Below are 127,323 nucleotides of genomic sequence, written 5' to 3'. Positions count from 1 at the left end.
CATGTGCTACGATGTTAGCATCGAACAGGACGCTTTCCACACCAAGGACTGGTAAAAGCTAACAAACCAACGAAAAGGATGGTCCAACAATATAACTGTACATAGATATTGCAACTGCACAGCAGCCAAAAAGAAAAAAAAAACTTTTTAAAAAATGGATGGATTGTGTCATGTTTATGGGGACAGCCTTCAAAAGGTTGAAATTGGAATTCTTCTGGATGTCAAAGGGATTTTCATGGCGCAATCATATCCTACACAATATGTACTCTTCAACATCTGGGTTACATAGGAAATGCACCCTGAGGTTTTAATAAGAAGAAGCCCCTATGGCTAAAACTTTAAATAAACTAAACCAAAAATGTTATTGATGTTTTATATATAGAGAGTAGTCGCATTAGTTTTTGTTACTGTACTGTTTGAGGTCTCAAATGTACCGTATCACGGTAATAACATGGTTTTGAAACCTTCTTTTTTATTTTGTCACAGACCTGTTGTCATAGTTGAAATGACGTTTATTGTAGATGGTATTTGAACAACTTCTGGAAATAGTTCATCAAGTATGTTTGTTGCTCATTGTTGTGATACATTAAAAACTGTATCTGCAAACCACTCTGGTCTCATCAAATCTTAGTTTCATGTTCACATGTACACAACTATAAGCCAGTTCTTTTATTAAGAATGACATTTTAAACTTTTTGCAAATTACAACTTTATGTTAACAAACATTTTAATGTATGCTTAAAATCTTATATATTACAATTATTTTGTGGTTTGACAGGAATGTAGAGTTTGTGAGTGTTTTAATCACTAAATGGTGAATCATAGTTTAAAGCCATTGAAATTGTCTCAGCAGCTGTAAAGCAGCTTCACTATTTTACATTCAGGAAAATGTTTCCATTAAACATTTTCGATCAAGGCAGTTTTGTCCCAAAGAAATTTAACAATACCACATTGCTGAGAAAATGTGTATTATATGGGCATCCAGCTAATTATTGTCATCAACAGACTCTACTTTTAAATCATGTTATCATTATGCTATGTGTGGTAATCTGAATCCAAGCACAGGCCTCGGATTATGTTTGAAAGAATCTGCTAATCTGATCAGGTGAAGCTATAAGTAGACCCCACCCACCAAAGGCGGACATTTTTGACTCTGATTGTATACTGCTTTTAAAATTCTATTAAGAAGCAAACTGCATGTTAGGATGGGACAGAAGGTTGCATTTTAGATCGGAGGTCAAATAATGCTGTCACATTAAAAATTGAACCTCAGGACCAGCTCAACACAATACATCACACCCTGCCAGCAAGACGTGTCCGCCACCAGTGTCAGGGTCACGGAGGAAGCCGACATTCACAAGTCGTTAAATCCACCTAATGAAATTTCACAAGGGCAGCAAAAATGAATGGAAAGATGAGGATCTTTTCACTCTGGCAGAAATGGTTGTGGCCTTTATTGTTCCGCTTAACACACTCCGGTGTGCATTAGAACAGCTTCTACATTTAAAAGCCTTAGAACCAGCTTTTCCTCCCCCTTCCGACTTCACTCCTTGCCCTTGACGAATGTGTTCAGCTCACAGGGTGCAACTGTTCTCCTGAATGCCCCTTTCCTGTTGCAGGCCCTTAAAGTGCAGGCGGTTGCCGAGGTAGGGCTCACCCCCCACTGCATTACAGGACTGAATTGCATTTGACCTTTGTGGAGAACAATGGCTGTGGGCCTTTAATTTTTCTGGCTTTAGAAGAAAGAGCTCTTAATTCTGTTTTTTCACCGACGTCTGCCAGTAATTCACATACAGGATGACAGGATGATCTATGTTCAGCCACTATGTGTATGTGTGTGTTTATTTACACTGAAAGATACACAAATTATTTGTTTATCATATCATACTGCTATTAGAAATCCTTTAGAAAGAAGCATTTTGATGTGACAATATTTTTGGGGGCCTTCCAATTCTGCTACTTAACTGCACTATCCAGCAATAAAACAACTCTCTGAGGAGAAGAGCAGTTCATAATAGTTCAGACACAGCTTTGAGGCCATAGCAGTGAGCGGTCTTGCCCTGAATACACGATAAAAGGTTTACTGTAAATTCTAAATGGCATTTTCTGCAACCCATACATCACTCATGACCGTTAGGTTCCTCCCTCAGTGCACAGTGCACCCTTCCAGCCACAGCTTTCCAGATGATACAGTATAGAGGCTGCAGTTCAGGCAGATCTGCCTTTGAATAGCCTGCAGCCAATGGATTTTCTCTGGATAATACAATGTTTTGGACAGAGAGGCAGGGATTAGTCCAGACGGATACATCCACCACCCCCCACATGCCCAATCTAATTAGACTGGAATCAGTTTAAGATGAAAGCAAGCCCCAGCATCACCACACTAAATACTGGAATTAGTATTCCCCGCATGGGAATTTAATGACGGAGACTGAAAATCCAATCACATTCACTCCCAGGTTAGCCTCTGATGCATCGAGCCTGGACAATGACGAAACGAAAGAACAACAGTGATTTGTCTGTCAATAGATATTGACCAACATCACATCTGAGGCCACTTGCCTATTGGCATTACTATGCTGTCATCATTTAAAGAGGATAAACAGCTCATAATCAGATATTTAGACAGTCTGTTTCTAATGTAAACCTTTCACATTCTGACTCATTGAAGGGCCATAACATGAACAAATCATGACTAGGAAGGAGAGCAGAGCATGTTTAAGGACAAACCGGTCTTTTATTGATTTGTTCTATTCTAAAAAAATACCTGTATGTTTTAATCAGTAGTGAATGTTGAAATATATGTAACGTCTTTGAGTGGTTTTGTCCCCATAAAATGTTAATATTATTTGTGTTGAAACGGTGACTTTGCTTGTCCTCACTCATTTGCTCTTCTGTTAAAGGCTGCACCCGCACATAAAATCCTTTAATAAGGATTGGCAATGTTGGATATTAATCAGCTCTTTACATCAGAGTCCTGATTGCTGCATAGGAATTGAAAGTGAAATTATTGCTATCAGGCAGACAGCATCAGATCCTTTTTTAGTTTCCATTATCTTACAGACTTTGAGTCTACATTCACTGATAAAACATCACACTTTGCAGCACACATTCATGCAAAACATTTCATTGTCTCTTGACTTTATCCTGCCCTTATTATTTCTCCACCTAAGTACATGCAGTCAAGGGAACTCTATTTTAAAACCATAAAAATGCAAACCATATTTCAGCGTCAGGTTGGTGATTAACGGCAGAGACCGGAAATAACTCCGGCACCTGGATTCTATCCACTAAACAACATCATCTTCACCTGTGATTCATCCACCAAAGTATTACACCTGAGAGATCAGGAAACCATTGTCCCCTGCGCACAAATACTCAACATGAAATCTTATTATTTATTACTTGCTGCATTTGGAGGTTTGCACCAAACCAGAACCTGTTGTTTTCCTGCTAACAGGTGTAATGTAAATGTACATTGCACCAAGTACTGATTCTGCAAAACTTTACTACATTTTACCCCTTGGAGGACATTGTGTGTCCATTCTTAGTAAATAAAAAGATATATATTAATTATTCATTTGACAACATTGCATCTCTGGAGGACAGGCAGACTGGGGGACACAGCAGTAGGTGACAAAATTCTGAGAGCAATGCATCCTTTCAGGTAGGAAGTAAACAATAGTAGAATATCAACAAAGGCCACATACAAACTAACATTTTAAAAGGAAATGCACATTTTCGTCTTTCTTTTAGCCTTCGTGCTTTTAGTGTTTTAGTAGTACTACCTCATTTATGAGAAAATAGAGGGGCAGGAGTACAACTACCTCATAATCACCTTATGGATGAAAGATGCAATCATAGCTGGCACGTCTACAAGATACACAGCCAACTAACACGTATTTTAAAGTGAAAAAGCAGGAGGAGGAGGTGTCTGTGTGTGTTTGGGGGGGGGGTAAGAAAGGCAGACCCTAGAGAGAAAAAAAAAGAAAGACACAGACAGACAGGCCAACAGGCTGACAGAGATTGAGTGTCAGGGACAGAGAGAAAGAGAGAAAGAAAGAAAGTACATGATACAGACAGCAAAATGAGCAAGTGATAGAAGTGAAGTGAGAGTGAGAGCAGGAGGAAAAGAAAAGGCGGGGCAACCTGAGAGAAATCAAACATGGGCTCTGTGCAACAGAGGTACATCGGCAAACGAGCATGTTATGGCAGCCCGCTGGGACTTCCCCAGCAGATCGTTTGTGCTGTTTCCCAATCTGTTCTGAGGAGCAGCACAGCCCCACATGGGGACGTGTGAAGGCGTCAAGATGGGATTGCTTAAGACAGATGAAACAAGGTGTTTTTTGATGCCATCTCGGGCGGACAAAAGCCTGATTTCCTGTTTTGCTTGTGACACAAAGAGCGCTGTGTAGTTTGTTGAACAGTTCAAGGCTTTTGTTGTCAGAGCTGTAAATAACTAAACACATGAGAGGTGCAGTTACAGAGGTTCCGGATCCACATGCCAAAAATGGAAAAAATATGTGGCACATTTTCTCTTTTTTGGCATTAATAATACTTTAACACCTGTAACAAACAAACAATACTGCACTTGTCTCATCGGCTCCTTACATATTTTACTTTCGCTGTGAAAAGTGAATACCTTGGCAAACATGAATTTAATCTGGAAGGCAGCAACTTTTTTTGCATTCACAGAACCCCTAAAAAAAATACAGATTTAACAAGATCAAAGTGTCAGGCTTCGTAATATTGCTTTACATTTTAAAGGGCACTATGAAATCAGGCTAAGCTTTTTTTTTTACAAGGCAAGCTGAGTCGTTGGGGCAATAAGGGAGCAACGGAGAAGGGAATGAAGGAATCTTAGGAGGTGATGGGAAACGTCTCACTCTGTCCGCGCACACATATGTGCAGCTTGGAAACTAAAATCATACCATGCGCAGCGGAAGAGCAGGCAGTGAGGAAATAGAAACTAAATATAAAATGACACACTACATTCCCCAGGTCATTCACAGGCCCCGGACCAAATTGCAATGCCCCAAAGCTCATCGTTTATCACATACGCAAGCTGAAGTGTCACGCTGAAAATTATAAACCAGCTAAATAAGCATGTTGTGTGATTTAAAGAATCACTGATAAAGGGATGAGGAGATGCAGTGACATAAATTGGCTTGGCATTCTTACATTCCTCTTTGAATCAACTCGGCATCCTGGCAGGAACATTAGCAACAAAAAGCTTTTTTAATGTTTAAATGAACATTTTAATGAGGCTCTGTGTTGCTTTTCCTTCTGAGTCTTTAAGAGCCCTCTACATCATTAAAACTTGCTTTCTTTGATTTCAAGGTCATTTGAAGAAATAAGGCAGCCTTAAGTGGCCCTCGGACCAAAAGTGGCCTATATGCCAAAGACCACAAATGAATGTAGCCTAATGCTTTTTAATTTGCATTCATCTTTAAAAACACAGAAGAGCCATCTCTAAGTTATAATAGGCTGAGATGGCAGTTGAAGGCCCCCTAGTCATTAGTAGCAATGCAGCTCCTCTAAAATGAAGGCCTTTCTCATCTTGTTTTAACTCAAGCCCATTACCACGAAGATACATTAGGCTACTGTCCATTGCCTATTTGTCTGCATACAATATTTCTATCTGTCTGACTTCACATATATACACAACTTCACCTCTTTTCCCTTCCTATGAGGATGAACGCATGCAACACGGCTCTTCAGCAAACACACATGGGGTGGAAAACAAAAGATGCCAGAGACAAGCACCTTCGGAGCAGACGACACACATTGTTTGTTTAATCACGTGTTATGAAATGACTCCGTAATTATGTTGTCATCCGCTAGCTTCAATGTGGCAACAACTGGGCCGCAAGAGGATGCCTGACTCCTCGCTTTTAATTCCACTTTTCAAGCTTTAGCGGGCAAAAGCAAGAAAATGTCTCTTTTTTTTTGTCACAGTCTTTCATCTGTATTCCTTCATTTTTAGTACAAACACCAGTACAGAAACTGTCACTTTTTTCTCTTTCTTTTTGGAACAATCACACAAAAGCCTGTTTGGCAGGAACGATGTGTCAACTGCAAGTGCATATGAGTGGTAGCGCAACAGATGATCAGTTTTGCGTACTATATTGCACTGATGAGACAGCAAATAACAGTATGTTCTATTAAACACAGCAGGATGGCTCTTTCTTATTTTCTCTTATTCTTCCCGTTCTTTTCAATTTTGTTCCATGTTTCTCTTTCTTCAGTGTTCCATTTTTCCCACCTTTCTTTATCTTCTTCTAGTTTGTGTATGTGTGCGTGTGTGCATGTGCGTGAGTGTGTGTGCCTCTCGTCTTTTTCTCACTTAGTGTGAGGATAGGTGTTGTGTGTCTGTGAAAAACTAAACATCTCCAGTGAAATTGGTTTTCTGTGGTGAAACTGATGGATCACTCTGTGTTCCTGACAGGAGTAGGGGATTGTTTATGCCATATGAACAAATACATGTATAAAAGCATACACATGCAGAGAGATGAGGGGACGAGGGGATTGTTTATGGTGGAGCGGAATTAATTTTTATGAGCTGCGGATTGCAGTTTATGGGAAAATACACTTTTAAGCTGTAAGAGATGTAATCAAGATTGTAACATTCCCAACAATGAAATAGGGTTTTAGAGGCTCTAGCTGCAGCAGCATTCCTGTCAACTTCCATTTCCTCAGCATGCACACACACACACACACACACACACACACACACACACACACACACACACACACACACACACACACACACACACACACACACACACACACACACACACAAGGAACACAGATTACTTGTAAAAATGTTGCTGCTTTTAAAAACAAATGACTTCATATGTTTGGGTAAATCAGACAAAACCCTATAAGGACACACAGATCTTAACCAGTGAATGAGGGTGATACTAATCTGAAAACACACACACACACAAAATAAAATCACATTAATTAATATTAGTTTAAGCAGTATTATACAGTTGGGATGTTAATAACATGTTATTTTCTCAGTGCTGGTGATTGTGTTCACCTATTGTGATGCAGCGTTTACTGGGCTTCATCCTCTATGGGGTAAAAGTCAGTCTTATACCATCTTTTCTTTGACACTAGTAACCTCTATTACACAAAGTGAGAAATTATTCCATTTGCAGCAATCTCATCCTCCTGCGCCTGTCTCCACAAAACACACACACATACACACACAGGCACCCACTCACAATAGTACACGTACTCTCTGAATGATGATGGATATGCTTGCTTTTGTTATTATTCCAGAATCTCAGGTAGAAATGGCTAATGTGTGACAAAAAAAACACGACAAAATTTTTTTTCCAAAACATCAGATTCTTACTTGTTTGGATCACTCACTCACAAATACAGACAAACACACACACACACACGCACACACACACACTATTAAATATTGTTCTTGTTGTCCCCTTCTACATGATGTCCTTCATTAGAGCTGCACACCAACTGCTCCAAATATTGCACAAAGGTGTTTAATGATAGCATAAATAGATGTACACAATTTATATTATCTGTGCATATAAATTATGTATTTAAAGTTTGATTAAAGAGATTAAAGGAGATTTCAACCATGATTTCACCTGCCACATCATACCTACAATGGTCAAATTAAAAATAATTACGAAAATGTATACATACAATTTCTCAACTACATCAGTCCACTTGTGAATAAAGGTTTTGATGCAGGGGTCAAATTTATTCACTGTTATTTTTGCCCCCCCCCCCTTTTTTTTTTTTTTTTAGCGGCGCTCATGCAATAACCTGAGCAGAAATGGAGCAAATGTATTCCACCCATATGTATGTATGAATGAATGAATGAATATGATTATCAAGTCTTGGGCCTTCTCAAGGACAAAGTACCGTGTTCATTGTGTGTGCTGTTTGGAGTTGTGTGTGTGTGTGTGTGTGTATGTGTGTGTGTGTGTGTGTGTGTGTGTTTATGTGTGTGCGTGTGTTTGTTGTACTGCATTTTAAAAGCAGCATTCACTTTTGTCCATATCTCGGTTTTGCTTGTATATATTTAGCTTTGAAATTCAAATTTTGCAGACACAGTTTTCTTTTCTTTGTCTGTATATGTTTGTGCATGTGTGTGTGTGTGTGTGTGTGTGTGTGTGTGTGTGTGTGTGTGTGTGTGTGTTGAGGGGGTGTCCTCACATGCAATTAAAGGTTCATGTGTGTGCAGAGGCTGTCCTCTATGACTGCCTGCTTCTTGTTGGTGCGTAATGACAATCTACATCTCCCCAGCACACAGGCACACACACAGACGATCCCTCCTGCTCTCCTCCCTCACCTCCTCAGTGACTGTCAAATCCAAATGCAGCCGTTTGCAGGTGACGTACCCAGGAAATGTTGTCCTGTAATTGTGTCGCTCAGTCTTCCTGTGGTGAGGTAGCCGGTGGCTTGTCACCTGCCTGCGACGCACCAGAATTACCAGCTGAGGGGAGTGAGGGGTGAAGGGAAAAGAGGAGGGGTGCCATTAAAATGCAAAATCACCACTGTGGTGTAGTGCAGCGCCTCGCTCCTTCAGTCTTTCTCAGAGGCAGCCATCTTATGATGGAACGAGTATGTGTTTGATGGTGTGTGAATGTGTGTCTGTTTTTTTTCTGCATGTGTGTGTGTGTGTGTGTGTGTGTGTGTGTGTGTGTGTGTGTGTGTGTGTGCGCGTGTGTGTTTGAATGAGCTGGCACTGAATGTCTGCGCGTGTTTGATAGATGTAGAGCCAAGTGGCGGCAATGAATGGTGAGATGGTGTGGGTTTGGCAGATGGGTTTGTGTTCGTGTGTGATTGTGTGTATGTGTACATGTGAGGCAGGGGCGATAAATCAGAGCTAGGTAAAGGCTTTTTAATGCAGCGGACCCCTCTCACAGCCTCCATCTTCTGTCAGGGCTCAGTAAAAGATGAGAGCCCCCTGGGGAACAGCACTAGCCCGCAGCATAGCAGGACTATGCCGCAGGTCAACACACACACACACACACACACAGACACACACACACACACACACAAGGGCCTGACATACAGACTAGGCCTCGTGAATGAGTGAATACATGAATAACTGAATCTATTGAATGCATGAATGTATTAAAAAAATACTTTCCACAGGAGCTACATTTATTGATGAACCCCCCCCCCAAATAAATGTGTTTTTGAAATGATTTCCAAATGAATTCCTAAATGATTTATGGGTGGTGATATTGCATTTATATTGAGGAAAATATTTTCGTTGAAAACAGAATGGATATTTAGTTCATTTCTGCGTGTGCTCCTAAGGTCAAACGGAGTCTCTGTCGATGATGTGCCTTGTGTCTTGAAGCAGCCCCAACTTTCAGGGGGCCGGATATGAAAAATATGTGGAATTTGCCAACATCTGACAATACTTAGTCGGCAATATATCTCCTGTCTGATAGAAAAATGTGTTTTGAATTGCAGATACGCTCTCTTTTCTGGCATACCTTTTTAATTTGACTGTGAGGGGAAAGTCCTATATGGACAAGCAGAGCCATAAATGATGTGAAGGCCTTTTTGGATGGGGCAAAGATGACTCCAGCAGCATGGCCCAGAGGACAAGCATAAACACTTGAGAACATAATACTTGACACAGAGCCCAGAATGTCAGTTAAGGTCCCCACAGAGTCTGGCTAACTTAGCGGAGAGGAAGAAAACAGAGACTGAAAATGGCAAGGAGCTGATTCTAAGTTAAAATTTCAGATGATCTGGAGCCTCCATTTATGTCAATTTTTATAAATCTCTGTAGTTATTAAACAATATTGTGTTACATCCCAGAGCAGGGCATCACACTTCGGGCCAAACCGCTGAGGTCTTAATCTCGCAGAACTGCTGATAATAAGAAGTTGGTTTTATTTCATTTAGTTGAAATAATGTAAAAAAGAAAAAAAAAATTCTGCCATAATTCAAGGCACAGACTAACAGGCACAGGCTTTATTTTGCATATTATACCACACTAACATGACCCTGCTTTATCAGGGTGAGGTGTAGTATGCTTAAATATTAATTTGGTGCATACTACAGCTATTTAAATGAATAACTTATTTGACATGGTCCCAATTGCAGCAATCATCTAACCCTGCCTTAATGCTCTACATATTAAGCTAAAGGAAAGGCTTGAGTCATATCTGAAGCTCAAACAAAAAAAAAAGTTATATTAGACAGACACAGCGGATTATTATTAACGGTGACTAGAGGACAAAATGTCAGTGGGAGGGTTTGTTTCAAACCTAATGTTGTACAACACAACATCAAAATCAAAGTTCTCCTACAGATACAGATTCCTTAAATTGTGCACCAGCACCAAGAGTATTCAGCATTCTGCTCACTAACAGGTTTGCACTGGTTTCTGTGTTCAGACGAGAAGGTTAATGTGTATGTCTTGTGTTTATTGTTCTTTCTTGTACATGTGTGTTTCTGTGCATCCATTGGACCGAGCAGGTTAATGCTGGTTGACACATGCAGTTCACTGATCTCCTGAAGGAGTCGAGACTTGCAGTGAAACCTTCACACACAGGTATCCATAGCAACCACAAAAATTATATTTTTTCTTTCCCCAACAAGACGAGGATTCCAAGATACGGAAATGCACACACACATTGTCATTACCCCACAGTCTTGTACTTAGCAGGTTTAGATTTTTTTCTGTCTGCTGTTCTCAGTGTTCTGCACATTGCTTACACATGTAATTTAGAATTTCCTCCCATCACCTCTCCCAAACAAAAACTCTGTATTATATTCAGATAGAGGGGTAGTGCTTTCTATGCCCGTATGAGACAATTTTTTTGTGTTTTATATTTTCGGTTTTGGTATATTTTTGTTATAATTAGTTCCAACTTCCTGAATAATATTTTGTCAATGAATTAAAGCAATGACAGAGGGACTGGAAGGATATTATCAAATATTCATATCACTTTACCTGTGTTCCCACTTGTATTTGGGTAATTCTGTGGGTTAAGGGCATCGGAGCAGTGTTGATAGGCAGATGATGGGGAGTAGAGCTCTGTTCCATTTTACTGTCTTCCTCCATTGGTGCTGACAAGTTCTGATTCATTGCAAAATGATGACCCCCACCCCACCCCCACCCCCACCCCACACACACATACAAACACACATATATGCACAAATATTTTTGGAAATTAATCCTCATTCTAAACTCTAACAAAACAAAATTGCATATCTGCACATATTGGTTGAACAAGGAGCTAAAACAGTTGTGGCTTTGCATATCATTTGTAAATATTAAATAATTTTAGCAACATTAGGGGAACTAAAATATCATTTTCCAGCTTCTGCAAACATATGAAATATTTTTCTCAAACAATCCTCTAAAAATTGAACATGACCATACTGCAATGCTGGGCGTATTAGTACCAAAGCCACAAACATGCCTCCTTTTTCATCTCTTTGAGGGGAAATAGCAATAAGCACCACATTCCTGAACAAGCAGAGGTTCAATCACATTTGCAGAAGTTATCAAAACTTTCAAAGAGCTGAACTGGCGCCTTAAGCCACAGGAAATTCACTCGGACATCTGGAGGGATGTGTGCAGATTATTGCTCATTTAGTCTGTTCTAAACATCAGTAGGAAGAAGACCAAGATAGCTAAACGCTCACACAGATGGGAGGATGCACACACACAAAAACAGACATGGCTTTGGAAGATCTTACTTCAGGTGCACGACAACACACCTGTGAATAATCCCCCCATGATGCCCTCTGGTCGTTTGTCCAATCCTCTCACTACTCATGTCCCAGCTCGTCCAATCAGAGGACAGGTCAGGTAAAGTTTGCCTCTATCTCTTTAGCCCTTTAGTAAGAGGATGTTAAATAAAGATTGAGATGAAAAAACACCTTGCTGGTGTTTGTTTGGCATTTTTATTTAATGCTTTCATATCCCTTTCTTGGCCAGTCTTTTTTTTTATGTCCAGCGAGTTGGTGTGTAGAAAAACAGGAAGGAAAGTGGCTCAGATCACGCAGATTTTTTATATCTTTGACAAAATATGTATATAGATATTTCAAAAGTCTCGAAAAATATTGAAACCTCTTTAATGTGTTTTATAATTATTAAAATAGGATTATGTTACTCTTCAGGATAACAGCATACATAAAAAATGTTACATTTAAATCACTCAAATTTGTTTTACTATGATTTGATTTTTTCAAAGATAATATGATAAAAAATTCCAGATAACAATATATGTAAATAACAGTGTTTTCTGCCTTTCACATTTGTAACTATATGTGGGAATGCTTCCAGGGAGATCTTTGTTTCAGATGTTGAGTTGGAGAATGCAGCCTATCTTTAAACTTTTTGAAGTTATACAGTGCCATAACCTTTATCGACGTGCATCATAACAGAGAACTTTTTTGGTCTATTTCCCTGATCTTCATATCTTCCCCTTCGAACTACACATATCGTGATGAATATATAGCTCCTTCATAGATCCCAAATTATCCTGGGTGCTGAGAACAAAAAAAGAAAATCCAAATTTCAGATATTCCCAAATCAGCGCAGCTCTGTCTTTGTTACGGTGTGAAATGCAACCAGATGAAACCTCAGCACCACGATAAAAGCTCAGGAAATTACTTCCTTATTTTAGGTGTGATTGATTGTTCCCCTGACCTGTTAGACTGAGGAGGTGGTTAAGAAGAGGAAGCAGACTAAGATAATTGGGCCCGGTGGTATCCAAACCCCGGCAGGTGTTGAGAGAACTCTCATAATGCAGGTACCTGCAGCGGCTGAAGCCCTGAACTCAAGTACACCTAGGATTTCACTACCTTGGAGGAATTTGGGTGTTTCATGTTTGGCATGTCTTTTATTGAATAGATGAAATATGAGAGATACTTGTAACTCCTACTGACATATTGGACATTCCACAAGAAAAGATAGATACAGGTGTCAAAAATCCACTGAGGTGTCAACAAATAAATGGAGCAATTTTTGTTTCATCTTTTCTTGGCATGAAAATAATGTCATCCGCTCTTTGAAAGTGATGTCAGTTTTTGGAAATATCCCCCCGTTATGCGGGGATGCAATTCCCTTACCTGTTGAAAAGTAGGTAAAAGCTTACACCATGAGCAGAAGAAGTAAGAAATGGAATTTCTCCGCAGCAAAAAAGCAAAGGTGTTTTCATTCTTTAATTTCATTAGCGATGCATAGGGCTCTCTCGGTCCTTCTAGCCATTTCAAATGAAGAGGTAAAAGCTGGGCATCAGCTCAAATGATAACATTCTTTCTCAGAGAAACTATGCATGTACAAATCATAGCTATTGTACCATTCTTATTATTATCTGCAAGCCATGGGCTCTGTTCCAATTAAAGAATACCACAGATGGATCATTCAACAAGCATGCAGACAAACGAACCTACAATAGGTACAGTAAAATACCTGGTATTACAAAGCCAAGAAAAGAGCCTTTTACTTTAAAACTATTTAATCAGGAAAATCAACGCCTAACATCAAAGAAATGGAGATGTGGGACAGGAGGATAAAGAGGCTCATCAAAGAAGGAGATGTAGTTAGGGATTCAACGCCCTAATTCCCTTTCTCTTAAAACCTTCGTCAGAGGGGGCACAGGGCCAATTTGCTCCCTAAATGGCTGCGTGTGAATGTGCAGATTGCTTTGCATAGCCGCTGGGAATGTGGGCTTCTTCCTCTTTTTCTTCTCCACACGGAGCTTGCGAATTAGAAAAGATCCAAAGACAGATAGGCTTAACGGAGCCCTCGCTACCTTCCTTAAGTCTAGAGCCCTGTTCCAACTTCCAACTAATTCAACCCATGGCCTAACTCAATTAATAGACTTTAATTCACTGTTTCTTCTTTATCTCTTCTCTCTCTTGAGGATTGGGACTTCTGTTCGAGTTGTCGAGTTAAAAATAAAGGTTCCGATTGTAACTCTGTCTGAATGTTAAGACAATGATCCGCCCCTGCGGCATTACGGCTGATCATGTATGCATCCCTAATCTCAAACATCTACTTAATCTTTCTTTCTAGGACTTGCTGTACATTGCTTTAATGCAGTGCATAAAATATTGACAAAAGCTTTCCTATGTTTTAGTCTTTAAATGCATTGCTATAGGATTCATTACCCAAGATGTCCTTGACGTGACAGACGACCCCCTACGAATGTCAAAACCAATCCTCATCGAGGATTACAACCTCCATCTCAAGGTGTATTTTTCTTTTAATGCACCAAGGAGCTTTTTCAATACTTTTATATGAGCTCTAAACCATATGATACATTAAAATTGACCTCATATTATCACCAAGAACATGCAGTCTTCAGACCTGTGGATGTTCTATGAGGAAAAAAAGATCACATCGGTCAGTTATTTAATAATTTATGACTAACCCAGTACAGTATTCTTCAAGGTATTCACGCTTATCCTCTCCGCTCAGCAGAAACATTAACCTCATCTGAGTGCAAATGTGTGTACTTCTGACACACACAAGTCTGTAGATTTTAGAACAGCTCCCTGCAATTGGCTTTCTATCATGCCTGCAGTTCCGATTGATCGTCTTGGCAATCAGCAATTAAGCCCTAGTGATCAGAGCAAGAGAGGAGACGTGGGAGGAGGGAAGGAGAGGCAGGAGGGAGCACACCTCCCTTACCCACTCCTCTCTTGTCAGCCAAGGAAAGGCTTCAATCAGCTGGGGTGCGTTTGGCCGGGGGCTGGGCTCACTGGTGGAGGTTAACTCCAGCATAAATAAGCATCTTTGGACTCATTACAGGGATTAGAGAGTAATTCGCCTGCGAGGAAGGAGACGACTGCCAGGGTTTTGGTACAGTTTACTACAGTCTTATAGGGGCGAGGGCCCTTGAGATTACAGAGGGAGGGAGATGGAAAGGCAGTGAAAGAGAGAAGGGCCAAGGGAAAAGAGAGGCTGGTTGTCAAGAGTGTGTGTATGTGTGTGTACGCGAGAGTCAATCCAAGCCCCCGGCTGGCCCCTTGATCTTGAGCATGTTGGGGTGCTGTGAAAATGGATAATGGGAGTTAGAACGACCAAGCCGTTCAAGAGAGAAGTGTGCAGATTGTTATAACTTACCCTCATCTCTTTCTCCTCCATTTAACTAAATAAACACCCAAGAGGTAGCACTTTATCAATTTTAATTATGTTGAAATACAATTTACGCACAAAATACACAACAAATGCTAATTTGGTCATGATGAGAGGCATCAGAAATTCCTCCCATTATTTATTCAGCTGAATTTCTGCATTTTTCATCAGAACAAATATTCCCATTCCAGCACACATGTGCATGCGCACGCGCACACATGGCAATTTGGAGAATAAATCAACATGTTTGCTCATCAAATATATGCTTGGTGTGGTTCTCTGTAGTCTGTCCAGTTCACCAAAGACAAATAGTTCTGTCTAAAGTCCAGCAGAGAAATGAAGGGGCAGAGGATTGTCAATATATTCAGACATACATTAAACATGCAGGTCGATGAGTGTTCAGAGAGGACATAGACATCATGAAGACTGTCATAAACTCCTGCATGACTTCCATGTGAGTCTTCCAAAAAAGGAGGCAAGGACTTAAATCCTTTTACTCACAATTTCTTTTAATATTTATTTCAAAAGTCATCTCAACATGGTAATAAAATTAAGCTATATTTGCATTCCTTGTCCCTGTAATTAAAAATAAGGTCAAATCACAACATGTCAATTATCTCCACATCCATCCGAACCGGTTCAGGCGGTCCCGCCTCTGCACCGCAGTTGGGACAGGTGAGGGTAGCATCGGCAATACTGTGGCTTTTGATGCAGTAGTAGCAAAAAACATGTCTGCAGCCAACTGTGTGAGGTAGGGTCGGCCACTCCCCACACAGTCCACATTCTGTGACCAGCCGTCGTTCTTCTGCCGCTGTCTTCTGATCACTATTTTCTCCGCCAAAAATAAGCAAAGACACATTATCCTTCAGTTTCCTCATATTGATCAATGGTAACAGGAAGATGAGGAATTCAGAGAAGCCGTGCCAAAGCAGCTCCCGGTTCATGTACTGGTAGGTTACGTCTCTGACTACGTTTGGCTTACTGAAAACCGCCCGAGCACCCACAATCCTTTCTGCCAGGACAGGATAGCGTCCTTTTCTTAAGAACACAAGGAAGTTGATGAGACTTGCGAGCTGTGCGACACCAGAAACAAGGGTCAAGCATTTGCGGAGACCCTTTTGGAGATCACTGCCATCTCTTTCACACAAGTGTCCTCCTGCGCTCAAACCTAACAGCAGCCGCAGGCTGTACAAACGTTCCTGCAACCAGTGTGCACCTGTGGTGAGCAACGCCAAACCTACTGTCTGCCTGCGGGATAGAGGTGTGTAATGGTGCGATGAAGAATGGATGTTGTGGTAACGCAGGCTCAGTAAAGACTGGCCCACAGTGGTGCTGCTGGAATACAGTGTGAACCGCCACAGGAGCAGCTGGAGTAAAGCCCTCAATTCAGGCTCCACTGGGGTGAGTAGGCCTGGGTGCCAGTTGTGGAAGCACTGGGAGAACTGGGTCCACAGCAGATGCTCGAGGGCTGAGTCTAGCTCAAGGGCATCCAGCTGGTTGATGCGCAACACCGGCGTCTGTGGGTCGACATTGGTTTGTGGGCCAGAAACTCCAGCTGTCTGTTTACTATCCTTTCCTTCTGAACCTGTTGAGAAAACAAAAAACAATATGTTGAGTATATTTTTCAGCATTTCCACATTTTGCACTTCATGAAAAGGCATTAGATGAAGTATGGGTCTCACTGTTATTCAGTTAAAGCTTCATTCCTATATCTAGTTTATGCTTTGTCAAATTAGCTTTCCGCTAAAGTGTACATTTAGTGAAACAGGTGATTAAGTAGCATTTGGCTGAATAAAAAATTGAAAAAGTGAAAAACTTGCAATACACGGGAACTAGGTTGAACAAAAAGACATTTTTCATAAAGTCTGCCATCAAATTGTGTTTGAGACTTAACAATTAAATTTTTTATAAAACATTTTATCAAAGTGTAGGCAACATCTAGTTTGATTTTAAAAGCACAAACACGAAATATATACACAACTGTTAACTTGGTTGTTTGGGGGAATGAGGCCCCAATGTGCGACCCATCCTGTTAGGGGGGTTATTTTTCTCTATACATAGGAACGGAAATCACTTTTCACATGTAAAACCCGTCCTTAATGCAACCTTTGAGCTGCGTGATGCGAAGGAGCAGGGGGTCTTAGACTGCTCTCTCCTGTATATAAGCACACACTCATACACACACACCGGAGATGAAGCCCAGGGGCTCTTGGTGCCTGCTCCCTCTGGAGATAGGGGTGTGTGTACAAATCACATCACTAGGGATTAAGCTGACGGCACAGTCTCTGGTACACCGTAAACATTTGCCAAATGTGGAACAATTTTACTCCCCCTAGAGTCGACTCCATATGGGATCTCACCATTGTGATGTCTGAGCTATTTTGCGCTGCATACGTTTTCAAACTGCTCACAGTTCCCCCGGTTTTATCTGCCCTTTCCTCAAATGAAAGGCTTAAGAAGTGGGAGACTAACTAACACAAGGAGAGACAGAGCAAGAAGCAAGAGGCCCATACTGAGAGAGAGACAGAGAGGCCTTTTCTGACAGTGGCTTTTGTGTCTCACTGAACAGGATTTGTCACGAGGCTTTAAAAGAGATTTCAGCTGGGTAAATATGGCAGTTTTGACAGAAAGAGAGAGAGATGATGGTCATTTTAGACATTACTTGAGGAGGTAAAAAATATATTCTAATATACGGTGGCAATTCTAGGGTTTATTGCGGTGTGCGGGACCATCTGTGTATTCATGACGTTTCAATAGAGCCAGGATACACTGTCCGACTAAGTTAGAATTAGCAAATGAATGAGAAAAGAGTGAATTCACGCTGAAATAAGCAGGTGTGACAAATTTACTGAGCTGCATTTGAAATGCTGGCATGTTTAGTGACTACAGCCTCGCCTGTGATGGAAGTAGCGTTTGGATTAAAAGAAATAGTCTGAGTGTGTATGGTAACCAATAAACAGGCTCCAATTGTTTAGCTTAATCTGAAAGTTTTTCCTTGATGGGAGAAAATGTGCAGATTGTGTTGCTGTGTGTGTGTCAAGTGGGTAGACTTTATCTATACAGAGCTCCATACAAAGTTAAATTAATCTCAGTCCACACACACACACACACACACACACACACAGCCAGGTGGTGGAAATCCCTGTCACAGCAGCAGCTCTCTCGGGAGAGTAAACCCGGCCGGGTCCAATATTCTTTTCAAAGCCTTTTATCGAGCAGTTTACAAGTTATGAATGAATATGTTTTATTTGGGGAAACACGGTATTGACAGCCACCTATCAATAGTAATGTGACTATTGTCAAGGGTCTGTCAATATTAATGTAATTATGATGTAGAGGGATCAGAGGGATGCCGGAGTCGGGGGCCAAGTAACATCTCCTGCCCACTGCCATATCAATAGCTGGGATTGCTATTGACAGCTTCCCTTCAGACTTGCAGCACTTGCCAAATATATAACAAGCAGACACTTCAGTCAATGCTGGGCTGCCTATAAAAATTAAGCATTTGAATTTACAGGGCTTTTACTGAGGACAGCTGGAAATCCATGTTCCTTATGTAATAGTCAAAAGTCACAGTCAATGCCAGCGTTTACAGAACACCAGCATGATATGAGTGTGTGTGAGTGTGTGTGTGTGTGTGTGTGTGTGTGTGTATAGCTACAGCGTTTGCTCAAAGTGTACAGAGATACAAGCAGACAGACGGGTTCTCATTGATGTATTTACTTGTACGTATAAACACCTGATGAGCTATATTGACTTTATGATTCTCTTGTTGGTCAGCCAACCAACTGACCCAGATAGAAGGCATTTATCAGGCCGACAAAATGGGAAGGCGGGTTAGAGAAGTTCCCCAGTCAAGAGAAATGCACCTGAACATTCTGAGTTCTCACTTTTCTTTTGTTTGAACTGTATAAAACACTTAAAAAAAACATCTTGCAAATTTTACAAAGATATTTTGATCTAGGTGAGATAAGATTTTTTTCCCCTTCCTTCCTTTGGCTCGAGCATCTCGTTGAGACAAAGACAGTCCACCAATTCAAGGCTGCCATAGCTTACGAACAACAACAACAACAATATTCAGTCTAACACAGAGCACACCGTGGCACAACTTCAAGGCGAAAGAGGCCAAGACCACTGTGAAGGAGGAGACAAGAGGCAACAAAAGCACACAGCGCATCCGACCGAGACCTTGTTGCCGCACTGCATCCTCTGAAAAACTAGACAACAAGTTTTAATGACAGCTAAGCTTTGGAAAAGATGGACTTGACAAAAATGGATGGATAAAAAAAAAGTCACATATGGAAAAAACAGACAGGTATGTCAGACAAAACGTCATGAAATCCCAAGCTGGGATATGTAAATCACTTTCTGATTCAATGAAGAAAAAAATCTGGGAGAAATGCTATTGAAGGAGGAGAGAAAAAAATGAGGGGAAATAGATAAGCACAAACCTCTGCCTAGGAACTGACCTTGAGACTGGCAACCACAATAAAGGAGGAGGGAACATTGCTAAAGCATACCTGTCTCAGCCATACCGAGGTGTGGGCATCCAGGGAATAGCCAATAGACAGAGCAAGGCTGCACTTTGTTCTTGACCTTGGTTTTGTCGTCTAGGGAAGGGATGAGTCGTGTCTAGGGCTGGGGACTACAGACTGAAGGATGCTGGGGAGGTGCAACATTTTCTGCAACGAACAAGTATTCTGAAGCTGCGCACATGGCTATCTCACCACACCAGTTGGAAACTGCGTGTCCAAAAGTCTTGATTTTAGCTCTTGGCATAGTGCAATGTTCAAATTCCTGAGCACTTAGCTATAGCTGTTAACATAATATATTTCCTGAAATAATGCATAAACCTTCACTTGGCTGCCTATGATGTTTGTAGCGAGAAATAGGCTATGCATTGGCAAAAGCATGCAGGATTACAACTTTACATTTTCTTCTCTCACTCATGTAAATTAATTTGTGTAAAAGCTCTGGTGAATAAAAGCTATTCCTCTAAGCACTCCCCCCTCTCTCCCTCGCTCCCTCACTTTATTGCCCTTCTTTCACCAGGAATGAGTATGGGCTTATTAGCCATGGCCTGCTAATGTCCTCAATATGAAAACGGATGAGAATGTCAGGTTTAGAACTTTTAAGAGAGTGATGTCATACAGCAGACCACAGGCATTACGAGGACCTAAGATTACCCAGGCGGTAACCAGACTAATTGTTATGAGTCTGTTTCATGAAAAATGAATGTGTGCAAATGCACAGAGGAGTCTTCAGGGTGTGTGTGTGTGTGTGTGTGTGTGTGTGTGTGTGTGTGTGTATGTGTGTGTGTGTGTGTGTGTGTGTCACACTAATGTTTTATCAAGGCTCTCCTCTGTGTCTAATCACCCAAGAGTCCTCCAAGCCATGGGGTGAGTACCAAGTTAATGCCTGAACACAAAGAGAAAAAAAATACACATACACAGAACAGCCTATCTGACACATAAAAAATGTGCCCTGCTTAATCTGAATTGCTCAAGAGGTAAATTATTTAAGAGAATTAATTGATTTCATGAGTACGAAGGTAGAGTATGCTAAGGCGGTATGAGTAATAAGTACAAGGGTTTGTAAAAAACAACTTACACAGTAATAAAACATTTAGAGGGTAGAAAAACACAATGGATGTGGAGGAAAATGCAAAGCAGATAATAAAAGGGAAAATTGAGGTTTGCGTCTATCTAAGGAGTCAATGAGAGATCAGTGAGGCCTCACCTCATGCAGAAAGAATGTGTTATGCGGGGGAATATTTTATCAGCACATTCTAGGCTTCTCTTTGCATGACAAACAGGCAAAATGAATGACACAATTTTATGCCTGTTTCACAATGGAAATTCAAAACTAAGGAGAAGCTGCCTTTTGTGTCCAAAATTTTTTTAATGAGAATGTGAAGGTCACTTTTAGATGAGTTTATACGAAAGTCAAACCCACAACACATTTACTACTGATAGGAATTGATCTTTGATTTGTATCAGTGAAAAATTTTAGAAAACTGGACATCTAATGACACACAATCATGTTACGGTTCATCTCAGCTTGTAAATGGATTACAAATACGAGGCAGAAAATATCTAAAAATCTGAAAATGATGTATACATTCAGCGTAACACACCGAGATTTCAGAGAATGTTAAGATTAACTATTATGACAATCTATGCAAAACTAGAATGCATAGCACAAGAGAAGTAAAATCAGAACTGATCGAATGTTGGATCACTTATAGAACCGTGATCTTCAACTGAAGCAATCCTCTCACATTGCTCAAGAAATGCAATGAAATAAATAACCAAACCAAATAACCAAACTATTAACTAATCCATGTAATCCATCTAGGGAGACATTCTTGCCAGCCAAGTGTACAGAAAACCCCTCCACCTTTATCGCTTGCCTAGGAAACTGTGTAAAATGACCTTCTGACTCCAGAGTGAGATCACAGCCCCACTGTATTTCAGTGACTCCCTTAAATATACTCATTACATTAAGTGTTCGCTCATGTGTTCAGCCACTCCAAATTCACCTCGCAATGACATCGCCTCTTTTAATTTTTTATCCCGTGCCCATCAGTCTTAAAAAACAACAAAACCCAAATCTGCTCCATTTTGATAATAAGGCGAGAGTATTATGTGATAATGACAGCAGGGATTAGATTTTGGCCGTATGTGTTAGAGCAGCGCACTCAAAGCCACCTTTAACGAGAGATATCGCCAAGACTGGGAAAGAGAAGAGTAGTTTATGATTTGGATGAGAGAAATGAAGTCAGTAGTTTCTTGAAAATCAATACGATTAACTTTGCCGTGTTTCACAATGTGGAAGCTTTTGATCTCTGGCACTGATTATTAAAGGAATAATGGAAGTATGTGTTGGAGCATAACATAATTTGAAGGGAATAAACTCAAATGGTCTGGGTACAATTCGGGGTTGCTTTTGCTAAATATGTCCGGAGATGACCCAAGCTAATTCATAATAGCTGTTCAACTGAAGCTACATGTATCCATAATACACGCTGATATATTCTGATCACAAACTGTTGATTTGTGAAGCAAACGTGCATAACAAGGTATTAAATACTATTTAAGCGTTAATACTGACTCTTAACAGCAACACGGAGGTGATGAGAAAACAAAGACGTCACATGTTGAATGTCGATAATGGCGCTGGCTTTAAATCGAACGACACAACGGCATATTTACCCATTCCTTTTCAGAGGAAAGGTGAATTCAACACACACCAGTCCTGGCTGTCACGACCATGCAGCGATACAGCGACAAAACAAAATACATTTCCGGGTTGCAAAAAAGAACCCCGCCTCCTTGAGGAAAGAAGCCTATGATTTTCCGGAATGTCACGTTTGTGACGCCGACCGTCAAAATAAGCCAATCAGATTCCACAGCGGCAACACAGCGGCAAGCCATAGGGAGAAACTTCACTGCGACTTGAAATGATTTATATCAAGTCCTCCGTTGTGGTAACGATGCATAGCGACCAAGTCGTTGGCGCCACGGTAATTATCAAAAACAAATAAAGAAACGATCATGTTTAACATGCATTAGAAATACATTACGTTGACTTATATTATGTTACCAAACATCAGCTTTCTTTGGTGTAAACTGTAAGAACATGAAATAATTTGATGTGTGTCGTGATTACCTGTGTTAGTGAATAATGAGTCAAAAGTCAACGACAGAACCAGGAGTGAGGTTGAAGCTGTCTGATCAGGGAAGTGTAACTGTGAACGGATCCACCCGAGGACGTGGGACTGAGACGAACAGCATCAAACTGCTTCTAAGTGAAGTCAAGGAACTTCATGAGCAGAGATTTAGATGTCTGGACCTGGACGCCTCCATGACTCAGGAGGAACTGCTTCAGGTGATTACACTTTTCTCTCCCGGATGTTAGTGCACATAAATATTATTTAATCAGAAATGAAATAGAATTATATTTCTGTTATAATATTAAAAAAAGATTCAACAGTAGTATGCTATATTCCTATTAAAGAAGTGATCTTTCACTTGAGGCGTTTCTTCTCACTCACTATTAGCCTTTTTTTTTTTTTTACTTAATCAGATATGAAATCAAACTGCACCCAATTTCCTGGGGACATTAGGTAACCATCCAGGATTCTGGACCCTTGATTGTATTCATGGGTCTAGACAACATCATAAATTAATAAAAAAGAAAATATTGAGGACCCATTCAGGGCTAAAGTCTGTACATGATTTTGCTACCAACATCTCATTATATCATCCATCTGATACTTATCAAAGAGCATCCTGTCCACTGTGACTGGGGCATCAGAGGATGACCTCCCTCCTGTCAGACAAATGACAGGAGGAAGCACGTGGGGGCTTTCATAAAGCCGCAGCACTTGTAACAGGTGGCAAATTGCATTATGTTTCCATCTGAGCGGCAGAGATCAGGAACACAGATCCACACTCATATTTAAAAAAGAGAGGTTTCTAATCATCGGGATTGTCATGTGACATCATTTAGCTACAGAATGTGGCCTGTGTGAGCTGGGCTGTGCATCAAAGCTAATGTAACAAGGTTTCAGAGATGGGTTTCGGTCAGTCGGGCCCAGTCGCGGGCCTCCTTAACAAGGTTATATGTTTAGAACCCAGGAGCTTCAAGTCCTAAAGGTTAATGTGGACAGTTAATCATAAAGCTTGTCCATCGAAAACACAATGCCCATTCATCCATGAATGCATTGTAGGTTTGTAATGTTTGCTAAAATGCTGAGGTACTTGGACCAACTCACTACTTGAAAAAATTATTAGAATTGAAAAACAGTGAGAACATATTGAACTAGTTGGCACATTGGGATGTCATGTTTTTCTCTGAACTATAAAATGTGAAATCTGAACACAAGGCAGCAACAGGGAATAGCTTATTTCCTGGCCAGGTTTTCTCCCTGACCAACTATTACTTACTCATAAAGTTTTCCTTTTTAATAATACAGTTCAGATGTAGTGGAAATCTTGGGTGTTTTAGGATTAACGTAAAAGTTGAAAGCTTCAAGTTTCTGACGTCCATGACTGCCAAGACTGGTATTACAGTTTTTAATCGAAGTGAATTAGGGTTGAAACTTCAAAAGTAATTCAATTCCCCTCATGACGGTGATGCTTCATAATGAAATTAAGGCAATAATCTTGATGTAAAGTTCAGTTGTTCTATAAAGTTCAAACGAGAACAAGCTAATGGTTAAAGAATGTCATTAAACTAATTCAGTTGAAGGCAATTTTTTCACCTCCTTTTGTATTTAAAATATTCTATTCATTCTTTTTGCAGTACCTAAGTCAAACAACAGTTTAAATATCTCGTTCAAGATTTATTTTGAGTTTTCCTCACAAATAATGCGAAATGTTACTTGATTTTAGCCGCAAGAGGACACAAGCCAGTGTCTTATTGTGCCGGTCCCAAGCATGGATAAATACAGAGGGTTGTGTCAGGAAGGGCATCCGGTGTAAAACTTTTGCCAAATCAAACATGCGAATCAAACATATGACTTCCATGACTACCTTTCCACCTGGTCTCCTGGACACACAGTGTGTCCACCTTCCTCCTCATCATTATGTCAACCAACTCTCTACCTTTTCATGCCTTAGTTCCAACATTCAACGTCCCTACTCTCAGTCCTATACTCTTGGCGTTCCACTTCTTTCTCTTCTTACTAATTACTAATTGATAATATACAATTCATGGATTTACAACTTAGCATTTACACATGAATATTTTTGCTTTTTGTATATTGTCAATTTGTTGATTGATAATATACAAAAAACAAAAATATTCATGTCTAAGTTGTAAATACATAAATTTTAAAATCCATGCTGCTTTATTTAAGAGAAATTGTAGTTTGGCACTAATTTGATGGTATAAAATAAAAAAAAAATTCTACCGTTGGGTCGTTGGGGTCACATTTGCAAGGCCAACTTCCAGTTGGATGGTGAAGCAACATATTTGATCGGGGTTTAGATGTGCGGACTTATAAATGGTTGCTGGGCTTTTTGACTTATGAGAGAATATGTTCCTGATCTTCATACTTTATTTGATATAAATGTGCTCAGAGTGACAAAAAATATTCTCATGCTGTTAATATTAAAAAGTTATTATTAAAAAAATCTTTTTAGAGACTGATGAAGCTTAGGTTTAAAATTCGTATTGCTACATATGGAGCATATTTTAGAGCATATTTTTAAGTTGAAGATCCCATTGTATGCTCACATGTAGAAATGTGGGTACAAATGAAACAACAAATACACTTACTTTTTAGACTTTCCTTTGAACAGGGTGCCTTTCTTAGATATTCTCCAGGACAATAAGAGGAGCTGAAATGACAAGAATGAAATGTCTACTCATGAATACCATCTACACAAATATCAAGCATACTTTTGAAAAGGAGAAAACAGTGAGGGTGGAAGAGAGAGAATAACAGTTCATGACTTTTGTTTCTTTTCTACAGTATCCCACTTCCTTTGTTTGCGTATGCCATGAGGCCATGGGCTCCTCTACTTTATAGAATGCAATCAGTGGGGATCACACTAAACATTGTTTACAGTTGAGCCCATGAAATCTTCATTGTTTAGGAGAAAAACATCAGTATATTGTATAAAGGCAATAGAAAATTGTGCTTGGAGGAGACCTGCTGTTCAACAAGCAGTGAAGTCTTCATGTTAAGCTGCGTGTATACCGTAGGTGGGGAACCGTGTGTAAAATGTTCCAATGGAAATGCTTTTTTGTTTGTTTTTCAACTCTGCATCAACCCAAGACAGGAACATAAAGACATTGTCATCACTTGATGCAGTCACCTTAAGGTAGTGTTTCACTTATGGCCAGGTCTCCATCAGCTTTAACTCCTCTGTGGATTTCACGCACAGAAAAGTAATTATGGCTTATTGTACATCAAAGTACTTATCTGCTATTATGGAGAAGATAGGAAGCATGGAGTTTGTATTCTCACTACAGAGGTCACAAAGGTCAATGCCATACAATCCTTTTCTCAACATTTTCAGCAGTACAGTATATTTTAACTGTTGTCAATTATACCTTCATTTTCTTCAAAGCAAGTTGAAAAAGCAGCATTTTCACAGTTTCTCTTCTCCTGGGCTCAGGTGCCTCTGTTAAATAGGATAAGCAGTACATATTCATACATCAACCATTATGGAACTTTTTTGTCTTTTAGATATTGTTCCTGCATTTCAGGTCCCAACAGTAATTTATAAGATGTGTTCTTCGATTCCTCATTTTGGACACGTGTATCATCCAGGCTGATCTTGTGGTTGAGATAGTTGATTCCCTTGTCAAGGATCGAGACGATTTCATTATTTAATGAACATTTGCTACTGTAAATGTTTAGTTGGAACTTTTTTATGTGTTATTATTACTTATAGGTACTGGAAAATCTTAAGGATCCTCAAGTCAGTTCTTACAGGGAGCAATCTGATGATGTTGACATGTATGTAAATGTTTTTTGCAAACTAGACCACACTCTGTAACGTGGCAGCTGCGTAGTGATAATAGTTGCTAACCTGAAGCAACTGAAAGCTGTTAGGCCACCAGCAATATAAACCTTGACTTTAAATTAGTAATACAGTGACTTTGACTCTTTAAGGAATAAAATATAGCCCACTGCATCTTCCACCAAGGATTACATGTCAGATCAATATCAGTTGGATTACCATAAAAATAGGGAATCTTGGATCAGCTCTGGAATTATCTAAACCTGCGTACATTGTCTTGAACCAAATGTGTAACCTAAGCTCCAACATATTGGGAAAAAACAGGTAAAGAAGTTAAGGTCTGTTCCTGGATGATCACTGCAGGTTATGCTACTTTATGTTCTCCATGATTGAGAATTTCACCCACTCGACTGATCACCTACACAGTGTTATGCAGAAGCTCTCCTCTTCCTCATCAGTTGAATATTAATGTAATTGTTTACTTTGCATGGGATGGACGATTGTGAGATGACAGCAGAGGGTGGGCTCTCCACAAACTATACATGTGTTCCTGATTGAGAAGAGTGGGGCGGTTCAAAAGCAATTGTGTACTTGTTTTTTAAAGGAAAGGGGAAATGTCACACTTATTGTTTATGCACTTACACATTTTGAATATTTAAGGAATTGAATACAGCCCACTGCATCTTCCACCTAGGATTACATTTCAGATTATGTGGAATTCAACAAGCAATATGCCCTAAATGGATTTACGCCAGTCTCTTTAAAACTTCCATTTTACATCATGTCAGATACAGTTAAGATGGCAAATTGGTCTTTTATGAATCAAAATAGCTAAAGCGCAATCAATGAAAAAAGATAATGAACTATAAAACACATCCTCCAAGTTCTTTTTCAAGACTCCTTTATGCGATTACGCAATTTTGTTTTTTTGTGACAAGAAAAGTTCTGTTTGGAAGTGAATGATACCAATTTCACAGTATGAAATAAAACACTTTTTATTGTAGAAAAATACAGTATTACTGCTAATGTTGTTTTGTTAAAACAGCAAATATACCACTTTTTGATCTTGCTGTTTTATTATTGCAGAGGAAAGTGATTTTCCTGCATTGTTATGTGAGTGACCTCACAGACCAGAACCAGTTGCTGCTTCAGACCATTGAGGATCAGCAGAACAAGGCAGACGGTGATGTTTCCAGTTGGGTGGCAAAGCGACACACGTCTGATCGGGGTTTGAAAGTAAGAATTTACAAATGTTTGCAGAGCATTTTTGCTAAACTAAGAAACTGCCACTAATTTTTGTATTAATCGTATCATCAAGATTATCTATTTGCAGAAAGAAATACTGTCACAAATGAACAGAAAGCTTGAAGAAGTTTAGATTTTTACACAGTATGCTCACAGTGACAAAAATATTCTTCATACCAATAATATTAAAAAGTAATCCTTTCAGAGTCTGATGAAGCTTACGTTGAAAATTTGTATTGTTGCATATAGAGTATGTTTTGGAGCATATTTTTAAGTTTAAGATCCCACTGTATCCTCAGGCATGTAGAAATGTGGGTCCAAACCAAACAACAAATACAGTTACATTTTGGTTTCTACTTTTAACACTGTGCCTTTCGTAGATATTTTCTAGCATACTAAGAGGAGCTGAAATGATGAGAATGAAATGACGACTCATGAATACCATCCACACAAACATCAAGCACATTTTTGAAAAGGAGAATACAGTGAGGGTGGAAGAGACAGAATTACAGTATAGTTTTTAATTTCTTTTCTACAGAACCACTCTATCTCAGTTCCTTTGTTTGCGTATGCTATGAGGCCTAGACTACTCTACTTTATAGAATGCAATCAGTGGGGATCACACTAAACATTGCTTACAGTTGAGCCCATGAAATCTTCATTGTTTAGCAGAAAAACATCAGTATGTTGTAGAAAGGCAATAGAAAATTGTGCTTGGAGGAGACCTGTTGTTCAACAAGCAGTGAAATCTTCAGGTCAAGCTGCGTGTATACCGTAGGTGGGGAACCGTGTGTAAAATGTTCCAATGGAAATGCTTTTTTGTTTGTTTTTCAACTCTGCCTTAACCCAAAGCAGGAATGTAAAGACATTGTCATCACTTGATGCAGTCACCTTAAGGTAGTGTTTCACTTACAACCAGGTCTCCATCAGCTTTAACTCCTCTGTGGATTTCACGCACAGAAAAGTAATTATGGCTTATTGTACATCAAAGTACTTATCTGCTATTATGGAGAAGATCAGAGGCATGGAGTTTGTATTCTCACTACAGAGGTCACAAAGGCCAATGCCATACATTCCTTTTGTCAACATTTTCAGCAGTATATTTTAACTGTTGTCAATTATACCTTCATTTTCTTTAACAGTTTTGCTTTAACAAGTTGAAAAAGCAGCATTTTCACAGTTTCTCTTCTCCTGGGCTCAGGGGCCTCTGTTAAATAGGATAAGTAATACATATTCAGACGTTAACCACTATGGTACTTTTATGTATTTAAGATATTCTACCTGCATTTCAAGATCCCAACAGGAATTTATTAGATGTGTTCTTCGATTCCTCATTTTGGACACATGTATCATCCAGGCTGGTCTTGTGGAGTTTGTTGATTCCCCTTGTCAAGGACTTCAGTTTGAATCCTGTAGATGACATCTTTATTTAATGAACATTTGCACCTGTTAATGTTTAGTTGAACCCTTTTTTGGTGCTATTACTTCTTATAGGTATTGGAAAATTCCACATTAAATCTAATGACATATGGATCAACTCTGACATTATCTAGATCTGCATATACATTTTCATTCACCAGTTGTTCTGGTGAGTTACAGAGCTCTTTGTGACAACAGTTATGAAAGACGTCAGCCATTGTTATTTATTGTCAGTCTTATGTGTATCAAAATTACAGCAAAATGGCAATAGATGAAGATAGAAAATGGTAAAACATTTAAAGGAAAATCTCCCATTCCTTCAAGAATCCGTAACTTCATGCAGTGACATCATTTTTTTGTTGTTGTTTTGTTTGAGACAACAAAAGCTCCTCTAGAAGTGGAGTAGATGCATCGTAAAGGAGCATAATAGTTTGTTACTGTGCTATTGACCCATCTTCCCAGCTTTTTGAATCTCCATTTTCACTTGTCTTAAATGATGCTCTCACTGTCTCTTACTTTGTATGTTTTCTGGGTCTAGATTGGTAAACAAATACAAACAAATGGACTGCTTCACTCAACAGTCTATTAGGATAGTCAGGGGACAACAGTGTGTTTCTACTCTGATGTCCATAATGTGAAATCCAATCAAATGAAGAGCATTTAGGGGTACTTATGGACTGTTCCACCATGTAAACGATGCAACGAGCTCTGTAATAGGAGCTCGGCAAACGTCTGATTGAATCGTAGTGTATGGTCTTGTTGATGCACAGTAGGGTTGAACTGTAATGGACACTAAACAGAGTTTGTTTTGTGGTCATAATATTATGAAATACAAGGCTTGTATTCTCTGTGCTAGACTGCTGTGATTAGCCTGTTGTCGATTTATCATCCATAAGCAGACGGATATAGCATCATCTTGTTGCTCTCATACAAATAAAAATTAAATATCATTTTGAGATATGAGTATCTAATTACGCTCTTGGTTCAAGTAATCTGGAGCAACAAGCTGTAAAAGTACAATATTCAATTCCAACCTCTCAAGCAGCGTGGTCTTTATTGAAAAGGATTGTTAGAGATTTACAATGAAGTTGGCCAGATGGTCAACAACCTTGAGATTCAGTGAGTTTGAGTATGAACTAACACTCGGCTTTAATTTCAGCACAGTTAGTAAAATTTTAATGTGTTCCTTTATGCCATCGTATTTTTGCTACAGCAATAGATTGGGTGAAGACTGTACGAAAGTTGTTCTTTTTTTTGTTTTGATTTTTTTTGTCCAAGCATAGGGTTTATCACATGTCTTTCTCGGACTTCCCAAAAACTGCTAGATTAATTTGATACATATAATATATGTTTTATCTTATGATTTTTATATTTGCCATAATGTGAGATTTTGTCAGATCAGAAGAACACAGATCCAAATGTTTTAACCCCATAATTAGATAATTTGTTAATAAGACATTCCCTCCATTCGGCTGTCATCTTTTGTCTCGTAACTAAGGCTGAGGGGAGTGTAAATATACAAAAACATGGATTTTAAAGAGTACCTCATATTTTCTTCATTGTTTAGTCATTTAGCTGGAATAGTTTAATTTTGTTCTATGATTTTAATCAACAGAAGACAGCACTGGGGCAATGTCTTTGTGGTCTGTTCTCTCAGAAGAAGGATTTGAAGTCAGACTTAACATAATTCATCCAGCATACTGGACACATGCACATTGCGTGTGATTGTGAGTCTTAAACTTTATGTGCTCATCTTCTGGTTTCTTTATTCTAGTATAGGGTTGTGTTTGGTCCCTTGATATGTCTGTGTGCACACAAACTGTTTGTCTGCAAGGGTTTTTTTTAATTCCCAGAATTTAGCCTTTTTTTCAGGGTAGTATGGGGCCCTGTGAAGGCCTGACGGAGATCACTGTAGATCAGAACAGATCAGTAGGGATCATGTGGGATCACTGCCCCTCCCTTTGATCCACTCATCCTGTCATCTGACTATTCCCACAATAATTCTCAAATATTACCATGACAGACATAGCTATAACACAGGAGATGTGTTGTATTATCATATGTTGTGTCTTAAATCAGAATTATCTCTCTTATAATGATTGTTAATGATCCTGGATTATAAAAGAGAAGGTTAACAAAGAACCTTAATTTATATTGTCCCATTGCTATCGGAGAAGAAACAAGTAGGTCGTTACACTGTTGACAGTAAATTGTCTGCCTGACGCTGGAATATTTCCAGCTGTGATGAGAATCTCCAATTTGTTTATGTGCATCTCACAAAGTGACTATTTATGACATTCTCTGCAAACAATAGAACAGGAACCATTACAATCTGAAGGAAGCAAATGAGAAAAGTGGTCTTACAACTTAATCCATGATAATGAGACCTTGCTTTTCTTGTCATGTGCAGCACGCTCCAGAGTAGCACTCCCGAAACCCATTGTTCATCTCTGATTGTAGTTAAACACAACACATTAAAGAAGAATGCTGGAAGTTATTGTGTAGCTGTTGCCGTAAAAAGTCTCAATCTCCAAAGGAGGAGCTTTTATTAAATTAAAAAAGCAGGAACCTATGGTCAGCTTAAGTCAATGAGAGATGGTGGAATTCTGTTCAGGTCTGCATTAAAAACAGCTTCTGAACTGTGTGACCTTTATCCCCATCATCTCCCTCACTTTCTCAGACACTCCTGCTTGTGTAGCACCAGCAGCTCGAAGGGAGGAGAGAGTGGGAGAGACAGTCGGGGAGGTCAGGAGGTTGCAGTGGTTGACTATGCTAATGTTGTTGTTAATGACTTTGCTGTGAGTGATAATTGATTGTCTTCATTACCATATTAACTTCCGTGCCCCATTCTTCCAAGATCTCTGCACCATCGCCCCCACCAACCCCCAGTTTTCCCTCCATGTGGTAATGGATGCACCCCTTTGATCTTTCAAATAATTAACTGATTAGCTTAAGTAAAATCAATAGATGTGCCAATACTGGTTTAAACATTTCAGGGATTCCATCTCTACTTGCAGGGAAAGAAATTATCAGAATGAGGGGGTAAAAGAGATTAGCTAGTGGGAGGCAAGAGGAGGGTACACGACTGGAAAGGTGCAAAAAGGAGCAATAAGAAGAAGGAAAGATATACAGATGGAAAAGATGAATGATGAGGAAGCAAGTATGTGAGAAGACAGAAAAAAATGGTGAAATCGAGAAAGTGGAAGCCAAAGGGATGATGGGACTGGAAACTTTAAGATGGCAAAATGAAAGTGAAATGTAAAATGAGCAGACAAGGGTGATGACAAGAAAGCCTGAGAGATAGAGGCAGAAAATATCAGAAGAAAGGAGGAAACCAATGAGAAGGGATACTAAAGCGGAGAGGGTGAGGGCGAAAGAGGTTCCTAATGCAGATTTATGAGTGCTTGACGGTCGTTAGCTGGGATAAATGGCTTGTAGGAGTGGCTGCAGCATTACTCCCTGTACAGGATACTAAGTGCATTGTAAGGTCAGCCATGAGGCCAAACTTACATATGTAGTGCTCTGCCCTTGTAAACCCTTGTTAATATATCAGCCACAGACTGCAACTGTCCATCGGGTACACCATAATGATTGTAGTTCCCCAACCTGTATGATAATTCTTTTATTGCCATTTTATTTATTCATTTATTCAGCGAATAAGTTTGGATGGAGTTTTTATTGAAGGACATAGCATCGCAACATACTCCACATTCTCAAACATTCTCGATTTTATATCACTGGGAAAGTCAAATATGGATAAGGAATTTGGAAATGTCATCTCATGTTTAGTGTCTCCTGATAACCATCTTTAATGCTTCTTAAACATTTAATCAGTGAATGTTGCAAGTAAGAAAAAAAGTTAAGTTGCAGGTTTGCCTCAGTCTATGGTAATGAACCTGCCGTCACCAGCAGCAGAGCAACATAAAACAACTGTAGTGCATCCTTTCCTGGGTGTAAAATTCTTCTTGCTGGTTCATACAGTTTGTTTACGATCATTCTGTGATGAATTGTTGCAGTAGGAAATGATTTTAAATATGCTTCTGCATGATGACTTTGTGACCACCTGAGTCTCTTTACAATACAGGCTTGCACAGACATAACAAAAATATTGTCACGAAACAGACGAAATATGGAATGAAAAGTAGAGGCTTGCATGGTTTTACACCTCATACTTTTATATAGGTTTATTGATTGGATTTTGATGCCATACAGGATCTTTACAGCACAGAAAAAATAACCTTCCTTTAGAAGAAGATGTGTCTGTTCTGTTGGCTGTCATATTTGCCTTGTTTTAAGTTTTCATCAAACTCACTTAGACAAAATGGAATTGAAGCGCACATTTTTCAAGTACATAGATAGATAGATAGATAGATAGATAGATAGATAGATAGATAGATAGATAGATAGATAGATAGATAGATAGATAGATAGATAGATAGATAGATAGATAGATAGATAGATAGATAGATAGATAGATAGATAGATAGATAGATAGATACTTTATTAATCCCGGAGGAAATTGCATATATCCACTGCTCAGGCATTACATAACAAATAATACTGGATAAACACCAGGAGAAAAGGAAACACTGACATCACAGGACATACCACAAGACATACATTACACTAACAGACAGGCACATGCAGCACTAACAGGACTTATATACTAAACTATAACTAAAATATAAACAGTATAAAATTTAAAAATATTACAGTATTAAAATATAAACAGTATAAAATAAAATCTAAACAGTATAAAATTAAATTAAAATATAAAACAGTATAAAAAATAAATAAATAATATATATATATATATATATATATACATACACATACATATATATATATATATATACATATATATATATACACATACATATATATATATATATACAACAGTATAAAATTAAATTTAAATTAAATTAAATTAAATCCATTTTCAACCCCGTGCTGACCTCGCCACCTCCCCCCCGCTCCTCCTGAGAGAGTCATTGTACCCCCTGATGGCACGGGGCACGAAGGAGGACCTCAGCCTCTCTGTGGAGGCGCTGTGTGACAGCAGTCTGCCGCTGAAGGTGCTTCTCTGCTGGGAGAAGGTGGTGTGTAGGGGGTGCCTGGTGTTGTTCATGATGGCCTTAATTTTAGACATGGTCCTGCTCTCCAGAAGCATATCCACAGAGTCCAGGCTCAGCCCGACCACTGAGCCCGCTCTGCGGATGAGTCTGTTCAGACGGTCCATATCTCTTTTCCTGGCCCCCCCACCCCAACACAGAATGGCGTATGACAGCACACTGGAGACTACGGACTGACAGAACATGAAAAGGAGCTTAGGACAGATGTTGAAGGAGGCCAGCCTCCTTAGGAAGTACATCCTGCTCTGCCCCTTCTTGTACACACAGTTGGAGTTGAGTGACCAGTCCAGTCTGCTGTCTAGCTGCAGTCCCAGGTACTTATAGTTTTCTACCACCTCCACCTCACTGCCTTTGATGATCACCGGCTGTGGAGAGGGAGGTGCCCGCCGGAAATCCACAACCATCTCCTTTGTCTTGGAGACGTTGAGCTGGAGCTGGTTCTGTTGGCACCACTCCACGAAGTCAGCCACCAATGCCCTGTACCCCCCCTCATCACCCTCCCGGATACATGCCACTATCGCGGTGTCATCGGAGTACTTCTGTATGTGGCATGTATCCGAGTTGTGCTTGAAGTCTGATGTGTAGAGGGTGAAGAGAATGGGGGACAGAACGGTCCCCTGTGGCGCCCCCGTGCTGCTGGTCACCATAGAAGACAAACAGTCCCCCATACGGACGTACTGGGGTCTGTCCGTTAGGTAGTCCGTAATCCAGCTCACGAGGTAGGGGTCCACAGCCATGGAGGTCAGTTTATCCTGCAGGAGCTGGGGCTGGATGGTGTTGAAGGCACTCGAAAAGTCGAAGAAGAGCACTCTGACGGCACAGCCCCCGGCGTCCAGGTAGGAGAGTATGCGGTGGAGGAGGTACATGACAGCATCGTCAACCCCAACCTTGGCCTGATAGGCAAACTGGAGAGGGTCCATAGCACCCTGCACCTGTGGACGCATGAGCTCCAGGACCAGTCGCTCTAGGGTCTTCAAGTATGCTAACAAAGTAGACATTCCTTCTTTCTGTTACGATCCAGGGACTGAAGCACATGTGTTCCAGCTTTTGTTTTTTCTTGTCTGTTGCTTTCAGTAAACCTAGCTTGGGACAAAAGGAATGGAGAGGAATTGGGGGTGGAAAAATGGAATGATTGCATAAATGGATGGCTATTTTCTGATATAAAAGAAACCAGAAAAGGGAAAGTGACGTAGGGAAGAAAAAAAAAAAGTACAGTAAAGGAGCAGGCGTGGGCAAGGGGCAAACAGATGAGAGAGGAGGAGACGAGAATGTGAGGAGGTTGGAGGCTCGGAACAAAAGAGAAGAAACAGAGGGGAAAGGGAAGACAAAGCACAGTGACAGCGGCAGAGACAGCGGGATGAGAATTTTTACATGATAAAGTTTCTTTGTTTTTTCTTTCTACTGTAAAAGTGCTGTTACCATTTCTATTATCAATTGGCTTGTGACTGCAAATCCAACCAACTAGCATCTGTCATCACTGTTATCCCTCCTTCGATTTCGACCGGGGAACAGACCCATTGTGATGGGTTCTGTTTCATTGTATTCTATGTCCTAAATCCTCTGGTGCAGACAGAGATGTGAGCTTTGTAAATGTATCGGTCTTGCGTGCTTTAGGCAGTACAGAGGCAGTATGCATCGTAAATACTTGTTCTATTTTCCTCAAAAAAAAGAATGTGATGCAATGTCCATGTAAGGTGCTCTGATTCTCTCACTCTTCTGCATTCTCTCTGTCTCTCTCTGTCTGTCTGTCTGTCTGTCTGTCTGTCTGTCTGTCTGTCTGTCTGTCTGTCTGTCTGTCTGTCTGTCTGTCTGTCTGTCTGTCTCTCTCTCTCTCTCTCTCTCTCTCTCTCATCATGCACTCTGCGGATTTTGACCATTACTTTAATAGTATACTTCCTTACAAGTCTTTAAAGGTACAGATGTATCACACGCACGTGTATGCATGCACACGCACACATACACATGAGCCCTTCTCCTAACAAATGAGTTTACTGTGGTCATAACCTTCACAGGCCTCATTATCATAGATTGCAGGCCTTTTCTAAAAGTGGTGGCCACTGGTGACTGATTACTAATGGGATGGACACACACACACACACACACACACACACATACACACACACACACACACACAAAGTGTGATCCGTAATGAGACCTTATTCCGGACACCTAGGCTAGCTGCCTGTAAATTACACCTGTCACTCAGCCATACATACTTAATCAGCTAATGCTGTTTCATTGCTTATTATTAATTTGTGCCCATTTCTGATTTATCTAAAGCAGTTTGCATCACACCAATATTTTGTGTCCTTTACAGTTCAGAAGTAGAGAGAGGGAGCGAGAGAGAGAGAGAGAGAGAGAGAGAGAGAGAGAGAGAGAGAGAGAGAGAGAGAGAGAGAGAGAGAGAGAGAGAGAGAGAGAGAGAGAGAGAGAGAGAGAGAGAGAGAGAGAGAGAGAGAGAGAGAGAGAGAGAGAGAGAGAGAGAGAGGTAGCAGTCAAAGCTTATATGCGTACTTAGCGGATTGCATCTGTAATGAATGGACTGGGTGTTTAGGCATACATAATGCAGCTTACTACTCACCTTAATAATGAAAGCAGGTCGTAACTCCTGCTAACCAAGAGTATGTAAGGCATGCACACACACACACACACACACACACACACACACACACACACACACACACACACACACACACACACACACACACACACACACACACACACACACACACACACACACACACACAGACATCTGCACAAAGCTTACCTGTATTAGCCATTGACCTCTACGTATGCCAGGTCCTCTCATTGACACGTCAAAGCTGCACCAGAATATGAATGTTTTGATATTGGGGTGGAGGACGGTGATTCTTTTTTGTATTTTTCTGCTTGTTTTTTGGATGATACATGATAAAACACATATTCCCAAGCCTACTAAAAAAACCCATAATCTGCCATTAGCATCAGCCTTTATTAGGCACTCAATGAAACACTTCGAACAAACAACATTTTTATAATTATTTTATTTTATTTTTTTTATTATTAAAGGACATTACAAAACTTGACCAATAAAGAGTGAAATAAATTCTAACACACATCAAATCATTTCCTATAGTTATGGCTTGTTTCACAAAGTATTTTGAGAGAAAAAGTAATTTCTTAGAAACGACTGTACAAATGCAAACAAGAATGACTTACTTAACTAATTTAACAGGTCCTTTATTTCTTTTTTCCCTTTATTCTTAAGTCTTTAAAAGCAGCTTGTCCTCTCTGACGTGAAGGAAGCCAGTCTGCCTCCATCAAATATTAACTGTACATATAATGGAAGGATTTTATCTTTTCATCTGGACAGACTCTGCCTGAATGCCCCTCTTTGTATATTTTGGTTATTAATTCAATACCCCATATCCTTTACTAACACTAACACAGAGTTAGACAATAATTAAGGCTAGCCAATGCATATTTGGAAAAAAAAGAAAAACACACACAATCCCATCCTCAAAGTACAGGCATACACTCACATGCACAGCTATGTGTTGACCTGTGAGTCATTGCAGTCAGCATTGATTTCCTTTTCCCAGAGTGACCCCTGTCACCACGGCGATAGAGTGGCCAATATTTCACCAGTACAGCCAGTTCTCTCTTTTCCTCTCATGCCCCCTGTCTTTCACTCCTTTTCTGTAAAGTTGACTCTGCCATTCCCTCCCACCCCCCCACCCTCTCTTTTTCTCACAAGCACATAACACACACACACACACACACACACACACACACACACACACACACACACACACACACACACACACACACACACACACACACACACTCTCTCTCTCTCTCTCTCTCTCTCTCTCTCTCTCTCTCTCTCTCTCTCTCTCTCTCTCCCTCTCTCTGTCAGTTTCTTTGCATTTCCCTTTTTCTTTTTATTGCTTTATTGCAATTTATTCAATTGATTTAATTATCCACAAAGATCAAAACAAAAAAATCCTGCGAAGATCATATATATTTTTCTTTTTGCTTTGTTTTCCTACACAAAAACTATGAATTGATGCAACATGAATATTGCTTTTTTAAGGATTTGCTTATGTCTATTCATACTTGATTACATAACAATACATTTTAGAACATGAGGTTAAGATAATTTACAATGAGTTTGAAGTCATAAGTCATACCTCTCTCTTTTCGTAGACATCATCAGAATTAATGTCTTTCTCAATGTATCAAAATGAAATGCAGTCAGTTGTATCTGTGCGTACACATTTGTGTATATAGGCACAGTTTCCTTTCGAAGATGGTTGACTGGTGCCATCCTTAAATAGTAGCTATCCTTCAGTGCTTAGCAGAAATGAAGGCTGATTAGATCCAGGACCAGGACCATTGGCTGTGCAGGTGTGGTCAGAGGCCGATAGTGATGGCGCGTCAGGAATTTTGAGAATCTAGCACTACAGCTCAGTCTGTTGTCCTATTGACAGTGGAACAGATGGTCCACTTGATGTCAAAACCGTCTCATCTGCAGTCATGTTGTTTCTTAGAGGTGTGATGATCTAATAATAGCTCATGATTGATTTTGATGCATACACAATCTGCCTTTCAAAGAAACTGTAGACACTGCACTATTTAATCTGCTCTTACATTTTCTGTTTCCAAACCTCACATAACCTCACTGATTAGCACCCCTATTATGTCCAGTGTGTTTTTACTTTGTTAAGTGACAGAAATAATTTGTTTTTATGTTTTTTGAAGGGGGGAGTGACCTCCATGCCCCTTTGTCTAATTGAACCTTCCCACCAACATTTTTAGCTTGCATGGTTCTCTCTGTGATGCTTCAACATCAATTGTTAATCCATTAGATTCACCATATTTCAAGCTTCATTTTTTGTTCTTTCTTCCACTTAATTTTTTCATGTCTCTGATTAAAATTTGGTCAACTGTCAATGTTTTGAAAATCAGGAAAGCAGGAAGCAGCCATATTTTCTTTTATCGTTCAGTCATACAATCATAAAACAAATATTTTTAATTTTTGTTCTTCCCACTGTGACATTGTGGTCATCGAAATGCAAATTTCAACCCATCAGGCTCAATTAACATGTCTGCTCATGAGAATCCACTGAGAAAGTCCCTTTTTATTTTTTTTATTTTACTAAGCACTTTCTGACTCTCAGTTTTTCAGGCAATTCAATGAACAAAAACCACAAATCTAACATTTTGAGACTATAGAATCTCTCAATGTGATACTAAATAGAGTGCAATAATTAATTAGAGCTCTGTGATCAATCACAATGTTCAATAAAGTGGGCGTTATTGTCACAGGGGCCTGAGGATGATATGAAGACTTTGCATCTGGATGATCTTGTTGGACCCACGGCTCACCTCATACACAGGTATGTGTAACAATTCAACCCATTATGGGTTACTCAGACTACCACTTCATCAAGAAGGTATTTTTTTCCAAAGAAAAGTTTATTTCCAATAAAATAACTATAAAGAAACAGCTACAAACAATCACACACATCCACAGGTACTGAGATAGGTAACAGGAGTTGGCCTCGGGGATTCGCTCTCTCCGTAGGGAGCTCCAGCTCCTTAGGGAGCGCCAGCAACACCATCGTCCCCATGGCAATATGCAAATCCCTATATAATATTTCCCTCCATGCAGTGCTCCAAGGCCCCTAAAGAGTTTTTTTCTGTTTCCACTTTAGACATTGCTGGAAAGACATATCTTTATTTTAAGTTTCACACTTTTTCGACACATATCTAATCAAAGCAGCATTTTCTGAATCAGAATCTTCATGCTCATACATATGTACCTATTCCAGACTTTGGCATGACTAACTAGATCCCAGTAATACTAGTAACACCAGTAATAATGTTTGACTCCCAGAAATTTTCATTTTTTGCCAGAGTTAAAATTTCACCATGGCAATTTTCAGTGTGGCTGCATAATTGAGGGGGGGCTGGGGCTTCGGTGGTTGATTGGTTCTTCACTGATCAGAAAGTTGGTGGTACAATCCCCAGTTTCCCCATGCCAAAATAGAAAGAAAGCTCACCCTCAACAGGGAAACGTTAAAAGCAGAGAGCAGACTTTCTTGTGGGATTAATAATGAATTACGATAAATAGTTCTGGCTCTACAGGAATGACAAGTGTGATATGATATGGAAGGATCAGGCTCATTTTGTTTTTATTGGTGAAAAGTATAGAAAACACTGAAATGAAATTGACTAAATAACAACACAAGTTAACACTGTGATTTGACAAACACCTTCCAGTGATATCTTAGACTTAAAACATATGACATAAAATGATAGAATGTTACCAGATGCCACATCCTAGAGGTTGACGTAATGTTTGGTGGAATTACTTTGACTTCAAAATGTATGGATAACATTACAGTCAATATTTGTTCTGTCAGAAGCTGTCAGTGAGCATACACCCAAATATGGGCTCAAGTAACCAGTCAGTAGTTTGACAGCCTGCAGTGCAGCCAATTAAAGCACCGAGCCATGCAGGAATCAGCGGTCTAGCACAATGTGGCACAATTTAGTGAGTGGCTGCACAGGGTTCCTTTGCCTTTTCAGTGTAAGGTACTGATGGGCGTGATGGATCCTCAGTCAGAGCACCCGCTGTCAGAGACGTGGGGATTTGCATCACACCTTGAGCGTTTTAAATGGCTGCTCATATAATATTTTTTTAAAAAAATGAAATAAATGAAATGAGTAAATCAGGTCTCATGAAATGAAATGACAGGCAGGTTGAAACAGCGGGTGAGTGTGTGTGTTTCTTGCCACCAGCATCAACATTAAACACATCAGATTGAAGCCACCCTCCAGGGTAGCATCACTCAGCCAGGTGTGCGTGTGAGTCTGTGTATGTCTGTGTGTGTATATTTATGTGTGTGTGTAAATGTGTACGTGTTCATGGTGAAACCTGAGTCTTTTATCTACTTTCCATTTCCTCTGGTTTTTTTGTTTATCTACAGATTTATTTATATATTTCTGCTGAAATGGTGTACACAGCACACTCTCACATTGATCCATCGATGTATTGATGTGTGAGTGGGTGTCAGTTTTTTTTTATTTTCCATCTCCCTCGTTTTTTTTAATTATTTTCCCTTAGTATAATCTCCTGCAGAGCTTTTTTTTTTTTTCTTTTACACTTGTTAACTTGAGTGCTGTTTTCCTTTGCCAAAAGCAGTCAAATGCTGAAAGTTAGTTAGGGAAAAAGAAGCTTTGACAGAATCTCCTGATTCTCATTTGGGAAAGGTAGGAACTTAACTTTCATACCCCGGCAGTATCTCTCTGTGAAACTGTTCTAATTCAAGAATCCAAACTTTTCTTTGTGAACAAAAGTAATAAGGTATTTAGACGTAGGAGACTGGAGGTTCATGATTCTTTTCGTCACGACTTTGGTAGCTTTCCTGTTGTCCAGTGAGTCTTTTTTCTTTGCAAGAATAGCAACAGACACATAGTACTTTCCATCTCTGTCTTTTACTTCTATCCCTCCCTTCTCTCTTTGTGCCCCCCCCCCCCCCCTTCCTCTCACTACCAATTGTCTCTCAGGACAGGGGAGGATATGTCTCTTTTTCTCCATATTGACTTTCCCAGGTTGGGATCCTCTTCTCCTATTAGGGCTAGCTAAATGATCAATACGCTGGCCTGGTGGGCTGCTCTGTGGACAAGCAGACAAACGTACACAACGGTCGCACCGTGGACAAGGGCCACGCTCATTAACACAAACACACACACACACACACACACACACACACACACACACACACACACACACACACACACACACACACACACACACACACACACACACACACACACACACACACACACACACAGACATGCTGGGAGGGACACTGAGAGGTGGACATATACATTCCATTCATAAATATGCATTCATAGAATTTATGCACAACTAACCCTAATAAAAAAATCAGTCAATCAGTCATTTACAAATCAATCAATCAGTCCCCAACCAGATGGTTGATTCTCTCTCAAACAAACTTCTCCTCCCCTCTTAAATCTCCTCTCTTCTCCTCCCCTGCGGTTTTCCCAGCTGGTGAGTTGTGACATCTGCAGTGCTGCGACGTGGATAAGCAGCTGCCAGAGACCACGGGAGGGAGGAAGGGAGGGGAGAGATGGATGGAAGGATGGAGAGCCATGGAGTGACAGCGCAGGGAGAAAGTGAAGAGAAAAGGGATGCTTAAGGGAGGGATGAGCAGCCCTGAACCACCAACAGTTAGGTGTACAGCAGGACAGAATTTTTTGTGCATATGCATACACAGCATGTGTGTACATACATACGTGTCTGTGTTTGTCGTGCAGTGTGTGTGTGTGTGTGTGTGTGTGTGTGTGTGTGTGTGTGTGTGTGTGTGTGTGCACATGTGCATGGCAGCCTGCCAGCCTGTTCCATCTGGCTCCTTGACAGGGCTCTTCTCATTAACAGGGAGGTTAATTGCTGTGGCAGCACCCGCGCCATGTCAAACATCACCCTGGGGACACAGAGGCAACAGACTATCTACATTTTGTGTACTTGCACACAAAAAAATTGTGTTTGTTCCAAAATTAAATATGGATGCATGAACCGTAAAACTCCTTTCCCGACATGAAAATTGTGGATAGCGACATTATATTATTGTTGGCATGCGAACGAGACAGTGCAGGGCACCTGTATCCCCACTCTGAGTGTGTGCGTGTGTGTGTGTGTGTGTGTGGGGGGGGGGGGTTTGCATTAATGCTGGGCTACATGCATGTTTGTATTTGTCTCATGAATTATGTCTTGCTTCTGTAATGATGTAGAAAGAATTGGGTTTACAGAGCCAATGTCTACAGCCCTGAGGGCACACACACACGCACAGGCACACACACACGCACACACACACACACACACACACACACACACACACACACACACACACACACACACACACACACACACACAGGGCAGTGGAAAGGGGTGGCAATTTGCATGTTATTACTGCATATTCATGACTAATTTTGTTAGGATTGCCTAATAGGCCTGAGTGACAGCTTGAGATATCGAGAGTCGGCTTTAATATCACAAACACTCATGGTGAAACACACACATTCGGACACACACACTCACACACACTCCTCAGTCATACTCACTTGCACTGCTCTCCCTGTCCACACAGTAATCATAACAACACTTAAGGCCCTAAATGGGAATTCCCTGTTCATCTGTTGTTTGACATTGTGCCATCTGTTTAGCACAACTGCTGTATTGTATCCAACAATGTAGTAAATCATGCAGCCTCATTTTTTACATGCATACATACCGTGCTAATGCATACGCGAATGCATGCACAGACACACACACATACACTTTGAACGGCGTGAATATATTTGTCTTTGGACGTGTTTCCATACAGGATGTGTTTTTCCAAAAAAAAGGAAATAAAAAAATTCTGGTTGTATTAAATAAAAACCGCATGTGCCCTTAAATAAAAAAAAGGTTTATTTTCTTCTGTTTTTGATTCCTTGTTGACTACATAATCGTTTGGTGTGTGTGTCTTTGTATATGTTTGTTTTAAATACAGATTTTTTAAAAAGATTGTTTTAAAAGACTACTTGGCTGAGATGAAATTATGTTTTTTAGTTTTAGTAGTGAGCATTTTCTGCTGTCCATATAAAAATGTACTCTCTCTCTCTCTCTCTCTCTCACACACACACACACACACACACACACACACACACACACACACACACACACACACACACACACACACACACACACACACACACACACACACACACACACACACACACACACACACCTTTAAGCCACCGTCCCACTGTACAGGTGAAAATAGGGACAAAATTGGTTGCAATTACTTTTCTTTCAAAGCCCTCTTTTGATTATCAGCTTGTTCCCATTTCAACCCATTTTCCTCCAAAGAATCTTTCCTAAATTATGGGTGATTTAAGTATCTTTTTACGAAACTTTATTTCTCTCCATCTAATACACCCTAAAATAATAAGAAAAAATTACATTAAATACTACATAACTGTAAAAGGTTTGTCCCTTTGTAAAAGTTGAGGATAGAAATTTATGCATATCTTTAGGGAGAGATTGTCTCTGTCTACACACTTTGGAATATAAAGGCTTCTGCTCATGCTTAGGAGAGTATGCTGTTTTTATGCATTCTTTTTAAATCATTCTCCTAGTGAAATGCTCAGCAGAATGAGAATTCATGAGACAGGAAGGCAGTAGTTAGACTGGAATAGAAAGTGAATTAGCAGCCGAGGAGCACACACACTTCCCTATTGTCTTCTAGAGACAAAAACTGACTATAATCTAAAGTCATTTTTTTCCTTCTCCTCTGTGGCTTTTACTTCACTTCATTGAAAAGTTGTTTTTTTTCCTGAAGTGAAAGATTTAACTCTCAGTGCTCTCGATCCCTCAAATGTCACTTTTGTCAAATCTCGCTTTTTCCATCCGTTCTTGGTGCGAATGTGTAGACACGCTTGATCAAATGTGAGTTTAACATTTTTAATCTGTGCAAAGTTTCATCAGAATAACTGATCTCATGAGGCTGCCGGTAAATATGAGATTTTATGTGCGTGTGCATGTGTGTGTTTGTGTGTGTGTTTGTGAAGAACACTGCATGGTGCTATGTGATCTGTTTCTTGGGGTGTGTGACAGCTGTCACTAGTGACTCAGAAAGGTGTCTGGGCAGAGTTAACGAATTTTCACCGCTGGGAAAAACACGTACACACACAGACACACATTTGTGCATATCTGCTCTAGTTGCTGTCATCTTACACAAATGTCATGAGGTTCAGCATGTCTTTGCTGCATTTGAATTACAGCTTTTTTTAATGTGTATCATAAATTGCATACATACCATATACTTTTTAGTCAATGGATTATTTATTTATTGTTTCATATTGGAAAGCTTTACCTGAATTATTCAAGGTTTGTTCACTGGTAGTTGTCACATTTCTGACCTATTCTTTAAAACATGTACATCAGAGTATGCCGTGTACATATTTGTCTATAAACTTACTGTACATGGAATGTATGATGATGATGATTGTTGTCCAACTCCACTAATTAAAATCTAATTTTGAACGTTTTTAATTCCTGTTCTGGAAATTCTCCACCTTCAGGCTGCTCCCATATAAATTATGAAGACCTTGCTGTGTTTATTGCATCAAGATTTTCTTTTCAAAGTATAAGCCTGCCATTTTTGTATATTTACTCTTCGCCATTTATCATCCTCACCTTCCTTTTCTGCTATAGTGAGGGTTCTTTGGTCGAGATTGCATTTGAGATAGAGGACCTGAAAATCCAGTTGAAAACCAAAGACCTGATCATCTCTGATCTGGAGAGGGAACTCGCTGGAAATGACCAGAAAAAACGAGAGGTGATCAACTCAACTCACCATTAAACACATATTACATTATTATTATTATTTTTATTATTATTATTATTATTATTATTATTATTATTATTATTATTATTATTATTATTATTATTATTATTATTATTATTATTATTATTATTATTATTATTATTTCTATCCTTTCATTTCTGATTTTTCTTCATCGCAGTTTTCACTCAGATTGGTGACACAGTTAAATGATTTGTTAAGGTGATTTTTATGCTTCTTGCTTGTTATTGTTTAGAAGCCTGTCTGGGAGGCGGGGAAGTCCTTTTTTTTTTTTTTTTTTTACGATATTGGTTTGGCAGCTGTGCTAGAAGCGCTTCATGTGCAGTCAGGTTTAACAGGAAGCCGAGGCATGTGTGATGAATTACCAGCATATCTCAGAGCCCCGGGTAACAAACATGGCGTCTCTGGCCGGGATTAAAACGGAGAGTTTTTATGGCCTTCCCACACCTTCTTAAAGGGTGTCACTAAATTATACCCACTGCTGTTTTACTGTCTTCTGTGGCTTACGGTTAAGACAAACACAAACACACGGATTTGCAGAAACACACACACACATGTCAGTCATAGATTTGAGCTTGTGGTAAAGCGGGTTTTGTTGGTTGTTTATGTGTGTGTTCGCTGGTTACTGCTTGTTTATGCTGCATGTGAGCTGACTCATTTGCACCGCTGCTAATTAGTGGTTTGTGTGATTACAGAGCCTCGAAGAAACAAGTCTAGGAGCTGGAGCTTGTTCTGTTAATCACACTTTCAACAACTGTTGATATATTTCTCCAGTCAGTTTGTGTTTCTGTTTAACTGCTATGTCTGCAGGACAGCTGCATGAATGGTTCCGCTGGCACAGGCACACATGCACACACAGATCTGATAAAGATGATTGCCACAGAATTTTATCTGTGTTTGTCAGCAACAATCAACTTTCTGCATGAATCGAAGCCATTCCCATCATCTGACACCTTTGAAGGCCAATTAAAGCAACTTTAAATCCTTCACAATGGAAAAGATTCATGCATAAATTTAATTCTTCTTTTGAGGAAGTGTTGACATGTTTTTTTATCTGTAATGATTTCAGTATTACTAACATGTTTGCAGTCTGTCCTTTATATAACCCATAACATTGTTATCTTTATTATACTGGGTCAAATTCTTTGTTCTCTATACTGTCTAACAATCACCAGAAGAAAAAAAGATACAAATTGTCATTTCACTTGCAAAGGATTAAATATAAATGCTTTAATTAAATGGGTTAATAACAGACGACTATGTCCATAAACAAAAAGTCTTGAACTTTAAAAAGTGACAGCAGCAATTAATAAAACAATTATACATCACACACTCCTGATGTGTTGTTAGATACCTTGTAATTATTGTATGACATCAATGAAAGAGTAAGCGACATCATTTCTGAAACTTCATCACATACACACAATAATAATGCTGTTTCTTTCACTTAACCTTTCCTCCATTGAAGTAATATTTGATGTTTTTACTCCATCACAGCTCCAGACTGCAACACGGGTGCTGCAAAGTAGTGAGAGGCTATTGCACCTGCAAAGCGAGCTCACTTGTCTGCAGCAGATCCAGAAAGATAACATGAAGGAGATCGCTGAGAAAGACATTCGCATCACCAAACTGCAAGCTATTGTTCAGGTGCTTCAACAAGAGGATGCCAACACACACGTTCAGGTAGGCGCATTCACGTGGATCAGATGAAAATGCTCATGTCCAAACAAAGTAAGAATACTGCATTTTAATGTCACCAGAAATACGCACAATAAAATATCCTTTTATAAATGGCAATATTATATACATGCAAATTAATTAATTCAAGCAGACAGCTGATTGAGTTAGACCTAGTTTATAGTTCAGTCCCTTAGTTCAGTCCAAACGATTGTAAAATAAATGTTTTTATGAGATGAGTAAAGTAATAGTAAAAATGAATGTCTAATCCTTTAGATATTCAATTTCACAACAAAATCTTCTTATTTGACGATGAACTTTTAACACATATCAAGCAAATCCAATGTGAAAAATAGTGAAATACGGTAGTGAAAAACTCAGTATTCTATTCTGAATTGTAGGGCACTAAAAGTATAAAGTGGCAAATAATTTGTGTACATGTATGAATTCTTGTTGCACATACTGTATGTACTTCCTAATGTACAGTCAATGCTGATAAAGAAAGCTGATGAGCTAAGCATAAATGTCCTCTCAAGCTGCCAGTCATACACCTCAACATCTTTGCTGAACTTTCTTTCTTTTGAGACATCTTGCTTTCCTTTAGCCGGCCTCTTAAATGCCTTAGATTAGTGCTTTAGATTGAGTACCTCCTAGTACTAGTACCTCATTTGTTTAAAGAGTTCAGAGGTGTGACTGACTGCACTTAATTTTTTTCAATTCTTCTGTCTGACTAGCTGTCCAAGCTGAGACTGAGAGCAAAAGAGCTTCATGACGAGATGGGGAGAAAAGACGAGGGATGTAGGCAAAAGGAAAAAGAACAGAGACTGAAGTATGAAAAGCATCACCAAAAAGCAGAGGAGAGGAGATTGCATGAGCAACACAAGAGAGAGGAGGAAAAGTGGGCGAGGCGAGTGGAGGAGGAGAGGAAGAGGGATGACGACTGGAAGAGGGCGATCGAGGAGGAGAGAGAAGCTCATGCTGAAACAGTTAAGACAGACATGGCAGCTACTTTGACTTCAGAGGTGAGTATATTAATGCAGAGAGTAGGTCGTTCAACAGTGAATAACATTATGTAGCTTTGAATCTAAAAGTTATTTCTCTTCATGATGTTCCTTCATTTTAAGGAAATAAAGAGTAGAAATAATGCTTTTTAAACAGCACCTCCAAATTACAGAGTAAGTTAGAAATCTGACTCACTCAATCAGGTATAATTTAGATTTGTGCAATAGTCTGAATAGAACTTTTAGTCATATTTTGTAAAAAATTTTCATAATTGAGCTCTTTTAGTATGTTTCCTCACAGCAGTAAAGACGGCAGTACATTTACACGGATGCATGTACATTACACAGCCTCATAAAAAAAACAACAAAACACTTCACCTTAATTCAGACCTCAAACACTCTCTCTTATCCACCCCCCCCCCCTTCCTCCCATCCTTCCATCTCGCCGCAACCGCTCCAAATTAATCTGCAAAATATTGATTTGAGGAGCAAGGGGGTGGAGGGTGGGGGCACACGATTGCGGCCGCATATTAATACGAACGGGCCGCTCTTCGTCTCTCCTCTATACTTTAAGATCCTCATATCTTCATAATTGATTAATGTTCCTTTGTGAAGTGGGGATGAATAATACATTAGTAGGCCTGCTGCACCCTCAGGCTGATGAGAAAATGTTTAATTTCAGTAAATGTAGCACTCCCTCTCTCGCTCTCTGTCTTTCATTTTCCCTCTGTGGTTATTTGTGTGCATTGGTGTGTGTGTGTTTGTGAGTTTTCACTTGTGCACCGAATACTAGGGGAGTGTTGTTGATTTGCTTTTTTCGTGTTTACTGTCAGCTCCAAGTGCATGTTGAAAATCACAAACAAAAGGTGGGGACTGCATTTGGAAACATGAACGAATGTATTTGTGAAGAGCTTGGTCTCCTTAAATGGAATTACCACATATATATATGTATATAAACTATTTATCTTATTATAATTCAAACATCTATGAACCCGCCCCATACTGATATTATACCACCTTCTATCTGTATAACCTTTTCTCACAGTCTTTTCGATTGTTTAAAGCACTTTATATATATATATATATGTATGTGTGTGTATAAATATGTGTATGTGTGTGTGTATAAATATATGTGTGTGTGTATATATATATATATATATATATATATATATATATATATATATATATATATATATATATATATATATATATATATATATATATATATATTGTGTTGCAAACTTCAGTTTGCCAGCAATCAGTAGAAACATGCAAATGTGCCACAAACCCACCTGACAGGGACAAGTGTCCTCTTCAGCCGCCTATAAAAGTGCTGGCAGGGTGACATATGTTAGTTGCCGTGACTTCCACAGCCTGCCACACTTAGCTCGTCTTGTTACCAATGCTAATTACGTTAAACAGAAGCCTAATGCGGTGATTAGGTATTTAAGAGCTGCAGCATGGCATGATTGGCACAGTTGGAAGGGGGCGGGGTGTCTGGCATCTGATGCCGAGCATCTGTGTGTGTTGAATAGATAAATGATGAAGTGAACATGCGCTCACACATACTCGCACCCAGTGGTCTCAATTCATGCCTACTTAGCTTTGCTTCATTTTCATTTGAACTTGTGCCAGTGATGAAGGGGATCCAAACACACGCATACATTCACTGAAGCACTAATTGAATAAATAATACTTATCTGTTAACAAGCATTCTCATTAGTTATGCTAATCAGCCTAGATAACCCTATTAACCTCGTGGAGTGCGGCTGGGAGGGCTCCTCTTTGTGCTCATATGTGGGTGTTGATTTATCTGCATGAAAGCGTATCAGAGGCACTTTAGAAACACATTTGACTAATTAGTTTTCAGTGACGTTGGCAAGTCTTTATTTATTTTTTTCAAGCCCTTATTATTCTCCCTTTGAATGCTTTAGAATGGTAATAGGCTTTTCACACCAACGAAACAAGTGGTTAAAGCTCTAATGTAAACAGCAGTTGTGTTTTTCCTATGTACAAATATGAGAATGCAAGGGTTTAAACTGCCTTCCCTCAGTCTGTCTCTCAGTTAGATCCACATGGACACGTATATTTTTACAACTATTATGGTAGTTTAAACAGAGTGTGTATTTGCACGGAGAATGTCTGCCTGTTCCATTAGTTTATGTCCTTGGAAATACAATTTGGCCTCAAGTTCTCCCCGTTTGTTTAAAACCTTCAGTCAGCATTCCCATCCTAATAGTGAGCCGTGTTTCCTCTCGTTTAGCTTCACCACTCATTATACGGGCCATGTGGAAGAGACAGTGTTTAGATTGGAGTGGGGAGAGGGACTTGGAGAGGGACAGTGAGTGATGGGGGAGAAGGGGAGAGGTGGGTTAAAAACGGGAATAAACCAGACAAAGGCATAGGGAGCGAATGAGCGACTGAAACAGAGAGAATGTACATTCTTTTTGAACTGGACCACTGTTTCTTGTGCTTCTAATGAATTGCGGGGAGAGAGGAGGGAGGGAGGGAGGGAGATACTCAGACAAGACTAGCTTTGTTGTATCCAGGAAAGAGAGAATAAACGTAACAGATTTATGTCTTACAGGAAGTCTCCAAGATTTGTGGTGTCACTTTCCTTCCATCTCCAGCTGGATACTCAGGCTTTTAATTAATAGACGGTTTCTGTGCACTCACTTGTGTAAATGTATACTGTTTATATCAATATCTGTTTGCTATTTCTGCATCCGTGTTTGTGACATACACATATGCATGCATTTTATTGTGAATTTGCATATGAGAATTAGCTTTGACAGAACAACGCTGCTCTGCCTCTGGTTTAGTTTTTATGGAGAGCCTCAGTTAAAACACAGCATTGGAATTATCTGACATGATGATGAGACTCGAATTGTGTGTTGAAGCTGAGGCAAGAATCTGTAAAAAGTTTCAACCAACGTATTTTCCCATCTCAAAGCATGCAACCACCTGTCAGCTATATGCTATCTGTCTGTCTCGGTTTTCATCTATATGAATCGAACTTGGATTTTCGTTTCAAAACAGCTTCTTGGCTGCCCTCAAAATTGACTTAAGGGCTTTTAAGAAAAGAATTTGTCATCAAATGCTGCACCCAACATTAGCAGGAGACCATGGCACAGTTTGCTAATGTGCTAATGGGATTCGCTGGCATCCAAAGGCACTTCTTGAATGAAAGCACCAAACACAGGATGCTACTCTGTGCAGAATGGATCCTGAATGAGGGTGAGATGCTAATATTAGCTCATGCTCACATTAGCTGAGTCATCTCCTCAGTGTCCTTGGCTTATTAGCTGATATATGACTGATTAGATCAGCCTTACACAAGCATGCACTGTTGCACATACAAATTTGAATATCAAAATGGAATTGCTTGACCAGGGAAAACAAGATTAATTCAAAATGTTTGCATCGAGGTGTAGGTAAAACAGATGACTGTGCATATTTTTAATGCACCTTGCAGCATTTAGAGCCATTTATGACATTATCTAAAGCTTATGTTATGCAAACACATTCAGCAAGTCAAAGCCACTTATGGTGGCTTGCCCTGATTGGACTTCAAGAGATTGTCACTAAAAGTATCGATTGACTTGATAGAGTTTTAGTGAGCTAAAAGCTGAACAACTTTTCCTTAATAGAATGTCACGCTAACAATATAATGTTTTTGGTACTGTACTACTGTAGTGTGCATGCTGCCTTATTTTCATCAAAACTATAGACTGTATCCCTGACTTCTTGACAGAGAGTAAAGAAAGAAAGAAAGAAAGAAATAAGAAAGGAAGTCCACTTTATTAATCCCCAACAAGGCAATTTGTTTTTACACTCTATACATATACATATTTTTGTGTTAGATTCAAAATTGTGTACAGGCCCCTGAAATACAACCAGAACACACAAGTGGCCTGTAAGCATGCAATTAGTAAACACAACAAACAGTACATGGGGAAGCAGAGTGACGGGCAGCGACTTCGGGGTGCGCCCCAATTGAGCAGCTTGTAAGAGGTACGGCGCCTTGCTCAAGGGCGCCTCGCTCAAGGATGCCTCGGCAGTGGCCGGGAGGTGAGCTGAGACCTCCCACCACCAGCTCACACTCCGTGTGGGTGAGCAGGAGCGGGACTACAAGCATCTTCACACACCTTTAAGCAGTGACCATTTTCCACAGTCCTGTTATTTCAGCCTTCAACCTGCTCAAGTGTCTCTTCACCTAGCTTTGTCAAGGTTATGTAATGATTGCCCGTTGCTTCGCTCCAAACAAATGCCGCAAATAGTTTTTCTTCCCGCTTGTCTCCAGAAACTGTCAAGCGTTTGCTCTTCTGCTACCAGGTCAAATCTCCTGACAACTTAACAACATGGTGGGTGATGTAACTTTAGCCTAGAGTCCACCCACACTCGTTTCTTCTTTTAAAAAATCATTTCTATTGTGTCATTGTTGCTGCTGACGTGAGAACCCGTTGCTCTCATCCTATTTGAATGCATGGCTCAGCTCCACTGTGAGCTATTTGATCAACACAGAGCACGGCGTCACTCCTTCAGATATTCTGGTAAACAAGAGAAAGTTGTTTTGCTGTCTGTTAGAGTTTGAAAGAGGAGCGTCAGTTTCAGTTAGTATTTTTCATGTTACATGTAACGTAGCGAAGGGTACCTGTCCAATATAAAAACCAGTTTGCTCATGCGAAGTATTGACTGTTTTTCCCCTTTCTATGTGTGACAGATTCCTCTCAAGATGTTAATTCCTCTCCTCCCTGTTGTTGTCATGCTTACACCAGCAGCGTCTTCACCAGGGAGAAGAAGACATATTGGTGTTAATGAAAAGCCCTCCCAAATTCTCCTCCTCGCATGAATGCTTAAGCATGCTTGTCATAACATTCATTCGCTCACACATGACAGCTAGCATCTGCAGCTGCCTTGCTTGCCCTCAATATTTTATCAAACCATCTTCCCTAACCCCACTCCAGCACAAAGGCTGTGTGTTAGCAAACTGAACTACAATGATTCAAAACAGGCTGCGTTCAGACTCACTGCCAGCAGAGGCCATGCATAATATATTCTCTAACACCACAGGTCCCATAATGGTACAATTAGTCAATTTTAAATATGCAAGAAAGAAAAAAAGGGTCAAATCAAGGAAATGTAGCTATGAACAGAGGGAAAGGAGAACAAGAAAGGGAGGAGATGATACAAAGCAGAAAACAAGGAGACTGGTGTAAAGCATTAAAGGAAAAATGAAAATAAAGCATGAGAACAAAAAAGCAAAGAGAAAGTTAAAAAAAAGTTTTTAAAAAAAACCTCATTTCTGTACAATATGCTATTTAGAAGATGCTTAAGTGGTTCACCATGGTAACAGTTACTTTGCAACCCTCAACCCCCCCCCCCTCAGTTGGTTGGACACACAATTGAAATGTCATGTGTCGGACAAACGCATGCAAACACACCAGCAGAATAAAAGAACGGGATGGGTTGTGCAGATCAGAATAAGAGAAAACAAAGACAAAAGTATTACACTAAGTGTGGAGAGAGGTTTTAGTTGAGCCTAATATCACTGTGGCACTTCAGATATTAGGAAAGAGTGAGGTTAACATCATATGGTGGGCAAGGAGACCCAGGCACAAAGCATGAAAGCAGAGAGACTTGTCATATCCGCTGAATACAGAATCAAATGAATATTAATGCGGAACCAATTACCTTGGGGAAATGTTGTCTGTAGGTTAGCTTTGCTAACGCATGTGTCTCACCTCTAGCAAAGTGGAAACAGTCTGGGGGGTGGGGATGGGGAGGAGGACAGCACTGATATATTCGTTTTTCTCCAAACAAGGTTGTCTACCCCTTCTAAAATATAACTCCCATCACACATCTCCTCCCCTCTCCTCCCTCTCCTTATTCACATAAACACAAACTGCAGTGTTATTTTATGAACAATTGTGGGGATATATGTTACAATTCTTCAACAAAGCCTGCAACTAAGAGGTTCTTAATATTGGTGCCATTACTGACGACGCTGTTTTTTGTTTTTTTTTTGCAAGACTTTGATAAGCAGCAAAAAGATCATGGTTGCTAAACTATTAGCTCAAGGTTTTCATCTAAATAAAATAAATAAAACCGTTGAAGATAATGGAAGCCAATAATAAAACATGAGCTTTTTAAGTACTACATTTGCAGTTCATCAGCAGTTCCAAAAATTTCAAAACTCCCCTGTTTTTCTTGCATGCACAGGCGTAGAGGCTCTGTAGTGGTGACATGTGTGATGTCTTGTTGTGTGAGCAGCTTAGCTCAGTGCACTACTGATCTGTGCAGGTTGCTAGTCGCCGCTGATCTGCATAAATGACTGTGCCAAGCTTAAAGCCGCTGGCTCCTTAAAGCCCCTTCTAAATCAGTGTTAAAGCCTTGATAATAGACCTCACTGACCAATTGATTGGCCTTCATATGTTTACAGCTCACTTTAATTGCCTCAAAAATACCATTCATCAGCCATGTGTGTCCATGTATGCATGCATGTGTGTGTGAGCATGCCTGTTCATCGACAAAAAGGCTTATTGATTTATCAGCTTCAGGATTTGTCCTGTTCACCGTACATAAAACCCCTGCGTATGTGCTGTTCAAAATGGGAAATGGCCCCATCGATTCCCTTAAGTTGGAGCCCAAATGCTAAAGATTTTTGGATAAGCTTTCTCATTATTTAAGCTGAAATCAATAGGGGAGAGCATGGGTCTAATGAATGAACGGGCCACAGATCAGATGGGGTGTGCTCATCCCTGGCCTGTCCTGGTCGATCTGTGTATGCGCGCGCGTGTGTGTGTGTGTGTGTGTGTGTGTGTGTGTGTGTGTGTGAGTTTGTGTGTGTGAGAGAAAGACTGAAAAGAACTTGTTTGTACATCACCTTTTTTCTTTGGCACTCACAAAAATTGACCAGACCATGCTGAACTGGGGTCATCTGCGTCTCTTACTTCTGTTCATTTGACCCAGTGTTGTTTCTGATGTTTAACTATACAGTTGAAAGTCAAAAAGAAGAGATATAAAGTGAGACAACAGGGAGTAATCTCAGTCTCACTGGAGGAAAAAAAAAGTCATCGTTGTCCTTACATTCGTTTAGCTGTTCCACTCCCATCCTTCGGGTGAAATTATACCCCACAACCAGTAAAAAGATATAAATGCAATTAAAATTCACCATCTAGTCTCATGTGGCTCATGCAGGCCTGATTTCCTCATGGGGATCAGTGGAGTGTGATCTTATCTTTTTGCTTACACGACATCCAAAGGGGAAATAATTGATAAAATATAACATATGCAATGCTAATAGATTCTAGGAACGCATCACAAGATTAACCCAGAAGTTATGATTGCAAACATGAAAATGATTCCCAATACTCAACACCTAGAAATAAAGTATAGTTCAAACATAAATCAAGATGGGAATATAATATGCGGTGCATGTGGCTGTGCGACAGCTGGAGAGACCAAAAAATTCATTCAGGGTCAAACACACAGTCACACACATTGACTCAGTTGTGCACAGACCCGACTACCCCTCCTACCACAACCTCTTTGGCTGACTTTTTTTCCACTTTCCTTTCTATCCAGTGTCGAAGTATGAGAATGATTCACATTGGTGTATCTCTAGGAAATTGTCTTTGGCTGAGTGTGCAGACACGGCCTTTCAGATTGCATGCCAGACCGTTAAGAGTTTCACTCTGTGGTCTGGCCAACGCATGGAATTTAATGCATTAATTAAGTGCAGCTGATATTGCAGAGATGTCGCTTTAGAAATCGACACTCAACAGCTAGTCATGAAAAGCCAGACGTTTAAAGTTGATTGCAAATTGATGATAAAATAATTATATATCACATGTATGGTGGTTGGCTCCTAAGAAACTATTCAGTGGATGTCTGCCATGTGGCTTCAACTAAGAACAATTAGCAAGTTGTGTATATCAACAATATCATCAGACAAAGAGACTTTGGAGAGCAAATATCACTAACAGTCTAATTTTCAGAATGTGAACTCCCCATCCCCTTCCCTGTACTCCCGTCCAAGGTGTCCCATCATTTCAGCTCATAAATATTGAAGAGGAACCATGATGAGATTCACAGACAGGAAAAGAATCTAAATCTATTGTTGCATGTCCTTTTCCCCGTGTAAAGTTTGGATTAAATGTCACACATTAGCATGTGAACTTTTAAATGAGCTTGTTTGCTCTCTGTGGCGTGGGCCATGTAAATACACATCGTGAGTACAGAATGGGGATTGCTTAGTGGGGCGAGTGGGGATTTACAGGAATTGGGGAGCGTTGGACATGTTTTAGTGTTAGACCGGTGGATAGGCTACACCAGTGGACTGGAGAACTGAATGGCTCTATTGACTGGTTGCTTCTGACTGGTGTTCCACACCTGAAGTGGAAGATTGTGACAGATGGGAAAGCTCCCTGATGGCTCCGGCTTCTTGATTAGAGGGAAAGTGATGATTGACAGGCACTCCCAAAATGTGGTGATTGACATATGCTGTCAGAATAAATCTACGTGTGGGCAAATTCAGGTGTGCCAGGAAATAAATGCGTATTTACATGGATCTGGGAACATTGCAACCTCGTTCTTAAACATTGATCATCAAAAATTTCATAAATGAGACTGAACTGCTTAAAATGTAATATTTTATTATATCATTCATGTTGGACAGTAAGTCACACAGACTCTTGGTAGTTTTTGTGCTCACGATGTCTCACATGATGACACGTGTGTACAAGTACTACTGTATAAGATAGTAACCAGAGGCCATTAGGTATGTGCATGTTTTTCATTGACTGTGGTTCTCTTTGTTTTAAAATGTATGGCTGCTTATTTATTGACATAATTTCCTGTCAGTGAAGGGCTTGTGTCCGTAAAACACATTAAAATCATAATGCAATCTTTGCTAACCCAGGAGCAACGTTATTGTTCTATTATACTCAGCGAGCAACAGCTTCCCGTTCTGTTTATCAATCCAATATCTCATAATGTGCTCTCTGCTGCCTGGTCATTTTGAATATAAAAAGATCTCATACTGTTATTGTACCATGTTTCCTATATTTAGTATTAATCTCTTGTTTTGACATGAGTCTGACACATCCAATATGATATTTGATTAGTTGTTGGGGTTTTTTATTGTTTTTTTTTGTTTGGGTTTTTTTTTTTCATAGTCTCCAGGTTATATTGGATACATGTACAGAGATGGCGTTATGTTGGCTATTTCATCTGAGTATAAAAATGATTTAGTGTACTCAGCGCGCGGTGTCATTGACTAGCTTTAATTTCACTGCAAGGGTGGGCTTTATTACTCTACTACTATCAGTGTGTGTGCTAGTGTGTGTGTTTGTGTGTGTGTGTGTGTGTGTGTGTGTTAGGAAAGAGACAATGAATGTTTCAGAGCATACACTGTATATTTGTGTATTATCAGGCTCACTGGTGTCGCAGCGTGTCACACCTTCGTGCACACATGTATTTTGTATATCTCCTTATATCTCATCATGGCTCCAATGTTATCCAGCATTGATTTGCTAGTCAATGGAATAATTAAGTAAACCAACCTGCGGACCAGGTCTCACATCTCACTCAGGCCAAGCTGTCGGCCCCCGGTGGAAGGAACAAGGGCTCTACTTTGCCATGACAGACCGTACTTCTGATCAAATGCTACAGAACCATAATCATGTTTGTGCCACTGAATTCTTTAACCTTTCCATGACCCCCCTGAATGCCAGCGACCCAATCATAGAACCTAATTGAATCTGCTCCGCAGTACCCCCCCTCACCCCACCCCACCCCCATCCCGACTGATGAAAAAATAAAATTGGAGGTGAAAAATGAATACAGCAGCATAGAAAGAGAGTAAGAAGGCGGTGATGCTGATTGTAGTGGTGGGTGAGGGGTTGAGCTAGAGTTTTACAAATACACAGATGTGCTCACGTACACGCAGTCACACCTTTTTCAATCCCGCAGCAGAGTGGGGAGTGGGAAATGACAGAAGAGGAGAGCGAGAAGAGATGGAGAGAGAAAGAGAGAGAGGTTGGCCCCAGGTTTCTCATTACCCCCTCGGCCCATTCAGAGGATATTCCTATAAGATAATCTGATTTATTTGCAATTTTCCTTTAAGCGGCTTAGTGTTTACCTCCAAGATTAATATTTTTCTCTGTTATTAATATCAGACTGTAATTAGGAGTGATGTGCCTCGCTCTGCACAGTTCCGTGGCCGCCAGGCAGTTTGTTGGATGAAACTGTTGTTGCAACTCTGTGATCCTGTTTCACAAGACAAGAAAAAAAGAAAAAGAAAAAAGAAGGAAGTTTTAAAAGGAAGGAAGACGCTGCAGGATAGGGAGGTGGAATTACAATTGTGGGATACTTACCTTTGTGTCTGGCGGTGTATGTATGTGTGTATGGAAGACCAAGAAAATATGTGCGCATGTGTGACAGTGTGATGGTACCCTCTGATTGATAAGGTGCCTGTACCAGCTGCAGATTGCTCTTGCTGATTGCTTCTGAGAGCTCCAGCTGATTTATAATCAGAGCCGGATGAAGGATTGAGCCGTGGATTGCTTATCTGTTTAGCCCCCTCACAACATAAACTGACAAATTATCATGTTGTACACACACACACACGCATGCACACACATAAACATATGAGCACATGTGAAAAACCCCCAAAACCTAATAATGTGGATCTTCTTATTAAACACACAAACACACTGTCATACGGGCATAATTTAGCAGACACACTCATTTCTTGGCCACCCAGGCCATAAACAGGTTTATTTTTTTGTAACATTTTCCTGATTGCCTAAAAGAGTGCAATCAGTCACATTTGTTTATGTGTCAGCTTTAGATATCTGTAAGTCAAGTTAAGTTGCAATTAACTTGTTTGATGCACTTTGGATTTTAATTTGTTCCATGTTGAAAAATCACTCCCAACATTCACTAATGATCAAAAGTGTGGATGTTTTTTTGTTTTTTTTTTGGGAGGGGGTTGTTTCTCAGACATCTCCTTGCTGGTTAATTTTCTGTGTTACTACTTTTCTGCAGCCATGTAATCACATCTGAAAAGAAGCAGGAAGAACGGTAATAAGAAAAACCCTACAGAAGTATGTAGTACGACTGAATTAAAATATTATATTATTATAGTATAACTAAAGAAGCTGTTTATTGTTTTTGATAAAAATGAAGTCCAAATTCACTTGGCAATTTAAAGTAGCAGCTTGCAGGTCTAAAACTGGACAGTATATCCTATGGCGTTGTGTTGCTTTTCTCCTTGCATGTGAATGTCGCCTTTTTTCTCTTTTCTTTTGTCTTACAGATGTGAGTAAATGCACAGCCACAAAATCACAAAAGTGGCACAGAGTCATAGATTATAGATGCACTTGTTACACACACACATACACACAAACACTGATGAATAGCAGCAATTAGATGGGGAAACCAAGCATGTGAGGACAGAGGAGCGCTGAAGGCCTGCACCCACCATATGGAATGCCTGTGCACGTATTTGTGTGCGTTTGAAAGGTTCTTATCCTTCTAAAGCACAATCTATTTGTCTAAATATCAATACCGTCTCATATGTCACCGGACCCCAGCTGTGTCAGACCCCCAATTGTTGGGTGTTTTTTGTTTTGTTTTATTTTTGCAATCTAGGACCAAATAAGAAAAGGGCTGGACTACACCATCAACACTTGGCAAAAATTAATTACTCATGGGACCAAGGCAGGAACGGAAATTGTTTTGTATTTTGCTGCAGTCACAATTCTGTAAAAAAAACCATTATGAAATGGTACAGATAAGAAAGGAAGAGACGTGGTGGTAATTTTTGTTTTCTCTCGTTGTGGTTCTACGTCGGTCCACTGAGTAGTTTACGCCATTGATGTTGATGCTTTGAGCTTTCTCAGCTCTCCATTTACTTCTCATTGGAAGAATAATCTTTTGTTAAATCAAAGTAACAATTACGTCTCACTTCCCTTTAAAATAAAGAGTTTTGGGGTTTTTTTTAATCTCACAGCAGCCTCCTATTCTCTAATTAATGACATTTCTATCTTTTGTTGTTATGTGATAAAGACATCACATAACTCTGTATCTTTCCGGGATTTCCCTTCATAATTATTTTAGGCCACTGGGTACTGACACCCTACATTACCTTTTCATACCAGTTGGTCCTAAATTCTGGCGTATATGAGAATGCATCAGGGTGTGTCATTCAAAGAATGTATCATTCTTTGAATGACACATTTTAATGATACAGATTATTTATTTTAAGTCTTCTCTTATGTAATTAGCTTGTTGGCTAAATTGTTTTTGGCGATATTGTAACTTTTTTTCCTCACTATCTTGACAGCTGTTAGCTCAGCATTATCATTAGCTCAGCCCGTAACTGCAACTTGTGACCAGAACTCTTTTGCATATCGTGAGAGGCTGCTTGAAAACATAATGTGAGTCCAAAGTATACAAACTGCATCTAATTTATCGGGAAAAATTACAGTATGCAAAAACTGTAATAATGACGACAACAACAACTCAACAGCTACAAGACAGGCAGTGCCTTTGTAGATGTCATCCATAGAGAATATAGACTGTAGGCTGCAATTGCCTGTTTCTGCCCTTTAGACAGTTGCTTATGTTTTTATGTGGTCCAAAATTTTACTGACATCCTGCTGTTTTTTTATTTTCCTTTTTATTTTGCAGAGCAAAAACAGTTTCTTCTGCTTCTACCACATTTTTAAGCACAATATCCTCCTTTCAAACAATGCCACTGTTGCACAATGTTTGTTGTCTTCACATTTGTGTCATTACAGTGAAAGCAAAGCATTGAAAAAGGAAAGAAAGAAAGCTACCGAACTGTCCGTACGGGACTGTCTTCTGTTTAAATCACCGCATTGGTCATAGATGAAATGCAACTGGCAACTTTAATAATATAAAGACAAATCAAACCAGATTTATTTTTATAAAGAGATTTAGAAAACACTGTAAAAAGTGTATGCACAAACATTTTGTAAATTAAAAACACCAGTGGATTGTTTTCCAGCTGCTGCAGATGTGAAGATTCCAACGTTACAACACATGTCATGTGTCTGTCACTTTCTGTTTTAACTCCAAGGATTTGTGCTCTGTGTAATGTGTGTGACAGCAAATTTTCTATTGTACTAACAGTTTTTCCTTAATGCCAACTTGTTCCACATCTCATTTATTCTTCCCTCTGTAGGATTTAGCAGTTTTCACTAGCAGGTGTATGTTTGTGTGTGTATGCAGATTTGTATTTATGACCAGACGAATGTGTGTTAGACACTGTTACTGATAAATTACTTCACTTCTGATTGCCTATACCACAAATCATCCCCATATTATAACCCTTTTTATGTAAATACACACAGTGTGTTTGTATGTGTGTCTCTGTTCATGTGTGTAGGAGAGAGAGGGTATGTCTACAAAATAATGCAAGCGGTTATTTACATATAAACAAAAAGCGCACTGTGAGTTCATATCTAAGTGTGTGTGTGTGTGTGTGTGTGTGTGTGTGTGTGTGTGTGTGTGTTGTGTGTGTGTGTGTGTGTGTGTGTGTGTGTGTGTGTGTGTGTGTGTGTGTGTGTGTGTGTGTGTGTGTGTGTGTGTGTGTGTGTGTGTGTGTGTGTGTGTGTGTGTGTGGTAACCCTGTATCGTTGGTGAGCTCATTTCTCTCAGAAATCAAAGTTAAATGGGTCATCTATCATGAGAATATGAGACTGGGACACTTGTCTCTGCCACGTGTTCGTGTGTGTGTCTGTGCAAATATGCACACAAATGCAAGGTGTGTGCTGCTGCAGCTGTATGCATGGTTCAGTGTGAGTGCATGTGCCCGTGCGCGTGCATGTGTGTATGTGTCGGCCACTTGTCTTTGCCTGTGCTATGATTAATGGTTTACATTGGGCTGTTCAGCCATGCATGTTCCTTGGTTTATCGTTTTATGCTGTCTCCAATTAAAGCTCCATAACTTGAGTGATGGTTTCACGCCAGTGTCCATCAATAGAGGCCATCAGCGACCTTATGCATTCAGGATATGGAAGCCACACACTAACTAATATCCTCTTGTGTCAGAGCCAGTGGGCATTCTGTGTGTTCACATATGCATATATCTATGTGTGTGTATGCGTCTATGCACACATGTGCATAAAGTGAAAAATATTGATTTTCACTGAACCAACCAATAATTTTCTCAAGTAAATCCAATTTTACTTCTTAAAAGCTCATCTTAAATCAAATTAAGTAAATTGTCAGAGGAATAAAATGATATCACTTTCAAAGCATTTATCCATATCAATCATTAATTAGTTGATTGTCTTGAACTAGTGGAATTTTCTAATTTCAGTAGCAGTATTTTTTAGATCTATACATAGGGATAAGCAATGTGATTTTTTTTCATGCAAGCTGAATTGTGCATCTTTGTAACACCATTGTGTGTGTGTATGTGTGTGTGTGTGTGTGTGTGTGTGTGTGTGTGTGTGTGTGTGTGTGTGTGTGTGTGTGTGTGTGTGTGTGTGTGTGTGTGTCTGTGTGTGTGGAGGCCTGTCTGTGCCAGGAAAATGGTTGGCGATACATACATCTGGACACTTGCGTTTTCACATGTGTGCACCACACATGCATGCACGCGCAGCGCAATATCATTTCACGCAATATTATTTCTCATATAGCTGTAATGACATTAGGCGGATATGTTGATTATACTGTCGGCAAACAGCAACCTGCTGATTGGGTTAGCATATTACCTTATATCACATCTCTCCATTCATCCCTGTGTTTTTTTTTATTGCCCTCATTTTTCCAAATCACTTCTCACTTCCCCTGTTTCCTGGGCAAGGTTGCAGGCTATGCAAGCAGGTAAAGTAATATGATGAGAAGTGGCACAACAGACCAAGACCTAAAATTTTAAAATTGTAGCAAGGATACAAAATGAACCATTATAATGATAGAAAATAATTAACTTATAAATAAATTTATAAATACTGAATCACATGGACAAAAACACAGATGAGCACAAGAAGATTGTGTGTGAGATGGTTTTGTCTCAGCATGTGTTTCAAATACAGGAGGGTGTGCAGATTTGTATAAAAAGAAAGGGTGATGACAACCTAGAAGTGTGGGGGAAGGGAGAAAGTGTGATATTTCAGAGTCAACTCAAATTGTTAGTGAGATTGACATTTAATTTGCAGCTGAGATACTCACTGATGACACATTGTGTATATCTGTCTCTGCATCCGCATAAGTTCACATGTTAATGGCTGGGTGTATGTTTGCTCGTAGAATAGAAACACCTAATGTTTCATGTTGGATTTCTTTGCATTGTGTCAGTAACCTTCTTAACATCAGCCTCTAGCGGGTAGAACTCTGTGGCAAAAATCAAAATGGCTTGAAAACCTATCAGAACGTTATGGATTCACTTCTCTTGTACTCCCTGGCCAGCAGCTACACACAAACCATTGTGTGCAGTCAAATATCATCACTTTTAACAAGCAGGAAACAAATCTACACAAAATGCCACAGGCTACAATAAAGAATTTTGGTCATGAACATATCAAACTGTCAAGACAGGAAATTCCATTGCAATTTACTAATGTGGTTATTCCATATTTGTACCACGTATGCGTGTAATGATTTAGCAATGCATAGGGTCTGGTTGGACACATAGGCAGTAAATGGAGAAAAGATAACAATTTCAATAACCCACATCAGCCACCCCTCACCCTTTATATATATATGCACACACACGCACGCACGCACGCACACACACACACACACATGCTTGGACTCTGTGGAGACAGTTCTGGATAGCAGGACCATGTCATGAACAACACCAGCCATCCCCTGCACACCACCTTCTCCGAGTAGAGAAGCACCTTCAGCGGTAGACTGCTGTCACACAGCGCCTCTACAGAGAGGCTGAGGTCCACCTTTGTGCCCCGTGCCATCAGGGGGTACAATGACTCTCTCAGGAGGAGTGGGAGAAGGTGGTGAGGTCAGCATGCGGTTGAATGGATTTTATTTAATGTCATACTGTTTATATTTTTGATTTTATACTGTTTAGTGTAGTGTATGTCTTGTGGTATGTCCTGTGATGTCAGTGTGTCTTTTTCCCCTGGTGTTTATGCAGTATTTATTCGTTATGTAATGCCTGAGGAGTGGATATATACAATTTCCTCTGGGATTAATAACGTATCTATCTATCTATCTATCTATCTATCTATCTATCTATCTATCTATCTATCTATCTATCTATCTATCTATCTATCTATCTATCTATCTATCTATCTATCTATCTATCTATCTATCTATCTATCTATCTATCTATCTATCTATCTATCTATCTATCTATCTATCTAATAGATATAAATAGATAGATAGATAGATACACACACACACACACACACACACACACACACACACACACACACACACACACACACACACACACACACACACACACACACACACACACACACACACACACACACACACTGTGTCATGACAATTAAGGCAAAATGTGTTTGCTGTGTTTATCTGGAAATTTAGAGAAAAAAATTGACTGATTTAATAGTCAACATTGGCTAGGTGGGTATAAAAGAAGGCAGGCCAGAGGATGGGGGGAGGGGGAAATGGAGATGGAGGAAATTAATCAGTATTATCATCTCCATGGGAGTTTAGCTAACCACTGACCTCAGCACTTTATCAACCAATGATGGAGCTCCTGCTGCAGCTCCTGCCATAACAAAGAAAACCCAACAAATCACCATGCATATGAGTTACACACAAGAGATCACATACCTGAATGACAAGCCCTTCACCTTCAGACAAGCTCCAGATCAACAAGAATCACAATCTGCAGTATTATCTGCATGTTTGTGTATCTTTTTAAACAGAGTTCATGCCTGTATTTACAACTGTAATTTGATTGCATAATGTCCATCTTCATGTATAATAATGTCGGTATTACCTATTGTATGTGTGAGCAAGACAAACAAATGATATTACCACATTTAAATTGATATAAATTACATTTATTCTTTTTTCATAAGAAGCTGATTCCATAGAATATCTTTCATAAATGACTCTGTCAATTTTCATAACAGAGGATCTTTGTGATCTTAGCACCACAGCTTTGTCTACAACTTACAACAATGAATAAACATGAGCCTGCCGGCTGTTTTCCAGGCTGAAGCCAAGATGGTGGCATTGAGGGGCGAGCTCAACGCCTCTTTTGACATGAAGCTTGAGGAAAAGGAGATCAGGATTACCCTGCTGACCAAAGAGCTGGATGCAGCGAGACAACAGGTGAGAGTCCAGTGCCTTCACATACCTTTCAAGTATGTCCCGCTTTCTAAAACGAACAGTAGCACGTAAAATGGATGCATAATACTGAAAGTCTCCAGTGCAAATTAAGAATTATATTGCCTTGTTAAGCCTTGGCTAACATTATTGGCTGGCCTCTGGGATTCAGTTAGCTAGTGTAAATATAATATGATAGTGCTTCAAACAGTTTTTCCACCCACTCATTTTGCACTCTTTCAATTATACAGATTACCATTGCTGCTGCAGCTTACTGAGCCATACTTTGGATTCAAAGACACACACAAACACACAAGCGTGAGCCACTTGATCTGCATGTCATTATGCTTTTGATAGAGTGCCAAGGTTTCGCTGAGAAAGGCAAAGTCAACTGAAGCGAACATGTACACAACACCTGTAGGATTTGTATCGTGTGCGTGTGTCTGTTTGTGTTTGTTTGTGTGTGTGTGTGTATGTGTGTGCTTGTGAAAAAGGCAGCTGTAAAATCTGCACCTGTTTAATTGAATTAGCCGTGTTAATGTATTCACACCGGCTGCCAAAACGCTTGCATTTAATGAGGTTGTTAGTGCAATTTGTTAATTAATTGTCTGTAGAGCAGCAGATTCCCAAAGAGCTGTCTTCATTATCTGATGGCTGCTGCCTGTTAGATCATTGAAAAAAAAGCTGATAATACATTGCTGTCACACTGCATTTACGACTGTGTGTGCGTGTGTCACCACAGAAGTCCCTTATTCCTATACACCAGTTTATGCATATATGTGTATATTTTTTTGCCTGCAAATTTGCAAAGTAATTGCAAGAATGCTTGTTTGCATGCATTTATTTGTGTATGAGCGGTATGCTCAGAATATGGCGGCCAATATCAATGTGCATATTGCAGTGAAAGGTTATGTTGGGGTCATCACTCCCACAGGTAAAGACAGAGCAGTCCTCCTAGCCACTTTCTAATCTCTCTTTTATTAGAACTTAATATCTCGCCTGTTCTTTCTCACTCTACACTCCCACCTGCTTAGAAATGGCCCTGCTCCATCTTTTTAATTCAATTATATTAGCCACCCTCTCACTCTCTCTTCCTCTCTTTCTCTCTCTCTCTCTCTCTGTGCCCACAACTCACATCTCTCACTCTCCATCTCTCTCATTTTCTCTTTCTCTGTCTGTTCCCATTTCACCCCTGCTTCCTTTGTCCTCTAATGTTACATTTCTATTTGTAATCCTAGATGGAAGATAGACTTTGGTCAATCACGGATTTGCGCAAGCTGCTCTCCCTTTCTTCTCTCCGCCACCTTGGTGGCAAAAACATATGATGGCTGGGAGCAGAGAATAAAGAAAAGGAAACAAAAGGAGGTGAAGGAAAAGAAGGCGACAGGCAGGAGTTAAAGCAAAGACCCCAAGGGTGAAACTTTGATTGCTAAAGCAATGAGAGTTGATCAGATTGAGGTTTCTCTCTCAATGGGGACACTACTAATATGAAAGTCCAAGGCTTGAGCTTGAATTTGAAATAAAATCACAAATCTGATATTCTTTTCTCAGGACTTCCCACCAAGTTCCTACACTCCCCCACTGGAAAATTAAGACTTAGCACAGTCCACATGGGACTCTTTTAGTATCAACGATGGTGGCAGACTTGGAAATGAGAAAATCACCATATTGTATCAATTATGTAACAATATTATGGAGTTCTGAAAGTCAGAACTATAAAGACCTTGGGCTCTGTAGGATTTTTAACAAGCTGCATCATGGTTAGATAGATAACAGTGGCGATACCAAAAGTTTTCTTTGTTTTATTCTGACTAATTGGTTTCATAAGAACAGAAATATTATCACTCTAGAATTAAGGCAATTTATTATTTTATTTGCAGTGTTCATCCTCAAGTAAAGGCTTTTCATACTATTTTAAACAATAATACAGCATGCATAATAGTGAAAGGTGTCGTAAAACCTGGGGGTGAATCATTACCAAACTGTGGTTTAACATTGTAGTAACGGTATTTATGCCAACAGAAAATGTGCTCTTTAGCTACATATTCATTCATCACCTGGAATCCCTCATGGCTACAACAAGGAGAACAACTTCCCAAATCTGTAATATCCTGAACTTGGAAGAAGTGTTTGAAATTAACACAGTATTGTCGCACTTTTGTAAAACTTCTTTTATTTCCCAAAAGTCTCAATGTTGTATTTGTGGCCACTCGCTTATAATTGTTACCATCCATTTAGCAGCACAGTAGATGAGTTCATTTCTCTAACGACAACCTCAGCTCACTGTAACAATAGATTTGTTCATATACTGTATATACTGAATAGTTTGAGAACTGAAACACACAATAATTCAGAGACAGTCTGGTTTTAGAGCAGGGTAACTAACTAATTTCAGCTAAATAAAATAGTGTGCAATGCATGTAAAGTGCAAGACAGAAAGGCATTGCCTTGCATTCCCTTTAAAAGCCAGATGTGCCTGCAGCTGACATATTGCCAGTTAAACCGGCACACTCGCCATGCAAGTAAGCAAATATAATTTAGTTATTTAGAAGATAAAATGAGGACTGCTGCACATCCCTCTGTCAGGACATGCATTGGGAACAGCAGACTACAGATCGCTCTTGCCAAGTCATGAGACTGATTATTCTGATTAACAATGGATTGAATGGGGTTAAATGAAATAATGCATCATTGCTGAGGAAAATAATAGTAAAATTTGGAGCATAAGGCCCATAAGTGTGTTTGTCCCTTTACGCAGAAGAGATATTAGTGTATCTTTAAACTCCCCAAACATGCTGTCATGATCTGATAGAGGCACAGTGAAAATGTCCTCATGAGTGTGAGTCTCTAAATTGGTTGTCTCTAAGTTGTTATTTGGTGGATGCTGGATTTCAGATGTAGACAGGCTGATGTAGGCACAACTGATACCCCCCCCTCAAATAGTAAACACCACAACTCTTGGTTTTCAACAGGCATTTTTAATCAGTGTGCACTTCTTTTGTGTGTGTGTATATGTGTAAATGTAATTGTCGCCGTGTGTTTTTATGTGTGTAGACTGTCTGCAGTGCCTCCTTACTAATCTAACACAGGGCTCATTTAACACAGTACTAATGAACAGGGACTTTGATTTTGCAAGGGGACTCTGAACAACAGGCACACACACACTCACATTCATGCATGGGGTGAGGAGTTCAGCCACTGTCTGCTTCCTTAGAAATAATCACCGTCTTTCTAAAAAATAATTACTATATGACTAATTTATATGCAGTAACATTATTTTGTTTTTGTTTGTCACTAAAGTGTATTTGTAATTTTTATTCCGTACAAAAAACAGAGGTACATTTATGAGTTCATGGTCAGAACAATGATATTGGTTTTAAATGTCCTTATAAATACATCATACCAGAAGCTGAAATAGAGTTTGAATCAAATCATGTTGTTGAATCAGCTTTTCTTTTTTTTTTTGTGCAACTCAGGACAACATTTTTGGAACAGAATTTCCACAGGGATTAGTTACAACTGGTACGCTAGACATCTGGTGCACACAATAAACATAATGGTAAATGTAGAGGTGTTTAAAAACACTTATATCTAGGAAGAACCCGAGGTTGGGAACAAAGCCACGATGAAAAGATTGTGACTATACACACATATTAAAAGCCTGAAAATAACATGTAGCTGCCATATCTTGACAATTATTTAGAATGTGGGCATGTTTCAGCTCTACTTAGTTCAATCTGAGACCAAAAGTAATTGTAAACTGGAGAGCTTTGCCAAGTCTGCTAATTGTGTCCATCCACGTGGTCTTTGAATGGCAGGTAAAACCTACTGGTTTTATCAGAATGGTAAGTGTTTAACTTAACAGACCCTTTTATCATTTTTTTCGTCCGTGTGTGTGTCAAGGTGAAAGACAAAGAGGACCACGTGAGGCACCTGGGCCAGGATGTGGTTGTTTTGCGAGCCACAGAGGACTCCCTGAAGAGAACCTTGGCTATGAAGGAGACACACACACAACAGCTGGTTCAAGACAATAAGCAGCTCAAAGAAAGTCTGGTTCTCCTGCAGAGCAAAGTGGGTAACACACACTTACTCTTACTCCCCACACGCACACACACACACACACACACAGGAAGGGAGCTCTTCTTAAATAAGGAGCAGAATTGGGCAACCTTCCCTAAATCAAATCCAGTCAGGTACATCGGGGAATTCTCCTCATTTTTTACTTCCTTCACAGTTAATCATCCAGGCTTCTTCCCCTCCTCCTCTTCTCTCCCTCTCAAGCCCTCTCTCCATATTTAATAACTCATCGCCACCATCTTGGCTCCGCCGAGGGTTGGCTCATTGTACAATAAAAAATTTTTTTTAACACGTTCATATGAATATCACTTAGCCACCAGAGGGTCTAAGAGTGGGGGATGTTTAAGTATTATTTTGTTTCCTTATTTTGCCTAATCAGTGCTTTTCCTCAGGTTATTCTTTTTTTTCTTTTTCGTCTTTCTGTTTCTCCCTCATCTTCCTTGTCCAGTCTCATCCAATGAGAACCAATGGGTAATACATGGTAACATTAAAGAGTCATATACATGATGAATGGAATGGCCTTTAGATTTCTCTCTTTGTCCCTTTCTTCTCTTTCTTGGAATTCGTCCGATTTGTCTTTCTCAAATCCACCGTACTTTATTTCTTTCGTTTTCAGCATACTCTTGCCCTTCGAAGTTTGTCAGAGTGTTGCATGGCATTAAAATAAGCAATTTACTGTGACCTTGACTCAAACAAATAATTTCTAGTGCTTTAGGCATGTGTACACCAGTGTACTCAACAAAAAGCATGTTGTTCTTTACTTCAAATACTCTGGTTGGTGTCAGCTTCACACCCTTATGTTTGTGACTCTGACTTAACTTCCTTCTCACTCAATTTTAGCAGTTAGATCTTCCTCTGTTATGTTTGTCATTTTAAATTGCATCAGAAGCAATGTTGCGTTTTCCTCAGTCCAATGTACATTAAAGCGGTGGTCCCATCCCTGGCCTGCTGACCGGTAGCGGTCCGTGATTTAGTTGGTATCGAGCCACACAGAAAAAAAATGCATAATTTACATTATTTCTGTTTTATACATTATCTGATTCTGAATGATGTTTTGTTTTGGAAAATTACCAAATTTTCTCCACCACATCTGTCACTTGACACATGTCAAGATGCTTGCCTCAGTCACATGGCTACCTTCTTTAAGGGGCCACTCCAGCTGGTAACACGTAATACATTACCACTAAATTGAAACTCTCAAGCCAGCAAAACAAAAAAAACAAACAAATATCTTAGGAAATTTTGTGAGGAGACAGAAGAAGAACTTCAAACAAGAAGAAAGCTACAAAATCCCAGTTTTTATGCTGGTCATACCATTTTATTTTGTTGTATTTATCTGCCACACCTTAACGGCCATATGTAAAAATATTGTCTGACTTTAAACTGGTCCGGGTGCAAAAAAGGTTTGGGGCCACAGCATTAAAGCATAATGCTTCTCATGTTTGATTGACAACAGATCACACAGTCACAGCTTTCAATGACCTGGTCAACGGTTAGTTTTACCTACGACTTTGTGCGGTCAGTTTTATTGGTCCACAGTCAAAGCAGTAACTGTAGGGTTCCCCAAGCTGACTCAAAGGCTTTATGGTGCCTCTTTTCACCACTTCGAGAGAGAGAAGAGGCAAACATCCTTCAATCGCACTTCTGTCTCCTTCTTTCCTGCTTGTATCTTGTGGGTTCACCATGTTCTCCCTGGCTCTCTTTTCACCTGATGATATCCTCCTTTCAGCCTTCTCTGAAAAGATTTCATGATCTTCTTTATATCTCTGCTCATATCTCAGTTGCAAACAAGTGATTGCACGATGAGTGACATAACCAAATCACTGGATCAGACAAAAACTGCCCTGAACACAGAAAGACAGCAGAGAGAACAGATGCAGGACCAGCTGAGCCATGCCAACAAAGAGATGGAGCGTCTGCAGCAGGAACTCACACATGTGCGTCACACCACTGAAAAGAAGGTAACTATTTTTTTTTCCTTCTGAAAGTCATCATTTAAATCATCTTTATAAATTCTTTTAATACTTTAGAACATCATTGCAACTTTTGAAATCAGTTAAAAATGTGGCATCCCAGTTTCAGCCATGTACTGTTCACATTATCTCACTACGGGTAAGTTTACATTCTCTTAACAGTTTCTGCACAATGTGTATAATGTTGGAAGAAATTCCAGTAAAACTGAAAGATGCAATTTTTACAGAGTGGTCATGAAATATATTACCTTTAATGTAACACATTGTCTTTTACAACAACGTGCTGATAAGGAGGGTCATACAGGTGAGGGATTCATTTAAATATTCAATTTTCAAATGTAATATTCACTGTGACAGGCATTGTCTATTTCTACAATGGGGATGATAATAAGGTTTAGATAATGGGTAATGGGATGTTCTGATATTTAGAGCCTTATTAAAAACACACACTTTCTATGAAGACAAAAATTGGATTATTCTGCTTAAATAGATTTTTTTTTTCACAGCTACGACTACACTAAATGTTAAAAAAATCACGTGCTGATATGCTACTGTGTTTTAAAGTCCTTTTTATCCCCTGCCCTTTCTGTGATATACAAAAAACATATGTCAGTACTTAGTGGTTTGCATTTAACCTTCCATTAACCAGGTTAGAAAGATACTTTTCACTACTCAAAAGATGCATCTTAAATAGTTGGATTTGTTAAATTTGAAGTAAGGCACATTCGTTTTCACTGGAAAGCTTCTTTACAGACAATGCTCATTTAGAGCGCTTTTAGGGTTGGAGTTGAGGTCAGAATTTTGTTGGCTAGTTCTGAGGCTATTGTTCCAACAGATTTCCAGTGTATAGAGTTCAAATTTACAAAACTACATACTGTAAAAGTCACATTACATTCTGGGCTTTTGTGAGATAACGCCTTTTATTTTAAAAATGAGATTTTTTGACCTTTTGCATTTCATTCTTGTGGAGCGAGCATTAATTCAGTCTTCGTCTTGCATGATGGGAGTAAACTGTTGTGTGTGTGTGTGTGTGTGTGTGTGTGTGTGTGTGTGTGTGTGTGTGTGTGTGTGTGTGTGTGTGTGTGTGTGTGTGTGTGTGTGTGTGTGTGTGCGTACGTGCTTGCGAGTGCGAGTATGCGTGTAAGAGAGAGGCCAAACCAGAGAAAGAATGGTTTTGGTACAAAAAGCAGGGCCAGATGTGGAGCAGAAACCATATCCCTGCACAGACTGTAGTATTCTATGTGTTCATTTCACCAAATAAACACACACACACACACACACACACACACACACACACACACACACACACACACACACACACACACACACACACACACACTTTGCAGCTTTGCATTCACTTGGGCACACTTCACCCCCTCATTGTATTGGTTGTGCTAGGTATGTGTAAAAGAGGGAGTGCGCCTTCTCCCACTTGAATGTGAGTGAAACTGAGAGGACTCTGTGTTAAGCATTTTCCTCTGCAGCTCTAAATGTCCTAACATTAGCACAGCTGTACAAATACTGTCAACACACGCTCGCTCATCTGAAATTTACTCTGCTGATTCGCTCTTCCTCTCATTCCTGCTCTCACTTGGACTTGAAGAAGAAAAAGAATAGGGATGCAATTCGTTTTTTCTCTTTGTTGTGATAAATCCATTCGTTTAAAAAAAAAATTAATTCTCAGAAACGTCTGGGAATTAAGGAAAGAAATCTTTCATTCAACCAGAGTCTCCTGGGGGTTAAAAACCAACATTTTGGACTGTCTTTTTGTATGGTCTTAGATTGTATTTTAAATTTAAATTATTAATTTATGAGTGTCATGTTTTGTCTAATCAATCTATAATTGGTTTCTCCACCCAGGCTCCAACAGGAAAGAGGCTTTCATTTTACATGAACCACAGTACATTTAAATTATCTAACGTAGTTCATTTATGAAATAGAAAAGAAACTTAATATGTTTTGTGTTAGCATTCATTTAGCAGACAGGTCCACATATTTCTCCCCCTGTCATTGACAGTTAAAATAAAATGCTGATGTTGTTATTCATAATATTTAGAGTCCTGTTATGATCAGCTGGTGAATATTTGCTAAAGCACAGCAATAGGATGAAAATGCACAATGAAAGGATAAGCCATTTTTTACAAAAAGATAAATAATTTGTAAAATCACAGCCTTTATTCATCTGTATCCACTTTACTTATCCGTCATCCGTAGTTGTAATTTTTTCTCCATCTCACAAACTCACACACATTATCATCGTACAAACAGCCAGATGTGGCTGAAGTTTTAACATGTGGTTAAAGAGTTTTACTGCACTGAACTCTCCCATCGAGGAAGTTGAAAGCGGTGAAGCCATTAATATGACAAGGGGCTTTGTCTCAGAGATGATCTGCATCGTCTACTCCAAACCAAAAGCCACATCTGCCGATCTCTAGAGGCTCCTTTTTTTTAATGCTCAGGTCATAGATGCACACAGGAAGAAGAAGAAGATAGAATGAGTTAGACAGATGGATGGATTTAGTGTGAGAATCATGGACAAAAGAAGAGCCGTTATATGACATCGGGAGGAATGGAAGGTGAGATAAAGAGAAACACCTTTTGGTCCAATGGATAATGGCCTGTGGTCGGGAAGTTTTGTACTTTGACCTGTGGTCGGGAAGTATTTGACCTTTAGATAAACTAAGTTATATTAAGTTTGGTTCAGAAAGGAGGAACAGTTTCTTCTTACCAAAGCAGTGCTTTAATGTGAAGGTCAGAGATTGGATCTGCCACTTTAGACAAGCACGATCATTTAAAAAAATTTAATTTCACCAGTAGGATATGATCCAAGACCTACATCAGGTTTGAGGCCCTACAAAGCAAATAAAATTGAGAAGGACCAAAAAACAAACAAACAAACCTAAAGGTATTTTAGATTTTGTTCCAAATTTTGTTCAAAGTGTCACTTCCTGCCATTTCATTCATTAACATTGGCAACATGGTGTTCCTCCAGCTTCCGCACAGAGACTTCATTTTAATATTATGTAGTCATAATTCCTAAATCAAGTGTTTTGGGTAAAGATAAAAAATGCTTACTATTTGAAATGGACAAAAGGGGCTAGAATGTGAAGGCAAAAAAGACTAAAAAGATGACAGAAAGAGCATTGCAGTGGACAGGAAGTAGAATGTGGCAGGTTGTTCAAGCCAAGTATCATTGCACAACTGCAGAATAACTAACAAGGCAGTCAGAGACTAAAACATCCTGCGACACTCCTGATTTCAAAATTTTACCCTGACCTACTTTCATAGGTCAGGATCATTTATAAAAGATCCGTGATCCAACATGTAACTGGTGCATTCTATTTGTATTGAAGTTTCAGAGATGTGTACCTAAAAAGGTATGAAAGTGAAAATGTGACCTTGACCTAGTTTTTGTAGGTCAAGGTTGTGATCTAATTTTCATCTCCTTGCCTCCCTGAATACAAGGCCTTCTGGTTTGTCTTTCTATCTCTGTCCAGTTCCTGAGATGTGTGCAAAAATATCTCAGGATAGAAAATATCTCAGACCATATGGTCGTACTCACGCACTGGCCTTCTCCCTTTCTCTCATCCGATTCCTGAGTGTACAAAAGTTGAAATTTGACCTTGACCTAGTCATTTTCATCCCCTTTGCCGCCCGAGTAATATGCTTTTTGTTTCATCTTCCTATCTGCAAAGGTTGCGAAGACATTTTGTGGACTGACGGACGGACGGACGGATTGACGGAAGGACACATGAACACTGACACTGACATTACAATACATCACCACTTCGCGGGATCTAATAACTGACTTTTCCTTCTCTTGGCTTTTTCTCTTGATTTTGCTTAATGCTCATTTCATTTCTTGTCATGCCACTTTTCCCTTTCGATGCCCCCACCCCCACCCCCCAACTGTTCAAATATTATTTCTCCCCCTTCTGTCATCCTCTCCCCCCTTTCTCCTCCTCTTTATCTTGTCATTGCCTGTCAGTAGGGATTCTATCTGTTCAGAGTGTTGTGTGTGTGCGTATTTGTGAACACATTGAGACTGAGATACACTTAAGAGCTCATTGATTTAAAAATACCTTCGATATTGGAGGTCCCCTCCTGCAGATTCGTTCAGAAGCTTATCAAACACACACATACACACACAGACACACACACACACACAGACATCCATGTAGAGATATGCATAAACCAAAGCTCCACTCCAAAGTTTTTCCTTAAACTTTGTGATTGACCTAGTTAGTGTGTCGTTTTGACAAGTTGTCTGTTTTGACACGACATCCTCCAGTGTTTATCCACATCCATTCTGTCTACCACATGCTTACGCGGGGAATTCACGCGCACATGCACACGTACATACAAACGCGGCTTCAAAGATAAATAAAGCTTAGATTTAAAAATTGGCAGGAAGTACATGTTTTGTTGGCCGTAAATAAGCAGAATGACTTTCATTTGTAACCACAATGAACGCCCTGGACATATTTTTGTACTACTTTCCACGGAATGTAAAGCACAACCTTTATTATTCTTGAACGAGGCACTGAGTCTTTGTGTGGGTCTGTGAGTGTTTACATGAGCGCTCATTTGTGATTTAACGGCTATGCGCATGGCAGTGTGTGAGCATGGTTTTCTCTGACAGCCAGAGGTGAGAGGTCAAAGAGCCAAGTTAACTCCATCAATCCCTCTGGACAGTTACAAACGAGCCCTCAACTCTGGTCAAAACAATCCCTGAATCATGCAGGACAGACTGGAGGTATATAGGGAGAGAGAAATTGAGCAGTTGACTTAGTCTGGCGAGAAGTGTTGTTACATGTTGGTTTGAATAAAATATGTCAGCATCAAATGTGAAAACCAGGAACTGTTAGTTACAGATTATCCATTATTATTTTCTTCTCCTCACATTGTGAAGTAAAACAAGACCGTAATTCGCCGGGTTTGCAGGAAATCTATTCACCTATGTAACGGCTGAGTGACCAGGTTCTGTTTCCCTCTAAAAGCCTAAAAAAAAAGAAAACTCCTGAAAGCTTAATGAAAAGTCCGGGCACCAATGATGCAAAAACATCCCATAATACATAAGAATACCAACTCAAAACTCGCAGCACTTACTGGTCGACACCTGGCTGTTTTGAATGACCTCAAATCGAAAATATAAAAAACCTTGGCAGGATGCAGACTCTGTGGATACAAACGGAGGAGATTAAAAAGCAGGAAAATACATTTCCAGAGTGATCTTGAAAGCATATGAAGACAATCACACACACACACACACACACACACACACACACACACACACACACACACACACACACACACACACACACACACACACACACACACACACACACACACACGGCATACAGTGAAGTGAGTAATTAGGAAGGTCACCAAGGAAACAGACAAACACAAGCGATTTCCAGACACTGAATACCCACAAGCATCAAAAACAACCATTTTGTCTGTGTGTGCATCCACCCACCTCCTTCGTCATTTGTTTAAAAACAAATATAAAACAAGATAGGGACATTTTTCCTTAGTTTTAACACCAATTAAAATTCACCTGTTTCATACATTGAGATAGCTGGAGGATTTGGAATACCTAACTAAGTGCTACTTGGTAAAAATCATCAAAAACAACATAGACATTTTGCCATTTAAAAAAAAAAATTCTTGTCCAAAATCCTTGAAGCCGAAGGAATGTGTTCTAATTTTCCAGATCCAGAAGAGGGAGGTTAAGATGCGCATGCTGCTGCGGGAGCTCACAGAAAGAAAGAAGCAACACTCTGAATGTCAGAATGAGGTAAAAACAACAACAGCGTCAGCATTCACTGAACCAAGTCTTTAATACTCGTGATTCACATTAGTGTTAATTGTGTTCAATGGATGTTTGTTAATTCTCCCATCAGATAAATGTAGTTACTGTTGTATTCACTTGAAAATGAAATTGAATCTGAATCAAGCTTTAATTATATTATGTGTATTATATATTAGATGACGTTGAGTGGCTTTTGTGATGCTGACATTAATACCTTTTTATTACTTTTGTATGGCAGCATTTCTTTAAAGTTCATTTGAATTAGTCTTCTTGTCCTCATTGGGGTGTTGTGAATGACATCGGCATTATGGCATTGATCATGTGTCTTCATTTTGTCACATATTTCCCAGTTGCTTCTAAGAGAGGCAGCATCGGAAAAGCTGTGCTTGGAAAAGGATGAGTTGAGGGCCTGTATGGAGGGCCAGAGCAGAGAGTGTGTCCAGCTGAGCTGCACCAAAGATGGACTGGAGGCCGATCTGGCTTTGTGCCAAGAGAAACTCCGCACTTCACAACTGGAGGTCAATGTCTCTACATGTGTTAATGTGTTTGCCTGTCGCTGATGAGAGCTGTGGAGGCAAACCTTATAGATTTAAATATTTACCCAAAGTAACATGGTGTGGTGAAACTAAGAATTGATTGTAATTGGTGTGTTTTCTGTGTTTAGGTGCAGAGCAGAGATCAGTTAATTCTGCAGCTAAGATCTGAAATGAAGACAGCTAAACAAAAGCATCGGAAGAAACAGGAACAGGTCTGATGCAGTATTTGTGTGCATATGATCTAACAATTTTAACTTTTAAGATATTGTAATTTGAGAATCTTCAGATTATATTTTAACAATTTTTATGGATTTTCCTCAATAAACAATTTATGAAAGATTTATCTTTTTTGTAAATTGTTCCACAGGTTTTAGATTTCATTCTGTTTTACAGGTTTTAAATGCATTTCAAGGCTTGACTTTAATTCTATGTAGTACTACAAGGTTTCAGACTGTGTTTTCTCTTTTCGTTTTCCAAGGGTAGGTAGAGTGAGCACCCTTGTATATTTCTGTCCAACAATGACCTGTTCTACATCCACAGAGTTGCACATACAGTATCTACTCGAGGGAAGCGCCAAAACCAGCAGCAGCATACTACTCAGGGCTACCGCGTATCTCCATTAGAGCAGTGGGAGGCATAGCACCTTGCTCAAAAGGCTCCTGGAAAGTTTGGGCTTAGGAAAAGGGAATCGTTACTCATTTATGTCTGCCGTGCCTACGTTTTCCCACCTGGTCCTCAGACTAAACTGGGAAACTGTGACTCAAGCCTGATTCCTCACTTTTAGGCTACTGCCACCCCCTCGCTGTCTTTTCTGTTTGAGTGTGCTTCACATCCCCACAAAAAAGTCAGTCCATTTCCATCCCCTTCAGTTTCCCTCTCCTCTTATTTCTTCTTACTCAGGTGGCAGAACTGGAGGGTGAGGTAGGACACTTGAAACAAAATTTCAGAAGACACCACGAAGAGGCCTGTCAGTTAAGGGAAAAGGTCAGGGTTGTTGAGTGCCTTAAAGATCAGAAGGGGAAGGAACAACAACAGCTACATGATCAGCTCCATCTTAGTCAACAACAGGTAAGGAAGAAGTCTTACCTCTTCTCTTCACCTGCACCCATCTCCGACTCTCTGACAGGTGAAATCTCTGGTGAAATCTATGGATCGGTTGAACTCTGACCTGGAAATGGTGAAGTAAGCTCAGGAGATTGATGCAGAAAAACAGAGCGTCTGGCTTCACAGACGAATGAAGCAGAACATTTCTAAGCTTAGCCAAATACAGAGTGGGCTGAAACATCAAGAGTCAGAGATCATGAAGCACAAGGACACTTTAAGTCAGCTGCATAGTTATCAGTCAGTTGAGCCATATTACTCCAGTGAAAACCGGAGTGTTAATCCAGTGGATGGATAAAATAAAATGAAAACTCAGACGCATTTTATCATCTTACAAAAGATTTGAATCACATTCGACAAGAGCAACAAATCGACCTGATTACAGCGGACAAGCTTTATTTTGTCAATTACTATGGATATATTTCAATCTACATCATCTGCATTAACAGATTCGACAAGCTGACCGCTCTGTTTGTCAACCTCTCACATCCAATCGGACTTAAACGAATACAGAGAGGGAAAGATGGATGGATTACAAAATGGAGAATAAAGATATTATTAACCCTAGGGGCAACATTTGGAGTCATGTGACAGTCATAAACAGTATAGTCAAACGACAGGCCAACTGAGGGTCATAGCAGTGTGTTTTCTATCATATTTAATGGGGGTTGTTTGTTTCCCTGAAGCACAAACTCCTGATTATGGTCACAAGAAAACCATGGTGTTCCCATTAAGCCTTGTTAGAAGGCCTTTTAGAAAGAAGTACTGAATCTACCATTAGTCCGTAGACTAGTGAACACATTAAAGAGAATAATATGGAGGATAAGTAGCAGATAGAATGTGAAGCCGGCACATGAATCCTTACTTACCTTGTGTTGTGTTGTGTTGTGTTGTGTTGTGCTGTTTTGTGTGTGTGTCTATGGGTGTATTGATGGGTGTGTGTTTCATAGAGAGATTTTTAAACTGTTACCTCAGATAACCGAGAATAAAAACACTTGCCGTTGCTCTGGAATAAAATACTTGGGCTGAGTCACTGGTTTAAAAGGCTACACACACACACACACACACACACACACCTACATATGTCGTGATTTAAGTAGAGAGCGAATGCTGATGGTGATCCTCCACCAGCTCTTCTTTTCTAGTTTTTTACTCAGTCACGCTGCCTCGTACCCAGTGTCAGGCCTATATGGACCCAGCTAATCCTTGGTTAAACCAAGCCGTGGCGAACAACTGAAATCTAACTAGTTGGCTGTCATTAGTTGTAAACCCATGTGTTCTGATCCAGATTATGGTGGGATTAACGTGGATGAAGTCAAGATAAGTGTTAGAGCGGGTTTAACTTTCTCAACCTCTCTGCTTGAAAGGTGAGCTATGGTGGGATTCCATGTGTAACACCGGGATTAAGCTCGGTTTCGCTCTCTGGGTTCCCCTTTCATTATGAGCGAGGTAACTGTAGAGCAGCACAATAAATTAGATCGTTACACCAAACTGGAATACCAATATGTCACGTTCTTCAGTTACATCAGTTACATCGACAGCCAGACTGCAAATTATTCGTATTCGTATCAGGGACACAGCACTTTCGCAGTTGTTGTGTTGAGCATCCCTACACAAGGGTAGTCTGCTTTCCTTTCAGATCTAGTCCTCTACCAACCTTAAGGTGATATGTGTCTCACTCAGTTTAAGAGCAATGGCCTTTACTTGTCAAAATTTGTGCTGTTTTTGAATGCTTTCAGGTGGAGACATTCAAAGAGAAGCTAAAGAACCAGGAAAATGAAATGGAACTTCTTCATCAGCAGCTTAAAGAAGGCAAGGAGGAGCTGATTGGTGCTAATTCGCAAGCCCAGGGGCATAAAGAGGATGTAGACATTTTTAAACATAAGTACATAGCAGCAATAGAGAAGGTGCACAAAGTTCAAGGGCAGGTAGAACTTTTGCAAGAGGAACTGCTGTACGTCCAACAACAGGTACATCAGATTTAAGTTACACACTTCATTTTTTCATTGCTTTGTTGGTGACTTCATCAGCTCTATCTGATATATTGAACATGCATTCTCTACAATGTTAGTGTAACATCCTGCAAGTGATACTGCCGTCTAAATTTTTGCTATTGCCTCACTCAGCTAAGAGGGTCCCAGTTAGCAACTGATACGGTGAAGGAAGAGCTAAATGAGGTGGTGAAGCAGTACCAGCATAAGGTTGTACAATGGGAGAACTCACAGGAAACGCTTTACCAGTTGACCGATGAGCTCCAGACCAATCAGAATTTGTTTCGGGAGAGTCAGCAAAAAGAAGACCATCTTCAAGGCCTGATAGGAACCCTGCAGGAGCAGGTGGATACACTCAAAAAGCAGGTCAGAGCAAACACATATAAAGTGGTGCATTTAGAAAATTTATTGGTTTATCCCAAATTAAACAAATAACGCATTTATGTATATTTCTTCACTTCATTTTTATGTGATGTCGCCTGAGCTCTACATCTTCTTGTTAGCCTCTCATATGAATGTGTGAATTGCATGCATCAAAAAGGGTTAGGGTGCCTGTGTGTCCCAGGTGCTTGTTGGCTCCATTAATGTTTAGAGAGTGCATATGTGGTCATAGTCTTTTGTGCGTCATTGGGCATGCGAGAGTGTGCTTGTGTGTGTGTGCACTGGTGTGTGTCACTTCATCTTTTCTCCCGTTTCTTTCTGTTTTATATTTACTATGTCAGGCAACAAATGAATCATCTTTATTACTAAGGAATTTAATTTGGATGAACTTAACTGCTGCCGCCAAGGTCAGACGGGCAGAATGTCATTTTAATCCAATCAACTTTAATCTGTTGGTTATAAAAGACTTGGGCTGTTGAAGAATGGCTGTATCTCAGGCCCTTTATTACACTGGCTAATGACTTTGATTGTGAGGCGCCTATCAAGAGGTTAGAAGTGCTTATGGAGCTTCATGTCCTCCTAATTCTCGACCTCATGTCGGCTTTGGGTTCAGCTCACCCAAAAATTGTAGATATCTTTATTCCATATTTACAGTAAATTCTAAATAAAAAAAGGTCAAATCCTTTTGAAATTTTTGAAGAATTAATGTAAAATGATGTACAGGTCATGAGAAAAACAAGTGGAAACCTATTAAGTCTTTTGAGTACAGTATCTTATCTTTGCTCGACTCTATTTGCATTCTGACTGAGGAACATTTCTCTGAAATGTAAAGATGAATACAAGAAGACAAGCAAAATATCTGTCCTGGCCTATATGAAAGTCTACTTTTGAATTGGTTGTATAATTTGGCTATATAAAGGACAAGCGCTAACACGCTAAGATTGATGATGGCGATATATCTAGAAATTCATATATAAAGAACAATGAACTATGTGGTCATTTAATTAGGAGAGCAATGCCGAGTGCTTTAGGTGCTACTGCCTATTGTAGTTCCTGATTCCAGATTCACTTGTTATGCTCGCGGTGTTGGGGCTTTTTAACTGCCCTTGAAACATGAAGGCCAAATCTTTCCGTGTGCTTCGATGCAACAAATCAGTTCACAAATTAGTGAAACACAAAATAGCATGTATTGTAAATGATGCATCAGTGTCCTTGTCGTGCATTATTAACTGAATTGGCAGAAATTTATATTGAAATGGAGTTAATTTAAGTATTTTCATATTAGTCATTTTTATTTGCATCTTTTCCATTTTGTTATATTCTTGCAAAAAAAGGTACTAATAGGAGTAATAATTATTTTTAAAAAAAAATGCAACCCTATTTTTCTTTGTTGATAGAAACTGACATTGGAGTATGATTTACGGATTTATAAACAGAGACATTCTCACTCTGACGAGGAGTATCACAGCCTGCTGCAACGAAGACAACACCTGCAGAAGGTGGGATCAAACGTCGTACTGTTCTATACATTACATGTCACGACATATTAATGTGGGTGACTATGTATGTGTGTGTGTGTGTGTGTTTGTGTGTGTGTGTTTCAGAGCTGTACTGAGCAGGTTGAGCGCCTTGCAGAGTGTGAAAAGGCTATTCTTCAGATGAAGTCAGAGCTGGAGAGACAGTAATAACAGAGTCTATAAAACTCTCATTCTCCTCTGCTGGTCCTGGTTCCTGTCCTTGTCTCTTCAGTGCCCTTCCTGTCTTCCTCCGCCCCCATACTCTTTGTCATTCCCGTAACAATGGCTCTGTAGTTCCAAAATGGGTTACTGTAGAAGGCCTAGGAAGTTTAAAATAGTATAAATATGTATTAATTTTTTTCTACTAATCTTTTATCTTCATTTCCCTTTTTTAGTATTTTCTTTCTTGTTCATTTTAATGCTTTCTTTTCCCTAGAGCTCAAGAAAAAGCTGTTCTGAAGCAAAGTCTTATTGAGTCCCACCATAAACACACAAGCAATCATAACCAGATGGAACAGGAAGTGCTACACCTAAAAAAGGAAGTTACGTCTTTAGAATTGGAGTTGGCAGATGCCCGAAAGGTTTGTATCTGACCGATAACTCAATTATTTCAGTCTTTTTCAATCCCGTTGTTGCATTCAGGATCTTCTTCCATCGTACTGCAATGTTGCCTTGATGTGCGTCAGTAGACAAACATGAGCTTCATGAGATTCAATTCAAGTTCCCAAAGAGGAGTACTCAATCGACCTCCACTGGCACCACCCACCCACCACTCATGTGATTGTCCTGTGATTGCCTGGCAGAAACAAATTGCTGCGCCATTAATTAAAGCACCAAACGTGCCAAAGCTGCTGAAATTGACTCCAATTAAGAGCTCAATGGGACACTAAAAATTCAAATTAGTCAAAGTGGAGACGGTGGCCTGGCACAGTGCCAACACTGCTGGCAGTCATAGACACATAATATTTTTTTGTCTGTGTGAGTGGGTAGTCCTGTGTGTGTGTAGGTGAAAGTGGGATCATTTGATTTTATGGATCCTCTGACACACACACAAGTGGTTACGTGTAGCGCTTAGCAAGAAATAACACACACACACGCATACTGTATATGTGTGTGTGTCTCGTTTGACTTCCTCTCTGTAGTGAAAACAGCAGCTGTTAGCATGAAGCTAAAGTTCTGCGTCCGTCTTCCAGGTCTTGCAGACTGCTGCTGCTTCATTCCTGAGTGGCTCGAGCCTTGGCCTGCATGTTTCTGGTCCTGAGAGCTGGTAGTTAATGGAACGTAGCCAGACTAAACATGGAGCCTCAGAGGGAGGGGGAATAAGAAGCCATGCATATTTTTGGCTCGCTGTTTGCACTCTTGTCATCCATGCAGCTTACCATGCATCTTCATTTTGAGAGACTAATGTTGGGCGCCTGGGACGTAGCTCACCGTGAGGTCATGAGCACATAGAGGAAACTATTAATTGGTTTAACCAACATGAGCATGATTAAGCTGGTGAGAAGTAGTAAATGTCAGTTTTCAGTTATTTTTGGTTAATTGCCCAGCCCTACTTTCGTATAATATGCAGTGTTTACTACTATATGCCTTCTAAACACCCTAACACATATTTAAGTCATTTGAGTTCACCTACTTTGATCCCCTAGCTGTATGGTCAACCCAGATCCACTCTGAAGTCCCAGTCAAGGTTCACAATGGACTGCAGGCAGGTAGAATCAAATAAGGAGTCACTCAAAACATGTTTTAGGCTTCTTTTAGCAACAGGTTTCAATAATTTATCAATACATTTGCTCTGAACAGGGAAACAAATTCCACGTGTGTCAGTCAATCACTTCCCCTTCGCCTGTTGCTTATGTTGCAGGTACATGAGACCCTCCTACGACAGTCAGAGGAGGAGCTGATGGAGGCCCATGGAGAGGCAGCCAGAAGTAGCCGAGAGTTGGCCGTTCAGAAGGAAGCGGTGCAGAGGATCCACATAGAACTTCAGAAGCAGAAGGAACAGCTGAGGAGCTCCAACAGGGAGAAACAAAGTCTAGGCAGTCATGTCACACACTTGAAGCAGGAGCTGAAGGAGCTGCTGAGCAAGCACAAAGTCACAGGTAGCAGTCAGACCCTCAGCTATACTCATTTCATCCATCAGCCACTCAACCATCAGCAAATAACTCATAACTCAAATAACCACATAGCATGTGTTACTTGCCAGTCTACTAATTTCTATATAAACCCACATTTGACTGATAGTCATAGCAAATGTCAGACGTGTATGTTTTAACTGACTACGCCAGTGTATTTGCTTCCAATTTTCAGGAACTGCTTTCTGTCAGGGCCTTATAGCATATAGGACGAGGAGCTCTACAGCGGGCCCTGCCTTTTGTTGTGGAACCGACCACACAGCTTTATGATCAAATTAACCAGCAGTGTTACAGCCATGTGGTGATTCGGTTGCTAGCTGTCTGCATGTAAGGTTAACTCAGGCACAAACACACACACACACACACACGTTATGGTAATGATCTGGTTCGAGTGTGTGTGCGTGCGTGCGTGCGCGCCTTGGTCGACGTTGGCCTTTGTAGTAGTGTGTCAGTGCAGGAATGGTGATGGTTGGGTCTCTCCGGGCACAGAAATGTCTCATTAAGAATTAACGTACACATCTACGGTCACACCAGGCAAACACCTCACACTCACACGCACACACACACGCACACACACACGCACACACACACACACACACACACACACACACACACACACACACACACACACACACACACACACACACACACACAGCTATTTCTCGCAACTCCCATCGCTTTAATTAGCACATACACACTGGCACTCTAAGGTACAAATACACACACACACTCACCTATTGTCCACAGAGAGATGAATCTGAGGTCCCTGTCTGTGGCAGACAGTGGCTGGCTTGCTCGGTGAACACTGCTCATTAACAAGATAGAGACAGCAGGACAACGCTGTGTAGCTTGGCCTTTGTCTGTGATCAAAACGCATTCCCTCAACTCTACCCTCTGCACAAAACCACATATTATTCAGCTTTTACCTTCAGCAAATACAATCTAGCAATGTAGAGCCCATTGTGACGACTTAAGAAGAGTAAAGATGCATTACTGTAACAAAAGGGGCATTGTTTACCTGCATATAGCACGGGTCTGAATAGAGTGGCTGTGGAGTTAACTTGAGAAATTACTGTCATGAACAAAAGGCCTGTTTATTAACATGGAGTCTTCACAAGGGTCTTTTCTGCATTATGAAAAATCAGGTTGAGTGGTGGTAATTCTTTTTGTTGCCTGATAACAGCAGAATTGGGCAGACATGCAGCTTCAACAAGGAAACAAGCACTTCATAAGTCTTCATATTTATAAGTGTTCATATTTAAGAGTTAGAAAGTTGCTTTTATAACTTTATTGGCTGTTATTCATTTATTTGTCCCTTCATTGGCTCTCTGTTAGTTTAAAATGTCATTTTACAGCAGAACCGAAATTATTTATTATCTCAATTTGATGATTTTTTGTGTTGCTATTTTTAGTGAGGTGAAATTTTTCACATATATCTGAATTTTACATGAAACTGTAACAGTGAGAGATATTATATTAAAAGGTCACTGTGGTCAGATAGGGGGAATGTCAAGGGGGATAGAAACAGCGGATGGAGGGATGAGCTGCGAACCAGTGAGGTGTCATTTGAATGAGAATGAGGTGTCAGCATGCAGCTGGATTCAGTCAGGAGAAGGGAGAGAAAGTGATGATGAAAAAAGAAAAAAAAGTCCTTAAACGTGGCTTTGATTACACTTTTTGACAGCCTGTATTTTCTTTTGATGCTCAGTTCAGCTGATATTATTTTTCTAGCAAGTTGCACAACACTTCATAAATGACATGTGTTCCAACAATACACGTATTGATGTTGACCATGTAGCATTTAAAGTGTATGTGGGTAATGAAGACTGATGTAAAACTCATCAGTGGTAAGAACTCAAAGGCACTTCTTGTTTTAAGATCTAAATATTTTTTATAATTATATTTCATGTATACCAACAGCAAAGGTGTGGATAAGAAATTATTTTATTACTACTCGGATCAATTAGCTATGGTTTTTCAATTGATGTGGAAACCATCATTCTAAACATCCGACCCGAGGAAGTGAAATAAGGATGAATGTTAGAAATGTTTAAATATGGCTGATGTCATCTCACATCTTAAATAAGATGTGCGCTAACATCGTCTTAAATGTAAAATAAATGTGATGCTGCACGACAATAAATGGAATAACAGCATAAACAGAAACACAATATCCATATTTCCACACTTCCACAAAAACAGAAATGTGATATTACCTCCCCTCTGTGCCACTGATGTGCATCTGCCTAAAGATGATGAAATCATTACTGTGTGCATGTGTTTGTTTCGTGTGTTTGTGTGTGTGTGTGTTTGTGTGCGTGTGTGTGTGTGTGCGTGTGCGTGTGTGTGTATGTGCTGCTATCCAATCTAGATCCCTGGACGCACACATGCACAGGCCTCTCTCCTCCAATTCACCTCTATTACTAGCTATAATCCCATTTCACACTCTATCGATCCCCAAAACTGTTGTTCACCGGAACCAGCAGCAAATACTGGCATTTCTCCCCATCATTTTACCACCATTGTTCTTTATTACACAAAGAATCTCCCCCTTTTTCTTGGATGGAACTCAGCCCTGGCTGAAATATGAATTATAAACTTATGGCTAATAAAGGAGAAGGGGGGAAAAAAGGGAGAAGGGGAGAGATAGACATAGAGAGAAGTGGTTGGTAGAAACATCAGAGAAAATGACTCCTTTACAAGAGTCTATTGATCAGTTTCTATCAAAGGGGGATGTCAGACATGAGATTACCTGGCAGTTTGAGCATTAGGTGCCGTGTGTTATAGCCCCGGGCCCTTGTACCGCTGCCAGAGGATTGTAAATAAAGCAGAGAGGAGAGAGCAAGAGGGGAGTGTGTTGGGGTGTATTTGTGAGTTTTGTGTTCGTCTTTATGAGTGTTCGATGTTGATTTTTTTTTTTTTCATAGCGTTGTATTTGTGTACATGATGGTGGTGCGGCTGTGTGCCTGCACTTTTTGGCTTATAACCAAAAGCAGTGTTGCAAGCCAGTGAAACTTCAGAAAGGAAGTGAGAGAGTCTTGGGAGGCTTTTGGATGTCTCTTGGGAGAACCTTAGCCCACTACGAATCCCCCAACAAAGCCAAAGCAAGCCCCTATGAAGCCTTATGAAGCTTTTATGAGGGCCAGGCAGGGCCCAGCCTACCCCTGACAACTGATTCAGGGTTAGCCGGGTTTTGGTCCTTCTCATGTTAAAGGTTAGCGACGCGAGCGGGGTAATCTGACTGCAGATCTGTGATTATGGGCCCGATGCTTTATGATGGGCTTTGAAGCTTGTATGTAGGCCCTGAGAGGCAGAGATGGAGAGGAAAAGTTAGATTATGGACTAATGTCATATCTTATGTTGTGAAGCCCATATAAAAGGGTCAAGAAAGTGAGACAGTGAAGGGCTCATGATCTTAGATTGAGGACTAATGTCACAAGTCAGGAAGCCACTAAAAGCAGGTTGTAAAGGACCCCCAGAACTCTGAAGAATATGGACTCCATTCCCCTATAAGCTATTTAGAAGAATTGATTTTTGAGAAATCCACAATCCTCACGGTTCTTTGTGTAATGTGGAACATTTTGAAGGATATTTGACCATCAATGTGAGCTAAATATGCTCCTCGCATTATTTATTTCAAAAGTAAATACCTGACACATTTTTGTGTGCTTTTTATAATTCTTGAATTCATCAGCTTTAGAGAAAGCTGTCTATATTTTCACTTAATTCTCCCATCTCTATTTCAGCTGTGTGTATGCTGCCTGTGTGTTTGGGTGCAAATAGGTGTGTTTGTGTAAACGGTCAGTCTATGCAGCTAATTGCTCTCTCTGTGGCCTCCCCTGGTGGGAGGTGTCACTGAGGTCACCTCGAAACTAATGACTTGACTGCGAATTTGATCCCCATCTCAAGTTTTCGCATCTCTGCTTTATTGATTATTGAGATTCATAGCAAACTTTAACCTTGAGGTTCAGTAAAATAGCCAAGGTGGGGCACACGCACACACATATAAAAGTGTTAGCGTGCCATTAAATATTTAACAATTCCAGTTGCTGCTTCAATTTTCCTAGAGCTTCAGTTTAAACAGTTTGGATGCTGCAAAACCATAAATTAATCATATTTTTATTAAATGTAGATTTTATTTCTTCTGTGTCTTTCTCTCTGGTATTGGTTTTAGCCTTCCCCTTTTCAGTGTGTCCCACCATTACCAGCACAGCATGGCATGAGGCCCTAAAAGCATCACGGCAATACACTTACAACATTTCTCTATTTCGTTTTCACACACTGGAATACACATGCATACCCACAAAGTCAAGGTTCATCCTGTAAATATTCAACGCACACACATATACACACACACACACACACACAACACACACACACACACACGCACACACACACACACACACACACACACACACACACGTCTACATATTCAGCGCACACACCTTGTCAATATTCACTAGCCTTGGCCACCGATGGCCGACAGTTTATGTTATATTCAATGAATACTGAATTTAGTGAAAAGGTTTTAGGGTCAATGAGGATGCATTGACTCACAAAACAGTATACACACTAAAAAAAAAAAAGGGGGGGGGGGGTGCACATCAAACCCAAAAGGTCCTCCAAAATCAAACTTAACCAAGGAACCTGACTAGTGGTTCATAATGGACCTGTTCGTTGTGCTAAACTAGTGAGTGTAGGACAATGGGATTTCATTCCATGTAGATGGAGGAGACGGCAGAGAAGGGAACGTGATTGAGGGGATACAGGCAGAATGAACTCAAGTGACTTGCTTAAGGTAAATAGTGCCATCTATTGACAAAGTCAGGGAGCGCTTCTTTTGTCTCGAGCAGGGCTGCTGCCCCGTCCCAGTGTCAGTGGTGCAACAGTCTCCTCGTCTGCCTCTGAAAGGCGTCCAGCACTGTGGAAGAGTTTGTTGTGGATCACAGCTTGTATTTCCACATTTGTGCTGAACTCGAATAAGTAATTACCTCTGCACCGCATCATTTAATTAATCATTTTGTTAACCTTGCTCTATTTTCTGCAGGAAGATGCAACACATTGTATTTACCTTGTGTCAAGATGCTTCATACTTTTATCTTTAAATATGCTCACTGAAACAAAGTCAATCGATTGTCGATTGGCATCTGACAAAATTTTCTTAAATTGGAAAAAGTGTTTTTTTCCGTCACTTCGCTGCTCGGATCAGGTCTGCTCTAATAAGTCTCAACCGACAGCGCCTGAACTGAATTGTTGCTCTTTATCTCACACTTTTCTCCCTCTGTCTCTCCTCTCTCTCCCCCTGCTCAGTGGAGGAGTTGGCAGCATGTGCAGAGGAGGCGAGACAGATGGAGGGGCGCCTGGATGAGGGAAAGCTAGCAGAGGGGAAAATAAGGTAAGGACGGAGAGAGGGAGAGATGCTCCCACTCTTATCCCATTTCCCATCGTACCCTTGTGTGAGCTCAGTAATCAAAAACATTTTTAAATTCTAAGTGTGGCATACAGAAGGCTGTTTAACTGAACACGTGTCAAATGGAACAGTCCTGAGCTCCAAATACATACATTGTACACGACACAAAGTAAATTCCTGACTTCTCGGTCCATCATGCATTACATCATTAACGCTTAAGATCTGACAAAAAAGACTGTTCTGCTCTAAAACGTATTTTTTCTTGACACAATGTCACAGATACACCAAAATGTGCATTAATGGGACACGGAGCATAAGCAGACGTTAGGTCATGGAGTTCAGAGTTCAGAGGTGAGACCTCTGGTTGACCCCTGTGTGTCACCGGCATTGCGGTGATGACATCAGCAAGCATGTATCACCCAGTGGAGTGTTTGTCTGTGTGTCTGTTTTCGCGCACATAGTTGCGGTTGTGGCTTTGGCTTCGGCATGACTTCACTGCAGCGGTCTCCGTTTTAGGGAGTTTCTCGGTTAAGTCGAGCCATGGAACATTTTCATCGTCAACCGACAATTTAAAACTCAGCATGGAGACTTTATAGGTTACTTTCTCAATTATTGCATTTTATTAAATTCAAACCAATTTTAGGTACTGAATGGTAAAACAATCGCTGCGTCTGCATATTATATCCATTTGCAGAATCATGCTGTTTACTGTTAACCCAGTATTATCTAATAACTGCAGAGACATGAAAGGTTTTTAGCAGCAACACCACACTAATGGCTTCCATCTGTTCTGTGGGAAATCCCCTCCTTTCTCCACAGGATACCTCCTTTCCCTCTTTCCTTTCTTTCACCCTCTCTGTTCATCCTATCATGTGTTCTCCCCATGGACCAATCTATCAGGTATTTTCTTTCCTTTATGTTTTGGTTCTTCTGCTCCTTCTTTAGCTTTTACTACCCCTGAGTTACTCTATAGGTTTTGGTGATGAGTTCACCGACAAAACATTTACGTGTAGTCATTTAATCCGTTCAGACACGGATAGATAGTCAGTTTTAATTTATTGGGATGAATTATTTTAGATTTACTTTAAATCTTTTTTGATCATTTGATCATCTAAGTTACACTTTTTGTATAATTTAAGATTAATAGTGTATATTTGACTTTTTTTTTATTCCAAGCAACATGCACCATGTTGATGGCGCTCCTGTGACCTGAGGGTTTGAGACAGGGACTAAAACTGCTGTGTTCCTGCTTTGTGCAACTAACAATCTTTTATATTTCAGCATCAGTTTCTCACTGTCTGATAGCGAACAGGAGATATTTCCAAAATCCACGTTCTTTCAAATGATGTCTCAGCTAATGGGATTTTTAATGGACACGCTGACAATTAATTAGTCATTTTTAAGGCCTGTTGGGCAGATGAAATGTAATTTGACCAAATCATATTCAACAGTTCCTGGGTTGTCAAACTACATCACGAGAGGCCAAAATTTCAGAGACACTACATTGCGTGCCAAACAGATTTTACATTTATGGAACCGTCAAGTACTTCCAATATTTTGACCTGAAAAGTTTCATTTCTAAAGATTAAAATGACCTTTTCCTCAATTAAATAAATTGGGGGCCGCACAGTGGTACAGCTTCCTCCCACCCCCAAAAACAAAAAATCATGCACTTCAAATGAATTGGTCGGTTCCAAATTGTACAAAGGTTTGGGTGCATGCTTGAGAGGTGGTATGTCTTTCATGTGGCTCCACAGTATAACGGCGCTGTGCCCAGAGTGTCCCACACCCGGAGTGTCCCCCGCCTCTCACCTGCATGTCTGCTGGGATAGGCTTCAGCAACCCCCGTGAACCACAAAAGCGGAAGGAGCAAAAAATATGAATGAATGAAAATAAATGGGTGATTCAGCTGGGCTGTGAGTGTGACACTTGTTTCAAACCTTATACTGATGTTTTTGATGATTAATTAATTAGATAAGCAAATACTTTTCTAATTGACGGAAAATGATAGTTATATTCTTTAAAATGTTAAGTAATTATTTTCAGCTGTTTAAAATATCAAGCAAGTACTGAATTGTACATGAATTTTAGTGTATTTTTTGCATTTGTAAATTTAAAGCAAACGCCAATGAAAACAACTGTTCGAAACGCTGTCTTTTAAGCCTCTTTTGGCATTATCATTGTTATGATTGTAAAAATCAATTTGATTAGACAGGATTAAACTAAATTAGATTCAAATTTATTATCAATGCACAGCACAGTGGCTGTACCACCACATGATGTTTAGCATCAAACCAGAGTGCAAATAAACATTAAAATGCATTCTAATTATAAAGGTAAAAAGGATATTATATTATAGTATTTATGTGTATTACAGTATTATATGTGATGTAATGTACAGAAATATTGCATCGCTATAAGGGAATTTGACGTGGAACACACACACACACACACACACACACACACACACACACACACACATGTATTAACTTCACTGTCCCTACACTTTTGTCCATATGAGGTTCAAATAATCTCCACATTCATTAACTTGCAGTATTTCATTATACATTTGCTTTTAGAGGTGTGGGTCAAGAGTGGGGGTGGTTTGTTGAAGCTCGCCAAGCGGCCAGAGCGAGCCTGTGGAGGGAGGTTTGTGGAAATGGTAATCATTTGTCGTATTGATCTTACTCTAGCCAGGGCAGCTGGCACGCACAAACTCACCCGCACACATATACACATGCACTCGCAAACACTAACTTACTCACAGACGCACAGTTACGTGGCAGGAATAGACCCCTTCATATTGATCCCCTTCACATTTCTTTAGCTCAGATGCCATGCACACTCACACATAGCAAACACACGCACTAAACACTTAAGAGAAACATTCCTTCAGATCTAGATTTTAAAGAAACTTGAAATTAATATGGGATGTTTTTTAATTTGTTTTTTAATTACAACACATTTGGAGGAGTTTCAGAAAATGCACACATTGTCGTGTCCTTTATATCGACTCTGTTTTATTAATTAGGTTTCCTGTACTATGGCAGTAAGTTCACTTATATTGTGTATGTGTGCAGGTCAATGGCTGTGAGGCTAGAGACGGAGGCGGCGGAGCTCAGGAGGAATCTCCAGCAGGCTGTCGATCACAAACTCAAGGCAGAGCAGGAGAAACGGGATGCACAGGATCAGGTAAATAAATACACACCAGAGCTGTGCGGAACAGCCTCAGCAAATAATATATGTGTGTTTGTTTAAATTGCCTTCGAGCACAGTGCAGGCGGGTTGCTTGTCATCTGAATTGTCGATATACTGTTGTAGATGGACCAGATTAACCACTTGATATTACTTAAATGTAATTATCGAATTTGTCTGTGAGTCAGAGTGAGATGAGAAGAGAACACCATATTTTTTATACTTAAAAGTGGGTTAAAGAAGTATTTCAGCTGGACTAGTGAATACGAATACACATATATTAAGCTTACTCCTCTCCTCTCCTCTCCTCTCCTCTCCTCTCCTCTCCTCTCCTCTCCTCTCCTCTCCTCTCCTCTCCTCTCCTCTCCTCTCCTCTCCTCTCCTCTCCTCTCCTCTCCTCTCCTCTCCTCTCCTCTCCTCTTCTATCCTCTTCTATCCTCTCTTCCCCTCCCCTCCCCATCCCCTCCCTTATATCTACATGCACCCTCCTTACCTTTTTGATGATTAGTGGCATATATCCGGTGCTAGAGCCTGGATTATCTTGTCCAAGACAGGGAGGGATGTATGCAGGACCTAAACCTGGAAAGGTGATTTGGAACGTTAATTCCTGGGTGTAATATTCCCTGATATTCCCTAATGTTCTGCCTGTGAGCTGGGGGTGGGGGTGTCTCAGGAGAGAGTGGTTGTCAAAGCTGAGCCTCCGCTGTACAAAGGCAGAATGGATAATTAAGGGTAAAGCCAGGACAGGGAAGTGATGTTCGCTTAGATTCAACAAACTTTGAATTCTGTGTAAAGCTGCTGAGCACAGTGGCAGTTTTTCCGATCCTGTTTTTGCATTTTGTCCCAATTCTTGAAGTTGCTCATTTCCTTCTCTCTTATCTACTGTTTTGTTTGTTTCTCTTTTTCTCATTCCTTATTTAAAAAGTTTTTGCCCACCTCCCTATCTCTCTATTTTGTCCTCTTTCCCTCACCTTTCTCTTTTATTCACACTGTCCTTGTGAATAATGCAGCTTAGATAGCATGGCTCTCCTTTTTTCTTGACAGAAAAGATTGCTCAGGGCCAGTGAGAAGCTGAATCAAACCAGCTGATTGGTCAGTCAGTTGTTTTACCAGTACTCACTGAGGGTTCTCTATGTTTCTCATTTGTTGAACTTTTTTTTAAATGTATTTTTGTTGTGGTTTTTGTTTTACAACTTCTGAACAAACATAGCATGGGTTGTGATATAGCATGGGCCTGACGTTCTCAGTGATGCATACTTTATTTCAGTTGTATACAAACAGTCCTTTCCTGTCCTAACTTATGATATTATAACTTACGAACATTCGGAGGTACAAAAAAAAGCGTGCCACCGTATCTGACTAATACACTGCAGTTCTTCTTTATGCCACAACCTCCACAGAGCAGCACTACTGTGTTCGCGATTCCTTAACACTTGTCTCCCCTCTTGTTCTTGTCTGTTGTCTATGTGAGCATCTCAGAGTATCAGGTTTTGCTCCTTTGATAATTGACTGTTTATTGTGGATGATAAAGCAAAGACTAGTTTGTTTGGGGTTTTTTAAATTTTGTATACGATAGCATACCGAAGGGTAATTAAGGCCACACTCTAGTTTCAGACAAACACATGCATATATACTGTATGTTAGTATGTACAGGCTCCTGTAACAAACACAAACACACAGAGGGGGGAGCCTGTATGAATGCAGGGTTAGATAGAGTGGCGGGTAGCTCCTACATGGTGTGCCCCAAATGAGCAACTTCTAAAGGGGGACGCAACTTGCTCAAGGCTGCTTCGGCAGTGCTCGGGAGGTGAGCTGACACCTTCCACTGTCAGCTCACACTCCAGGCAGCTGGGCAGGAGCGAGAATTGAACTGCAGATCTTGGAGCAATGGACGATCTGCTCTACCACTTTACCGATGAGCCACTGCCACCGCAAACCTACTGCTGCCCCAAGTGAAGATAGTGGTAGTGATGAACATCTCTCTGACCACACGACTGCCTCTTAGTAACAATAATATTCTATATTTGTGACAGACGTGAAGTGGAATAAAATGAGGGGGGTTTTTTTGATGATGATGTAATCTCCCATATGGTCTAGCAGTTAAGATTCCTGGTTTCCGCCCAGTCACCCACTGCTCCAAGTGATTTATTACACTTGCTACTGTTTTACTTTGTTTATTTTTCTGACTATTTTTCTTTCTCTATCAATGGTTTTACATTTTAGATTCTGATCTCTCGTTCACACTTACGCTTATAAGAACTCCAATGCCACAATTTCCCTCTAGAATCAATAAAGTATTTCTCATTCTGATTCTGATTACATTTCCCCTTTGCATTCATATTGTCCTCCATCATCTCAGCAACAGATGAGCTTTTCAATGACTTTGACTCCAAACATTGTTTAAACACCATTGTGATGGCCACTCTGACTGTGACTCCTTCATTAGGTCCCAATCTCTGTTATTGACCAGCCGAAGATGAATTATCCGCTGGTGAAAAAAAACAGAGGCTTTGAAATGGTAAATGGTACACTACAGTGGCCTATAGAGGAAATCTATATTACAAATTGCCTCTGTGTACGGTAGCTGAACCTCAGATATCTCTGTCTTTCTCTGTGTGTATGTCTCTGTATGCAAACCTTGTGTGTATTAAATGCAGTCTTGATGGAGTTCTCTGGATCTGTTTAGTGAAATTTTGTCCTACAGTATGAACATTTTTTTGCAATTTAGAGGTCAGTCAATGTTTTATTTGCATATATGCCACTACACACATGTGCAAATCCACACACACACGGACAAACACACACACACTTTACTTGATCCCATCCCACTGCATGAGTCCGGTTGAAATACAGACCACAAAAACATGTGACATATTTTTTTGACTGATCATATCATCCCTCTCGTGCTATCTCAATCCCACAGACAGAATCACAGTCATTAGTGTGTTTACCTCAGCTTGTTTCAAACAAGGAGTAAATCATTTAAAACAGTTTTAATGAGAATATGCAGAGAAGTTTTCAGAAAGCAGAAGTCCATAAGCATGTTTTTATTCACTTAAACTTTTCCCTGTGATCCAATATCTTTAAAGCTAATGATGTCACTCTATAGAACTACATTTAGACAGTTTAATCCGTCTGAGTCAGCGGGGGGACCTGCCTGGTGTTCAGAGACACATGACTGGACTCTGCTTAGAACCCCTTCCACTAAAAGTAGAAAGACATTCTGTCTCTGCTGTATTTGGACACAGAGGTGTACAAAGCAAAACTTTCAGTAGTTCCCTCACTACTCTAACACTGATCAATAGTAATTTATCTACATAATGTTTGTTTTGTAGATATTTTTTGGTAAAATACATAGATTTTAAATGGAACTGTGCGGGCAAAGTTTGAAAGCAATTAGCTTGCACTATTTTCATTTGTAGAGAGAGCTCATCCCTGGAACGGCTGCACGTTCATTGATCTCACTCATTATACGTACCTGATGGAAGCCCTCAGTCTGGCCTAATTATCTGAGAATGACCCACACTAGAGCCCCATTTTAACATGTGCACAAACACACAGGTTTAATGATAGAGAAATGAGCATAGAAAAATGAAGCCCATTTGTTAGGCTAATGAATGAAGAGATGTGGCCCAATTGTCTGACTGTTTAACCATGGAATGGACTTTTGTAGTGTTTGTGTGTCCTTGTGTCCCTTCGTCCTCAAACACAGCTCATTAAACTACAGTCCTCTTAAATATTTGAGAGCATGCAGTCAAACCAAGGACTTTTTTTGTCTCCTTAACTTGTAGATGAATCAGTTACTGTATGCAAAGGTTCGTGGGAGGGCCATATGAAGCATAATAAATTCAATACAGAGCATAAGTTATTTTTGTTTTCAGCTCATACCTAATTCGAGTTAATTTAATAGACTTAATTCTTTCAAAAATGCTTCATCAAAGTTCATATGGTTCATTTTCATAAACTTGTGTTTCTATGGTCTTGGCCAAGGTTATAACAATGAATGGAAATTAGTCTTTACAAATTACACCTGCCACTCATTTAACCGTGTTTCATTATTGAGAGAAAGTTGGAATACTATCATTATAATTATTCAAGGCTAACCTTAAATCATTTCACCTTAGCTGCATGTTTCACTTCACTGAAACCCCCTTACACATTCAAAACAGCTGGGTAATATCATGTTCACCATCTCAGATTAAAGCCTGGTTTAGTCAAATAAAAAAATAAATATTCCTTTTCTATTTAATGATTTAACTCTGAAGCAAAACTTTTTCAGCATACTTTTTCTGAAACTTTTTTGTAAATATCACATTCCCTATCTCGTAAATGCTTCTGTCATCCATGTAACATTAAAACTCCTGTGAATAACGTGAAGTAAGGACCCATCAAAAGACCCCAAAGAACCTCAAAAATCTGAAAAAGTTAGCTAAAACAAGTACACATAAAGCATGTCCTGAAATAAAGTGCGATGTAAAGTAAACAATTTGCATCCAAAACTTTATGCTGGTTTCCTCTTTGCCCCACACCATCTCCTCTCATGCCTCACTTTATGGTCTATCTCACTCGCAACTGCTCAGTACATGGTGAGAAGAAGAAAAAAAGCACATAATTAGCAGACCTTTATCTGGTTGGAATGTGTGGAATGTGGTTGAGAAAACATTGAGAAACTACCCAAACTACCAAGGCTGGTAATATAGCTGTGATGGTAATGTAGCTGGGCTCATGCAGGCTAGATGCAAGACAGGGGACTTCAATAATGGCAGCCACTGATAAACAACCCAGCAGCATGCATAGGAGATACTGAGATGAAAGGACTTGGGGAGAGGAGTCAAGCTATGCAACTGCAGATGATGGTAATTAAAGAAGCCATCATCAGCATCATTAATATGCTAGCTCTGCCGTGGCCTACTGAGTAGTCTAATGGAGAGCATGTCATCATGGCCACCATTAGAGCAAGTGGGACACACAAACACATGCACACACTGTCTTAATATTGGGTCAGGCCATGATTACCACCATTAAGCTTAAAGTGAGAAGACCACCTTAGGAAACTCATTCACTCATGGTTTCATACAATCTCACACACATGTGTGCACACACCAACACACACACATGCCTGTAGATCTTTAATTCAGACACTCTGAGTGATAAGTATGCATATTTAAGTAATGTCAGGCCTGTTGGGTCTTGTAATTAGACAGAATGGATGAATGTTTTATAAAAACGTGTTTAACAATAAATGTGTTCATTAATTTGATGAGAGGATGTGCTCTGATGAGCTTAGTGGAACAGAGTAATGGCTCATATTCAGCCCTAATGGTTTGATGGTGATGGTAGCAACAACCAGGATATTCGTTTCTGAGTTTTCCTTCATTTGCATGTTCCCATCTTTGCCCAGGAAAAGTTAACTTTGAATCATTTTTATCCTACAACCTTGGTTGGTTTGATCTATTTTTAGTGATAATGTGCATTTTGTCCTGTATAACCAGTGTAACATCAACCCACAGCTGTAAGTAGAATGGAAAAATGGGAAATTCATTAACTGATTAGCTCACCACAATTTGGATTTCATTTAGCATTTTTTTGTCTTCTTCTTGTCCTTTCGGCTTTTTCCTTCAGGGGTCACCAAAGCAAATCAGTTGCCTCCATCTAACCCTGTCTTCTGCGTCCTCTTCTCTCACACCAACTACCTTCACATCCTCTTTCACTACATCCATGAACCTCCTCTTTGGTCTTCCTCTAGGCCTCCTGCCTGGCAGTTCAAAACTCAGCATCCTTCTACCAATATATTCAGTATCCCACCTCTGGACATGTGCAAACCATCTCAGTCTGGCCTCTCTGACTTTATCTCCAAAACCTCTAACATGTGCTGTCCCTCTGATGTACTCATTCCTGATCCTATCCTTCCTGGTCACTCCCAAAGAGAACCTCAGCATCTTCATCTCTGCTACCTCCAGCTCCATCTCCTGTCTTTTCCTCAGTGACACTGTCTCTAGACCGAACAACATCACCTGTCTCACCACAGTTTTGTACACCTTTCCTTTCATTTTAGCTGAAACTCTTCTATCACACATCACACCTGACACTTTTCTCCACCCATTCTATCCTGCCTGTACACGCTTTTTCACATCTTTTCCACACTCTCCATTGCTCTGGACCAGTGGTTCTTAACCTTGTTGGAGGTACCGAACCCTGCCGGTTTCATATGTTCACTCATCGAACCCTTCTTCAGTAATTTTTTTTTTTAATTTAAGCTATATTTGTCCGACCACTTTCTTTTTTTGCTCAATATAGTTACTATGAATTAAAATATTAAGAAAGCAATCAGATGACGTACCATCATGACAGGCATAAATCGACTACTGAGTGCGCAAAATCCCATGTAGCACAGGTAGGCTAATCGATGTAGCGTCACGTGATCACCTGCAGTCAGTGATGGCTAAGGGGGGCGTGTCATCACTAATTGACACGATGTGTCAAACGTACACAGTGATTTGTGTATGTTAGACAAAAACACCCGACACATTGTATTGGGTGTTTTGTCTTGACCTCCGTCTCCGCTGGACCTCTGAGACCAACTCACCAAACCCCTAGGGCTTGATCGAACCCAGGTTAAGAACCACTGCTCTGGACTGTTGACCGTAAGTACTTAAAATCTTCCACCTTCTTGATCTCTTCTCCCTGTAACCTCACTCTTCCACTTCGGTCTCTCTCATTCACACACATGTACTCTGTCGTACTGTGGGTAACCTTCATTCCTCTCCTTTCCAGGAAAAACCTTCACCTCTCTAGCTTGTTCTCCACCTGTTCCCTGCTCTCACTACAGATCACACTGTCATCAGCAAACATCAAAGTCCATGGAGATTCCTGTCTAACCTCGTCTGCATCACTCTAACATACTTCTCCGCCACTCCAGACTTCCTCATACAATACCACAGTGCCTCTCTGGGCACACTATTATACTGTAAGCTTTCTCCAGATCTAAAAAAACACAATGCAGCTCCCTCTGGCCCTCTTTGTACTTCTCTATCAACATCCTCAAAGCAAATAATGCATATGCATATGAAATCATACAGCTGCTCACAAATGCTCACTTCCGTCCTTTGTCTAGCTTCAACTATTCTTTCCCATAACTTCATTGTAAGGCTCATCAGCTTTAGTCCTCTGTAGTTGCAACAACTCTGCATATCTCCTTTGTTCTTAAAAATGGGCACCAGCACACTTCTCCTCCATTCCTCAGGCATCTTCTCACTATCTAAGATCCTGTTGAACAACCCAGTCAAAAACCCTACTGCCACCTCTCCTGGACACTTCCATACCTCCACAGGTATATCATGAGGACCGAGTGCCTATCCACTCTTCATCCTCTTCAATGCCCTCCTCACTTCATCCTGACTAATCTTTGCTACATCCTGGTCCACAACAGCCAACTCTTCTAGTCTTTGTTTTCTCTCATTTTCCACGTTCATCAACTCTTCAAATACTCTTTCCATCTTACCATCACACTACTTGCACCTTTCAATACACTTCCATCCCTATCCGTAAACACCCTGACCTGCTGCACGTCCTTCCCATCTCTGTCTCTCTATCTTGCCAACCTGTATAGATCGATCTCTCCCTCCTTACTGTCAAAACTAGCATACAAGTCATCATAGGCTTCTTGTTTGACCTTTTCTAACTCTACTTTCACCTTAGGCTGCATCTCCCTGTAGTCTTGTCTACTCTCCTCAGTCCTCTCAGTGTCCCACTTCTTCTAACCTCTTTCTCTGTATGCCTCCTCATTCCACCACCAAGTCTCCTTATCTACTTTCACATGACACACCAATTACTCTCCTCCCTGTCTCCCTGATCACATTAGCTGTAGTTGTCCAGTCATCTGGAAGCACCTCCTGACCACCCAGAGCCTGTCTTAACTCCTTCCTAAAAGTCCTGCAACACTCTTCCTTTTTCAGCTTCCACCATTTCGTCTTCTGCTCTGCCTTTGTCCTCTTCATTTTCCTCACCACCAGAGTCATCCTACACACTACCATCCTATGCTGTATGGCTACATTCTCGCCTACCACTACTTTGCAGTCACTGATCTCCTTCAGGTTACACCGTCGACCTGTGTGCCCCTACTTCCACTCTTATAGGTCACCCTACTATCCTGCATCTTCTGGAAGAAAGTATTCACTATAGCCGTTTCCGTCTTTTGCAAAGTCAACCACCATCTGTCCTTCTGCATTCCTCTCCTGGATACCAAACCTGCCCGTCACCTCCTCGTTACTTCTGTTTCCTGGACCAACATGTCCATTGAGGTCTGCACCAATGACAACTCTCTAACTTCTAGGTATGCTCTGCATCACTTCATCAAAGTCCAACCAGAATTTCTCCTTCTCCTCCAGCTAACATCCTACCTGTGGGGCATACCCACTAACAACATTGAACATCACACCTTCGATTTCTAGCTTCAGACTTATCACTCTATCTGACACTCTATTTACCTCCAGGATATTCCTTACAAACTCGTCCTTCAAGATAACTCCTACTCCATTTCTCTTCCTACCTACACCATGATAGAACAACTTGAACCCTGCTCCTAAACTTTTAACCTTTCTACCATTCTACCTGGTCTCCTGGACACACAGTGTGTGTCCCTTCCTCCTTTGCATAATGTCAACCAACTCTCTACCTTTTCCTGTCATAGTACCAACATTTGACGTCCCTACTCTCAGTCATATACTCTTGGCGTTCCTCTTCTCTCTATTCTTACAAACACACTTTCCTCCTGTCCTTCTGTGACAGTAGTTCAATTTCCACTGGCATCCTGTAGGTGAGCAGCATCAATGGCGGCCGTTGCTAACCCGAGCCTCGACCGATCCGGTATGGAAGTCATAGATTTGATTTGCATGTTTGATTTGGCAAAAGTTTTATGTCGGATGCCCTTCCTGACACAACCCTCTGTATTTAGCCGGGCTTGGTACTGGCACAATAAGACACTGGCTTGTGCCCTCTTGCGGCTAAATTTAGCATTTCTCTGTCTACAGGTATAATTCATTCACATTTATAATCAGGAAAAGATTGTGTGACTCTATGAAGAACATCAGGTTGTCTTTCTTTAAAATGTGGCTGTTGGCAGGACAGCTCTGTCGTATTTGGATAGAATAAACCATCAAAATGATAAATACTGTTTCAGCAGCTGTAAAGGTTCTAAATCCTTCACCAGCACTGCAGCAGTCAGCTCGTATTCTCCAGCACTGACCTGAAAAGACCAGTGCTATCACCAAACTTGGTTATAAGTGTGTCCCAAATGAATTTTCCTGGCCCTTTTAGCCCCCATCATCAGCTAAAATATTTGTGCAACAAAACCAATCTAAATGTTAAGCAGGTATGCCACTTTACTCCTCCCCACGGTTGCAATCACACCTCTTTTGTCCCTTTTCTCAATCTCTCTTTCTCTCACACACACACGCACACACACACGCTCCCCCTCTTTCTCACACACCCTTTCACTGCCTCCCCTGACACTGGTGGAAACAGACTGATGGTGTGTAATTTAGTCCTAATCACAACATCAGACTTGCATTGAGACTTACATCCCTCCACCAGCCGAGCCAGTCAGACAGTCAGGAGGGAGATGTTAATGTGAGACCACAGGTAATTACTGTCATTACAGCACGTCACATATCATGGTAGTGTTTGTGTGTGTGTATGTGTGTGTGTGTGTGTGTGTGTGTGTGTGTGTGTGTGTGTGTGTGTGTGTGTGTGTGTGTGTGTGTGTGTGTGTGTGTGTGTGTGTGTGTGCTCGTGCATTAGGAGGCGTGTGCAGATCCATGGTGATTGTGGGTGTGTCACGAGTTGTTGAATCACACGCTTTAATATTTTCTGTGTATATAATTAATGTTGAGTCTTTACTGGTGGTTTTGGCCAATAATCTCACAACAGAACTTCCTTTATGTGGATATGTGTGGGTGGATGAAAACATCAATTAAATAACAAACAACAGGGAATCCACACTATTTACGCCATTGTTGATAAATGTAATTACGATTGATGCTCTGACTCTGTTTGTTCTTCAAAATTGAATGATTTGCTTCATGTAATCTCATTGTCTCCCAGTTTTTCTTCATTGCTTTATTTGCCCTTCCCTAATCTAAATGTAATTAAAAGTGTAATTCTTCATCATGTTATGAAATTTTAATTTTTGATTATGCATCATATTCACAATTTACTTTCAAATATAAGGCAGCCTCTTCATTTGTGCTTGTGGCAGATCATTCTCTGAACTGAACTGCACCTTCATTTTTTTTTCATATTATTTTGACAAATGGAGGTAGATTCACTGAAAAATGTCATCACACCTTTCTGTTACTCTTTCATGACTTTATTGATGCCCTTTGTAGCACATTTGAGTTGAAATATGCATCATACTTTATCATTCCTACAATGTGTCCATTATGTACAGTACATCAACCAGGTAAAGTAGTGCAGCTTTTACCTTGTTTGGATGTGTTTTGAACTCCCTCAACATTAAGGAGGTATCATTGTTCATCCATCTAACTTTATTTATTGTATTTATTTTTTTGGAGTATGTCTTGGAAACTGTTCATTCTGCTCATACATTATTTGTGCCTTGAGATTTTTCTCGTGTACTGTATTTTTATTTGAATTGGAAATTTAAACGTGACTTCAAGGAAGCCATCCAAAACAAACACTAGTCCAAATTCACCACTGAAGAGGAGACACTGTATCTTTCTTATATGCTAATGCATTGTTGTACAATGTTTTGTAGGAATTTTAGGAATCTTCATCATCTTCACTTGCCTCTTTTTTGTAACTGATGTTGCACCAGATTCTAGTATTAGATTATGTATGTTGCTGAAAAGAACAGATGCAAACACTTTAGAGTTTTTGCAGGAATTACAGAGTGTTTTAGCTGACTGGTCAACGCCTTTCATACAATAAGTTTATAAAATTTTTGATCTCAACATTGGTTTCACCTTAAGAAGTTTTCACCTTTGGATACTCATGCAGGACTTCTGTAACCTGTTTTTGATTTGGATCCAATTTTACAAATTTACTAAAGATTACAAACACAACAAACAGTCCATCATTATTTTAAATTCATTCCTGTAGATTCCCCTTCATCCTTTGGTCTTGTTTAACTCTCTGTATCGTTCCACCAAAATGTGTTATTTATTATCATTTCTCAGATCACTTCAGTAATTTTCATGAATTTGTATGCATCAGCAGTATCTTCTAATCTTTCAGCAGCATTTAACAAGACTGTTACTTTGTACTTGCATGATAGTAAAACTATAGACATACCCACAAAGCCAAATGAAGCCGCTCACACATTGGTATCTTGACACTTATGACATTCTTGGATACATATTTTGGACAGATGCACAACATATTGAAAACTTTTATTCATTTTTCCTCAAGCTTTTGTAAGAAGATAAGGTTGTGTTTCCATTTTGATAAGGGGTAATGTGTCCAGGTCTTCAAAGTTTACGTTTGGAAAGGTCCAGACTGATAAGCAGAAGGTAAAAGTCAGCAATATGGCCAGTGCCATCCTATCCCTTTCTTCATCATCACATTTTTTTTTTTTAGTTTGCTTACAGGTTTCCCATCTTCTATCGTTTCCCCTTTGAACCTGATTACTTTCGTCTTATTATACTCCTTTCACAAATGGTTGCGTCTTCAATGGATAAACAGTTTTATTCATTACTTTCAAAACAGATCACAATTTAGTTGACAGTTGACTCAGCATCTAAGTTATAACTTTTGAGCCATATAATCCAGAATAATAATGTTTACAGATATATGACTATTTTTCAAAAATAGACCTGTTTTTATTTTTTGCGTTTGACATTTTTATTAATTCAGCAGTGGACAGGCAACATGATCAGTGACTAGTCAAGTGGAAAAATTATGAAAAAACATCTATGGACAGCCTTTTACATCGTTGCCTTTTCCGTTTTTTATTTTATTTTTTATTTTTTTTAATTTTATATACTGATTTTAATACCCGAAGGGGAAATAAGTGGCACACTTCAGTTGGTTGAATCAATCATGCTTATTATAAGTGTGTACAGGCCCTAAACACACAAGCACACACACGGGGCCTGTCGGCATGCAGTGTAGGTAGAGTGGCAGGCAGCTCTTTCGTGGTGCACCCAAATGAGCAAGTTGTAAGGGGGACGGCACGTTGCTCAAGGGCGTCTTGGCAGTGCTCCCAAGGTGAACAGACACCTCCTACTTTCAGCTCGCACTCTGGGTGTTTTTTTGGGCAGGAGCGGGAATCGAACCGCCAATTTTGGAACATTGGATGGCCCGCTCTACCGCCCACTCTAACACTGAGCCACTGCTGCCCCTGTTGTTGCTTAATTTGTAATAGCACACTACTGTGGACTGCAGGTGGCTGAACTCCGTTCAGTGCTGGAAGGAACACAGTCGGACAATGCAAAGCTTCTCCAGGAGAGCCAGCTGGTCATGACCAATGTCAACCATTGGATTGCTGAACAAAAGTAGGACCACATTTAATCATTACATTTGCTTATGGAAACATATGTTAAAAGGGAGGTAACAGTATGTTGTGTGTGTTACATGTTTTAATGCTACAAAAAGAGACATAATTCTGATCAAAGTCAAACAAAGTAAAAACTGTAGGGTTTTAAATTGCATCTTTAATTATTAGAAGTCTGTGTTCTGCTCCGCAGAACTTCCAATGAGACTCTCACTACCCGGATAAATGCCCAAAACAAAATGCTCCTCATCATCACGAACGAGAAAGTGTAAGTAAAGGGTTTCAGATTGTTACCTACTTAATTGTTCTTTATATTACTTTGTCTATGTGTGTCTGTATTCGCATGTGTGTGCATGCACGTGTGATTCCCGTGCAGAATATTGTGGAAAAAGATGAGGGGAAAAAAGCTCAGCCTACAAACTAGGTCACCTTTCCCACTGGAAGGGATTGTGATTATAGTGCATCTGTTTTTGAACATACAGTTGCGTGTTTGAGTCATTCAAGTGGACTCTCAGACATGCTGGCACCTGATACTTAGTCTGCATGTATGCATCATCATGATTCACACATACAGACAAGGTTGAGACATATTCCTCTTTCCAGACATCAAAGTGGTCTAGCTGCGCTGTCATCCCCCCCCCCCCCAGCGATGCCATATCTCCCTGCAACACAACCATCTGAGTGGAATGCACACTGGGTGTGTGAATTTTTGCATTTAGCTGTGTTTTTTACTGCAACCTGTAGCAGTAACTGTATTTCAACTCACCATTTTGTTAAATAAAAGTGCTTAATGATTGTTTTGTGTTTTATGGTGATGAGATGGCAGTGAAATGACTTGCTGCAATTATTTTTGATACTGAGGTTTGGTTGCATGACAGAATAATGAAATAAATAGTCACAAGGATTAGTAATGAACAGGTGGTGTTCATTTCATTATAATGGACCAGGATATATTAGTGTCTGTGTGTATCAGACATGATACCTGAGGCACGAGTTAGAGTGTGCTCTGGAAGTAAGAAAACACAACCATTACTATTTTTCTTCCAATGTTAACAAGATTTTCTTGATTATAATAGGTGTCCGTCTTTCTCTGCTTCTGCTTCTCTGTGTATCTTTTTCAGTTTAACTCCAACTCTGCATCTCCTTGACTATGTTAGATATCTCCAGGAGGCTAATGACACATTGAAGGCGGAGGTAAGGAGACTGAAAGAAGTGGTGGATGAGAAGGCGAGAGTCACGGAACGCTTGAAGGTGAGCGACTGCCAAATGGAAAAGGAATGAAGTACAAACTGGGAGGGACAAGAGTCAATCACAAACAGATTTACTTTTCATTTTGGATTGTCTACAGGCCGAGGTCCGAGAGGGGGGCATCCGACAAGATGATAGAACGTGAGTAATTTACGTGTGCCTGGGTGTGAGTGTGCATGCGTGGCGGCACATATGAGTGCATACATTTGTGTCCATCCGCCATCTGATCAAAGTTAAACATTCATAGCCGACAAAAGCTACCGACCACGCTCTTTCACACACAGTCTAGTCCGAACAAAGCTGATGACGATAATAACAGCTGGAGTGCCAAGTCGTGAATGAAACACCCGGTGGGCTTAGCCACCTGTGTGTGCGTGGTACATCTCTTCTTCTATGTGAATGCGTTATTCATGCTGGGCCTTTAACAGTGATTGCACACCAATCAAACGCCCTTCTTGTCCTGCTTGCCACCCCATGGCTGTCAAACAGCATCCATCAATAGAGAGGAGATATATTTATTATGTTCATTAAGACAATTAAAATGAATGTGGCACAGATGGGATTGGCTGTAGGATGGATGTAAGAATGAAGGGTGTGAGGGAAAGGGTGTTTGTGAGGGCATCCGCCTGCAGCAGTATCCCCATATCCCCGGTGTGACCCCCCTGTGGTCTCCCTCATTAACAAACGCCCTCCCACCACCACCAGCGCCCATCCGCCTCACCCCATTTTAACACATATCCACACACTCATGTTGCACCCCTCCCCTAATGAACCACCAGGCTCTGTTTCCAAAACGGATCAGATTTGTTTTGACTGGGGGTGGGTTTCCATCCTACATCCAATGCTATTCAAAGCTGTCAGTCATTTTAATGATATCATTAAGGAGCTGCGACAGAAAGATGAATCACTTTTCTTTGTCTTTCCCTCATAATTGCGAATGAGCAAAAGAGAGAGAGGGAGACAGAGAAAGAGAGAGAGGGGGAGAGAGACGCTGTTCATATAGATCTATGCATAAGAGTGGTTTTGATTGAGCGAATATAATAACATGGAATGAGATAAAAACAGTGAATAAAAGCCTTATCCATACTGCCTCCACATCAGTCTCCCTTTTCTCTCTCTCTCTTTATTTCTTTATTATGAGGATTTCTAATTTATTTCATTTCATTACTGTACTGCATCACACTCATGCACCTACCCAAAATGCCATATGTATGAAAATCATGCATCCATAAGGAAACAGATATGTCATAATTTCTTCATCGCAGCCATATAGATTCAGTGGATAAATCTCATTACTCCTGGCAAAGGGGAAATTTCCACAGTGCCCCACCTGTCACTATCACTGACAAGATTCAACTTGGCGTCATTAGATGTGCTTTTATTAAAGAAATTTATTATGATTACATTGACTACTGTTGCAGAGCAGTTGGGATGTCATGACTTCATGTTGTGGATTGCATTTTGTTTTAATAACCCCTACAGAAAGGTGAGGAAGTAGGACAGAGAAGCTAGCAGTAGGAAATTGCTGTCATGTTAAAGGTAGTTATTAAACTTTAAGGCAAAAAGTGTAGATTGCCACGTTCAGACTTAATTAAGAATATGTATAATTTGCAGTTCATTTATTACGTAGGTTTATTTGGGGTTTTTTTCCAAATTTACAAAAATATGATGCTATCTAAGAAAAGAAAGTTTGCAGTACTGCGCTTTTGGAATCATAAACAATAAAGCCATGAGAACTTGCTTTTAAACTTAAATCCTAACTGCATTTTGTTGTCGGAATCAATGGTTTTCAGCTGTGACTTCATCAAAAGTTTACAGATTGTGGTTGTGTTGTTCAATGTGCCAGTATAAATCTCCAAGGCGCTTTATGTGTGGCACAAAGATAGAAATGTTTGCAGTACATTCAAGTGCAAGAGGAATAAGTTCAGACAACCATAACAATGTAAAAAGTAGCTCTATTTTTTGTCACTGAGCAGCATTCCAAATTCCTTCATTTCAAAGCAGACAAAATGTAGATGTGCTTTGCACACAGCAATTAAACTCTAGCCTCAAATTAATTAAATGACTTATTTTGAAAGGAATCTCCTAAATAGATCTCCAATTATGCCTGAAAATATTAAATATCTCCATAGACTGACATTCAGTAAAAAGGTAGAAACCACAGATTGATGCTGATTCCTGTGACTGTGATACAACTCATGTGGGGAAGCACTCATAAAGCATCAAGCTCCATCAGCCACACCACTAACAATGTGCTTCCAATTAAGAGCAGCCAGTGATCACAGCGGGGGCTTTGTACAAATACAGAGAACTTAAGCGACACAGAAACGGAGGAGAGATAAGAAGGCGACTGTGCGAGAAGGCAGTCAAGTCTTGCATAAAATTTGAGCTGAGAGCAGTAAATAAGAAAGATGAGAGCATGATTGGAGCAAGAGAGGAAGCATGTAGTTTACTGCTGGGATTAAAGAGCATGGCAGCTTTGCTCTGACACTAATGACTGTAATTACACACAGGCTGATTGGGTTAGACCACTAATTACACACACCATGTTTGCGTGTAAACACAGAACACATGTTTACACAGGCGTCATGCCAACTTGCTCAGCGCATCGCTGCCTTCTCACATCGGGGGCATAAATCTCACACAGTTGTCTCGTCTGCGGTGTTGTTTCATGATCTGCTGTGGACCACATTAGCATGTAGGAAAGCGTTTAAATCATGCGAGGAATCTGTGGAGATGTGTCGTTTTTTGATTTTATGGAGCACAAGTTTGCCTCCAATTTTTTTTTTTTTTTGCTTCGTGGCAGCAGTGGAATCTCATGGAAATCATCCTTTAAAATGCATTTACAATTTGCAAGATCAAAGGAAATGGCACATTTCTTCTTATTAATGCTCTTTGTATCATCATTATGGTGTGAAATTAAAAGATTTGGAATGGTCAGTTGCAATTATATTCACTTTATGAATGTCATTTTCGGGAAATGAGGTTTCAGCAAAAAAATGCTTACACTGGCCAAACTTAATTAGTTAGTTCGTTAATAGGCAGCGATTCAGATTGTGTTCTGTCAGATGGTTTATGTATGTAATTATTTTCATATGGCTCCTCAGGGTTCGTTTTCTGTTTGTGCATATTTGGGCACATTAATAAAGGGAAATCTAAGTCAAAATACATATTTCTGCATTTGTCTTCATAATTCTTCCCTTACTCAAACAGCAATGGATTAGAGGTGGATTTGCGTAATCAGTCACTGGATCGAATCCTTTTTGAGCCGCATGTGAACAAATTCTGTTCTTCACTGTTTCTTCTGTTATCGTTTAAACAGTTCAGTATTTTAACTGTTTGCTGTGACTTAAAGAGAAGCCAAAGAGAAATTGCAGTTGTACTCATACTCAAATTTTATGCACTAAACTATTGCTTATGTTGCCGATATTATCTCCAGGTTGAGGATTACCACAGATGGTTACGAATACATAAGAGCTGAATGGTTTCGATAATGAGTGTCATAAACCTTTTAGAATAAAATGTCAGATCACATGTTAACATCTCCCTCAAGTGTCTCCTCGGATCATAAATATTTTTTTTAGATATGGTGAGTAGGGGCTTCAAATGGTTAGGGTGAGGGATACGTGTGTGTGTGTGTGTGTGTGTGTGTGTGTGTGTGTGTGTGTGTGTGTGTGTGTGTGTGTGTGTGTGTGTGTGTGTGTGTGTGTGTGTGTGGCATCTCACCCACTTCAACAAAAAACAATAATGTCTTTCATTAGCTGGGGAGTGTGCGAGTTGTCTCAACTGAAGCAAAACAGGACCGTCTTTCCATCCCCTGCGCTGACAGAATATCCCAGCTTCCTCTTTTGCAACAAAATTAACATTTGGGAAGTACAGTGGTACTTTAATGGGCTAAGAAGTCTCCAATAAAGCATTTAGGAGGGTTTTTTTCCAAATGCTAACTGGACAGGTTCACTGGGGCATGACAGAAAGAGCGTAAAGCGGGGGAAGCAAGCTTCTCGGCCCATACAGAACACCATTATCCAGTGTCGTTAATTTAATAGACATTCCTTAAGTTAGCCCTGGGTCTGAACGTTTGTTTGTTATTTTCCAAAACGTTTTTAATAAACATTTCAAATCTTAAATGGCTTTTTGTACTCTTAACGTTCCCTGGCATGAACGCATTCATTTCTGTTTTTGTTCATATATAATTTAATGATTTCTGGAACCCATTTGCTCACCCATCGTTGTGTTTAGCAAGAAGTTATAAAAAAAATGGTTGCATGAAAATGAGGTAGGCCAGCTTGGATTGTCTTACAAGTGCAATCCACATGCGAAAATAAGCGGAAAATGTTACCTCAGTAGAAGCAGCTGTTTCAAGATGAAGTTATTATGTTATCTTAAACTAGTGCAGGTGGAGATTTCTTATAAAGTCATCAAAGATAAGTCATCATGTGTTTGTTTGTGTGAACAGCGAGAAGCACGGCTGTGTGGCTCGAAACCTCAGCAAAATCGAGGACATTCAGACAAAACTGCAGCACAACCTGGAGGCCATCGGAATTCTAAATCAACAAGTAAGCGGGTGCACGCACACGCACACACACACACATCTACACACACTGGGTCCTTGCAGTCCTTTTACCCGACAGACACAAGCACACACCCACATGCCAGCCCACCTGCTGTTGAGCTTACACAGAAGAGAACGCTTTCATGCGTCCAACTTCAAATGCACAGACGCACTTACACACAGGTGCACACAGACATCCATTTCCTCTTCCTATGATAAAAGTGAAAAGTCGGCAATAGGGTGGGGGTGTGGGAAGGAGGTGGGGGGGGGGGATCGTATCTGGGAAAAAGCAGTGACGTTTCTCTCCACCGGTAAATGATTTCCCTTTCATGAAACCGAGAGAGGGATGTATATCAATACAGCCGTGCTGATCTCTCCGTGACAGCAGAGGGAAACGGCCTGCTGTGATAAAACAATGTGGGGGGATAAACACTGAGGAATATTCTGAGGAAGAGCTGACATTTTTTTACTGTCTTGAACTTCACAAGAGTCAACAAATCACCAAAGGACAGACAAATCAAAAGTACTCGTCAGCCCCCTCAGTTCTCCAGAACTCCAGGGCCTGGGGAACGGCTCACCCGACTTTTGTTAGTGTGTGCAGTGGCCTGCTGATTGACGAGCTACGACGAGAGCTGGTACTCATTGAAGACTTTTTTTTTTTTTTTTTTAATGTGGTGCTGTTTGTTGTTGTTGAAAAAGAAAATGGCATTAGGTGCATGTGTGAGGTGGTTGGAGGTGGAGCAGAGGAAGAGACTGACGGGGTTGTTGTTTAACAGGTCAGGTGTGTAATAGCGCCTCTTAATCTCTAGTGGGAATCATTACACGAATCGATCCGATGTGGACAGTCTGTGCACACGCAAACATACGAGCAAAGGTAGACAGGATGGGATGTAGGCAGTTCATTTACACAGGCCATTCCCTTCACCGTCCACTGCACACACACAAACGCACACACACACACACACACACACGTATATCAGTAAAGAAGCGAAATAGGATGCCTCAGTTTATCTATGTGAAAAACATCGGGTTATAAATCAGGTCTTTGTCTCTATCACTCTCATTTACTCTTAGTCACAAGGCGTGCATTCACCCAGGCAACGCAACACATGCACGCAATGCTTTCCATCTAACTGTCAAGCAAATTTCATGCGAGCTCTTGAAACGTCACACAAAATTAGATGTGAATTAAGTGATTTCCCATCATCCGGGATGAAGATGAACATCAGCGGAAAAAGCCGAGAATCTTTCAGGACTTGATTAGCATTAGGCACGCTGTTATTGTGCTTCAGCGTGAGCTAATGTCCAGGTTGTTTCATGCTTTCATGCAGAGATGAAAAATAGATGCATGATGAAATATTCCAGCATGGCCTCCGTGGCAAGCAGTCGCAGGGGATCATGGATTTAGAGGTGTTGCATAGTATGAACAAAGCAGATGAGACGAAATCTTCTGTTTCTGTTTAGTTTTTCTAACGCAGTAATTTTGATAGGTTTCATGGAAATGCTTGAATCGAAATTCAGCTTCAGTAAAGGTCAAGGGGCAAACACACTCATGCTCTCGCGAAACAACCCCCCCGTCTTCCTCCCCAACTTAAAAAGGCTTCATCCAAACATATGGTCACGATTTCAACTTCCTTTTGTACAGGGTTATGACAAACTGTAATTTTTTTTAATACCAATTCCCTCAAATAATTGCTTAATTATGATGCAATCTTCAATAATTACACCTAGAAATTCATAGCTTTTGGCATAATATGATATTAAGGATGTCTGTTGAAGAAAGAAAATACTATCTTAGGATAGTTTTGACACATTGACTTGTCATTACCTCTTTGAGGGTGAAGCCTAGGACTTCGCTATTCCCAGTCATCAGATGTATTACATTTGATTTATTCAGTGTGTATGTGTGTGTGTGCGTGTGCGTGCACGTGCTATGGCTAGAAGGGTAATGTAAGCAGTCAGCCGTAAATGTGTCTGTCTCATCTCCGTTCATGTTTTTCTCACTCCCAAATACACCCACACACACACACACACACACACATGCACACGCACGCACACACAGGGCCAGACATGTCCATGTCACATCATCTTTTAAAAGCAGCTTTCACACAAGCACACTGAAAAAAACACACATGGATAAGTGCAACTGTCATTAAATGACGTGCTCTGTTTCTCTCTACACTTTATTCTTCTTTGCTAAAAATACAAAATTTCAAATATTACTCTTTTATTTAACTGTCTTATTACAGCTTTTTTTTGACTAGCACATTTTGCATACAATTATGGTGTTGTAATGTAAAAATGCTGTTATTTTTTTTTTGCATTTAGAGTCATGTTTTAACTCACACTCCTCTTTGCTTTTACCCAAATGTCCTTTTCAGAAAAGAAAACACTCTCAATTTAGCTATTCTGTAATTGAGTTTCTGGGAGCCCAATCATGTTCTGACGATGTGCAATTTGTTTTGTGTCATGGATGATTTTGTGTCAAATCGACCTCTAATGATCGCTCAAATTGGTTGTTTTCATGTAGAAATTTACAGCGTTGCATGACTTCCACTCGCAACAATTTCAAACTGTGAATTCAATACTCTAAAGAAATCCCATCACACTTTTTTCATTTGCATTTCTGTATCAACAGGCATGAAAGCAGCTGCGAAAGATGAATTAAACACATGATGGGATGTCAGCTACATCACCAGCTCGATGTTGTATTGGTGACTTTCAATAATTGTTTAATTAGATTGATTTAACTAAATGAGCGCGATGTTGAGCCGCCTTTTAAAGGTTTCCTGTAAAATGGAAAAAAAACATGTTCTTTTGTCTTCTTCTGTCATTCTTTCTCCAGTTGAACGCCCTCAGCGGGGAGAATAAGTGGTTGCGTAGGCAGCTAGAGGAGGAGAGGTCCATGAGACTGCGTCCTCCTCCTCCCACCTCCCAGCAGCACTCCTCCATCCACCTCCCCTTCTCCCTCAGTGCTCGCCCACCTCCTCCCTCCACCTTTCTACCCGCATCCTTCCGCCTCCCTCATCAACTGATTCCAGGCACATCAACATCAAGGGACGTTGAGGGGACTGAAGCCCACGCCAAGCTGACCAGTGGCACATTGGTCAGAACAGGTGAGTCCCGGGCTTCTGTCGAAGCTCTCAGGATTAGGCCAACTGCCTCCGCCTCTCTGGAAGACGCTTCATCAGGGGCCACAAGCAGGGATCTGACCAAATGAAGCCCCCCTGAAGACACTGACCTGTCATGACTTTTTGACCTGCAGCTCCTCACCAGGGAGTGTACTCAGTATGAGGTTAATGTCCTGCAGGTCAAAGTCAAGTCTCAGGATGCTCTTTGCCGGAGGTGGCCTCCAGAACCAGCAAATGATGGAATTTCATCAAACTGTCAAAAATTAACTCAGAAATGTCTGCACTGCTGTTTCATGGAGACATTTATTCCATAAAAATACAGTTTGGTGAAATTTTACAGTACCATAGCAGTGGTAGATAATATAGCAGAAGCATTTCAACAACTAAGGACTGGCCTTTTTGTAACAAAACCTGAAGCACTTAACTAAGCAGAGAAAGTGACTAACTGCAAATACTTTAGTATTGATGAACGTGTCTCCCACTGGAAAAGCTTTGGTTAAATGAGACAAATCATCAGCGTCCACAGACAAACTTTAGATGTTGATGTGAATGGCTGTAACACTGATTACTCTGCAGCTGCATGCCATGTGTTCCCCATCTACTGTGGTGAATGCGGACATGTGTCTTCATGTGTGAGTACATTATGGTGTGTGTGCGCTCCTGTCTCTCTAAAAATGCCTGTGGGGGAGTGTGTGCTTGCGTGTGATCAATGTTTATTATCATAGACGTTTATTTTTTTTTGGAAACTTAAAAAAAAAAAACTATTTATTGATCTCTCTCTGCTGGTGCATTTATGTCGTTGTGCTGTAAAGAAAGAAAAGAATAAAAATGAAAACACATGCATTCACATTTGTCTTGAATTTATCCCAGTTTTTATTTGATCCAACGATGTGCGATCAGCATCTTATTTTCACCAAATGAATGTGTGTAACAAGCAAGGCTCTGTGTAAACCTGACATAATTAGAAATTCTCAGTTAGAATGCACAACTGAAAATAGAATGATGTTAGCGCAGATAGCAATATTTCAGAGCAGCAAAACCTTTTTAGAAATGATCAAAATGATGTTTTGAAACATTCTTGCCATATTGGCCTGATTTGAATGTGCTTCCACAGGTGAGTCATTGTTCTTTTTGAATGTTTATGGTGGCTGACGAAAACCAAGGATGAGCATCACTGAGGACAGGAAGTATGCAAATAGCTGCTCATAAACAGGAGAACCACTGTTTTACTCTGATGATGAGAAATCAGAGGAAAGGCCACAGTTGCATTCCCTGATATTGTCATTGTCATCCCCCCTCCCCCACCCCCACCCCCCCACACACACACACCTGTCTTCTAAGACCCTTTTTATTTATTCTTCATTGGTTCTGTACACCCACGGTTGCTATAGCCAGTCAGAATGTCGTACATTTTAATGATTTCGAACTGAACTCTGTGTCCTTGTTATCTTGGTTTTCCTCATTTACAATGTCATTCTCGAAAAAAATACCAGTCTCGTATGTGCAAATGCACATGTGTGCACCCACTTGCACATTCACAGTGCATATATATCCTTTCACAAACACACATACATTCCTGCACAAACAGTACAGTCATTAAAAATGAAACCACAGCTTTTTTGAAAACTCTTAGGACCAAGGAAAAGTCAGCTGCTGAGCAGTGAAAAGAGTCCCCCTGGAAACAATGAGGAGAATGATCATTTGTTGTTCTTGAAAACCCGGTGAGGTTTCACAGAGGTTAAGCTTCACTTTGATGTGTTTTTAACTCGTTTCAGCTCTGCGGAGGGATTAGTCAGCCTTTCACGCACACAAACACAAATGCACACATTCGCACTCGCGAGCACATACAGGCTCTTAATTTCCTCACCATGAGCTCTTCTCGTACAAAGCCAGAAAGCACAACACAGGCTCCTTCCTAACCTAATTTCATCAAATGAGAGTGGGTGGTATTTCACTGGTGTATGTGTGGTCCCTTGAAAATCTGTGGTAAACCCGCAAAATATTGCAAGACTGCATTTTCTTTTTACTCCAAATTAGCGTCAGGCTGTTTGTGAACAGTGTTGGCCCTCCACCACCAACGAGACACAGAAATTGAGACAGAGTAGCTGTTGATCATCACAACACTCATTACGGTGTTTATGGGGTATTATTTGATCCCTATATCAAGATACAAATGATTGGAGTGCTTGTGCCTATGATGTGTGTGTGTGTGTGTGTATGTGTGTGTGTGTGTGCGTGTGTGTGTGTGTGTGTGTATGGGTGTGTGCGCGTGCGTGCGTGAATGTGTATGTGTTAATTGTTGGCTACAATATGAGTTTCCCTGTAGGTCGCTGTGTGGCTGCCCATGCTAATAACCACACAAAAAGCCTGAGTTCATAGCCCATGTCATAAGCTGATCTGCAAAAAATATTGTCTGAAATGATTCTTAGAGTTTGTTTTAACGAAATTGGAAAATCAGATGGAGATAGTTTCTGCCAGGGTAATCCGCAAAGACAATTTGCAATGATAATAAACACATCAACAGAAGTAATTTTACGCTATTTGTTATATGACATCTCAATTATTTGCTAGGCTCAGTATTAGCAGTTAAATTCTAGCAGAAACTGGCTAAATTTATTGAAATGAACACAAAATGTTTGTTTTCAATCAGATTTTATTTATTTTTCTTAAACAGAAAATGTTAATCAGAGAAAAAAAATTTTTTTTCTGATTGTAGCAAAGTGGGTAAACCTACAGCAGCAATGATAAAACCATAAAACAGCATTTGTTTTACTTTTATATGTTGACTAACCTCAACAAATGGTGGTTCAGATTTTATTTTCTAACTGAAAAAATGTACCTGAAAAATCCCAAATTGTCTTCATTTTGTATTTAATTTTGTACAGTCGTAAGTCAGACTTCAATTACATTTTTCATCATTTCTTATTTTTAAGGCTTCACCAGCTCACAGATAATATGAGTAATTATATCTTTAATTTCAACATTTTGCATAGCTGTCTGTCACTACTATGCCTTGCAATCACATTCAAATGTAAAATAAAAGATCTGGAACAAACATGTACACCTCTTACATCAGCGTATACTGTATATATCTCATAATGAAAACAGTCAATAGCATGAAATAAGCTGTCATAGTTTTAGTTATTAGAACACATGAAAGCTTGCACATTTAAAATCTGCACTCAGCAGCTGCAATAATGCACTTTAAATAACTTCCAATTTAGTGTGCAGTGCATTAAATATGTTTATTGGTTGTTGGTTTTTTTGTACACTGATTTAATTTGCGGATCCTATTGGGAAACCTTCGCCATGCTGGAATCACGCTTATGTATATTGTACTTAACAACACGAGAGCACAAACATGAGCCCCACAATGAGCTCCAACATCCCAGAGGACTCAAAGCTTCCATAAACAATACTATTTAGTATTTACTTGACTCCCACAACCTTTGCTGAGTTGTATGAAATATAAAATTGTGGTAGAAGTACAAATCTTTTACAGTTGGTTTTGGCCCATTTTGAGAGTTACTATGGAGTCATTGTCATAGATTTTTATTGTATAATAGGCTGTGGGTGTATTGTGGGTCCAAGTACTACCCTGATTGGCTGTGCTATGGGAGCACAATGCTTCTGCAGTAGGTTGTCTGGAGGTTTAGCTAGCTGACTGATCGGATCTGTCTTCATAATTGGCAGCATAGTTATTTCATTCTGTATCTAATTATTGAGTTACTGAGTGACTTTCTAAAATAGTTGCAATATCCATTGCTGTGTCTGTCAGCCTACAGTGCAGATATTGCATATTTTATCTTTTTGGCATTTTGTTGAGATAAGTGGAGGTGGGAGTCTTATGGAGTGGGAAATTCATGACAGGAAATAGAAGTAAAGTAAACCAGGAATGGAGTTAACTATTGAAAAATAAGGCATACAATACCCATAAACACTTGAATTGATAGACAAACAATACAGTAAGCGAATCTGAAGACAGTAATGTTTGATGCTGTGTAGGGAGGTTAGGTTTGGGGAGCAGCAGGGAGTCTCACTGCTGTCAGTAATGGAGTGTGATCCCATATCACTGTTTTAGCCAATCAGGTTAAAGGTATCCTAACCAGACACATCTATGCTTTCCTTTCATATGTGTTCAGAGGACAACAGCGTTATCACAAAGTAGGTCTGCATCTCAATAATGAACATCTTAAATAATAGTTAAATGAAATGCATTTAAAAACAGGAGATGGGAACAGCAGACATGTTATACTCAGATGCATTGCTTATTGGTCATAATGTAAGTAAAAATAATGTTTATTAGTAAGAAGAGTGGAAATAGAAAAGTATGCATTTTTTCTTCACTTTCATATATGAAAAAGTATGTTGTTAAAATCATACATTTAGCTCATGAATGAAGAGGGACAAAAATTAATTGCAATGCAATCAATGTGAAGAGAAAGAAGAAAAAGACTTTCCATTTCCAGAGTGCGTAAGTGAAAGATAAAGATCAACAATATAGTTGTATGCTGTGATAGCCAATAAGCTTTTCCATTTAACAATAAATCATAAATATTACATCTATTTTCTTTATTAAATGATGCACTCCACCAGCAACCTTTAATGTTGTAAATATCGGTTGTCTTGTTCAGGGTTCAGGTAATACCTTCCAACATAAATATAGGGTTTTAACAATTGCACAGCACACATGACTTATTTTTTCTCCCAAATTTTGTTGCATTCCCTCAAGGAGGAAAGGAAGAGGTAAATGGAAATGGGGAAAAATGGTACAATTTTTGAAAAGCTAGAAAGGATAAAGAGGTAGTGACACAATTTAAGTGACAGAAATGCAGTTGAGGACCACAGGGAGAGATGATAAGATGTAGTAAAAGAAGGATGCATGGAGGAAGAGACTGGAAGAACTTTACTAGGGATTTTGGGAATAAGTTTGGAAATGAAGTAGAAAAAGGTAGAGTGAGAGTTGGATGTATGAGGAGGTTGACAAAGCACTGAAGGGAAGGAGGCTCAGGGTGTGATTTAGAGAGTAAAGAGGTTAAGATGGGAAAAGAGAAAAAAAGATGAGGAAAGAAATGGGGCATTTAAGGAAAGGCGGTATGACGGAAAGAAAAATGAAAGGTGAGGGTAGCAGGAGACGGACAGAATGAGAGATGGAGGAATGAGGGAGACACTGGAGATTCAACAGGGAGAAGTTGGGAAGAGCAGAATGAGAGGAAGAAAGAATGAGAGAATAGTGGGAGATTTAGGGTGTATGTTGAGGAGAGAGCGCCAAAGAGGAGCATATTGTCCTTATCGGCCTGCTCCAGAAAGCCTGCTCCCTAATGGGGCCGGTGTGAAGGGGAAATGAGGACTAGGCCTGATGCTACCTGATTAGCCATCGACTCAAACGCACATCAAAGACCGGGATGGAGAGGAAGCATGGAAGACTGCAAGATGTGTGTATGTGTGAGCGATTTTAGACTGAAGGTGAGTCACCATCACCTCCTTCAGCAGGACCAAGAATGAAAATCTCTCCCTTTCCCTACACACACACACACACACACACACACACACACACACACACACACACACACACACACACACACACACACACACACACATACACACACACACACACACACACACACATACAGCCATTTTCTTCAACCTTGAAAGGCAAAGCTGCTCTGAATAAAGAGATCCTGTGAATGGGGGTACACAGGAGAGGAAGGGGGAGGAGGACAGAGGGAGGAGGGGTAAATAGACAAAAAAGAAGGTGGGAGGCGTGGATATGGTCGGAAAAGGGAGGGGAAAGGAAGAAGGGAAAGGGAGGGAGACATCAAAAAGAGTCATCATGCTCCATATTAGTGAAATAATGAAATTTGCCTTTTAGCTAATGACATCTTGGGACAGCTCTGTTAGTTTTCACATAAATCAGAGCAGGCTGGACTGCATCTCTTACTTGCTACCTCGGCACAAAGCCATCCGTAAAGACACACACACATACCTATGTGCGGGCAAGGCAAAGACACATGCACATTTAGAGCGATCAGCGGTGCAGCGACGGGTCGGTGTCGCTGTTTGAAATTCAATACTCCCTATATCCCTTTTCTATTCCACACCTGAATTCATTACCGTCACACACACTCACACACCTATAATCATATTCATCACAGTCGCCATTGCCTCCCATACCTCACTAACTAAATTTCTATCCAAGGGAGCCCCAATATGGCTGCTGATGACCTTCATTAGTCTCTTTCTCTCCTAAGTTCTACCTACTGTATTCATTTCTCTCTCACTCTGTCCATGCCCACATGAGTAGCTGCTATTTTGTGCTCTTATTTTGCTTCCTGTTGCACTCATTGGATCACTTTTGCGTGCCCTCATATATTCAGTCACACTGATTCCCGTGCCTTTCCTTTTGTTTCTGTTTTTTCCTTCTTGTTGTATCTGTCACTTGTGCTGTTATTCCCTCTCTCTTTTTCATTAGCATACAGAGATGAAGAGGGTGCTGGGAGTAATCTGCACAAGTCGGCGGAGACAAAATGGAGGGCGTCATCGGAGGTCGCCGCGCTGTCATCAACCGTCAAACCTCCGTTGATGTCTGCCTGTCACATGCTCACACTCGTGCATGCATCACACATATTTGTGGTGCACAAGAGAGAGAGAGAAGGAAACATATCCATAATCAGGTTTGACACATCACACAGTAAATGCTGCAATCTCACCTGACAGCCATGTGCACACGTACACACATGCAATGTTTGCGTTGTGGACCACAACAATGGAAAGAGACACTGACAGGTCTCTGAATATGTTCTGAGACACACATAACAGGAGATTTAATGAATATTTCTGGTTTGTTTTGTTCTGCCTTTTTTCCTGGTTGTTGAAGTTACCGGGGTTTAGAAGATATGGATGCTGCAGTTGTAGAAAGGGTGATGGATTGTGATTCACGAATATCACATATAATCTCTCAGAGTGATGGTCAAAATATTTCAAATCTGTTGAGATTAAATTGGCTTCAAAGGGATTTTAATTTATACAATTGCAGTTGACATACCGGCAGGAAGTTCTTATTGCCCAAAGCAGAACCGCACAGGATGTCTGTCCAGAAAATAACTTGGTTTATGGTTAGGCATCGTCTTTTAGTAGCTGCATCATCTATGACAAAATCAAAGAAGGATGTCAGCTGAGCATAAAAAAGGACCATGCTGCCCTGTAGGGATGTTGCAGCTGTAGGGAAAAGGAAATGCAGCGGTGATCCTCACAACTTTTTTTTTCGTTATCCTATCCAGCTCCAAATCTTGTTCATCCTCATTTCCAGGGTTTCTTCCTCAGAACAACTAAAACTGTTTTGTTTGCATGATAGTGGGATGTGAGACAGGGAAGTGTCTTGATCAGTTGATGACATCCATATTTGTCTCTGAAGAGTTCACTTTGAATGTAATATTAAAATGTGCCACTGCTTGACTAGCCAAATGGGTTTCAACAAAGTAAGTCACGTTAGGCCGATAGAATGAGACGGGGTGGGGGGGTGGGTTATTGTATGAAGAATATGGAAGCAAGGGCCACTGCAAAGACAGGACAAACATGCAGGAATGGATGAATTCCCAGGAGGCAGCGTTAAGTTGTGTTGGTGTGTGAGTTTGTCACTAATGGTGTCCCTGCCACGGTTATGAGAGCCAGAAATACTTTGGTGCTAATAGACAGATTATGGAAAGGAACGAAGCATATCCTGAAATCCTCTTAGCAAGACTTCCATTTTTATTATTTATTTACTGCCATATTCCTTTCTATCTTCCCCTCTTCCGCTCTGTACCTTGTTGGCCTTGGCATTGTCTCATTGAAGGCGTTTCATGTTTTGTCTGACGCTTGGCAGTTAGTGTTGTTTCTCTCTCACTCTCTATCTTTTTCTGTCTCACACGTTTTCAAAAGGCACTTTATTTATTGTCCCGGGGGAGCACTACATTATGCATTAACCTGTTCAATTATGCATTCATTTATGCAGCCGTTGCCTTATGTAAATGCACTTTATGATTAAACAAATTGTTTCACTGTTTGGCCGTGTGTTCCCCATATTGAGTGTTTGCCAGTGACATCATGGAGAGGCAAGAGACTCGATGCCTATATTGAGTATGTTTGAGTCCTATTTGTGCCCTATTAAAGTGGGGAAGGGGGTTGAGAGATAACAGAAACACACTGGGCTTCACAAACTGAGCAGGAAAGGAAAGGTTTCCCTCAGCTGTGAGGTTTTGTTTGTTTTTTGTTTGTTTGTTTGTTTGTTTGTTTGTTTGTTTTTGACAAGAAGGCCACTAAAGCAACCAACAAAAAATAATCTTTTGGTCTTTTTTTTTGGGTTGATTTCCGATCATAGATTCAAATTGGGGTCGCTCATGTATTATCTATAAAACTCGATTTAGCTAGATTATTTAGCATTAATGTAATTTTGAGTCGTTTCACTTTAAATTCCACAGTTTGGTGGCTTTTGTTTCTTGGATAAACATTAAACAGTAACTAACGAAGTAAAGTAAGGGAGAAAAATCCAAATACAAAATTACATTTGGATTTGTAGATGTTCTTTCTCTCCAATCGTTCCTTGGTTAAACCCCACCTTATTTGAACAGAGGAATAGATCTTTCTTAAAGTGGTTCCTAAAAAAATACACTTTTTCAAACTTATGTACACAGAATTGGTGTGTAGGTGTGCAAATTAATCACATGAGTAAAAATGCTTTTTCTTGCCCACCACAGGATTTGTTACAAAGTCTTCAAAATATAAAGTAGGTGAAATGTGTGATGTCTGTTAAATCCTTACTTTTAAACAAGCCAGAACAAATAACCCACAGACAGCAGAGGAAGAAATCCACATTCACCATTGTCACACAGTCATTTCCTGTAAAGTGATATTGTGCAATGAACGTGTTGATCTTTTTAAAACACACACGCTTTTGCCCGAGCAATGACTGATTGAAGTCAGTTTTAATTTACCGTCTAGATTTAGACAAGATCATTTGTGACTTTAGCTGTAATTTCGAGCACACTTAAACAAAACCCTTTTTAACACATTAGAAACACATGCTTTGCAGTGCTCCTCAGAAGTGTCAGAACTTTTACTTTTCTTGGCTGCACTTTTGCTAGAGAGCAAACAGTGGAATTACTATGGGAACCTCAGTGTTACATTTGTGAAGCCCACAAAGTTAATGTGTGCCGGTGTTGTTACACCATAGTTATATCAAAGCATCAAATACATGCACTCAAAAGTAAAACACTTAAACATCTGCTATTTTAAAACAAATACCTTTACAATATCTGTTGAGGCCTTGAAAGTCTTCTATTGACTAAAGACTAAGAGAGTTGCCACAGACATCTTAATCACAGCTATATATATCCTGTCCCCTATCTGACAAGAGAAATGAGCAGCCATTTAAGACAGATGAACTGTGTCTAGATGGCAGTTAGACTTATCTAAACCGCAGCCACACCTTTGATCTACTCTAGAGTATCTCATTGGTTTCAATGATCTGATACAGGCTATCTGATTTACCCACACCCACTGAGGAATGAGAAATTTTAGAGAAGAAAAGATGAATGGAATATGCATTAAGACACCTTGACTTTACAGTCACTCTATTTTTCCACAGTTTTCTCCTCATATGCAGCCATTCCTCATTCATGCGGTTGCAAGAGTGACTGCGCCCCCACCCCCACCCCCCACCCCAATCACCCACTTCCTCTCTCTTTCTCCTCGCCTGTATCTCTCTCCCCTGCCTCCTCCCTCAGTGCGCCACGCTCTTGCTCCATCTCTGCTGGGGTGTGAGTGAGTGATGGAGTTTTAGTGGACCCTGCAAGTGGTCCTGTGGTTTTTCAGTGCCACACATCAGAGGAAGAGTATTAGCCCTCTGCATGCTTCAAGAGTTTGGCTTGGCAGAGCACCAGGCCTTAACTACCTCCTTTCCAGCCCTCACTGCTGCCAGCGGAGGCCAGACAAAGTACCTGAACCCCATTTACAATATATATGAAATTATGCTGATGTTCCAATGTTTATATTTATATTCATTAACCTTTATAAGGATGTGCATGTGTTTTTATTACATTAATTTTCTGAGTGTGTCCTGACACAGAATGAGTTTAACCAAGTTTATATTGGCTGTTTTGAAAGAAAATGGGTCCGTATCTGCATAATGTACACTAAATCTTCATTATCCAAACCTCAAAAAGACCATACAGACTGAATGGTTGCAGGAACCAGTGTAATGAAGAGAGCATGCGGGGCAATGCAAACTTGTAGTCTGATCATTTTTTACATTAATAATAAAGCTACCTGGGACTTGCATCTGTGAGCTATAAAATCATGTGAGCTTTATAATCAACTTGGTCCAGGTGGAGATACTGAACTGAAGTATAAAAAAGGACAGGCACATGTTAGTGTATGATTCATGTGGTGTTACATATATGTACGCCAGTGCACAGCATATTATGAGTGTGTGTGAGAGAGAAAATCTTTTCCAACCGCCTGCAGCCCCTTGTGCAGTGTTTGCAATTACACCTTCTGTAACTGTAATTAAAGACAGATGAACATCAGTTATCTGGGTTTAAACACTACAGGGTCGTGATAGCTCATGAGTGTTGGACGGAATCAAACATACCCATGCATTTATTATTTATCACATATTGGAAAGTATGCTTTACGTGGTTAAAACTGCAGTGCTGACAGCTGTGACTTTCCTCCTGACTGCAGATGTTCCTAAAGCTAATATTTATCATATGGGTTTTATTGAGCAAGGTATTTTTGATTTTAACCATGATTTTATTGTGACTCTTGGACAATAGGTCATTAAAACACTCACCAAATGAGTCCTTTGAGGTCCATATATGTTTTAAAAAAAACAGAGCTTTATAGTGACTGGCGGCCTAAAGGAATTAGGAGGGCATCACTACAACAGACTGACAACCTCAGGCCATGGCACACTCTGCCTTTGTGTGAGTCCATGATGCTGAAATGTACATCATATACAAATATCAGTATAAAATATCTTCAGTCTGCATTTTAACCATGCAGCTTTATTAAATAGTAATCATTGAAATGCAACATTGGCATAATTCATTACATTTCTAATGAAGGACAGGAAATATGCACACTCCACACATCATTTTCCAGCTAATTCCTGGACATTACATTTGGCTATTACACATCTGAAACGGCTCTCTGGTGGTGCTCTAGCAGAATAATTTATCAAAACAAATCTCCATTTTATGCTGTCCCTCAATTGAATGTGACCGGCGCTAAAAGATGCAATACTTAAGCATGCAAAATGCATGATATTATGCTAATGCACAACACTTGCATTCATTTATATCTACATGTGGACATATGAGTAATTTTATGGCTTAAATCAAATTGTTAGTGTAGAGTAACATTGAATGATTTACACTATATACTGTAGAAGTATTAAAACAGACTCAGCAGCAGACTTTCCCTGAAAAACACGACATTGGCAAGAAATCGTATCAGAATGAAATGCTAGCATAAAAATAAAACAGAACTACATCTGTCTTAATTTGCTGAAATGTCCACATAAGACGGGTGTCTTGAAAATGAAGTGTAATTATTTAAATATGCGGAAATGCAAAAACAAGTTGTAGAATTATTTGTATTTACTTGCCGCTGCAGGATGTTAGAATTTCATCAACCTGAACATGAACTTCACAGGAAATATGATTATTTCTGCCCCATTAGATTGTATCAATTAAGTATTTCAATATGCATTGTGCCGCCCGCGTGTGTGTGTGTGTGCGTGCGTGCGTGTGTGTGTGGTGTAACACACATTGCTTTGAAATCTGTATCTGGAGCTTTTCTTTTACTCTTTTTGTTAGAAACAATGATGAGAAAAAAGTCAAAAGCTCCTGCTACACAATCTTATTTAATAACACCCTCTCTGGTTTTTTAGGGTGACACGCATTCTCCCCCCGACATAC

The 127,323-nt window shown here is 40.0% G+C and overlaps 3 protein-coding genes across 4 annotated transcripts in view; 2 read left to right on the top strand and 1 right to left on the bottom strand.

Annotated features, from left to right (window-relative positions):
* zfhx4 (zinc finger homeobox 4) overlaps positions 1-609 on the top strand; it is a 79,216-nt gene extending 78,607 nt beyond the window's left edge. The window contains exon 12 of the mRNA XM_068343760.1: positions 1-609. This exon is cut by the window's left edge and continues 3,709 nt beyond it. The gene's annotated coding sequence lies outside the window, so the exon portion shown is untranslated.
* Positions 610-15,152: 14,543 nt separating this feature from the next.
* Positions 15,153-22,419, bottom strand: pex2 (peroxisomal biogenesis factor 2). Of its 2 annotated transcripts, XM_068304160.1 has the most exons (3): positions 22,223-22,277; positions 19,630-19,791; positions 15,153-16,694 (listed from the first exon to the last, which is right to left on the bottom strand). In XM_068304160.1, exons 2-3 carry the CDS (start codon positions 19,640-19,642, stop codon positions 15,709-15,711), a joined length of 999 nt encoding a protein of 332 aa, XP_068160261.1. In that variant the 5' UTR covers positions 19,643-19,791; positions 22,223-22,277; the 3' UTR covers positions 15,153-15,708. The 2 variants fall into 2 exon arrangements, with proteins under 2 accessions (XP_068160261.1, XP_068160262.1); XM_068304161.1 differs by lacking the exons at positions 19,630-19,791; positions 22,223-22,277 and adding an exon at positions 22,324-22,419.
* Positions 22,420-22,740: 321 nt separating this feature from the next.
* Positions 22,741-116,146, top strand: LOC137587902 (early endosome antigen 1-like). Its single transcript, XM_068304583.1, has 27 exons — positions 22,741-22,999; positions 27,676-27,825; positions 39,696-39,766; positions 45,658-45,781; positions 47,306-47,491; positions 48,220-48,507; positions 65,680-65,799; positions 69,697-69,864; positions 71,652-71,831; positions 77,560-77,643; positions 78,009-78,176; positions 78,323-78,406; positions 79,095-79,262; positions 81,035-81,265; positions 81,422-81,652; positions 83,065-83,166; positions 83,272-83,348; positions 83,621-83,765; positions 85,046-85,283; positions 90,627-90,711; positions 93,807-93,918; positions 106,324-106,433; positions 106,626-106,700; positions 107,590-107,683; positions 107,781-107,821; positions 112,137-112,236; positions 115,078-116,146. The coding sequence occupies exons 1-27, from the start codon at positions 22,796-22,798 to the stop codon at positions 115,450-115,452; spliced, it is 4,011 nt and encodes a 1,336-aa protein (XP_068160684.1). The 5' UTR covers positions 22,741-22,795; the 3' UTR covers positions 115,453-116,146.
* The last annotated feature ends 11,177 nt before the right edge of the window (positions 116,147-127,323 follow it).

Source organism: Antennarius striatus, chromosome 20 (genome assembly GCF_040054535.1).
Source record: "Antennarius striatus isolate MH-2024 chromosome 20, ASM4005453v1, whole genome shotgun sequence".
Classification (NCBI taxonomy): domain Eukaryota; kingdom Metazoa; phylum Chordata; class Actinopteri; order Lophiiformes; family Antennariidae; genus Antennarius; species Antennarius striatus.
Note: the sequence above shows the minus strand (reverse complement) of the source record. Positions and strands in the feature narration are given on the sequence as shown.

Bases quoted from the DNA above. Each gene is read 5' to 3' on its own strand.
- LOC137587902 (XM_068304583.1), top strand. From the start codon at position 22,796: ATGAGTCAAAAGTCAACGACAGAACCAGGAGTGAGGTTGAAGCTGTCT. The intron at 39,767-45,657 runs GTATGTGTAACA...TTTCTGCTATAG, and splicing joins ACGGCTCACCTCATACACAG to TGAGGGTTCTTTGGTCGAGA. The intron at 112,237-115,077 runs GTAAGCGGGTGC...TTCTTTCTCCAG, and splicing joins TCGGAATTCTAAATCAACAA to TTGAACGCCCTCAGCGGGGA.